The sequence below is a fragment of the Mus caroli genome, unplaced genomic scaffold, assembly GCF_978045245.1.
Source record: "Mus caroli unplaced genomic scaffold, Mus_caroli_1 scaffold_8, whole genome shotgun sequence".
Classification (NCBI taxonomy): Eukaryota; Metazoa; Chordata; class Mammalia; order Rodentia; family Muridae; genus Mus; species Mus caroli.
The window spans coordinates 128,962,622-129,106,800 of record NW_028227263.1 but is presented as its reverse complement, the minus strand read 5'-3'; the positions used below and the strand labels follow the sequence as shown (position 1 = coordinate 129,106,800).

Sequence of the window (144,179 nt, the reverse complement as noted above, 5' to 3'; positions counted from 1 at the left end):
AGAACCTGGATGAAATGGAGAAGTTCCTAGTCAGATACCAGGTACCAAAGTTGAACCAAGATCAGGTTAATGATCTAAACAGCCCTATATCCCCCAAAGAAATAGAAGCAGTCATTAATAGTCTCCCAACCAAAAAAAGCCCAGGAACAGATGGGTTTAGTGCAGAGTTCTATCAGACCTTCAAAGAAGATCTAATCCCAGTTCTTCACAAACTATTCCACAAAATAGAAACAGAAGGTACTCTACCGAACTCATTCTATGAAGCCACAATTACTCTGATACCTAAACCACAAAAAGACCCAACAAAGATAGAAAACTTCAGACCAATATCCCTTATGAATATTGATGCAAAAATCCTCAATAAAGTTCTTGCTAACCGAATCCAAGAACACATCAAAACAATCATCCATCCTGACCAAGTAGGTTTCATCCCAGGGATGCAGGGATGGTTCAATATACGGAAATCCATCAACGTAATCCAGTATATAAACAAACTCAAAGACAAAAACCACATGGTCATCTCGTTAGATGCAGAAAAAGCATTTGACAAGATCCAACACCCATTCATGATAAAAGTCTTGGAAAGATCAGGAATTCAAGGCCCATACCTAAACATGATAAAAGCAATATACAGCAAACCAGTAGCCAACATCAAAGTAAATGGTGAGAAGCTTGAAGCAATCCCTCTAAAATCAGGGACTAGACAAGGCTGTCCACTTTCTCCATACCTATTCAACATAGTACTTGAAGTCCTAGCCAGAGCAATTCGACAACCAAAGGAGATCAAAGGGATACAAATTGGAAAAGATGAAGTCAAAATATCACTTTTTGCAGATGATATGATAGTATATATAAGTGACCCTAAAAATTCCACCAGAGAACTCCTAAGCCTGATAAACAGCTTCGGTGAAGTTGCTGGATATAAAATTAACTCAAACAAATCAATGGCCTTTCTCTACACAAAGAATAAACAGGCTGAGAAGGAAATTAGGGAAACAACACCCTTCTCAATAGTCACAAATAATATAAAATATCTTGGCGTGACTCTAACTAAGGAAGTGAAAGATCTGTATAATAAGAACTTCAAGTCTCTGAAGAAAGAAATTCTAGAAGATCTCAGAAGATGGAAAGATCTCCCATGCTCATGAATTGGCAGGATCAACAGTGTAAAAATGGCTATCTTGCCAAAAGCAATCTACAGATTCAATGCAATCCCCATCAAAATTCCAAATCAATTCTTCAACGAATTAGAAAGTGCAATCTGCAAATTCATCTGGAATAACAAAAAACCTAGGATAGCAAAAACTCTTCTCAAGGATAAAAGAACCTCTGGTGGAATCACCATGCCAGACCTAAAGCTTTACTACAGAGCAATTGTGATAAAAACTGCGTGGTACTGGTATAGTGACAGACAAATAGACCAATGGAATAGAATTGAAGACCCAGAAATGAACCCACACACCTACGGTCACTTGATCTTCGACAAGGGAGCTAAAAACATCCAGTGGAAGAAAGACAGCATTTTCAACAAATGGTGCTGGCACAACTGGTTGTTATCATGTAGAAGAATGCGAATCGATCCATTCCTATCTCCTTGTACTAAGGTCAAGTCTAAGTGGATCAAGGAACTTCACATAAAACCAGAGACACTGAAACTTATAGAGGAGAAAGTGGGGAAAAGCCTTGAAGATATGGGCACAGGGGAAAAATTCTTGAATAGAACAGCAATGGCTTGTGCTGTAAGATCGAGAATTGACAAGTGGGACCTCATGAAACTGCAAAGCTTCTGCAAGGCAAAAGACACCATCAATAAGACAAAAAAACCACCAACAGATTGGGAAAGGATCTTTACCTATCCTAAATCAGATAAGGGTCTAATATCCAATATATATAAGGAACTCAAGAAGGTGGACTCCAGAAAGTCAAATAACCCCATTAAAAAATGGGGCTCAAAATTGAACAAAGAATTCTCACCTGAAGAATACCAAATGGCAGAGAAGCACCTGAAAAAGTGTTCAACATCCTTAATCATCAGGGAAATGCAAATCAAAACAACCCTGAGATTCTACCTCACACCAGTCAGAATGGCTAAGGTCAAAAATTCAGGTGACAGCAGATGCTGGCCAGGATGTGGAGAAAGAGGAACACTCCTCCATTGTTGGTGGGATTGCAAGCTTGTACAACCACTCTGGAAATCAGTCTGGCGGTTCCTCAGAAAATTGGACATAGTACTACCTGAGGATCCAGCAATACCTCTTCTGGGCATATATCCAGAAGATGTCCCAACCGGTAAGAAGGACACATGCTCCACTATGTTCATAGCAGCCCTATTTATAATAGCCAGAAGCTGGAAAGAACCCAGATGTCCCTCAACAGAGGAATGGATACAGAAATTATGGTACATTTACACAATGGAGTACTACTCAGCTTTTAAAAAGAATGAAATTATGAAATTCCTAGCCAAATGGATGGACCTGGAGGTCATCATCTTGAGTGAGGTAACACAATCACAAAGGAACTCACACAATATATATTCACTGATAAGTGGATATTAGCTCAAAACTTAGGATACCCAAGATATAAGATACAATTTGCTAAACGCATGAAACTCAAGAAGAATGAAGACCAAAATGTGAACACTGTGCCCCTTCTTAGAATTGGGAACAAAACACCCAGGGAAGGAGTTACAGAGACAAAGTTCGGAGCTGTGATGAAAGGATGGACCATCTAGAGACTGCCGTATCCAGGGATCCATCCCATAATCAGCCTCTAAATGCTGACACCATTGCATACACTAGCAAGATTTTGCTGAAAGGACCCAAAGATAGCTGTCTCTTGTGAGACTATGCAGGGGCCTAGCAAACACAGGAGTGGATGCTCACAGTCAGCTATTGGATGTAGCACAGGGCTCCCAATGGAGAAGCTAGAGAAAGTACCCAAGGAGCTAAAGGGATCTGCAACCCTATAGTTGGAACAACATGATGAACTAACCAGTACCCCGGAGCTTTTGTCTCTAGCTGCATATGTATCGAAAGATGGCCTAGTCGGCCATCACTGGAAAGAGAGGCCCATTGGACTTGCAAACAATATATGCCCCAATATAGGGGAATGCCAGGGCCAAAAGAATGGGAATGGGAGGGTAGGGAAGTGGGGGGCGGTATGGGGGACTTTTGGGATAGCATTGGAAATGTAATTGAGGAAAATATGTAATAAAAAAAAAGGAAAAAAAAAGTTGTACAAATAACATTCTGCAGAATTTGTGAGACCAAGTTCATGACCCCGAATCAGAGACTCAGGAAGACGGAATAGGACATAGAAATGCAAGTTAATTTAAAATGTCTAGTAATATAATCTAGCTTTCAGAATGATTTTGAATGTGCAGAAAAATTACAGATATCATACAGAACCTTTGCATGGAATTTCTTTCTTTCTTGCTTGCTTGCTTGCTTGCTTGCTTGCTTGCTTGCTTGTTTCTTGCTTTCTTCTTGCTTCTTTCTTGCTTTCTTGCTTTCTTTTTCTTTTTTTTTTAATAGTGGTTGCTTTTGAGAAACTCATAGTACATTAAGTTCCCTTTTTCTTCCCCTCAAAGCCTTCCCTCCTTTTCCCATATTTTTGATCTCTTCTTTAATATCTGTTGCTATTTATATATGCACACATGTATATAGTCAAGCTACTGAGTGCATGCACTTGAGGTTGTACACGATGTATCCTGAGGTGTTCAGTTGAGATTAGAAAAATCAATGTGAGATTTCATCTTCAGACACAGCCTATTCTCCATATTTTAGCAACAATTGATATGAAGTATTTCTTCTTTTTTATATTATTTTTTTAATTTTTAATATTTTTTATTACATATTTCCTCAATTACATTTCCAGTGCTATCCCAAAAGTCCCCCATAGCGCCCCCCACTTTCCTACCCACCCATTCCCATTCTTTTGGCCCTGGCATTCCCCTATATTGGGGCATATAAAGTTTGCAAGTCCAATGGGCCTCTCTTTCCAGTGATGGCCGACTAGGCCATCTTTCGATACATATGCAGCTAGAGACAAGAGCTCCGGGGTACTGGTTAGTTCATCATGTTGTTCCAACTATAGGGTTGCAGATCCCTTTAGCTCCTTGGGTACTTTCTCTAGCTTCTCCATTGGGAGCCCTGTGATACATCCAATAGCTAACTGTGAGCATCCACTCCTGTGTTTGCTAGGCCCCTGCATAGTCTCACAAGAGACAGATATCTTTGGGTCCTTTCAGCAAAATCTTGCTAGTGTATGCAATGGTGTCCCCGTTTAGAAGCTGATTATGGGATGGATCCTTGGATACGGCAGTCTCTAGATGGTCCATCCTTTCATCACAGCTCCGAACTTTGTCTCTGTAACTCCTTCCATGGGTGTTTTGTTCCCAATTCTAAGAAGGGGCACAGTGTCCGCATTTTGGTCTTTATTCTTCTTGAGTTTCATGCGTTTAACAAATTGTATCTTATATCTTGGGTATCCTAAGTTTTGAGCTAATATCCACTTATCAGTGAATACATATTGTGTGAGTTCCTTTGTGATTGTGTTACCTCACTCAAGATGATGACCTCCAGGTCCATCCATTTGGCTAGGAATTTCATAATTTCATTCTTTTTAAAAGCTGAGTAGTACTCCATTGTGTAAATATACCATAATTTCTGTATCCATTCCTCTGTTGAGGGACATCTGGGTTCTTTCCAGCTTCTGGCTATTATAAATAGGGCTGCTATGAACATAGTGGAGCATGTGTCCTTCTTACCGGTTGGGACATCTTCTGGATATATGCCCAGGAGAGGTATTGCTGGATCCTCAGGTAGTACTATGTCCAATTTTCTGAGGAACCGCCAGACTGATTTCCAGAGTGGTTGTACAAGCTTGCAATCCCACCAACAATGGAGGAGTGTTCCTCTTTCTCCACATCCTCGCCAGCATCTGCTGTCACCTGAATTTTTGATCTTAGCCATTCTGACTGGTGTGAGGTGGAATCTCAGGTTTGTTTTCATTTGCATTTCCCTGATGATTAAGGATGTTGAACATTTTTTCAGGTGCTTCTCTGCCATTTGGTATTCTTCAGGTGAGAACTCTTTGTTCAGTTCTGAGCCCCATTTTTTAATGGGGTTATTTGATTTTCTCGAGTCCACCTTCTTGAGTTCCTTATATATATTGGATATTAGACCCTTATCTGATTTAGGATAGGTAAAGATCCTTTCCCAATCTGTTGGTGGTTTTTTTGTCTTATTGATGGTGTCTTTTGCCTTGAAGAAGCTTTGCAGTTTCATGAGGTCCCACTTGTCAATTTTCGATCTTACGGCGCAAGCCATTGCTGTTCTATTCAAGAATTTTTCCCCTGTGCCCATATCTTCAAGGCTTTTCCCCACTTTCTCCTCTATAAGTTTCAGTGTCTCTGGTTTTATGTGAAGTTCCTTGATCCATTTAGATTTGACCTTAGTACAAGGAGATAGGAATGGATCGATTTGCATTCTTCTACATGATAACAACCAGTTGTGCCAGCACCATTTGTTGAAAATGCTGTCTTTCTTCCACTGGATGTTTTTAGCTCCCTTGTCGAAGATCAAGTGACCTTAGGTGTGTGGGTTCATTTCTGGGTCTTCAATTCTATTCCATTGGTCTATTTGTCTGTCACTATACCAGTACCACGCAGTTTTTATCACAATTGCTCTGTAGTAAAGCTTTAGGTCTGGCATGGTGATTCCACCAGAGGTTCTTTTATCCTTGAGAAGAGTTTTTGCTATCCTAGGTTTTTTGTTATTCCAGATGAATTTGCAGATTGCACTTTCTAATTCGTTGAAGAATTGAGTTGGAATTTTGATGGGGACTGCATTGAATCTGTAGATTGCTTTTGGCAAGATAGCCATTTTTACAATGTTGATCCTGCCAATCCATGAGCATGGGAGATCTTTCCATCTTCTGAGATCTTCTAGAATTTCTTTCTTCAGAGATTTGAAGTTTTTATTATACAGATCTTTCACTTCCTTAGTTAGAGTCACGCCAAGATATATTATATTATTTGTGACTATTGAGAAGGGTGTTGTTTCCCTAATTTCTTTCTCAGCCTGTTTATTCTTTATGTAGAGAAAGGCCATTGATTTGTTTGAGTTAATTTTATATCCAGCTACTTCACCGAAGCTGTTTACTAGGTTTAGGTGTTCTCTGGTGGAATTTTTAGGGTCACTTATATATACTATCATATCATCTGCAAAAAGTGATATTTTGACTTCATCTTTTCCAATTTGTATCCCTTTGATCTCCTTTTGTTTTCGAATTGCTCTGGCTAGGACTTCAAGTTCTATGTTGAATAGGTATGGAGAAAGTGGACAGCCTTCTCTAGTCCCTGATATTAGAGGGATTGCTTCAAGATTCTCACCATTTACTTTGATGTTGGCTACTGGTTTGCTGTAGATTGCTTTTATCATGTTTAGGTATGGGCCTTGAATTCCTGATCTTTCCAAGTCTTTTATCATGAATGGGTGTTGGATCTTGTCAAATGCTTTTTCCGCATCTAACGAGATGACCATGTGGTTTTTGTCTTTGAGTTTGTTTATATACTGGATTACGTTGATGGATTTCCATATATTGAACCATCATTGCATCCCTGAGATGAAACCTATTTGGTCAGGATGGATGATTGTTTTGATGTGTTCTTGGATTCGGTTAGCAAGAACTTTATTGAGTATTTTTGCATCAATATTCATAAGGGATATTGGTCTGAAATTTTCTATCTTTGTTCGGTCTTTTTGTGGTTTAGGTATCAGAGTAATTGTGGCTTCATAGAATGAGTTGGGTAGAGTACCTTCTGTTTCTATTTTGTGGAATAGTTTGTGAAGAACTGGGATTAGATCTTCTTTGAAGGTCTGATAGAATTCTGCACTAAACCCATCTGGTCCTGGGCTTTTTTTTGGTTGGGAGACTATTAATGACTGCTTCTATTTCTTTGGGGGATATAGGGCTATTTAGATCTTTAACCTGATCTTGGTTCAACTTTGGTACCTGGTATCTGTCTAGGAACCATCCAGGTTCTCCAGTTTTGTTGAGTATAGCCTTTGGTAGAAGGATCTGATGGTGTTTTGAATGTCTTCAGGATCTGTTTTTATGTCTCCTTTTTCATTTCTGATTTTGTTAATTAGAATGCTTTCCCTGTGCCCTCTAGTGAGTCTGGCTAAGGGTTTATCTATCTTGTTGATTTTCTCAAAGAACCAGCTCCTTGATTGGTTGATTCTTTGAATAGTTCTTCTTGTTTCCACTTGATTGATTTCGCCTCTGAGTTTGATTATCTCCTGCCGTCTACTCCTCTTGGGTGAATTTGCTTCTTTTTGTTCTAGTGCTTTTAGGTGTGTTGTCAAGCTGCTAATCTGTGCTCTTTCTAGTTTCTTTTTGGAGGCACTCAGAGCTATGAGTTTTCCTCTTAGAAATGCTTTCATTGCGTCCCATAAGTTTGGGTATGTTGTGGCTTCATTTTCATTGAACTCTAAAAAGTCCTTGATTTCTTTCTTTATTCCTTCCTTGACCAAGGTATCATTGAGAAGAGTGTTGTTCAGTTTCCACGTGAATGTTGGCTTTCTATTATTTATTTTGTTATTGAAGATCAGCCTTAGTCCATGGTGATCTGATAGGATGCATGGGACAAGTTCAATATTTTTGTATCTGTTGAGGCCTGTTTTGTGACCAATTATGTGGTCAGTTTTGGAGAAGGTACCATGAGGTGCTGAGAAGAAGATATATCCTTTTGTTTTAGGGTAAAATGTTCTGTAGATATCTGCCAGATCCATTTGATCCATAACTTCTGTTAGTTTCACTGTGTCCCTGTTTAGTTTCTGTTTCCATGATCTGTCCATTGGTGAAAGTGGTGTGTTGAAGTCTCCCACTATTATTGTATGAGGTGCAATGTGTGCTTTGAGATTTACTAAAGTTTCTTTAATGAATGAGGCTGCCTTTGTATTTGGAGCATAGATATTCAGAATTGATAGTTCCTCTTGGAGGATTTTACCTTTGATGAGTATGAAGTGTCCCTCCCTGTCTTTTTTGATGACTTTGGGTTGGAAGTCGATCTTATCAGATATTAGAATGGCTACTCCAGCTTGTTTCTTCATACCCTTTGCTTGGAAAATTGTTTTCCAGCCTTTCATTCTGAGGTAGTGTCTATCTTTTTCTCTGAGATGAGTTTCCTGTAAACAGAAAAATGTTGGATCTTTTTTGTGTAGCCAGTTTGTTAGTCTATGTCTTTATATCGGGGAGTTGAGTCCATTGATATTAAGAGATATTAAGGAAAAGTAATTGTTGTTTCCTGTTATTTTTGTTGTTAAAGTTGGCATTCTGTTCTTGTGGCTGTCTTCTTTTAGGTTTGTTGAGTGATTACCTTCTTGTTGTTTCTAGGGCGTGGTTCCCGTCCTTGTATTGGTTTTTTTCTGTTATTATCCTTTGAAGGGCTGGATTCGTGGAGAGATAATGTGTGAATTTGGTTTTGTCGTGGAATTCTTTGGTTTCTCCATCTATGTAAATTGAGAGTTTGGCTGGGTATATTAGCCTGGGCTGGAATTTGTGTTCTTTTAGTGTCTGTATAACATCTGTCCAGGATCTTCTGGCTTTCATAGTCTCTGGTGAAAAATCTGGTGTAATTCTGATAGGCTTGCCTTTATATGTTACTTGACCTTTTTCTCTTACTGCTTTTAGTATTCTATCTTTATTTAGTGCATTTGTTGTTCTGATTATTATGTGTCGAGAGGTGTTTCTTTTCTGGTCCAGCATATTTGGAGTTCTGTAGGCTTCTTGTATGTTCATGGGCATCTCTTTCTTTAGATTTGGGAAGTTTTCTTCTATAATTTTGTTGAAGATATTTGCTGGTCCTTTGAGTTGAAAATCTTCATTCTCATCCACTCCTATTATCAGTAGGTTTGGTCTTCTCATTGTGTCCTGTATTTCCTGGATGTTTTGAGTTAGGATCTTTTTGCATTTTCCATTTTCCTTGATTGTTGTGCCGATGTTCTCTATGGAATCTTCTGCACCTGAGATTCTCTCTTCCATCTCTTGTATTCTGTTGCTGATGCTCGCATCTATGGTTCCAGATTTCTTTCCTAGGGTTTCTATCTCCAGTGTTGCCTCATTTTGGGTTTTTTTTATTGTGTCTACTTCCCTTTTTAAGTCTAGTATGGTTTTGTTCATTTCCATCATCTGATTTACTGTTTTCCTGTTTCTCTTTAAGGACTTCTACCAGTTTGGTTGTGTTTTCCTGTTTTTCTTTAAGGACTTGTAACTCTTTAGCCATGTTCTCCTGTTGTCAGAGACCATCCCGTGAAAAAGTGATCCCTTCACAAATCTCTTTAACAAATCAAATGGCCTTGTGCTAAGAGCTGGTTGCCACCCCCTTCCTCCTTAGTCCCTTCCTAACACCTAAGGCTGTAAAGTCGAATAATCGTCCCCTCTTCCTTATCTCTTCCTGAGTTCCCATGACATCCAAGGACATGAGCTATGCCTGAGCCCAGCCTGACACCCAAGGCTGTCAAGGAGGATCTATGTTCCAGAGATAAGATGCAGAGTGCCCGCAAGTTTGGCGCCTGACCTCAGCCCCCATGTCAGCAGATGCCCACTTCTTTGTTCTTTGTATAATTCTCCCTCGACCCCTCCCATATTCTCTGCGATGTATGCTTTAAAAAGAAGGCACCTCAGCTTAATAAACGAGACCTTGATAGGTACAATTCTACTTGGTCTCCACCTCTCTTTCTTTTCCTCCCATTTCCTTCCAGGTTCGCGGTCCCCCTCGCACCCACGAATAACTGAATCCCGCAGGACGGGATAAGTGGCGCCCTACGTGAGGGCGAGGTCCGGATCGTAATTCCTAATCGGTGGAGGTTCCAGAGAAGTTCGTCGCGACCCCAACAATTCAGAAGCAGTGAAGGACCCTTTCCGCTGCTCACGGAAGAGCGAGAAGTCCTTGGTGAGTGAGTCATCTCCACTTCAGGTAATGGGAAACAAGCTATCTAAAGAGGCAGCCTTCATCAAAGGCTTAAAGGTAGCTCTCAGAGAAAGAGGAGTACGAGTAAAAAAGAAAAATTAGATTAGACTTTTTATTTTCATAGACCAGGTATGTCCATGGTTTATTATAGATGAAGCAGAGATACATTGTAAAAAATGGTGAAAGGTAGGTAGAGACTTAAATGATAAACTAGCTAATGAGGGTCCCGATGCGGTCCCTACAACTGTCTTTTCTTATTGAAGAGTAACTATCAAAGCAACTACTGTGCCTCCTCTCCCTTCTCTGGATGTATTCCCAGAAGAAGGAGATAAGGAAGTAGACTCTAAACATGAGAGAGAGAAAATAAGTTTTAGAAAAGCAGTTATCCCCTGTTTGAGACCTTTTAGCAAAAAAGAGAAAAAAATGAAAATAAGCTATTTCAGAGCTCTCCTGGAAATAGAGGGAAAACGGGAGACGTCCTGCTTCCTTTCTATCTCCTATGGAGATATTCTTAGCTCTGGTTAAGATATCTGTGTCCCTTTGAGACACCAAGTTCTATTCCCTGTCTGTCTATTGTCTGTTTTTGGTGCACCAAATTGTCCATATATTTGTCAATTCATGTTTGTTTTTGTTTTGTTGTTTAAATGATTGTTGTTCTGTGTTTCATGTTAAAAAATATAAATGGTTAAAACTTTATCTGCTGGCTGTACATCCTTTAATTTAGTTTAACTTGTTTAAAAAGCAGTCTCAATTTGCATAGCACAAACTGATAAGTTAGCTGCACTGTGGCTAAGAGCCAAGTACAGCTAAAAAAGCCCTGCTAAGGGCCAATTACAAGCTCTTAAAGGGGCAGGCAGCCTTTTGCTTGTAACAGAAAGTTAGCTTAAAATTGAGAACTCAGGGTTGGAGTCATTCTAAACAGTACTAACCCCGAAAAACAGGTCTTTAAAGATACTTCAAAATAGGGATAATCTTTGGGCCAAGACTCCGACAGAGTATTCAGATTGAGAAAATGTTTTCGTTTAGGTTGATGAGCTCAAAGGAGAGCAGCCTCAGCGCGGCTTGTGTGGCACTTCTTAGAGCCCTGTTACAGACCTAGCCAGATGTTGTTCTAAATAAAGTTTAAATTCAACGTTTATAAAAGGTCAATCAAGCTGTGGAATTTATCAAGACATTATGATTTGACTTGCCTACTTTATATAAAGTTATAGTGTACAGAGTTTGCTTATATATATAAGTGTCTTTTCCTTGTCCCAAACAGCCATTAATTTAGTTATTGCAGATTATTGATGTTTGATCTATTACATAACATCATATTAAGTAAAATTGATAGTCATTATCTTAAAATAAGTTAAACAATGTTTTTATGCATGCTCCTATATCTTCTATAAATTCATGCATGCATGCATCCCATTTACTGTGTTTAAAAAATAGCCTTTATATGAGAGAAAAGTATATGTGAATTAAATCACATGCTTATCCTATTTCAGCACAGATAATTAAATTGTGTGCTAAAGATGGTGTTTAAAAATGTTGAACAATCAAACTTTAAGTTGTATATTAATAGTCAATATTATATCTCAGAGCTTGCATTTGCTTATGCGACTTATAAGAAAAAATACTGTTCCTTTAAGAAGACTGTTTTTAGACAGTTAAGAAATTGTCTTGGGTTGCCTAGAAAAGCCCCCCAAGATTTGCTTTTATGTTGTAGAGGTTTACATAAAGCTTTAACTGTTAAAGATTACAGATAGCTCCTAAAAACAATACAAACTCAAGATCCTTATAATTATTTGGGTTTTAGACTTACTGATCAAGTTGCTTTTCTCTAGAAGATAGTTATTCTCAAAGCAAACTTAAAGACTTTCTCTTATTTCTGATTATTAAATAAATAAATTATACACATGTGACTATAATAACTTTTCAAGAATTCTAGTTACAATCTCTCTTCAAGAGAAACAATTAAAAGTTTAATTAGTCACTGTCCATGTTATATTAAAACCAAATATTCCACAAACTGTTACCTTAGGTCCACCTGGGACTTCTATATTCCAGCCCACTTTACCTGCTGGATCTCCCTCCTCCGCAGAATTAATTTTATCCTTAGTTAATGCATCGATTACTACTATACATGCAGCCAATGCTACTCAATATGAAGAATGTTGGGTGTGCTTTTCTCCTCAACCTCCCTTTTACGAAGGGGTGACAACATTCAGATCAGTTGTTACAATTAATGATTCCAGCAAACTTGGATGGCACCCCAAGAGCCATGATGGACTCACTTTAAGTCAGGGGTCTGGCATAGGCTTATGCCTTTTAGGGCCTTCCATGCTTCCTCCTCAGGCCTTATTAGAGGTTTGCAATCAGACTATTATAGTAGAGGCCACCTCTAGATATCTAGGAGCACCTAATGGTACTTATTTAGCATGTTCTACTGGACTTACTACCTATATAGTCACTCAGACATTTTTAGAAGACAGAGATTATTGTGTTGTAGTTCAGCTTCTCCCGAAGCTGACAGTACACCATGCAGAAGACCTCCTCCAGCTCTGGAAGAGTGACACAGATCTATCCTGTGATAAGAGAGAGCCTATTTCTGCAGTAACCTTAGCAGTAATCCTAGGCTTAGGAGCTGCAGGCACAGGAACAGGTATTGCATCTTTGGTCACTTCCCAACAACAATATACTCAGCTCCACCTTGCTGTGGACAGAGATATTCAAGAGTTACAGAGAGGCTTAAAAAATCTAAAAGACTCCTTGGTCTCTCTGTCTGAAGTAGTATTACAAAACAGGCGAGGTCTTGATCTAGTGTTCCTTAAAGAAGGAGGGTTATGTGCAGCCCTCAAAGAAGAGTGTTGTTTTTACTCTAACAAGACCGGCTTAGTTCAAGATAGTATAGATAAAGTTAGAGCTAGTTTAAAAGAGAGAAAACGCAGCAGAGAGAAACAAGAATATTGGTATAAAAATTGGTTTTCTACTTCTCCTTGGGTCACTACCTTGCTTCCCACACTTTTGAGACCTTTCTTGGGTATTCTGCTGCTTTTGTCTTTTGGCCCCTGGCCCTTCAGAAAATTAACCAGTTTTGTTAAGTCACAGATAGAAGCTGCTCTAAGTAAGCCAGTTGCAGTCCACTACCATCAGCTGGATATCCAGGACTCAGACTAAGAAGATCCTCCTCCCACCGAGACAGAAACAGCGACTCGTCTCCAATTTTCCACCCTTGCTGCTAATGCAGAGTCCCCTTGGTTCCTTAGGCTTTGGAGACAATAGGGACGAAGAAGGGTGACCTCCAGCTCCTATTATAGCTTAAGAGCCACAAATTGTGGCGTTACAATTGACATAATTCTTGTAGAGGCCTTACTGAGTCTGAGGTTGATAATTCTCCTATGAGAACTGCACAAAATTCAGAATTGTGCATGCTGGTTTGTTAAAAATGCGAATCTGGTATGGGCCCAGCATGGGTGCAAACTAAGTATTGCAGGGGAAGGTCCATATAGACCATTTCTGAGTTCCCTGAGAGACAAACCCGGTTTGAAAAGAGGTTGGTATCTAATTTCAGTTACAATTAATAATTTTTCTAAGGCTCTGCCTCGCCTCCCCAAAAGATACCAAGAGCCACAAGTGTGGGTTTGTGACAGCACCCACGGGAGGAATCGGGTCAATGTCTCCCCAGCCATGGTAATGCCCGCTCATCTAAAGATGAAAAGATTATTTGATCACCTCAGTTAAGTGTGGCCTTATTAAATTTAATTCAGAAGGGGGAGATGTCAGAGACCATCCCGTGAAAAAGTGATCCCTTCACAAATCTCTTTAACAAATCAAATGGCCTTGTGCTAAGAGCTGGTTGCCACCCCCTTCCTCCTTAGTCCCTTCCTAACACCTAAGGCTGTAAAGTCAAATAATCGTCCCCTCTTCCTTATCTCTTCCTGAGTTCCCATGACATCCAAGGACATGAGCTATGCCTGAGCCCAGCCTGACACCCAAGGCTGTCAAGGAGGATCTATGTTCCAGAGATAAGATGCAGAGTGCCCGCAAGTTTGGCGCCTGACCTCAGCCCCCATGTCAGCAGATGCCCACTTCTTTGTTCTTTGTATAATTCTCCCTCGACCCCTCCCATATTCTCTGCGATGTATGCTTTAAAAAGAAGGCACCTCAGCTTAATAAACGAGACCTTGATAGGTACAATTCTACTTGGTCTCCACCTCTCTTTCTTTTCCTCCCATTTCCTTCCAGGTTCGCGGTCCCCCTCGCACCCACGAATAACTGAATCCCGCAGGACGGGATATCCTGTAGTTCTTTAAAGTCCTTCTTGATGTCCTCTACCATCATCATGAGATATGCTTTTAAATCCAGGTCTAGCTTTTCAGGTGTGTTGTGGTGCCCTGGACTGGGCGAAGTGGGAGTGCTGGGTCCTGATGATGGTGAGTGGTCTTGGTTTCTTTTAGTAAGATTCTTACGTTTACCTCACGCCATCTGGTAATCTTTGGAGTTGTTATAGTTGTCTCTGTTCAGAGGTTGTTCTTCTGGTGATTCTGAGTATCATATGTCAGCAGACCTGGGAGGCAGGCTCTCTCCTCTGAGTTTCAGTGGTTAGAGCACTCCCTGCTGACAAGCTTTCCTCTTAAAGGGAAGGTGTACAGATATCTGGCGTTTGGACCTCCTCCTGGCCGAAGAAGAAGGCGGAAAACAGGACCTTTCCCAGATGCTGTGTTGCTTTGGCAGGTCACAGAAGATGTAGGCTTCTGTGGTGCACACTCTCAGCTGTGCAGACTAATTTCCTAAGTTCGGTGGAGTCCTGGATCCAAGATGTGCTCCCTGATCCTGAGGCAGAGGGCTCCTGTGCAGGGCAGACCACTGTCTTCCAGCTGGGAGGGTGCCGGATGTCTGCGGCCCCAAAAGGGTGCTGCCTCAGCAGCTCTGTGGCTCCCACCTGTCCCAGAAGCTGTCTGCCTCTGTGGTCCTCACTCTCACCTGTGCAGACTAAGTTTGGTGGATTCCCGAGCCAAGATGGCGCTCCCTGTGGGGCGGACCTCTGTTCTCAGGCTGGGAGGGTGCCGGATGTCTGTGGCCCCAAAAGGGTGCTTCCTCAGAGGCCCTGTGGCTCCCGCCTGTGTCAGAAGCTGTCTGCCTCTGTGGTCCTCACTCTCACCTGTGCAGACTAAGTTCGGTGGAGTCCTGGACCCAAGATGGCGCTCCCTGCAGGGCGGACCTCTGTCCTCTGGCTGGGAGGGTGCTGTATGACTGCGGCCCCAAAAGGGTGCTTCCTCAGTGGCTCTGTGGCTCCCGCCTGTCCCAGAAGCTGTCTGCCTCTGTGGTCCTCACTCTCACCTGTGCAGACCCGAAGTATTTCTTCTTATAGGGTAAAAATATATAGAATTTCCCCTGGCCTCTTTAGTATACCTACTAGTACCATTATGCTGGTTTGTTTGGGTAACTATACTGTTAAAAGTTCATGTGTCTATTTTCCTGTTGTGTCTAAGATAGACATATTGTATCAACAGGAACCTTGACATTTGGGGCAACTCTGTACCCTCTTCTGTGATCTTTTCTGTGAGCCTCTCAGGTTGTAGGGATTTATTTCAGATATATCAGTTTGGGTTGTGTACCTTTCTGTTATTATCTAAATTTTGGTCCATTGTGGATCCTTTCCAGAGTCACCACATGTTGCAAAAAGAAAGTTCTTTTTTGGGCTGGTGAGATGGCTCAGTGGGTAAGAGCACCCAACTGCTCTTCCGAAGGTCAGGAGTTCAAATCCCAGCAACCACATGGTGGCTCACAACCATCCATAACAAGATCTGACTCCCTCTTCTGGAGTTTCTGATGACAGCTACAGTGTACTTACATATAATAAATAAATAAATCTTAAAAAAAAAAAAGAAAGTTCTTTTTCAATGGGTTAACTGCATTAACCTGTGGGTATAAGGTCAAGTACTTAGAAAACAGCTGGAAATTACACTGGTTTAGGGAACTGTTGGTAATGAGACTCATAGGGTTTTGCTTTTTCCATTTCCATCTGGATTTATGTCTATAATACCAGACATGGCTCTCATATATTTGAGTAGGCTTAAGGTCTAATTGTATAGCCTTTGATGACCCTAAGATAAAAGTGCCACCATTTTTGCTCTTTGGATGTCTTGCAGTCAAGTCATTCTTCTGGCTCACAGGCTTCATACCTGCATAGATTGAGTGATTGTTCCTCTCCCTGGCATAGTGAGCAAGTTCTTACTTTATAAAAACCACTACATTGGCAAGAGATTTCCAGGCTATTTTAGATCAGTTCCTCCAAACTGTGTGTCTGAATTGCATCTTCAAGTTCTGGGAGGCAACCAAGGGCATCAAGAGCTGATTTTTTGGGGGGAATTCTCAGATTCTACAAACTACTTTAGAGAATATTTCTCATGTATGATATTGGGCTTTTAATATATAGTCCATAGTTATTGTGGAGAACATTATCATTCCAAATGGCAAAATATCTTTAAAATACATATTAATATTTCAAACATATATGCATATTAATGTGATTTTAGATAAATAGTGGATAATATGATTTTCTACATTTTAAAATATTTATTACATCTTTTCCTCAATTACATTTCCAATGCTATCTCAAAAGTCTCCCATACCCCCCCCCCACTGCCCTACCCACCCATTCCCATTTTTTTAGCCCTGTCATTCCCCTGTACTGTGGCATATAAAATTTGCATGTCCAATGGGCCTCTCTTTCCAGTGATGGCCAACTAGGTGAAAAGTCTGGTGTAATTCTGATAGGCCTGCCTTTATATGTTACTTGACCTTTCTCCCTTACTGCTTTTAATATTCTATCTTTATTTAGTGCATTTGCTGTTTTGATTATTATGTGTCGGGAGGAATTTCTTTTCTGGTCCAGTCTATTTGGAATTCTGTAGGCTTTTTGTATGATCTTGGGCATCTCTTTCTTTAGGATTGGGAAGTTTTCTTCTATAATTTTGTTGAAGATATTTGCTGGCCCTTTAAGTTGAAAATCTTCATTCTCATCCACTCCTATTATCCATAGGTTTGGTCTTCTCATTGTGTCCTGTATTTCCTGGATGTTTTGAGTTAGGATCCTTTTACATTTTGTATTTTCTTTGATTGTTGTGCTGATGTTCTCTATGCAATCTTCTGCACCTGAGATTCTCTCTTGCATCTCTTGTATTCTGTTGCTGATTCTCGCATATATGATTCCAGATTTCTTTCCTAGGGTTTGTATCTCCAGCGTTGCCTCACTTTGGGTTTTCTTTATTGTGTCTACTTCCCTTTTTAGGTCTAGTATGGTTTTGTTCATTTCCATCACCTGTTTTGTTGTGTTTTCCTGTTTTTCTTTAAGGACTTCTACCTGTTTGGTTGTGTTTTCCTCTTTTTCTTTAAGGACCTGTAAATCTTTAGCAGTGTTCTCCTCCATTTTTTTAAGTGAGTTATGAAAGTCCTTCTTGATGTCCTCTACCGTCATCATGAGATATGCTTTTAAATCTGGGTCTAGCTTTTCGGTTGTCTTGGGGTGCCCAGGACTAGGTGGGCTGGGAGTGCTGCATTCTGATGATGGTGTGTGGTCTTGATTTCTGTTAGTAGGATTCTTAAGTATACCCTTCGCCGTCTGGTAATCTCTGAAGCTAGCTGTTATTGTTGTCTCTGGTTAGAGCTTGTTCCTCAGGTGACTCTGTTAGCCTCTATCAGCAGACCTGGGAGGCTGGCTCTCTCCTTAGTTTCAGTGGTCAGAGTATTCTCTGTAGGCAAGCTCTATTCTTGCAGGGAAGGTGCCCAGATATCTGGTGTTCGAACCTGTCTCCTGGCAGAAGTTGGGTTCCACTCACCAGAAGTCTTAGGATCCCATGGGGAATTCCTGTGTGGGTCCTTGCGGGTTTCAGAGACTCCACTGGCAAGGCACCCTGGTGCTCGAGTGGACCGGAAGGGACTTGTGCCCCACCTCAGGCTGGGTTGCCTGCTTCCATAGTTAATGCAGTCACAGGTCTCGCACAATTGGATTGGAGCAGACTCTGTGTTCCACTCACCAGAGGTCTTAGGATCCTGTGGGGAATCCTGTGTGGGTCCTTGTGGGTGTCCCGAGACTCCACTGGCAAGGCACCCCGGTGCTTGAGTGGACCGGAAGTGGATTTTCTACATTTTTAAAACATCCTTGGTATTATTTATCCTTTTGTCTTTTCTATTACTGTGTAATAGACCTGTGTATTTTTTCCAAAATACACTCCATACTATTTCCCCCATTTCTCCCTTTGTAACACCTGTGTGCTAATCCAGTGTCTAGAATTTCTCTCCCAAACGATTCCTATTAATTTTCCTGGTTACTGTGGTTACTCCAAGTTATATGCACACAGTTACATATTCAAAGCCAGAATGCACAAATCATTTCTAGATCCACCTTTTTCTCTAAGAGTTTCATGATTTCATTTATTTTCACAGCTAAGTAGATTTTCGTTGTACATATGAACCACAGTTTCATTAGTCATTTATTAGTTGAAGGACATTTAAGTTGTTTTTGTTTTCAAGTTATTATGATTAGAACAGTAATAAACATGGCTGAGAACCTATTTGTGGAGTAATATATGAAGTCCTTTCACAATTTTCAAGGAATATTTTATCCGTTCCTTATGATATATTTTTCACACTGATTTTCAGGGAGACTTCATCAGATTGAAATGCATTTAAGTTCATGAGGGTCGCCATTTCCCAAATTATTACAATCATTTATCTCACCTGCATTCGTTGTAAGTTTTTGGTTTGGTCATATTATTTCTGACTAGAGTAGATTAAATCTCAAACTAGTTTAATTTTTATTTCCTTAATTGCTAAAGATTTTGACCAATTAAGAAGGTATATCTTAGTTTTTATTTTTATTTTTAATTCTTCTCTTGTTAAGAAATAAATCTGGTCAGAGGTAAAGGCCAGTATTTTTCATAAGATATTTTCTCCATTTACATTTGAAATGCTATCCCAAAAGTCCCCTATACCCTCTCCTCATCCTGCTCCCCTACCCATCCACTCCCAATTCTTGGCCCTTGTATCCCCCTCTACTAGGGCATATAAAGTTTGGCAGACCAAGGGGTATCTCTTCCCAATGATGCCCGACTAAGCCATCTTCTGCTACATATTGAGCTAGAGACATGAGCTCTGGGGGTACTGGTTAGTTCATATTGTTGTTCCAACTATAGTTTTGCGGACCCCTTCAGCTCCTTGGGTACTTTCTCTAGCTCCTCCATTGGAGGCCCTGTGTTCCATCCAATAAATGACTGTGAGGATCCATTTCTGTATGTGCCAGTAATTGGCTGAGCCTCACAAGAGACACCTATATCAGGGCTTTTTCAGCAAAATCTTGCTGGCATATGCAATAGTGTGTGTGTTTGGTGGCTGATTATGGGATGGATCCCTGGTTGGGGAAGTCTCTAGATGGTTATTCCTTTGGTCTCAGTCTGAAACTTTGTCTCTGTAACTCCTTCCATAGGTATTTTGTTCCCTAAGGAGGAATGATGTATCCACACGTTGGTCTTCCTTTTTGTACTCGCTGGTTCTGAGTGTCTACTTGACACAGGCTGGAGTTATCACAGAGAAAGGAGCTTCAGTTGCAGAGATGCCTGCAGGAGATCGAGCTGTAAGGCATTTTTTTAAGTAGTGATCAAGAGGAAAAGGCTCCTTGTGGGTGAAACCATCTCTTGACTGGTCATCTTGGGTTCTATAAGACAGCAGGCTGAGCAAGCCAGGAGAAGCAAGCAAGTAAAGAACATTCCTCCATGGCTTCTGCATCAACTCCTGCTTTCTGACCTGCTTGAGTTCCAGTCCTGGCTTTCTTTGGTGATGAACAGCAGTATGGAAGTGTAAGCTGAATAAACCCTTTCCTCTCCAACTTGCTTCTTGGTCATGATGTTTGTGCAGGAATAGAAACGCTGACTAAGACAAATTGGTACCAGTAGAGTGGGGTATTCCTGTGACAACCTGGCCTGGGGAGAACTGTGGAAGGACTTTGGAACTTTGGGTTAGAAGATTTGGTGTTAAGAGCACTGTCAGATGTTGTCTAGAAGCTTGGAAGATAATTTTGAAAACAGTGCAGAAGATGGAGGCCTGGCTTGTGAAATTTAAGAGGGAAAATTAAAGACTATGTGCAGGGCCATTACTATTTTGGATTGTGAAGTTTCAGTGGTTCTGGTTAATTGGGCCTGAAGGATCAGCTGTGATTAACAAGATACCAGAACTATTAAAGCAAAACCTTGGCATTACTGGGACTATTGATGCTGGTTAGCTGGTGATTAAGAAGAGACCAGCATCATTGAGGTGACATCTTCTGAGAAATGTTTTCTGAAAGCACAGAGACTGTGTTTCAGAGATAGCCAAAGTTGTACCTTGTGATGTGGCTGGACTTGGTAATGTGTAAGAGTCACCCAGGTGGTACTGGTTTTGAAGGCATGAAGGGATCACACAGAGCAGCTGAGTCTCAGCACTGTGAGAGGCATGGAAGGCCATTGGTGAAGGTGTAGCCTCAGTTGCAATTGATGGCTCAGGACTGAACGGACCATGCAGTGTTTTGGAGATGCCAGTACCATGAGATGACCACCAAGAGCAGCAGCAGTGGAGTACAGGCATCTGTTGCCTAGAGGACAACACGTGTGCTACAAAGGGCATGGCTGGAGAAGTGACCCAAGCCCTTAGAGGAGTCCAGAAGATCGTTAGTTGGATCCCAGATATTAGATGGTTGGAGATTGTTGTTTTTGATTGTGACTGTGCCCTGATATTTTTCCATCTTGAAGGAAGATTTTTAGTGAAGCCCAAAGTTAGGAGACTTTGAATTTTAAAAGATACTGGATATTTTAAAGAGATTGAACCTTTAATATGTAAATATTCTGGGATCTTAAAGTTATTATGATCTTGGGGATGAATAATAACTAAGGTTTGAGGCTTACTAGTGATGTGTTTGTATGTCAAGTTGACAAGGGGTCAATTGTACTGGCTGGATCTGGGTGTCAACTTGACACAGGCTGTAATTATCACAGAGAAAGGAACTTCAGTTGGGGAGATGCCTCCAGGAGATCCAGCTGTAAGGCATTTTCTCAATTAGCGATCAAGGGGCAAAGGCTCCTTGTGGGTGAAACCATCTCTGGCTGGTCATCTTGGGTTCTATAAAAGAGCAGGCTGAGCAAGCCAGGAGAAGCAAGCCAGTAAAGAACATCCCTCCATGGCTTCTGCATCAGCTCCTGCTTTCTGACCTGCTTGAGTTCCAGTCCTGGCTTCCTTTGGTGATGAACAGCAGTATGGAAGTGTAAGCTGAATAAAACCTTTCCTCTCCAACTTGCTTCTTGGTCATGATGTTTGTGCAGGAATAGAAAACCTGACTAAGACACTTCTTTATTTTCTTGTTTTGCAAAATGTATCTTGGGTATTGTATGGTATTGCAAGCTGGTAAAACCACTCTGGAAATCAGTCTGGCGGTTCTTCAGAAATTTAACCTAGTACAAGCAGAAAAATCCATCAATACTTCTTCTGGGCATATACCCAGAAGATGTTCCAACTTGTAATGAGGAAACATGTTCCACTATGTTCATAGCAGCCTTATTTATAATAGCCAGATGCTGGAAAGAACCCAGATGTCCCTAAACAGGTGAATAGATACAAAAATATGGTACATTTACACATTGGAGTACTACTCAGCTATTGAGAACAATGAATTTATGAAATTCTTAGGCAAATGGACATGTCTGGAGAGTATCATCTTGAGTGAAGTAACCCAGTCACAAAAGAACACACATAATATGCTTTCACTGATAAGTGGATATTAGCCCAGAAACTTAGAATAGCCAAGATATAATTCACAAAACAGATGAAACTCTAGAAGATGGAAGACCGGATTGTGGATACTTCCTTCCTTCTTGTATTGGGCAACAAATTATTCATGGAAGGAGTTACACAAGTAAGGACCATCCAGAGACTGTCTCACAAAGGGATTTAATCCAATAAGCCACCACCAAACCCAGACAGTATTGGATAGGTCAGAAAGATTTTGCTGACAGGACCCTGATATAGGTGTCTCTTGTGAGGCTATGCCAATGCCTGGCAAATACAGAAGTGGATGCTCACCTTCATCTATTGGATGGAACACAGGGCCCCTAATGAAGGAGCTAGAGAAAGTAGCCAAGGAGCTAAAGGGGTATGCTACCCTATAGGAGGAATAACAATGTGAACTAACCAGTACCCCCTAGAGCAGTGTCTCTATTTCCACATATAGGAGAGGATGACCTAATCAGTGGGAGGAGAAGCCCTTGGTCTTGTGAAGATCATATGTCCAGGTACATGGGAATGCCAGGGCCAGGAAGTTGGATTGGGTTGCTTGAGAATCACATCAGGGGGACTGTATAGTGGACTTTCAAGATACCAATTGAAATGTAAAAGAAGAAAATTTCTATTTAAAAAAAAAGATTTATTTATTTATTATATGTAAGTACACTGTAGCTGTCTTCAGATACACCAGAAGAGGGCATCAGATCTCATTACGGATGGTTGTGAGCCACCATGTGGTTGCTGGGATTTGAATTCTGGACCTTCGGAAGAGCAGTCGGGTGCTCTTACCCACTGAGCCATCTCACCAGCCTCAGAAAATTTCTAATTAACAAAATTTCTAATTAAGAAACCTCCAAGAAGTTTTTTTTTTATTTCTTCCTTGACCAAGTTATCCTTGAGTAGAGCATTGTTCTGCTTCTATGTGAATATTGGCTTGAATTGAATGTTATTAGTGAAGGTCATCCTTAGTCTGTAGTGGTTTGATAGGATGCATGGGATAATTTCAATATTTTTGTATCTTTTGAGGCCTGTTTTGTGACCAATTAAATCGTCAATTTTGGAGAAGGTACCATGAGCTGCTGAGAAGGAGTTATATTCTTTGCTTTACGATCAAATCTTCTTTAGATACCTGTTAAATCCATTTGTTTCATAACTTCTGTTAGTTTCCATGTGTTTCTGTTTAGATTCTCTTTCCATGATCTGTTGGGTCCTGAAGTCTCCCACTATTATTGTGTGAGTTGCAATATGTGCTTTGCTCTTTATTATAGCTTCCTTAATGAATGTGGCTGTCCTTGCATTTGCAGCATAGATATTCAGAAGTGAGAGTTCATCTTGGAAGATTTTACCTTTGATGAGTATGAAGTGCCCTCCTTGTCTTTTATGATAACTTTGGGTTGGAAGTCAATTTTATTCAATATTATAATGGCTACTCCAGCTTGTTTCTTCGGACCATTTGCTTGGAAATTGTATTCTAGCCTTTTACTCTGAGGCAGTGTCTGCCTTTATGCCTGAGTTGGGTCTCTGTGTGTAGCAAAAGGTTGGGTCTTGTTTACATGGCAAGTCTTTTAGTCTATGTCTTTTTATTGGGGAATTGAGTCCATTGATTTTAAGAGATATTAAGGAAAAGTCTTTATTGCTTCCTGTTATGTTTGTTGTTAATTTGGAATTCTGTTCTTGCAGCTATCATCTTTTAGGTTTGTTGAAGAATTACTTTCTTGCTTTTTCTAGGGCTTAATATCCCTCCTATACTGGCACGTTTTTCCTTTGTTATCCTTTGAAGGGCCTGATTCTTGGAAAGATATTGTGTGAATTTGTTTTTTTTCATGGAATACTTTGGTATCTCCTTCCATGGTAACTGAGAATTTTTCTGGGTATAGTAGCCTGGGCTGGAATTTGTGTTCTCTTAGGGTCTGTATAACATCTGTCCAGGATCTTCTGGCTTTCATAGTTTCTGGTTAGAAGTCTGGTGTAATTATAATAGGTCTGCCTTTATAAGTTACTTGACCTTTTTCCCTTACTGCTTTTAATATTCGATCTTTGTTTAGTGCATTTGATGTTCTGATTATTATGTGTTGGAAGGAATCTCTTTTTTTTTCTTTTTTTTTTCTTTTGATATAAACACAAGAGGTAGTTTAATGATAGAGTTCCAGGCTGACATGTGTCTCATGCAAGAGACAGAGGAATTGACCCTGAGGCTCAAAAGTTAGGGGTTTATATAGAAAAAAAAGTCAGGGGATAGGAGAAATTGGCGCAGTTACACACAATTGAACAGTTTAAACATCAGCAAGCAGTATGTGCGGGTCGGGACAACAACAACTCTAAAGGGAGGGTGGTTGGGGTCGTGATCTGTGTCACTGTCCACTTCCTAGCTTCTGTGAGCCATTGTTGCCCATTCTTCAGGGCATACCCCAGGTAGGTCACCTCAGTCCAGCATAACTGTGCCTTCTTAACCAAAGCCCGGTACCCCAACTCACCTAACTTGGCCAGGATTTTCTGAGGCCCCAGTTCACACTCTTTATGTGTGTCTGCGGCCACCAAAAGGTCATCTACATATTGTAAGAGAGTCACCTGGGGATTGTTGGCCCAAAAGGAGGCAAGATCTCGATGTAGAGCTTCATCAAACAAGGTGGGTTAATTCTTAATTCCCTGAGGCAGTCTCATCCATTTGAGCTGTCCAGTTCTTCTGTTCTCTGCGTCTCGCCATTCAAAGGCAAACAAGAGCTTGCTGTTAGGGTGTAGTCTCAGGCAAAAGAAAGTGTCTTTAAGATCTAAGATCATATACCAGGTTCGTTCAGGTGGCAGCATGCTGAGTAGGTTGTAAGGATTGGGCACTGTGGGGTGGATATCTTGAACTTTTTTATTGACCTCTCTAAGGTCCTGTACAGGGTGATAGTCATTCTTCCCCAGTTTCTTTACCGGGAGTAGGGGGCTATTCCAAGGAGACTTACATGGGACTAGGATCCCCTGTTGGAGCAGTCTGGTGATATGGGGGCGTATGCCCTCCTGCACTTCTCTGCCCATGGGGTACTGTCAGATCCCAATGAGAGTGGTCCCAGACTGAAGTTCAGTCACTACTGGAAGAATTAGTCTGGCCATTCCCATTCCCTCTGTTTCGGCCCATGTCTGAGGATATCGAGTAAGCCAGTCAGTCCTGTAGTCCCTCAGGGGGTTTCATTTCATTTTGATAAATTTGATACTCTTCTCCTAATTGTAAAGACAACACTAAGGTCTGAGGTGTCTCAATCCCCCAGGACAATTCTGGTTCAGAGGGGGCAAATGTTATTTGTGCCTTTAATTTGATCAATAAGTCTCTTCCCAGTAAGGGCATAGGGCACTCCGGAATGACCAAAAATGAGTGAATTACTTATATCTTTCCTAGGTCTACCATCCGGGAAGTGGTCCATGGGTATGGTTTCTGCCCTGTGGCCCCAATCACTAGCGTCTTTTTGTTTTTTGTTTAATTAACCAAAGGTGTTTTGAGCACTGAATATTCTGCACCAGTATCAACCAAGAAACTTATAGGGGTCCCCTCCACTTTTAATGTTACCCTAGGCTCAGGGAGGGGGGCCGATCCCCATCTCCTCTAGTCTTCATCATCTTCAAGGGACAGTACTTTTGCTCCCTGTGTCTTCTTAGAGCACTCACGAGCCCAGTGACCTTTGTCTTTGCAGTGTGCACATTGATCTTTTTCCAGGGGCAGTCTATCTCTTCTGGGTCTCTTTGGACCCTGCCATTTCTCGTCTCCCAGATTCCCTGACTGCCAAGTCCTGTCTCTTTTATCTGTATCTACTACTGCGGCCAGTAATTTGAGTCAGAGTCTTTTCCTGTTTCCTGTCTCTCCTGTCTTCATCTCTCCTCTCTCTCTTTTCTCTTTCTTGTTTCTCATCCTCCGTCTCTCTCTTATGATACACTTTCTCAGCCACTTTAACCACATCCCTTACAGTATAATCTTGTAATCTCAATCCTTTGCAATTTCCTTATGAAGTCGGGGGCTGACTGTCTGATAAAAGCCATAATCACAGAGGCTTGCTGCCCTTCAGACATAGGGTCAAACGGGGTGTACCTTCTGTAAGCCTCCATGAGTCACTCCAGAAAAATTGAGGGGGGCTCAGTCATCCTCTGAATAACCACCTTATCTTAGCCAAATTTGTGGGACTTTGTATGGCACCTCTGAGACCCGCCTTTAGAGCCCGCTGGTAATTATACAGCTGTTCCCTACCTTGTGCCATGTTATAATCCCATTGAAGGCGGGTCAAGGGGAATCCTTCATCTATCTGGGCCAGGGTCTGGACAGGGTGTCCGGCATCATTCCGGACATTCTTCTGAGCATCGAGGAGAATTCTCTCTCTCTCCTCAGTGATGAACAAGGTCTGTAAAAGCTGTTGACAGTCATCCCAAGTAGGCTGATGGGAGAACATCAAGGACTCTATCAAGCCTGTAAGCCCTGCAGGGTTTTCTGAAAAGGGAGTGTGATTAATCTTCCAGTTATAAAGATCAGAGGAAGAAAAGGGCCAATACTGTAAAAGTTGTAAGTCATTCTGATCGCCTGGGGGTGGCCTAACAGCCCTAAGGGGAAGCGCTACAGTGGAGTCAGCCAGTCCTTCAGGGACCAGTCAGCTCCTCATCCCTGTTGAGGGACCTTTTCTTCCTCTGGTCCCAGGGACCAGGACCAGAAGAGGGGCAGGAGAAGCAGAGGGTTGGGGTACAGGTTGGGGAGCTCGAGGATAAGGTGGGGGCAGGGGAAAAGACCACTCAGGGGGTTCTTCTATTTCAGGGTAGATCTTAGACGTGGGTGCTGGTGGAGTACTGTGCTCGCCATCTTCTTTAGGCTGCAGCTTCGGATTCTTGTTTGCAGCACTTTCTTGGACAGCCAGGATCCTGGAGCCGGGCCTAAGGGGTGGGAGGAATGGTCGGACCCACTGGGGTGGGGATCATGTCAAATCCATTCACACTGTGATGTAAGGCTGTTGGTCTGGGTGTGATCCCGGCCCTTCCTCATCCAGCACCAATGAGGCACCTTCCTTTGCGCTGCTACCCGGGTTGCACGCTCCTTCATGTTTACATTCTGTCATCGCTCCAAGTTGTGCTCAGAAGGAATTTGTTTTATGGTCTAGTCTATTTGGAGTTCTGTAGACTTCTTTTATGTTTATGGGCATCTCTTTCTTTAGGTTACGTAAATTTTGTTCTATAATTTTCTTAAAGATAACTACCAGCCCTGTACATTGAAAACCTTTATTCTCAACTATTCCTATTATCCGTAGGTTTGGTCTTCTCATTGTGTCCTGGATTTCCTGGATGTTTTGAGTTAAGATCTTTTTGCATTTTGCATTTTCTTTGGTTGTTGTGTCTATATTTTCTGTGGAATCTTCTGCACCTGACATTCTCTCTTCGATCTCATTCTGTTGCAGATGCTTCCTTCTATGGTTCCTGATTTCTTTCCCAGGATTTCTATTACAGAGTTGTCTCCCTTTGGGTTTTCTTTATTGTATATAGTTCCACTTTTAGATCATGGATGGTTTTGTTCAATTACATCACCTGTTTGGTTGTGTTTTCCTTTAATTCTTTAGGGGATCTTTGTGCTTCCTCTTTAAGGACTTCTACCTGTATAGCAATGTTTTTTTCTGTAATTCTTTAAGGGATTTTTGTGCTTCCTCTTTGAGGACTTCCACCTGTTTAGCAGTATTCTTCTGTATTTCTTTAAGTGAGTTATTAATGCCTTTCTTAAAATCTTCTACCAGCATTATGAGATAAATTTTTAAAACTGAATCTTGCTTTTTGGATGTGTTGGTGTATCCAGGACTGGCAGTGTTGGGACTACTGGGTTCTGATGATGGTGAGTGGTCTTGTTTTCTGTTAGTAAGATTCTTACCTTTGCTTTTCTCCATCTGGTAGTCTCTGTTGTTAGATGTTCTAGCTGTCTCTGGTTGGAGCTTATTCCTCCTGTAGTTCTGTTAGCCTCTGTCAGCATTCCTGGGAGTCCAACTCTCTCCCAAATCCCAGTGGTCAGAGCACTCTCTTCAGACAAGCTGTCCTCTTGCAGGGAATGCACACAGAGGTCTGGAGCTCAGCTATACTTCCTGGATGAAGATGAAGGCCCAAAGGGACCCCGTTGCTTCTGTGGCCTACAGGCTCTCCTGCAGGTGCTGATCTGTGAAAGACCTGGGATAAAAGATGTCGCTCTCACTTGTGTCCCTGGGTCAGAGCTCTCCCTGGAGGCTGACTCTCATCTGGCAGGGAAGATGCACCACACTTCTGCCTTTTAAAATTCTTTCTATATCCTTCATAGATGCTTGAACTTCAGGATAGGTTTGATGGAGATATCCTCTTTAGGACTTGGATGCTTCAATTTTTAAGTGTATGGGTATTTCCAGTTGTGAATCTGTGTTTTAATTACCATCTACTAAAAAAAAATAAAAACCTATGTGATGAGGTTTTAGCAATGCACTGATCTATGGGTTTAGAGATATCTCATTAGGAGTCATTTTATTGCTATGTTGATTTAGTGGAATCTATTTAGGATAAGGGTCTTGGCTTCATTACCAGTGTCAGGTGTGGGTTCCATCTCATGACATTGGATTTAAATTCAATCAAACAGTTGTTGGTCATTCCCATAACAGTTATGGTTAATGCAGCAATATTTCTTGAAGATAAGTCACTGATGCAGGTCACAGGGTTCATTGTTATGTGAGATTCTCCTATAGTGTGTACAGTACCTTCTAGAACTATTAATGACAAGCAGTATAGATGAAGCATCTGGGCATTCTCTTTTGCCCTTGTCCAGAATGATGATCTGACTTGACCAGCACCCACCTCACTATGCCTGCCATTTTCAATTTTCAGAGTCTATTGACTGTAATTTTGATGCTTATATGTATGTGTGCTTATATCTGATCTCTGGCACACAGAATCCTGGACAGAAATAAAACTGGACTATTGGTAATACTTTGGAAGTGTGCCTGAATTGGAAAATGCAAGAGTCCTTATGTGGCCATATGGTTCATAGTGATGGCCTTCAGCATCCTCTTCATCCAGTATCTTTGGAAACTATTACAGTGTGAATGCCATCAGATTGTAAACAAGGACTTGCCTCCCGAAAATAATGGCAAAAAATGGTTAAGCCTTAGAACTGTACTGGGAATGAGATAAATTTTGAGATGCTGTTCTCTATTTTTTTTTTTTTTTACTATTGGACCAATGAGGTGTATGAATAATTATAATGTAACCGTTTAATACACAGGAATGTGATTGTAGCCATCAACCTCAGGTCTCTTACTCCAATATTCCACTCTGCAAATGTCATTCTGTTGTGTCAGGTTCTCCAGGCATGAAGTAGAAAACCAGTGGCAAATTCCACAGGCACCTGTGCCTAGGCCTTCAAAATAGTATCTTCACATAATGACACCTTGTAGCAATTGGTCTATTTTTCTTGAAAAAAAATTGTTTTATTTTTGTTGTTATTGCTCTTAAGGATTCCGTTCATATTAAAATCCTTTTGATTGCTATCCAGAGTACCTGTATTCTAGGCAAATTATGTAGTTTAATGCAGGTATTTAAAGCATTTTAAACAAAACTCTGATTTTCTTTAATTAGCACAAGATTTGGGCTTCTATTCACAAAGGTACAACTGACACTCTATGATGAAGAATACTTTATAATGAAAACCAGCAAGTAGAGCGGTGAGTGAACAAGCATTGTGCATTGTTTGTTCTCTGTAGTGCTGTCTTCCAAATAGAACAGTCATTGTAGGTACCCAAGTGTGGTATTTGTGTTGATTTTAATGCAGCATTTTAAATCTAGTTTATATTCTGCCCAAAAAAGCTGAAGCATCTGGTTGAACACCAGCTCAATTTCTCCATGTTCAATGAGAGAAATTATGTCATGTCATCAGAAATAGGACCTTACCATCATGTTATTGATGTAAACAAAAAATATCATTGACAATAGCCTGTAATGTTTAAGGGGTCACATTAGACCTATTTATCCAACAACTCACAAGATGTTATCAATTCTTGGTAATGGAGATTTTACTTGGTAGTGTATGATTTCTAGTTGGGGCCTTGTGTGCCCCATATATTATAACAGCTTTTAAGTAATTTTTATTCATTTTTAGGAAGCTTCCAATGTATAAAATTTCCATCTACCTTTTCAAAATGTCTTCAGTACTAATATTAGGAAACAACAGTCCTCAATATGTAATTGCTTTTTTTATGGATAAATACTAGTCCAGACCCATTATTTTGATATTCCACCAGATATCATTTTGGAGAATGGACATTAACACTACAGAATAAATTAGATGAAAATAGAGCATTATTTTGAGTTCCTTTCTAACAAATTGGTCTCCTTTGAAGTACCAGGTCTGATTATGATAGGAGAAAAAACCAAGAGATTAGACCATTGGAAATCTGTATTTCATAGAATTCAAGGCATAAGCATATCTTGTTGGACAAGATTTTTCATTTTACAAACAGACCCTGAAATAAGGGAGGCACGATATGGCTCAGTGGTTCAAAGCAATTGTTCTTCTAGAGGATCCAGGTTCCATTCTATTCTCCCATATGTCACTTACAACAATCTGTAACTATAGTTCCATGGAATTCTATGATCTATTCTGGCTTCTATAGGCACCAAGTATGTATGAGGTACACAATCATTTATGCAAACAATCACACACATGAAAGTAAAGTAAATTTAAAGTGCATTATTTCTTTTAAGGAATGCAATTTAAAAATTGCATCTGTAGATTTCCTTTGCTAATTTACTCATTTTCATAATATTGACTCAGCCAATCTGTGAGTGGTATGTGCATGTGCCTTCCCATTTTTAATTGTTTTTTTATATATTTTCTTTTTTTTTTTTCATTACAAGTGTTTTCCCTTTCCAGATTTCCCCTTTGGAACCCCCTATCCAATTTCTCCTCCGCTTGCCTCCTTGAGGGTGTTCCCTCACCCACATACTCACGACTTCCATCCCTGGCATTCACCTACACTGGGGCATCAAACAGCCTCAGGTCCAAGGGCATTTCCTCCCACTGATGACAACAAGACCTTCATTTATCACATATGTGGGAAGAGCCATGCATGTGTACACTTTGGTTTGTAGTCCACTCACTGGGAGCGCCAGGGTCTGGCCAGTTGCAGTTCTCTCTATGAGTCTGCAAACCCAATCAGATCCTTCAGTCCCTTCTCCAGCTCCACCATTGTGGACCCAATGCTCAGTCCAGTGGTTGGCTGCAAGCATTTGCCTCTGTATTTACCAGTCTCTGGCAGAACCTCTCAGGAGACAACCTTATCAAGCTTCTGTCAGTAAGCACTTCACAGCATTCCCAGTATTGTAGTGTATGGTGAATGTATATGGGATTGTTAATATCCACTTATCAGTAAGTATATATGGTGTGTGTTTTTTGAGACTCAGTTACCTCACTCAGGATGGTATTTTCAAGTTCCATCTATTTGCCTGTGAATTTCATGAAGTCACTGTTTTTAATGGCTGGTTAGGATTCCATTATGTAAATGTTCCCCATTTTCTGTATCCATTCTTCTGTTGAGAGACATCTGGTTGTTTCCAGGTTCTGACTATTATATATATGGCTGCTATGAACATAGTGGAGCATGTGTCCTTATTACATGTTGGAGCATCTTCTGGGCATACATTCAGGAGTGGTATAGTTGGGTTCTCAAGGAATAGTATGCCTAATTTTCTGAGTAAAACCACCAGACTGATTTCCAGAGTGGTTTTACCTGCTGGCAATTCCTCTAGCAATGGAGGAATGTTCCACTTTCTCCACATCCTAGCCAACATCTGCTACCTCCAGAGTTTTTGACCATAGGCATTTTGATGTGTGGTAGAATCTCAGGGTTGTTTTGAATTGCATTTCCCTGATGACTATGGATTTTGAACATTTCTTTAGGAGCTTCTCAGCCATTTCTGTTTCCTCAGGGGAGAATTCTCTTTAGCTCAGTTCCCCCTTTTAAAATAGGGTTATTTGGTTCACTGGAGTCTAACTTTTTGAGTTCTTTTTATATATATATTAGTCCTCTATTGGATGTAGGGTTGGTAAAGATCTTTCAACAATCTGTTGGTTGGGGTTTTGTCCTATGGACAGAGGCCTTTACTTACTGAATCTTTGCAATTTTATGATGTCCCCTTTGACTATTATTGATCTTAGAGCACTAGGCATTGGCGTCATGCTCAGGAAATTTTCTCCTGTACCCAGATATTTGATATTTTCACCCAGTTTCTTTTTTATCCGATTCAGTGTATCTGGTTTTATATGGAGGTCCTTGATCCACTTGGAATTGAGCTTTGTACATGGAGATAAAAATGAATAAATTTTCATTCTTCTACTTGTTGATTGCTAGTTGAACTAGCAGCATTTGTTGAAAAAGCTTTTTCCCACCACTAGTATGTTTTAGTTTCTTTGTCAAAGATCAAGTGACCACAAGTGAGTGGGTTCATTTCTGGGTCTTCTATTCTAGTCCATTGATCTAAGTGCCTGTCAGCAATGGTGCCAAAACCATTCAGTTTTTTATCACTATTGCTTTGCAGTACAGCTTAAGGTCAGGGATGGTGATTCCCCAGAAGTCCTTTTATTGTTGAGAATAGTTTTAAGTATTCTGCATTTTTGTTATTCCAAATCATTTTGAGAATTGGTCTTTCTAACTCTGTGAAGAATTGAGTTGGAATTTTGATGTGGATTGCATTGATTGTGCATATTGCTTTCAGAAAGATGGCCATTTTTCTATATTAATACTGACAATACACTAGCATGGGAGATCCTTCAATTTTCTGAGGTCTTCTTCAGTTTTTTTCTTCAGAGACTTGAAATACTTGTCCTACAGATCTTTCACTTGTTTGGTTAGACTCATACTAAGATATTTTATATTGTTTCTAAAGAGAGTAATTTCCTTAATTTCTTTCTCAGCCCTTATCCTTTGAGTATCGGAAGGCTACTAATTTGCTTGAGTTAAATTTATATATGGCCACTTTGCTGAAGTTGTTTATAAGCTGTAGTATTTCTCTGGTCGAATTTTTGTGGTCACTTAAATATATTATCATCTGCAAATAGTGACTTCTTCCTTTCCAATTTCATATCCTATTGACCCCCATTTGTTATCTAATACTCTTGATAGAAGTTCAAATACTATATTTAATAGATATTGAGACTGTGGACAGCCTTGACTAATCCCTCAGTTTAGTTGGATTGCTTCCAGTTGCTCTCCATATAGTTTGGTGTTCGCTACTGGTTTACAGTATATTCCCTTTATTACATTTAGATATGGGCCTTGAACTCCTCATTTTTCCAAGTTTTTAACATGTTAGGATGCTGAATATTTTCAAATGTCTTACAGTACCTAACGAAATTATCATGTGGATTTTTCCTTCAGTTTGTTTATGTAGTGTTTTATATTGGTCGATTTCTGTATGATGAATCATCCCTCAATTCTTGAGATGAAGCCTACTTGATCATGGTGAATTATCATGATCATTTTGATGTATTCTTGGATTCAGTTTTCGACAAATTTGTTGAGTATTTTTGCATCGATATTCATAAAAGAAATTGGTATAAAGTTCTCTTTCTTTGTTGGTGTTTGTGTGATTTTGGTATCAGTGTAACTCTGCTTTCAAAGAGCAAATTGGGTAGTTTTCCTTCTTTTTCTATTTTGTGGAATAGTTTGAAGAGTAATGGTATTAGCTCTTCTTTGAAGGCGTGATTAATTTTTGCATTATTCCCAACTGCTCCTGGGCTTTCTTTGGTTGGAGACTTTTAATGACAGCTTCTTTTACTTTAGGGGTTATGGAACTGTTTAGATGGTTTATCTGATCCTGATTTAACTTTGGCATTTGGTATCTATCAGAAACTTGTCCTTTTCATCCAGATTTTCCAGTTATTTGGAATATAGGCCTTTGTAGTAGAATCTGATAATTTTTTGAAATTCCTCAGTTTCTGTTTGTACTGGCTAGTTTTGTGTCAACTTGACAGAGCTGGATTTATCACAGAGAAAGGAGCTTCAGTTGAGGACATGCCTCCATGAGATCCAACTGTAAGGCATTTTCTTAATTAGTGATCAAGGGGGAAAGGCCCTTTGTGTGTGGTGCCATCTCTGGGCTGATAGTCTTGGGTTCTATAAGAGAGCAGGCTGAGCAAGCCAGAGGAGGCAAGCCAGTAAAGAATATCCCTCCGTGGCTTCTGCATCAGCTCCTGCTTTCTGACCTGTTTGAGTTCCAGTCCTGACTTCCTTTGGTGATGAACAGCAGCATGGAAGTGTAAGCCGAGTAAACCCTTTGCTCCCCAACTTGCTTCTTGGTCATGATGTTTGTGCAGGAATAGAAACCCTGACTAAGACACTGTTGTCCTACCTCCTTTTTCATTTCTGATTTTGTTCATTTGGATTGTATTTCTGTGTTTTCTGGTGAGTCTGGCCAATGGATTATCTATCTTACTGACATTCTCAAAAAAACAGATCTTGGTGTTGTTGATTCTTCATATTTTCTTTTGTTTCTATTTCGTTGATTTCAACCCTGAGGATAATTATTTCCTGTTATCTACTCCTCTTGGGTGTATTTGTTTCTTTTTGTTCTAGAGGTTTCAGGTATGCTGTTAGGCTCCTAGGATAATCTCTCTAAAGTGACATTTGGAGTCACTCAGAGTTATGTGTTTTCCTCTTAGCACTGTTTTCATTTTTTCCCAAAAGTTTGGGTAAGTTTTTTCTATATTTTCATAAAATTTTAAAAAATATTTAATTTCTTTCTTTATTTTTCCTTGTCCAATTATCGATGAGCAGGGTATTGTTCAGCTTCCATGTGTAGGTGGGCTTTCTGTTGTCTTTGCTTGTATTGAAGACCAGCCTTAGTCCATGGTGATTTATTAGGGTACATAGGATTGTTTTAATCTTCTTGTATCTGATGAGGCTTGTTTTGTGACCAATTCTATGGCTAATTTTGTAGAAGTTACTATAGGGTGCCGAGAAGAAGGTACATCAATTTGTTTTAGAATGAAATATTCTATAGATTTGGAAATGTCAAATACATTTTGTCCATTACTTTTGTTAGTTTCAATGTGTCTCTGTTTAGTATCCATTTCCATGGTCTGTCAATTGATGATGGTTCGGGATTGAAGTCTCTGACTATTGTTTTGTGATGTGCAATATGTGCTTTGAGCTTTAATATATTTTTAAAAATTAATGTGGATACCCTTGTTTTTGGAGCATAGATTTTCAGAATTGAGAGTTCATCTTGGTAGATTTTTCCCTTAACCAGTATGAAGTGTCCTTTCTTATCGTTTTTGGTAACTTTTGGTTGAAATTAGATTTTCTTCAATATTAGAATAGAATAGAATATTAGAGTGGCTGCTTCAATTTGTTTCTTTGGACAATTTGCTTCGAAATTGATTTTCCAGCCTTTTCTCTGAGGTAGTGTCTGTCTTTGATACTAAGGTACATTTCTTGTATGCAGTAAAGTGCTGGGTTTTATCTTTTGTAGGCCTGTTTTGTGGAAAGATATTGTGTAAATTTGGATTCATCATGGGATATCTTAGTTTCTCCATTTATTGTAATTGGGAATTTTACTGGGCATAGAAGCTGTGCTGGCATTTGTGTCCTCTTAGGGTCACTATGACATGTGCCCTGGATATTCTAGCTTTTATAGTCTCTGTTGAGATGTCTGTTTCAATTCTGATAGGTCTGCCTTTATATGTTACTTTACCTTTTCCTCTTATGACATTTAATATTGTTTGTTTGCTTTCTGCATTTGTTGTTTTGACTGTCATATGTCAGGAGAAATTTATTTTCTGGTCCAATCTCTTTGGGGTTTTGTAGGTCTCCTGTATGTTCTTGGGCATCTATTTCTTTAGGTTAGGGAAGTTTTCTTCTATAATCTTGTTGAAGATTTTTACTGGCCCTTTAATTTGGGAATCGTTGCTCACTTCTATACCTATTACCCTTAGGTTTGTTCTTTTCAATGTGTTCTGGATTTCCTGAATGTTTGGGTTTAGAAGCTTTTTGCATTCTGTATTTTCATTGACTGTTGAGTCAATGTTTTCTATGACATTTTCTGCCCTTGGGATTCTCTCTTTTATCTATATTCTATTGGTGATGCTTGTAGCTATCACTCCTGATCTCTTGCCAAGTTTTTCTTTCCCCAGAGATGTCTCCCTTTGTGATTTCTGTATTGTTTCTCTTTCCTTTTTTAGATAATGGATGGTTTTTGCAAGTTACTTCACCTGTTTGATTGTGTTTTCCTATGATTCTTTAAGGAGTTTTTGTGTTTCTTATTTAAGTGCTTCTACCTATTTACCTGTGCCCTCCTATATTTCTTTAGGGGAGTTATTTATGTCCTTCTTAAAGTCCTCTATCATCATCATGAGATGTGATTTTTCAATCAGGGTCTTGCATTTCCAGTAGGTTGGGATACCCAGGCTTGCCGTGGTGGGAGTACTGGGTTCTGATGATGCCAAATAGACTTGTTTTCTGTTGCTTATGTTCTTTCTTTTGCTCTCACTATCTGGTTATCTCTGTTGCAGGCTGGTATTACTGTCTCTGACTGTGGCTTTTCCCTTCTGCATGCCTGTGTGTAAGTATTCCTGGAAGACCAGTTTTCTCTGGGAAGAATTTGTTTTTGGAGTATTGTGGTACAGGGTGAGCTCTGGGTGCAGACAGAACCTGGATGGATACTGTACCTGGCTGTTACTTGCTTTCTGTGACCTGATGACTTTGGGTGGGTCCCTCTTGGGCCAGGAGTTTGAGCAGAAATGGTGATCTTACGAATGTTCACAGGTATTTTGGCATTCCTGGGCATTCAGCTCTCTCCCAGACATATTTGGGTATTGAGTGATGTTGCATAGGATCAACTTCATGGGCTGTGACACAGGAGGAGTTTTTGGTACAGATGGAATCCAGAAGGAATCAGTCCATGTTTTCCCATTTTGTATTGTCTTTTAGGTTTTTTTTTTTTTTAAATTGTGTCTTCTAAAGTAGAGAAACAAGGAGGAAGGCCATGTGAGGATATTTGAATCTCACTTAGATGGGGGAACAAAATATTCATGGAGGCAGATGGAGTGAAGGAACTTTGTAACTTTGTAGAGAGTGGACTGGGGGGAGGTGTGGGTTTTAGGATCAGGTAAGAGAATGGACATGAGAGATGTCAAGCTACATGCAGGATAGGGTGTAGTCTCCAGAATAGCTCAGACGCCTCTCAGGAGGTAGCAGTGTCTTCAAGAAGAACAGCAGCAGTGGATGTACAATAGCGTGATATAGGGAGGAAGGCTGCACCCTAGGTAATCTCCTTAGTGGCAGCAAGGTCAGGGTCTGGATCAGCCTGCTTCAGGCTGGGTGGGGGGTTACAATTTGCCACCTGTTATTAATATTTAAAAAAAGCTGGACTGAGGCATAAAATTTATTTCTGCTCTATAATCCTGCCTGGGAGTTATGGTGGCTGTCTGGTCCGCCTGTCTTAGGAAATCTTTGATCTTCCCGAACCATCCAAATGTCATCTTGGAGGCTAAGTGTAGTGTGCTTGTGTTTATTTCACACAAAACATGGCTAGCATGTGTAACTGTTGTTTCGGTGCCCAATACGATCCTTTTTCTTTTTCTTCCCATGGAGCTCCATACCAAGCGGTGTTCCTCCAGCGTTTTTCTGTCATTCCTCAGGTCTCTATTCGGACATCAGACTGTTGGAAGTTGACCCGCTGCTCACATGGACCTGGTTTCACCTGGTTGGCAAGCCAGGGGTGATAAGAGAGGGAAACTAGGAGGTCAAGAGAAAAATGTAGCTAAGTCAAGGTTCCTAATCAAAGCTCAAATGTTTAATAGCAAATGTTCCTATAAACGGGGGCGGGGGTGTGAGGTGGGTGGGTGGGGGACGCCCATTCCGCCAATCCATTCTTCCAGCCTGGAACCAGCTTCAGGTGAAGATGTGAAGGATAGGGTGTAGTCTCTGGAATAGCTCAGCAGCCTCTCAGCAGGTAGTAGTGTCTTGATGGAGAACAGAGTCAGTGGCTGAACAATAGAGTGATCTAGGGAAGAAGACTCCACCCTAGGTAATCTCCTTAGTGGCAGCAAGATCAAGTTCTGGTTCGGCCTGCTTCAGGCTTGGAGGGCAGGGGGGGGGGCTACACAATAATATTGGGAGATTGTGCCACCTCACTCTCACTAATGTATAGGTCATTGAAACAGAAACTAAATAGAGACACAGTGAAACTAAGAGAGGTTATGAAACAAATGGATTGAATAGATATATTCAGATTATTTCACCCTAAATCAAAAGAATATACCTTCTTCTCAGGACCTCATTGTGCCTTCTCTAAAATGACCATATAATCTGTAACAGAACAAAGCTCAAACAATACAAGATTGAAATAATGCCATGTATTTTATCAGATCAGCTTGGACTAAGGCTAGTCTTCCATAACAACCAGAAAACAGAAAACTTATATGCCCATGGAAACTTAACAACACTCTACCTAGTGAGAAATTGGTTATGGAAGAAATAAAGAAAGTAATTAGGTGCCTAGTCCTTTCTGCTGGGGCAGATTCTTGGCTGGTCTACTCCAGTGAAGACACCATTTTCTGATCCATCCTAGACAACCTGATATACACAGAGCAGTTGAGGATCTACTGCACTCAGAGTAGTTGAGGATTGGCTAAACTCAGAGAAGTTGTACATCATCTTGAACGCTCCATTGAAGACCCAACAGTCCTAAGGCCTCCCAGGAGTTCTACTGAATCCAGTGCAACAGATCAGCATCTTCTCTACCCCTGTGAAGAGCTCCCAAGTTGCAGGCCAACACAAGGTGGTCTGCTATAGCCAAGAGTGCAGGAGACCTGAAGTATCCCAGGGACAAAAGAGGCAAACTCCAGACAGTCACCAGACCAACAAACATCAGGGATATCCAGATGGCAAAAGGCAAATGCAAGACAATCAACAACAGAAGCCAGTATACGTGTGCATCATCAGAACACAGTTCCCTCACAACAGCAAGCCCTGAATACAACAGACCTGAATAATCAGAAAGGTGACACAAAATCATGTCTCATGAAAATAATAGATTCCCTGCTTATTGGACCTGAAAACGTTTTCAACAAAATCATAGAAGAAAACTTCCCAAACCTAAAGAAAGAGTTGGCCATAAAGGTACAAGAACCCTATAGTACACCAAATAATGGGATCTGAAAAGAAAATCCCCCTTTAACATAATAATCACAACACAAAAAGCACAGAAAAAAAAACAATATTAAAAGATTAAAGGGAAAAGGGCCAAGGAACATTCAAAGGTAGACCTATCAGAATTGCACAAGACTTTTCAGTACAGACTATGAAAGCCAGAGGAGCCTGGTCAGAGGTCATGCAGAATCTAAGAGAACACAAATAACAGGTCAGTCTACTAGAGGCGAAAAAACACTCAATCAAGATATATGAAGAAATCAAAATATTCTAGGACAAAATCATACTATATACCAGCCCAGCCCCACAGAGGATCCTAGAAGGAAAACATCAACACAAGGAAGGCACCTGCACCAAAGAAAGGAGAAGATATTAAGCATCTGACAACCACACCAAAAGGAGAGAACCACAAGCACAGAAAGCCATCCATAAAAACAAACATATCAGGAACCAACACTCATCTCTCTTTAATATCTCTGAATATTAATGGACTCAACTAACCTATAAAGAAACATAAGCTAACAGATTGGATATGCAAACAAGAGCCAGTATTTTGTTGCATAGAAGAAACACATCTCAATAACAAAGACAGGCACTATCTCAGAGTAAAAGGATGAAAAAAGCTTTCCCAAGAAATGGTCTCAGGAAAGAAGCAGGAGTTGCCATCCTATCATCCAATAAAATAGAATTTCAACCAAAATATATCAAGTGTGACGATGGATACATCAAGTGGAAAATCCACTAAGAAAAATTGTCAATTCTGAACATGTTTGCTCCAAATGCAAGAGTACCAATATTCATAAAAGAAACTTCACTAAAGCTCAAAACCTGCATTGAACACCACAGAATAATAGTGGGAGACTTCAATACACCACTCTTGACAATCAACAGGTCATTGAAACAGAAACTAAAGAGAGACATTGTGAAACAAAGAGAGGTTATGAACCAAATGAATTGAACAGGTAGCTACAGAACATTTTACCCTAAAACAAAAGAATCAATCCATCAATCCAGACAACATACACTAACTTGCATGTGACACCAACACACACACACACACACAGACACACACACAGACACACATAGACACACACACACACACACACACACACACACACACACACACACACATATATACAACAAAGGACTACCTGGTCTGGCTTCATTGAGAGAAGATAAATGTAACTCTCGAGAAACTTGAGGCACCAGGGATTAGGGATATCAGAGGGCTCCTGCAGTTGGAGGTTGGAAGTTGGTGGATTTGAAGAATGGAGGAAGAATGGTATGAGGAATTGTGGGAGGGAGGACTGGGAGGAGGGTAAGGACTGGATTGTTAAAAAAGTGAAGTTAATAATTAAAAATAAAAAAGTAAAAATTTTAAAATAAAATAAAATGCCCTGCAGCCAGATCTTATGGAGGCATTTTCTGAATTGAAGTTCCCTCCTTTAAGAAAAGTTGTGTCAAGTTGATATAAAACTATTATGTTATATAATATTATATAATACAATTAAATTATGGGTATGGGTCATCACTTGTGTATGGAGGACAAAAAGAACTCTGTGGGGAGTTATTACTCCTTTCTGCTTTATGGATGATATGCAAAGAACTCATTACCTCCCACTTGCAAAGCAGGTGCCTGTATTTGCTGTGCCAGCTATTGATTTTAACATTTTTTCCAACTTGAAGAAGGGCACTTTCAAAGTCATGTTAGGAGGCTACTCTGGTGGTCTCTACACTGTACTGGCTAGCCAATGGTAATAAGAAATGACCCTCTGCTGTTACACAATTGTAGCTGAGGAGAAATAAAATTATTTTTCTCAGTGTGAGGGTTTGGGCAATGTATTTATGTGTGATTGCCAGGGAAGAACACACAGACAATAAAAGGATAGCAAATCTTATTCTTCCCTGGCATAATTAATAAGTTTAGCCTAGGGTAGGATTATCAATAAGAGGGCTGATTCCATCCACACTCAGAGAGGGTGTCAGAGGTTTTGAGTTTTCTAAATTCCACTGGTTTATGGTCTGAATTCCTTCATTGGATTAATGTGAGAAGAGGAATACACCATCAGAGATGCTATTGGCACCTGCAGAAAGTTTCATTTCTTTCCCTCACAATTTATTTTTTTATTCATATTACATCCCAATTGCAGCCCCTCCCTTCTCTCCTCCTATCCTAGTCTTCCCTGAAAATGTGGACCTTACAGCTACTATTCATTTGTTGTGGATTGCCCTGTTGCTGTTTTTATTTTGATGCTAATTCTGCTTACCCAATAGGAGGCTGCCTGTAACAAGGAGTGAAATACTCAGGTGAGTTCAGGTGAAACTTCCTCTAATGAACAAAGATTTCAAGGAATCAATCACTGGGTGAATAGGCAGAACTTCCTGGTTGGAGAAAGGAAGAGGAGAAGCAGGAGAGAGGTCTTTTGAATGGGAGAGTGAATGGAGGACATATGTAGGTACCATATGTTCCATATGTTCTTCTTCCACGAGAAGTATCAGAGGATCTTATCCAGCACAGTGAGCAACAGGTATTTATGTTAACACTGGCTTCAAACTTCATTTTTTAAAGGTGTTGCTGGAGGTGCAATAGGATACAGGTTAACTGCTGCTGGGTCCACTGAGGTTTGACAGCGAAATATGTGGGGGACTAGAAACTTTGAATAAGGCAGTTGTCCACAGTTTTCAAAAGCTCCTTCAGGCAAGAGGGATAGGGTTTAAAATAATAGAACAGAAGGCTGTACACAGTCGAGTACTGCATCAGGCTAGAGGAATAGGGTTTAAAATAATAAAATAAAAATAAAAATAAAAATAAAAATAAAAATAAAAATAAAAATAAAAATAAAATAAAATAAAATAAAATAAAAAAAATAAAAAAAAATAAAGGAAAATGGATTTTGAAACTCTCCCAGAGACAGAGAGAAAATCGGGGGATGCCCTGCTCTATACTATCTGGCCCCTACAGGAGACACACTTAGATTTGGTTACATCAAGTTCTCTACATTCTCTGTGTTGTTTGTGTTTGGTGCACCAATATTTGTTCATGTGTCAATTCATGTCTCTCTTTGTTTCGTTGTATGGATGACTGTTTTTTGTGTTATCTGTTGGAAAATAAAAATGGCTAAGACTTTATCTGCTGGTTCAGCAGAGCCTGAGACTGGATCACACTTTAGCCAAGAATCAAACACAGCAGGGGAGCCACTGCTGAAAAAAAATGCTTTTAAAGAAATGGAGTCTGTAGCTTCTTAGTGTTAAGGCAAAAAAGCTGATAGTTGTTTTTTTCCTAGAAAAATCTCTGGAATCATGTTTATTTTGTTTAGCAAAAGACAAAGTGCTTTTTTGTCTTATAATTATAGCTTTAAAAACTAAAATTCTTTGAGTGGTCTAAATTTATAAGACCCTTGTGGCCTCTGCATTTGGTTTTTTACTGGTCTTTAATGTGTAACATTAGTAACAAGACAGCTTTAATTGGTAACTCAAGTTTGGAGTCTTTCAAACAGGTTGCATAAAGTAGGCAAAAATGTAGGTCTCTAAGGATACTTCTAGTTGAGATAATATTTAATGTGATTCTTACCATAAAAGGTAGACTTAAAGATAAGATTTAAAACAATGACTCTTTAATGAAGCATTAAAATTTGCACTGTCATGCATTCACAGATATAAAATGGCAGCCAAAATTTCATAACATGATAGTAATGCTTCTAATATTGATTTTAAAGATGATAAATTGTTTTAAAATTGGGTTTTGCTTTCCCAAGGTTGGAGATAATATCCTAATGTTGCAAAAGAAACTTAAAATTATGGTTAAAACTGCCAGTGTTCCATTGAATGCCGCTTGCAGTTTGATCGCAAATTTAAGATTTTCTACTCACCCATATATTGTTAATTAAGATTATTACAAGAGTAATAATCTTATGAGAGCACTAATTCAGCTCTCTGTGGCCATAAAGCCATACAAAGCTCAGAGAAGGCTCAGAGAGGCTTATTGTGACTTTCTTTTGTTTTGCAAATGGTATGCCTAAGGAAGTTCTTGAAACTTGCCTCTCCCTGCCTCCAGGGGAATTTCTCTTTAGCTAAAAGAACACTGTTGCAGATCTATCCAGATGTTGTTCTAATGAAGTTCCAATTCAATGTTTATAAAAGGTCAACCAGACAGTAGGACTTATAAAGGCAATACAATCTGGCTTGCCTACTTCATGTAAAGTTATTATAGGTTTAAAGGTTTGCTTTTTCCTTTGCATCTTGATAATTGTAAAGGGTTTGCTTCTAGTGAACTGGTAATCACTGGAAAATTTTGCCTCTAGGTATGGTTAATAGAGCTTTATATTATGTAAGAAAAATTTTCATTGTCTCTGCTTTAATACAAGAAGCTAGGAGTTTGAATCTTTCACTGTATATTGTTTCCTAAGTGGAAAGCTTTTCATTAGCTAATGCCTCTCAGGGGAAGTTTACTTCAAATATTTGCTCTCACACAATGAGCTTTACAGTTCTGGGGAGTAGCTGTTGCTCCAGAAATGATTCAGAGGCAATATCTTTTTAATATTTAGTGTTTTAGTTATACTATAAAATTGTGGTACAGAAAATCTAGAACAAAAATTTGATTTGCTTCAAAATTTTATTTTCAAAAGCTTCCAGAAGATGGTAATTGGCTAAGGCCTCACCTTAAGTTCTTAAAGTGCCTTAAACTTTTGTCGGATGTTATCTTGAGAGACACAAATTAACTGGTAAAGAACAAAAGGCTTTGCAGAAGATAAATGAAGCTTTTATAATTATCAATTATAGTCAATGGTAATTAAATATTAGCTGCTTATTTCAGTTATGGTTATTAAATGTGCCCACAGCAATTCTTTAGCAAGAGAATACATTAATGTAAAATCATCTTTCTTTGCCTCAAAGTAAAGTTTTAACATCAGATTAAGGCTGCTGGGGTGCTAATAAAGAATTGTAAGATAAATTCATATATTTAAAAAACCTAAAACAAAAAAATTGTGTTCTAAAAAAGTGACAAAGTATCTGTTCCTTGTTCCAAACAGCAATGAATTTGGTTATTGCAGAATATTGATATTTGGCCTATTACATACCATCATTTTAAATAAAATTGATAATCATCATCCTAATGATAAGTTAAAGATTGTTTTTATGCATGCTTTTTTACCGTCTATAAATTTATGCATGCATCCTAATTACTGTTTTTAAAAACAGCCCTTCTATGGGAGAAAAGTATATGTGAATTGGATCACATGCTTATTCTTTTGAGTTTCCTCCTGCTTCAGCACAGATAATTAAATGTGTGCTGTAGATGGTGTTTTAAAATGTTGAATAACCAAGCTTTAATTTGTATATTAATAGTCAACATTATATTTCAGAGCTACAATTGCTTAAAATTGTTCATCCCTCAGATATTATAAATTCTCAAATTTGCAATGGTTTGTGCATATATACCTCATAAGAAAAAAATGCAGCTCTTTTTTAAGAATACTTTTTTTGGACATTTAAGAATTTGTCCTGGATTGCCTGGACATGAACCCTTAAGTCAGTGCCATGCTGGATTTATATCTCAGGCAGATTACAGGCCTTACATAAGAATAATCGTGTTCTTTACATAATCAAAACAGTATTGGCTGAAGATAATATTTATGTAGCTTTAGGGAATGTGCATATCAAATTGTAAAGAAAAGAATTTGTTCTTGATGTCCTCAGATTCTACCTGTTTCCACATAATGGTATTAATTCTCGAGGACTTATACTTAATCAATTGCTGCAAATGAATGTTCTTATTTCTAATTAATAAAAACTAAATTATGCACATGTGACTATTAATAACTTTTCATGCTTTTTAGTTACAACTGCTCTTCAAGGGAAACAACTGAAAGTGTCGTCACTGCCCATGTTATATTAAAACTACCTATAACAGTCAAGTATTTGAGATGTTTCTTCAACAATTTAATAATTCTCAAAGACAAGGTATTAAACTATAGCTTCTTAAAAAACAAAGAAGGGGAGGAATTATATCCCTTTGCACATTATTTAAATGATATTTTCATTTAAGAATTTTGAAATTTGGATGTCAAAGAACTTAATAAATGCCTTACAGTATCTTAAAACTAGACATAATCATGTCTAGGTGAGATGAAAATGATCTACTTATTGGCATATAGATTGATCATTAACAGCTACCCTACTGAGGAAAGGGGAAAACTTAGATTCTCTCCACAGAATGCTGAAGAAGCATGACAACTGTCAGAATATTTTGTGTGACAAAGTGACCTGTAAGTTTGCTTAGTGCCATGACTGTGGTGACAAGGAAGCTGAATTGGGTATATGTTTTTGACCCACCTTTGCTTGCTGTTGTCCCAAATTGGACAGGCTAAGATGCCTTGCTTCAAGCTTTTTAACCTTATGGAACATAGAACGTTAGAGACCATGGAATCTGACTTAGAAAGATTAGTCATAAGAAAGAGTTATAATGATTCTTCTCTTTCCTTCAATGTGACAGGTTATTGTAACTCAATCTTAGACTGGTCTAGTAATATTTCCAATATAACAGATTCCTATTGAAGACAGCTAAAAATCTTAAATAACTAGCAAAGTTAATTTGGAGCATAGCCTCCACTTTCAGAGAATCTCCAGCATTTCTGCTACTTCTTAAAGCCAGCTCCCCCACACCAGGAGGTCAGAGTCTGAGCTTGATCATTGCTAATTTGCAACTGAATAAAGTACCTAGGCTTCCACAAAGAAACTTTTTTCCTGTTGCTTTCCAACTATCTAAACTTTGTTTTTCAAGCAAGTCTGTCTCTCCTTATAGCCTGATTTCAGCAAGTGTGCAGCCTCACCTCCAGCAAGCACAGGTGGCAGAAAATAATCAATATTAAGAAGCATATTCAGTATATATTTGTGGCGTTCGTCTGATTTGAGAATAAGGTGTGCTATGAGGCCTGGACAATCAATGACAGGCAACCAGATTTCAATGCCAGATCAATCTAAGACAGAGGTATATGGTGAGAGGCTGTGGTTTGTTAATAATATACCACAGAGCCATGTTTGTGTAAAATAAACAAAAAAGCTGCATATATTCTCCTTGATGGATAAGAATGGCTTTGAAAATCTTAGATCCTAAAACAGATGCGACCACCAGCCACCAAAACTCCCAGGCAGGACTAGGGAGCATAAATAAATCTTATGTCTCAGTCCAGCTATTTTTATTATACATTTAGGGAGGAATTGTAGCCTCCCCCAGCATGAACTGGGCTGGCACAAACCTTGTCGCAACTGAGGTGGTGCCACCTGTGGTACAGCTTTCCGACTTGGCTGGCTCCTTTTTGAAGTGACAACTGCCCTGAGATTCTGCTACCTGCCGAGAGGCTGAACCTGTCTTCCTGAGACATTCATGAGTAAGCAACCAGCCTGGTGACCAAGTGCTGACAAAATGACTCCAGGTACCAAGAGTGGAATGGGGGAAAAATATGCCTCCCCCCTTATAAGAACGGTCTCTTAGTACATTTGCAGGCCTTGAATAGACACGTGTCATGGTCTCCATTAATTTCTCTCTCAGTCTAAGTCTCTTTCAGCTCCAGCCTTACTCCCAGGTATAAGTAGTTCATGTAGGCCGTGGGCTGCCATACAAAACAAAGTGATAAAATTCAGAAATGACTGTTGGGTCCAACTCGACCAGCAAGGAAAATGCAACCACAGGTTCTTCTCAAAGCAGTTTACTCAGGCAGCTTCTCTCTTCAAATCCCCCGTGCTTCGGGGTACAAGCGTTTTTATCCACTCAAGCCACAACCATGCCTCAAACAATCACCACAGGTCACATCACTTCACCAGGCAGGCTTGCTCAGCCAATCAGGGATTAAGGGTGAGCCATCCACTTACTGCCTGGCATAGATTTCTGTCTGGCTGGCCAGGGAGTCCAGAATGGCTTCCCACAGATGAAAAAGGAAGAACCCCTAAAGATCTTGGCTATAGACAAGAAGAAAGAGACAAAATAGGATGAAAAGATAGGTGATCTATATATCTGTGTACACGAAGACAGCTCTAGAAAAAGCTGACATTTAAATGTCTATATGTAGCCAATAACAACTATTGGGTATAAAATTCTCATGACTTGTTGTTACCTACAATCCTTTAAGATGTCATGAATAGAAATTTATATTTTTTTTTGGTTATATGATCACAGTAACCACTAAGGAAAAACAATTGTCTTTCTTTATTGATATTCATTAATTAATTTTTGCACCTTACACCTTTCATATGAAGTTCTTTACAGAGCTATGTGTAGGTTGTAAGGTTGAAACATTGCAGAATGAAAGAGGAGGAAGACAGGCCTGACAATATTATGGGACCTTCCATTACATCTCCTTGATTGATTTTATCTCAACTACATTGAAGCTGTTTCCTCTAAAGACTTGCTTCCAGGACATTTGCAGAACACCTAGCTTCTCCATCTAGCCATTCAGAATGTTATAATCAGGATGTCAGCTAAGCTATGAATTTTCTCAACACATAGAGTCTGGAACGCAAATGATGCCAATTAGCCCTCCATTGACAAAACTAATTTTCCTATTTCCTTTTTGACCTACATAAGGGAATTCTTTTCCCTAATTCAGCTAAAAGCTAGCAAAAGAATTTTGTTGTTCCAGGCACTTAATTTGGGATAGATGGTTCTTACTATTTTATAAAATATAGATATATTTCCATTTTAAGGGAAAATTCACAAACGTGGCTTGGGACTGAGAGGAAATTGAGGAGCATAGAATAACGGATTTTTACCTTTCCTTTCTTCTTCTCTATCCTTCCTTTTTAGGTAAAGGAAGGGGAAATGGGAGTGGAAAAGAAGAGATATAGTAATATATGAATTAGAGGAATAGAAAAATAGGTATAGGTTATCAATTTTAATCTTAAACAAAACATTGTATAGCCATATCTTACCCTGCAGAAATCTTTATGATTAGTCCAAATTATTTATAACTCTACATTGGTACAGAATTTAAAGATTATTTAGACCTGTGCCGCATTTTTTAAATGGGGTTATTTGATTTTCTGAAGTCCAGTTTCTTGGGTTCTTTGCATATATTGGATATTAGTCCCCTATCACATTTAGGATTCGTAAAAATCCTTTCCAAACCTGATAGTGGCCTTTTTGTCTTATTGTGTCTTTTATCTTTGCAATTTTATTAAGTCAGATTTGTTGATTCTTGATCTTACAGGACAAGCCATTGGTGTTCTGGTTAGGAATTTTTCCCCTGTGCCCATATCTTTGAGGCTTTCTATCACTTTCTCCTCTATAAGATTTAGTGCCTGTTGTTTTATGTGTAGTTTCTGTAAGCATGTAAAACCAGTCTGACAGTTCCTCAGAAAAGTGAACATAGTACCACTGGAAGATCCATCAATACCTCTCCTGGCATATATCCAGAAGATGTTCCAACTGGTAAAAATAACACAAGCTCTACTATGTTCACAGTAGCCTTATTTACGATAGCAAGAAGCTGGAAAGATCCCAGCTATCCCTCAACAGAGGAATGGATTCAGAAAGTGTGGTACATTTACACAATGGAGTACTACTCAGCAATTAAAAATATTCATGAAATTCTTAGGCAAATGGATTGATCTGGAAGATATCATCCTGAGTTAGGTAATTCAGTCACAAAAGAACTTACATGGTATGCACTCACTGATAAGTGGATATTAGCCCAGAAACTTAGAATACCCAAGATACAACGTGAAAAACACATGAAAATTAAGAAGATGGAAGACCAAAGTGTGGATAATTGTCTCTCCTTACAACGGGGAAAAATACGCATGGAAGGAGTTACAGAGACAAAATTTGGAGCTGAGATGGAAGGAAGGACTGTGCAGAGACTGTCCCATCCAGGAATCCATCCCTTAACTAACCACCAAACGAAGACACGATTACAGATGCCAGCAAGATTTTGCTGATGTGACTCTGATATAGCTGTCATTTTTTAGGCTATACCAGTGCATGGCAAATACAGAAGTGGATGCTCAGAGACATCTATTGAATGGAACACAAGGTCCTTAATGGGGGAGCTAGAGAAAATACCCAAGGAGCTGAAGGGGTCTATAATCCTATAGGAGAAATAGCAATATGAACTAACCATTACCCCTGAGCTCGTGTCTCTAGGTGCATATGTAGAACATGATGGCCTAATTGGACATCATTAGGAGGAGAGGCCTTTGGCCTTGCATAGGTTATATGCACCAATACAGGGGAATTCCAAGGCCAGGAAGTGGGAGTGGGTGGGTTGGGGAGCAGGGCACAGGGGTAGGGGATATAAGGGACTTTCAGGATTGCATTTGAATTGTAAAGAAAGAAAATATCTAATAAAACTATTGTTTGAATGAATAAAAAAGAATGTCAAGATTGATATATATTTAAGGATTTCATTGTTGTGAATTTCTTATATTGATACAAAATTTGAAATTAATATTGTTACCCTTTGATAGGCAATGAGCCTATGCAACTTATCTGAGAACACAAGGCTTAGACCAAGTTCTTCTAATAACCTCCATTACAAACTTTTTAGCATAATTAAGTAGCACAAGTTAAAGACCAGATAGTAAACTCACGACTACATTATATTCTGATTTAATTATTATAAAGAGTTTTCAATTTACTCAAATAGACATGACTAGGAATAGTTAGGTTTCACAGTTCAGATATATTTTACATAATCTTCAAAAGTGTCAGAAACACACAGAATATGACATTTAATGCCATTTCCTTATTAAAGATCATTTGACTAGTGCCATCTGTGCTCCTGGCAACTCCCCCTTTTTGGTTCAAAGAAAAAACTGAGCAACAAAGGAGTTTCTTCAGTTGTGGCAAGATACCTACTGGGCAAGAATTGCCCTAATTCATCTATTGACAAAAATACTGTGTTGGAAAGTGACACACTATGTGAAACAATCAACTGATAGCTCTTACAAGAGAGGGAAACAAGTCCTTCATAATTCTGCTTTACATAGGTCTGTCAGATGATCCTGGGTCAGCACACCAAAGACTGATATTCCAACATTTTGAGGAATGAAGGTAGTCAACTGTCTCTACACATTAGTAATTGCAGGTAATGTTTAAGTTGTTCTCATATTCTGACAAGGTTGTAGACTAGTTCTAGTACCATACTCAACTCAAGTTGTTTAACATCGAGAGAGATGATATAGATTTGAGGGGATAGTTTTCACATAGTAATCCAAGCTAAAACCACAACATAATTCAGGTATAATATTGTAAGTACTTTAAGTTTACATAGATGGTAGAGTGCTTCATCTAAATTCACAAATATGATCGCCTGAGTGTATCTCATACTTTATAATTCACATAATTGTAATGGTTGTGGTCAATTTATATCTTAGAGGAAAGAGGCTATTTTTGGACAAAATCGGGAAAATGTTGTGGATGGCTGTCGGGCTGTGGGTGTGTTCGAGAGAGTAGTAGGAGAGTTCCAGAGTCCCACCAGAGATCAGGTGGTCTGGGTGTGTGGACACTAGAGGACTGCCAGATGCTTTTCACGGGGACCTGGATGGGTATCTGGCTGTGTTAAGTCACTGACCCCACATTGTGGATGGTGGACAAGAGGCAGCCTCAGATACCAGGTTCTCAGCCTCCAGCATTGCATGTGGACATGGCAGAGGAACTGAGAACAGAATAGGGGCCCTGGGGTGGCACTTGGCCCCAGAAATAAGGGAAGAGGGGAGAGGGAGAGGCAGGTGCCACACAGGCGAGAGTCCTTAGTCCGGTCCTTGGCTGCTCCATAGGAAGGTCTTCTGTCAGGAGTTTAGACATGGCTTGTTAGGAGAAAGCCTATCCCATTGTTCAAGCATGCTGGGCCTTGATAGTCAGAGACAGTCTATGATTTTAGAGCTTTATTGGAGAAATGCAGGGGGAAAGAGAAAAGGTAGAAAGAGAGAGAGACTGGTCATTGCTATAGGCAAGAAGGGGTCAAGCAGCCCGTCTTATAATAGGCTAGCTATCTTGCTGTTGCTAGATTAGTTTGAGGAGGAGTCTAGCCAACATGCCAAAAGCTTGGGACATTGTCTACCTGACTGCTAGCCACACGCTTGTGAAGGCTGTGGGTTTTGAAACTTTGTCAGGAGCCAGGGCTCCAGGAGACATGATCGAACTCCTTCTGACCCATGTAGGTGGAAATTACTACCCTTCGGGTCACCCTGGGGTTCAAGCCCTCAGCTTGACTGGAGATCAGGCTGTCTGTGCATAGCTCATTGCCTTACAGGTGGCCCTGGTGCTGTTTGTAGTCTGATGTTAATTCTGCATCCCCAAGAGGGGCTACCTCAATTATTATTAGATCACATGTGAACCTTCTCCCCATACTAACTGGTCAAATAAATGGTGGAGCCTGTGATTGGCAGTAGAAGGGATAGTTGGGGATGGAAGGTTTAGAGAGTGGAAGGAGTTTAGGGCATGATAGAGAAGAAGGACAGAGAAAGAAAAGGTAGAAGGAACATGGAACAGAACCACATGGCTTGGAGAAGCTGAAAGTAGCAAGGGATCTATCTCATACCTAGGGAATAGATTGGTATAGTGGTAGATCTCCCCAATCTAAGCACACGGAATATAAACATAACAACTGAGTTGTGTGTTATCTACATGGGCTTATTGGGGTTGAAAATTTACTGCAATATGAATTGACAGTCATTGGTAATTAATATCTCTCAATATCAATGTACTCAACTCCCCAATACAAAGTCACAGGCTAACAGAATGTGTGTGAATATAGGATCCATCTTTCTGCTACACAGAAGAAATACACTTCAGCAACAAAGATAGACATTACCTCAGAGTAAATGGCTAGGACAAGAGTTTTCAAGTGAATGTACCCAAGAACCAAGCTGGAGCAGCCATTCTAATATCTAAAAAAACAGACTTCCAACAAAAATGAATCCAGAGATTGGAAACGACTTTTCATACTCATCCAAGAATAAAAAACTTCGAGATGATATCTCAATACTGAAATCCATTCCCTAAATGCAAGCGCCCCACATTTATAAAAGAATTATTACTAGCATTTAAATCACACATCAAACTCCACATATTAATAGTGCAATACTATCACCTCACTCCTACTACTGGGTATGCTATCTAGACAGAAACTCAACAGAGAAATAATGAAACAAACAGATGTTAGAATGACCTGTCCAGCAGGTCCAGTTATTCGAGGGTCTCAAGGAGACCTTCTCCTAAGAACCAAATGGGGGGAGAGAGAGACAAGAACCTTGTGCAATGAACGACACACAAAAGCAGTCTGAGTAGCATCATGGTCTCACTGTATTTAGCAAGGCTCAAGGCTTAAATGCACAAGCAAAAGGGGAAGTACTTCTCAGCAGGAGGGATGGGGTAGTGGAAATTTTTCTTTTGGCAACTACATGGGGAAGCAGGAACTTAGTGGTATCAGGGTACATCTTGTGGTCAGGACATCCAGCGCTGACTTAGGGCTGGAAAAATCTGTGGCTGTTCTCAGAGCAGTCCGTCGGTGGCCCTCTTTTGACCCCCTTTTCTTGTTGGGGGGAGAGGCCCAATTCAGAGATCAGGACAATAGTGTTGTCTTAATAGCTCCCAACATTAGAACTCAAAAGAGAGAAAAGCACCTGGGTAGCTAGGGCGCAGGGTCGGCTGACACTCGCTAGCTACCCACAACACCCGCCACAGGATCTTAAGACTTCTGGTGAGTGGAACACAGCTTCTGCTCCAATCCAATTGCACGCGGGACCTGAGACTGCATTAGTTAGGGAAGTAGAAACCGGCCTGAGTAGGGCCACAGGCCTCATCCGGCCGGATCAGCACCAGGGGAGCTAGAGCGCAGGGTCGGCTGACACCAGCCAGCTACCCACGACCCCCACCACAGGATTTTGAGACTGCTGGTGAGTGGAACACAGCTTCTGCTCCAGTCCAATCACGCGGGACCTGAGACTGCTCTGGTTGGGGAGAGAGAAATCCGGCCTACATAGGGCCACAAGCCTCTTTCGGTCAGAAAAGCACCTAGGTAGCTAGGGCGCAGGGTCGGCTGACACTCGCCAGCTACCCACAACACCCGCCACAGGATCTTAAGACTTCTGGTGAGTGGAACACAGCTTCTGCTCCAATCCAATTGAGCGCGGGACCTGAGACTGCATTAGTTAGGGAAGCAGAAAACCGGCCTGAGTAGGACCACAGGCCTCTTCCGGCTGGACCAGCACCGGGGTACCGCCAGCTACCCAGGACCCCCGCCACAGGATTTTGAGACTGCTGGTGAGTGGAACACAGCTTCTGCTCCAATCTTTAAACAGTGACAACGACAACAACTAACCCCAGAGATTACCAGATGGTGAAAGGTAAACGTAAGAATCTTACTAACAGAAACCAAGACCACTCACCATCATCAGAACCCAGCACTCCCACTTCGCCCAGTCCAGGGCACCCCAACACACCGGAAAAGCTAGACACGGATCTAAAAGCATATCTCCTGATGATGGTAGAGGACTTCAAGAAGGACTTTAATAACACACTTAAAGAAATACAAAGGAACACTGGTAAACAGGTAGAAGACAGTAAAGAGGAAGCACAAAAATCCCTTAAAGAATTGCAGGAGAACACTGCTAAAGAGTTACAAATCCAGCCGGGCGTGGTGGCGCACGCCTTTAATCCCAGCATTCGGGAGGCAGAGGCAGGCGGATTTCTGAGTTCGAGGCCAGCCTGGTCTACAGAGTGAGTTCCAGGACAGCCAGGGCTATATAGAGAAACCCTGCCTCGAAAAACCAAAAAAAAAAAAAAAAAAAAAGAGTTACAAATCCTTAACGAAAAACAGGATAACCTAATCAAACAGGTAGAAGTCCTTAATGAAAAACAGGAAAACACATCCAAACAGATGATGGAAATGACAAAACCATACTAGACCTAAAAAGGGAAGTAGACACAATAAAGAAAACCCAAAATGAGGCAACACTGGAGATAGAAACCCTAGGAAAGAAATCTGGATCCATAGATACGAGCATCAGCAACAGAATACAAGAGATGGAAGAGAGAATCTCGGGTGCAGAAGATTCCATAGAGAACATCGGCACAACAATCAAGGAAAATGGAAAATGCAAAAAGATCCTAACTCAAAACATCCAAGAAATACAGGACACAATGAGAAGACCAAACCTATGGATAATAGGAGTGGATGAGAATGAAGATTTTCAACTCAAAGGACCAGCAAACATCTTCAACAAAATTATAGAAGAAAACTTCCCAAATCTAAAGAAAGAGATGCCCATGAACATACAAGAAGCCTACAGAACTCCAAATAGACTGGACCAGAAAAGAAATACCTCCCGACACATAATAATCAGAACAACAAATGCTCTAAATAAAGATAGAATACTAAAAGCAGTAAGAGAAAAAGGACAAGTAACATATAAAGGCAAGCCTATCAGAATTACACCAGATTTTTCACCAGAGACTATGAGAGCCAGAAGATCCTGGACGGATGTTATACAGACACTAAAAGAAAACAAATTCCAGCCCAGGCTACTATACCCAGCCAAACTCTCAATTAACATAGATGGAGAAACCAAAGTATTCCACGACAAAACCAAATTCACACATTATCTCTCCAGGAATCCAGCCCTTCAAAGGATAATAACAGAAAAAAACCAATACAAGGACAGGAACCACGCCCTAGAAACAACAAGAAGGTAATCCCTCAACAAACCTAAAAGAAGACAGCCACAAGAACAGAATGCCAACTTTAACAACAAAAATAACAGGAAACAACAATTACTTTTCCTTAATATCTCTTAATATCAATGGACTCAACTCCCCGATAAAAAGACATAGATTAACAAACTGGCTACACAAACAAGACCCAACATTTTGCTGCTTACAGGAAACTCCTCTCAGAGAAAAAGATAGACACTACCTAAGAATGAAAGGCTGGAAAACAATTTTCCAAGCAAATGGTTTGAAGAAACAAGCTGGAGTAGCCATTCTAATATCTGATAAGATTGACTTCCAACCCAAAGTCATTAAAAAAGACAGGGAGGGACACTTCATACTTATCAAAGGTAAAATCCTCCAAGAGGAACTATCAATCCTGAATATCTATGCTCCAAATACAAAGGCAGCCACATTCATTAAAGAAACTTTAGTAAATCTCAAAGCACACATTGCACCTCATACAATAATAGTGGGAGACTTCAACACACCACTTTCACCAATGGACAGATCATGGAAACAGAAACTAAACAGGGACACAGAGAAACTAAGAGAAATTATGAATCAAATTGATCTGGCAGATATCTACAGAACATTCTATCCTAAAACAAAAGGATATACCTTCTTCTCAGCACCTCATGGTACCTTCTCCAAAATTGACCACATAATTGGTCACAAAACAGGCCTCAACAGATACAAAAATGTTGAAATTGTCCCATGCATCCTATCAGATCACCATGGACTAAGGCTGATCTTCAATAACAAAATAAATAATAGAAAGCCAACCTTCACGTGGAAACTGAACAACACTCTTCTCAATGATACCCTGGTCAAGGAAGGAATAAAGAAAGAAATTAAGGACTTTTTAGAGTTCAATGAAAATGAAGCCACAACATACCCAAACTTATGGGACACAATGAAAGCATTTCTAAGAGGAAAACTCATAGCACTGAGTGCCTCCAAAAGGAAACTAGAGAGAGCACACATTAGCAGCTTGACAATATACCTAAAAGCACTAGAACAAAAGGAAGCAAATTCACCCAAGAGGAGTAGACGGCAGGAAATAATCAAACTCAGGGGCTAAATCAACCAAGTGGAAACAAGAAAAACTATTCAAAGAATCAACCAATCAAGGAGCTGGTTCTTTGAGAAAATCAACAAGATAGATAAACCTTAGCCAGACTCACTAGAGGGCACAGGGAAAGCATCCTAATTAACAAAATCAGAAATGAAAAAGGAGACATAACAACAGATCCTGAAGACATCCAAAACACCATCAGATCCTTCTACCAAAGGCTATACTCAACAAAACTGGAGAACCTGGATGAAATGGAGAAGTTCCTAGACAGATACCAGGTACCAAAGTTGAATCAAGATCAGGTTAATGATCTAAACAGCCCTATATCCCCCAAAGAAATAGAAGCAGTCATTAATAGTCTCCCAACTAAAAAAAGCCCAGGACCAGATGGGTTTAGTGCAGAGTTCTATCAGACCTTCAAAGAAGATCTAATCCCAGTTCTTCACAAACTATTCCACAAAATAGAAACAGAAGGTACTCTACCCAACTCATTCTATGAAGCCACAATTACTCTGATACATAAACCACAAAAAGACCCAACAAAGATAGAAAATTTCAGACCAATATCCCTTATGAATATTGATGCAAAAATCCTCAATAAAGTTCTTGCTAACCGAATCCAAGAACACATCAAAACAATCATCCATCCTGACCAAGTAGGTTTCATCCCAGGGATGCAAGGATGTTTCAATATACGGAAATCCATCAACGTAATCCAGTATATAAACAAACTCAAAGACAAAAACCACATGGTCATCTCGTTAGATGCGGAAAAAGCATTTGACAAGATCCAACACCCATTCATGATAAAATTCTTGGAAAGATCAGGAATTCAAGGCCCATACCTAAACATGATAAAAGCAATCCACAGCAAACCAGTAGCCAACATCAAAGTAAATGGTGAGAAGCTTGAAGCAATCCCTCTAAAATCAGGGACTAGACAAGGCTGTCCACTTTCTCCATACCTATTCAACATTGTACTTGAATTCCTAGCCAGAGCAATTCGACAACAAAAGGAGATCAAAGGGATACAAATTGGAAAAGTTGAAGTCAAAATATCACTCTTTGCAGATGATATGATAGTATATATATGTGACCCTAAAAATTTCACCAGAGAACTCCTAAGCCTGATAAACAGCTTCGGTGAAGTAGCTGGATATAAAATTGACTCAAACAAATCAATGGCCTTTCTCTACACAAAGAATAAACAGGCTGAGAAAGAAATTAGGGAAACAACACCCTTTTCAATAGTCACAAATAATATAAAATATCTTGGCGTGACTCTAACTAAGGAAGTGAAAGATCTGTATAATAAAAACTTCAAGTCTCTGAAGAAAGAAATTATAGAAGATCTCAGAAGATGGAAAGATCTCCCATGCTCATGGATTGGCAGGATCAACATTGTAAAAATGGCTATCTTGCCAAAAGCAATCTACAGACTCAATGCAATCCCCATCAAAATTCCAAATCAATTCTTCAACGAATTAGAAAGTGCAATCTGCAAATTCATCTGGAATAACAAAAAACCTAGGATAGCAAAAACTCTTCTCAAGGATAAAAGAACCTCTTGTGGAATCACCATGCCGGACCTAAAGCTCTACTACAGAGCAATTGTGATAAAAACTGCATGGTACTGGTATAGTGCCAGACAAATAGACCAATGGAATAGAATTGAAGACCCAGAAATGAAACCACACACCTACGGTCACTTGATCTTCGACAAGGGAGCTAAAAACATCCAGTGGAAGAAAGACAGCATTTTCAACAAATGGTGCTGGCACAACTGGTTGTTAACATGTAGAAGAATGCGAATTGATCCATTCCTATCTCCTTGTACTAAGGTCAAGTCTAAGTGGATCAAGGAACTTCACATAAAACCAGAGACACTGAAACTTATAGAGGAGAAAGTGGGGAAAAGCCTTGAATATATGGGCACAGGGGAAAAATTCCTGAATAGAACAGTAATGGCTTGTGCTGTAAGATCGAGAATTGACAAGTGGGACCTCATGAAACTACAAAGCTTCTGCAAGGCTAAAGACACCATCAATAAGACAAAATAACCACCAACAGATTGGGAAAGGATCTTCCCCTATCCTAAATCAGATAAGGGACTAATATCCAATATATATAAAGAACTCAAGAAGGTGGACTCCAGAAACTCAAATAACCCCATTAAAAAATGGGGCTCAGAACTGAACAAAGAATTCTCACCTGAGGAATACCGAATGGCAGAGAAGCACCTGAAAAAATGTTCAACATCCTTAATCATCAGGGAAATGCAACTCAAAACAACCCTGAGATTCAACCTCACACCAGTCAGAATGGCTAAGATCAAAAATTCAGGTGACAGCAGATGCTGGCGAGGATGTGGAGAAAGAGGAACACTCCTCCATTGTTGGTGGGATTGCAAGCTTGTACAACCACTCTGGAAATCAGTATGGCGGTTCCTCAGAAATTTGGACATAGTACTACCGGAGGATCCAGCAATACCTCTCCTGGGCATATATCCAGAAGATGTCCCATCTAGTAAGAAGGACACATGCTCCACTATGTTCAAAGCAGCCCTATTTATAATAGCCAGAAGCTGGAAAGAACCCAGATGTCCCTCAACAGAGGAATGGATACAGAAATTATGGTACATTTACACAATGGAGTACTACTCAGCTATTAAAAAGAATGAATTTATGAAATTCCTAGCCAAATGGATGGACCTGGAGGGCATCATCTTGAGTGAAGTAACACAATCACAAAAGAACTCACACAATATGTATTCACTGATAAGTGGATATTAGCCCAAAACTTAGGATACCCAAGATATAAGATACAATTTGCTAAACGCATGAAACTCAAGAAGAATGAAGACCAAAGTGTGGACACTGTGCACCTTCTTAGAATTGGGAACAAAACACCCAGGGAAGGAGTTACAGAGACAAAGTTCGTAGCTGTGATGAAAGGATGGACCATTTAGAGACTGCCGTATCCAGGGATCCATCCCATAATCAGCTTCTAAACGCTGACACCATTGCATACACTAGCAAGATTTTGCTGAAAGGACCCAAATATAGCTGTCTCTTGTGAGACTATGCCGGGGCCTAGCAAACACAGGAGTGGGTGTTCACAGTCAGCTATTGGATGTAGCACAGGGCTCCCAATGGAGAAGCTAGAGAAAGTACCCAAGGAGCTAAAGGGATCTGCAACCCTACTGTTGGAACAACATGATGTACTAACCAGAACCCTGGAGCTCTTGTCTCTAGCTGCATATGTAACGAAAGATGGCCTAGTCGGCCATCAATGGAAAGAGAGGCCCATTGGACTTGCAAACTTTATATGCTCTAATATAGGGGAATGCCAGGCCCAAAAGAATGGGAATGTGTGGGTAGGGAAGTGGGGGGCGCTATGGGGGACTTTTGGGATAGCATTGGAAATGTAATTGAGGAAAATATGTAATAAAAATATTAAAAACTAAAAAAAAAATAAAAGAACTCAAAAGAACCTAACAGATACGTACAGAATATTTTACACAAACATGAAAGAATATATTGTCTTCTCATCTTATAACAGAACTTTCTGTTTTTTTAAATTTATTTTTTATTAGGTATTTTCAAAGAAAGAAAGAAAGAAAAATTAGGAAACAAACCCTTCAGAATAGCAACATATAATATAAAATACATTGGTGTGACTCTAAACAAGCAAGTGAAAGATTTGTATAACAAGAATTTCAAGTGTCTGAAAAGAAATTGAAGAAGAAATCAGAAGATGACATCATCTTCCATGCTCCTATACAAGTAGGATTAACATAGATAAAATGGCCATTTTACCAAAAGCAATCTATAGATTCAGTGAGACTTCTATAAAAATTCCTACAGAATTTTTTACCCACCTTGGAAGAATAACTCTTCATTTTATGTGGTTAAAAACAATACAAAACAAAACAAAACAAAACAAAACAAAACAAAACAAGAAACCTAAAAACTCCTGTACAAGAACTTCTGGAGTTCCAGGACAGCCAGAGCTATACAGAGAAACCCTGTCTCGAAAAATCAAAAAAAATAATAATAATAATAAAATAAAATAAAATAAAATAAGAACTTCTGGGATGTATGACCATCTGTGTTCTCAACCTCTACTACAGAGCTCAGGGAGTCTTATGAAAGAATTGTGGGTAAGATTGAAGGAGCTGGAAGAGTCAAGATCATCAGAAGAAAACCTGCAGAGCCAATTAACCTGGGTCTATGGGGGCTCCCAGAGACTGAACCACCAACAAAAGAGTATGCACTGATTGGATCTAGGCTGCCTGTACATATGTAACAAGTATGCATCTTAGTCTTCATGTGTGTCTCATGAAGACTAATTGAACCAGGGGCTGTCTCTGACTATGACACTGTTTCCTCCTTTTGTATCCCTTTCCCAAGTTGGGCTACCCTTTCTGGCCTCAGTGGGAGAGGTTGTACTTAGTTCTATGCGATTTGATGCACCAGGGTGGGTTTGTCCCTGAGTGGGTGAATGCAAGGGAACCCCCTTCCTTTGAGGAGAGGGGACAGAATGAGGAAGTTGTAAGTGTGCAGCTGGGAGGAGTGTAGCGAGGTGGCTGCAAGCAGGATGTAAATAGAATAAATAAACAAATGAAAACATTAAGAATATATATATTTCCTTGCAAATAAAGAAGCTGGTATTCATGTAAAGTATGATAAATGCACAAATACTGAGTAATTCTTGTGCAATTTCCATAGTGTCACACTTAGAAAAATTTTCATGTCCAATCTCATTCAATAAAACTACAAATAAATGACCTATTTAAATGAAAATAAAATGTTTTAAAGCTGGAATTCTATAAAGTGAATTGGAATTTACTGATAATACACAAGAAGACAATAATAATAGTAACAAATATATGATGACTCAAGATTCCATGGTTCTAGGCTGAAGAGATGACTCTCAAAGATGGAGAAATATTAGTAGTACTGTATGGCTTAGGTAGAGGACCTGAGATGAGTTCCTAGGACCCAAAGAAGGAAGTTTACAGCTACATGCAACTGCAGGTCCCTCGGAACCAAGGCACTCTTCTGGCCTTTGATGGTACTACAAACAGAAAGGTATACACACCAGCACTACCACCACTACTGTTGCTACTACTAGTATTAGTAAGACAAGCTTTTAAAAAAATCTCCCTCACAATTCCACAACAGGATTTATTCTATGACCATATCCAGGTAATCAAGATATAAAATAACAGGAACATAAACATCAGTGTTCATATAATATTAAAATGTTTTGAAAACTTATTCCCATGGGAACATCCCTGGGGGGAATCCGGCCATTTTCTCCTGGAAAACTGTATCGAAGGCTTCAGCTTGGGCTACTGTGAAGTGATTCTGCCAGTCCCCAGTTGTGCCTATAAAATGTGAAGGAGACACATAGGTGGAATAATAATGGTTGTAACACTGCACTAGCTCTTCCCATCATATGCTTTTACCTTCTGTTTGATAATGATCACCCAGTTACTATGCTAAATTCACTCCAGTAGTGACTCACATTACAGGTTTAGAAATCTGTAAACAATCCTGAGGCACAGTTTCAATGAAAGAACCTCCTGGAACCTTGGCATTCCCATAACTAGAATGCCCCAGATTTGTTTCTGCAATATTGTGGAGGGTCTTGCATGTTTTCTTATGGTATTTTATTGGAAAAGATTTAGAAGTCTCAGGGCTAGCTTAGCAAAGTATACTTAGAATCTTCATAACAGCCAGGTATAGCAGGTTACACTGCATATTAGAAGCAAGGTGATGAATTCCCTACAGATACTTAAAAGAACATCCAAGTTACACTCATATGCAAGCATTTACCAAGGTCTGGGAAATAGGAGGGTTGTGATATTGCATTTTTCATGAGAAGGTCTGCTAGAGCAGAACCCCCTGGTGATAGATTTCACAAGGCTCACGGGAGTAGCACAAATTGTGACTAGGGTATGAAATCCTTACCTGTCATTAGCTGACTCTAGGCAGGGCTGTTTTATCTTTACTGTAAATATTACCTGGTTCCTGTAAGTATTTTGAAGTCATTTCTCTGTTTTGTGTCAGATACTTCAATGTACTTTGCCTGCTGTGACATCCTACTCCTTTGTTTTCTGTATTATATAAGACTGGTGTTCCATTAGTGACAATACATTCAGATTCAGCACACTCTTTTCTGTCTGTGTCTGTCTGTAAATTCTCTTAGACTCCATGCCCACCTGCTGAAACCTTCATTCCCATGGATTGAGAGATGCTGACTGAGCCTGGTCCCTGGCATTAATAAATAAAACTACCATTTTCTCTAGAAAATTTCTTCAGTCCTGAAATCATATATACAAACTTCTACCTCTGTCTAAATTATGTCCTACATTTCCTCTCCCAACCTATATCCTAGACAATCTAACAGCAGCAACACTGGCTTGATCATTTTATATATACTCAGATTATTCCTGCTTCCCATCAAACTTGTTCCTATCATGCTATCCTACTCAGAAGTGTTTATCATCTCAATGATTCAAACAGAGTTCAACCGTTCTGTCTACATCTTAGTATTTACTTATAGAAGTAAATAATTTAAAAGCAACTTTTAACCAATATCTTAAAGTAGTTTCTACTTGTGTGTGTGTGGGTTCACAAATGCTGCAGATACACACAGTTATGAGCAGCCTTTCAGCTGTCTTGATTTTCTCACCAGATACAGTAGACACAGACCCTCCCAGCTGAGGGCATTGCAGGACTTTGTTTCACTCATCCATGGTGTTTGGTGATGCATGAAGATCTGTATAATTTCAGCTCCTGCTGTGTAGCACTGTGTTTTCTCACCATATAATGTTTTTCACCACTCCATTCCAGAATGTCTTTAGTTTGAGTCTTAGAGATTAATCAACCGCTCACGCTGTGTTGTATCTTCCTTCACTCTAGAAGGCTAATATATTTCTTATATTTACATCTTGCTCTTTGTCTCCTTATTAATGACACTGTAACCTTCTCTTCCCATCTTTCCTCCATTTACAACACAGCAGGCTCCATTCTTGCTCTATTTTCTAGCTGTGACACTGTAATGTGTACTATGCATTTATGCTTTTAGTATACACACAGAACATGTATCTAATATATTTGAATAGAAAATGTTTCTGAAATTACTAAATGGTTCATTTTAAAAAGAGTGCCAGACATATTGGACATACTCAGTGTGGGATTTTTAAATAAATTCGTGAATACCTGAGAATGGTATAGGCAGTGCTCCTATTTTGCTGATGAGGAAAATTTAGTCTTTGAGATATTACCAGTATGACAGTGATAGATGTGTATTTGAATCCAAAAACAATGACAATAGAAGCCATTCTCTTCTTTATCACATTACTTTCTTTCTGTATCATCACATAAGTTAATTTTAATTCCCCAGAGAGCTATATTAAAGAAAATATAAAGAATTCATAAAAATGTAAATCCCTGATACAGCATATTAAAATAACATACTATAATTTATATGAATATAAAAGTGTCATCTAATGAGATGGGTAGCTATTAATATTCATTGTGCTCTCAGGTTCTTTCTTTTCTTTATTCGAACATGTTTTCTTATGGTTGTTGACAGCATGCCTGAATCCTGATAAGCCAAACCAGATGTTGCTAGACTACAAGCATCTCAACAAATTCAATATGGATTCCCAATGGAATAAATCAGTCCATCTGAGAAACCACATCTTTGGAGGAACACACATGGAGTTGTAAGTTCACCTGTGTGCAAATTCTTTGCACCTTATTGATGCACTTTTATTTTCATTCTTGTTTCTAAAAATCTCTCCAATCTTTTGTATGTCAGATGGCAGGATAACCCTAGCATGTGGTGTCTTAACTCTTTTTTTTTTAACTTTGGAAATTTTGTATTCATCATTTTTAATTTTATTGCTTGAAAATTCCATACACGTGTATAATTGATTTAATCAAATCCACCCCCCCCACTCTCTCCCCTCTAGTTACTTTTATTTTCCCCACATCACTTTCCCCTATTTCCTGTATTCTTTTAAAAGCCACCAAGGGTCTGCTTGACGCTGATAGTATGCACATAGTTCCGTTGCGTTCACTGGAGCATGAGCAACTTATTAGGGATCACATCCCTGAAGCAAACTGATGTCTGCCCCACTTCCAGGACATCAGTGTCCAATAGCTTTTCAGATAGGGGTGGTACTTCAGAAGGCCCATCCCTATCCGAGTTGGGTATTTAGTTGGCTTATTCATGTCTTGCATCTATAGTTCATGGCTACAGCACCCTTGTCGAGTCTGATAAACATCATTTTGCTGGAGTGCTCCCTGATTTCTATCTCTTATCTTCCCACTCTTGTGATGATTCTTGTTCCTTGAAGAGATTGAGAGTGACATGGATGAGCCCTGTAAGATAGAAAGCTCTTGGTATCTTTCAATATCGTAAAAGTGAATTTCAAATGCATTTGGCACGTTGGGAGGGAAATCAGTATAATAGACTATGTTGCTCATGTTATAGTTGTGGATTGTTTGATTTTCCTTTAAAAAATATTTTATGTAGCCCCATGGTGATGCAAAGTTTAACTTCAATTAAAGTGAACTATTTTTATTTTTTAATTTATTTTTAATTAGATATTTTCTTCATTTACAGTTCCAGTGCTATCCCAAAAGTCCCCCATACCCTCCCACGCCATTCCCCTACCCACCCAAATTCTTGGCCCTGGCATTTCCCTATACTGAGGCATATAAAGCTTGCAAGATAAATGGGCCTCTCTTTCCAATGATGGCTGACTAAACCATCTTCTGATACATACGCAGCTAGAGCCACGATCTCTGGGGGGTACTGATTAGTTCATATTGTTGTTCTGCCTATAGGGTTGCAGATCCTTTAAGCTCCTTGGGTAATTTCTCTAGCTCCTCCATTGGGGGACCTGTGATCCATCCAATAGCTAACTGTGAGTATCCACTTCTGTGTTTGCTAGGCCCCAGCATAATTTCACAAGAGACAGCTATATCAGGGTCCTTTCAGCAAAATCTTGCTAGGGTATGCAATGGTGTCAGCGTTTGGAGGCTGATTATGGGATGGATCCCTGGGTATGGCAGTCTCTAGATGGTCCATCCTTTTGCTTCAGCCCAAAACTTTGTCTCTGTAACTCCTTCAATGGGTGTTTTGTTCCCAATTGTAAGAAGGGGCACAGTGTCCACACTTTGGTCTTCGTTCTTCTTCAGTTTCATGAGGTTGGAAATTATATATTGTATCTTGGGTATTCTAAATTTCTGGGCTAATATCCACTTATCAGTGAGTATATATCATGTGAGTTCTTTTGTGATTGGGTTACCTCACTCAGGATGATGCCCTCCAGGTGAAAGAAGAAAAGCTGAACTCTCCATGAACTCTTCAGCTCAGGGTCCTCTTACCCCTCCCATCTGGAGATTGTTCCCGGAACACACCTGAACTTTTTACCCCAAGGTACCCCCTCCCAATTGGAAACTGCTCCGGGAACATTTTTTAGATAAGGGGTCTTCTGGAACAAACCTAGTCCTACCCCTCCTAACTGAGGACTGTTCCATGAACATTTTTGAGATAGGGGCCTCCTGGTACTACCCCAGAATGTTCCAATAGATCGAGTACATTGCCAAAATATAGGACACGACCCCTTGGTTATGTAAAGCCCCTTGGCAAAGCCCCTTGGTGACGTAAAACTTGTACTTTTCCCCTGGCTATTTCCTATAAAAGCCTGTGAAAATTTGGGCTAGTCGCCGAATCTCCTCTGCACCTTGCTGGCTGCATGAGTTTCGACCCCAGATATCTGGTATGTGTGCTTTTTATGTGCTTTCTTGTCGTTGCTGTATTAAATCTTACTCTCTATACATCTTAAGTTCGGTCTCAGTGTCTTCTTGGGTGCGCGGCTGCCCCGAGGCTTGAGTGAGTGTCTCCCTTTGTGAGTCTTAGAGTCTTTCACAGGTCCATCCATTTGCCTAGGAAATTCATAAATTCATTCTTTTTAATAGCTGAGGAGTACTCCATTGTGTAAATGTACCACATTTTCTGAATCCATTCCTCTGTTGAGGGGCATCTGGGTTCTTTCCAACTTCTGGCTATTATAAATAAGGCTGCTATAAACAGTGGAGCATGTGTCCTTCTTACCGGTTAGAACATCTTCTGGATATATGCCCAGGAGAGGTATTGCTGGATCCTCTGATGGTACTATGTCCAAATTTCTGAGGAACCACGAAACTGATTTGCAGAGTGGTTGTACAAGCTTGCAATCCCACCAACAATGGAGGAGTGTTCCTCTTTGTCCACATCCTAGCCAGCATCTGCTGTCACCTGAATTTTTAATCTTAGCCATTTTGACTGGTGTGAGGTGGAATCTCAGGGTTGTTTTGATTTGAATTTCCCTGATAATTAAGGATACTGAACATTTTTTCAGGTGCTTCTCAGCCATTCGGTATTCCCTAGGTGAGAATTCTTTTTTAGCACTGCACCCCATTTAATGGGGTTATTTGATTGTCTGGAGTCCACCTTCTTGAGTTCTTTATATATATATGGGATTATATATATATATATATATATATATATATATATGTAAAAATCCTTTCCCAATCTGTTGGTAACCTTTTTGTCTTATTGAGAGTGTCTTTTGCCTTTCAGAAGCCTTGCAATTTTATGAGGTCCCATTTGTCGATTCTCAATCTTAAAGCACAAGCCATTGCTATTATATTCAGGAATTTTTCCCCTACGCCCATATCTTTGAGGCTTTTCCCCACTTCCTCCTCTATAAGTTTCAGTGTCTCTGGTTTTATGTGGAGTTCCTTGATCCACTTAGATTTGACCTTAGTACAAGAAGATAGGAATGGATCAATTCATATTCTTCTACGTGATAACCACCAGTCGTACCAGCACCATTTGTTGAAAATGCTGTCTTTTTTCCACTGGATGGTTTTAGCTCCCTTGTCAACGATCAAGTGACCATAGTAGTGTGGGTTCATATCTGGGTCTTCAATTCTGTTCCATTGGTCTACTTGTCTGTCATTATACCACTACCATGCAGTTTTTATCACAATTGCTCTGTAGTACAGCTTTAGGTCAGGCATGGTAATTCCAACAGAGGTTCTTTTATCCTTGAGAAGAGCTTTTGCTATCCTAGGTTTTTTGTTTTTCCAGATGAATTTTCACTTTGCCCTTTCTAATTCGTTGAAGAATTGACTTGGAAGTTTGATGGGGATGGTATTGGATCTGTAGATTGCTTTTGGAAAGATAGCTATTTTTACTATATTGATCCTGCCAGTTCATGAGCATGGGAGATTTTTCCATCTTCTGAGATCTTCTTTAATTTCTTTCTTCAGAGACTTGAAATTCTTATCATACAGATATTTCACTTCCTTAGTTAGAGTCACGCAAGGTATTTTACAATATTTGTGACTATTGAGAATGGTGTTGTTTCCCTAATTAATTTCTCAGTCTTTTTATCCTTTGTGTAGAGAAAGACCATTGAATTGTTTGAGTCAATTTTATATCCAGCTACTTCCCAGAAGCTGTTTATCAGATTTAGTAGTTATCTGGTGGAATTTTTAGGGTCAGTTATATATACTATCATATCATCTGCAAAAAGTGATATTTTGACTTCTTCCTTTCCAATTTATATTCCCTTGATCTCCTTTTATTGTCAAATTGCTGTGGCAAGGACTTCAAGTACAATGCTTTTGTTGGTTGGGAGATTATAAATGACTGCTTCTATTTCATTAGGGGATATAGGACTGTTTTGACTGAACCTGATTTAACTTTGGTACCTGGTATCTGTCTAGAAATTTGTCCATCTCATCCAGGTTCTCAAGTTTTCTTGATTATAGCCTTTTGTAGAAGGATCTGATGATGTTCTGGATTTCTTCAGGATATGTTGTTTTGTCTCTCTTTTCATTTCTGATTTTATTAATGAGGATGCTGTCCCTGTGCCCTCTAGTGAGTCTGCCTAAGGGTTTATCTATCTTGTTGATTTTCTCAAAGAAATATCTCCTTGTTTGGTTGATTGTTTGAATAGTTCTTCTTGTTTCCACTTGGTTGATTTTCCCCCTGAGTTTGATTATTTCCTGCTGTCTATTCCTCTTGGGTGAATTTGCTTCCTTTTGTTCTAGAGATTTTAGGTGTGTTGTCAAGCTGCTACCGTGTGCTCTCTCTAGTTTCTTTTTGGAGGCACTCAGTGCTATGAATTTTCCTCTTAGAAATGCTTTCATTGTGTCCCATAAGTTTGGGTGTGTTGTGGCTTTATTTTCCTTAAACTCTAAAAAGTCTTTAATTTCTTTCTTTGTTCCTTCCTTGACCAAGGTATCATTGAGAAGGGTGTTGTTCAGTTTCCACGTGAATGTTGGCTTTCTATTATTTATATTGTTATTGAAGATCAGCCTTCGTCCATGGTGATCTGATAGGATGCATGGGACAATTTCAATATTTTTTTGATCTTTTGAGGCCTGTTTTGTGACCAATAATATGGTCAATTTTGGAGAAGGTACCATGAGGTGCTGAGAAGTTTTAGTTTTAGGATAAAATATTCTGTAGATTTCTGTTAGATCCATTAGTTTCATAACTTCTGTTACTTTCACTGTGTCCCTGTTTAGTTTCTCTTTCCATGATCTGTCCATTGTTGAAAGTGGTGTGTTGAAGTATCCCTCTATTATTGTTGAGGTGCAATGTGTGCTTTGAGTTTTATTAATGTTTCTTTAATGAATGTGGCTGCCTTTGCATTTGGAGTACAGATATTCAGAATTGAGAGATACTCTTGGAGGATTTTACCTTTGATGAGAATGAAGTGACCCTCCTTGTCTTTTTGGATAAATTTGGGTTGGAAGTTTGCGAGATAAGGAAGGAACTAAGACAAAAGTCTCCGTTCAAGGTTCAATTTTTACTATTTTGGCACTCAGTTATAAAGGAAGGGGGAGGGGCCCAATTTCCGCCAAATAATCTTGGGGTCTAGTAGCAGGGTGATCACGTGATGGCTTCTGAACGGCAAAGCAGCAGGTTCCAGCAGTGAGCATGGCAAAATGGTTGAGCAGGAAGCTCCATCCAGGTGTAAACAGTAGAACCATTAAGGCTGTGGGAGGGGAGGCTACAGAAGTTGATCTTATTCAATATTAGAATGGCTACTCCAGCTTCTTTCTTCAGACCATTTGCTTGCAAAATTGTTTTCCAGCCTTTCATTCTGAGGTAGTGTCTGTCTTTTTCCCTGAGATGGGTTTCCTGTAAGCAGCAAAATGTTGGGTCCTGTTTGTGTACCTAGTCTGTTAGTCTATGTCTTTTTATTGGGGAATTGAGTCCAATGCTATTAAGAGATATTAGGGAAAAGTAATTGTTGCTTCCTATAATTTTTGTTGTTAGAGATGGCATTCTGCTCTTGTAGCTGTCTTCTTTTAGGTTTGTTGAAGGATTACTTTCTTGCTTTTTCTAGGGCGTGGTTTCTGTCCTGGTATTTTTTTTTCTGTTATTATCCTTTGAAGAGATGGATTTGTGGAAAGATAATATGTGAATTTGGTTTTGTCGTAGAATACTTTGGTTTTTTCATCTATGGTAATTGAAAATTTGGATGGGTACAGTATCGTGGGCTGGCATTTGTGTTCTCTTAGTGTCTATATAACATCTGTCCAGGATCTTCTGGCTTTCATAGTCTCTGGTGAAAAGTCTGGTGTATTTCTGATAGGCCTGCCTTTATGTGTTACTTGACCCCTTTCCCTTAGTGCTTTTAATATTCTATATTTATTTAGTGCATTTGCTGTTCTGATTATTATGTGTCGGGAGGTATTTCTTTTCTGGTCCAGTCTATTTGGAGTTCTGTAGGCTTCTTGTATGTTCATGGGCAGGTCATTCTTTAGGTTTGGGAAGTTTTCTTCTATAATTTTGTTGAAGACATTTGCTGGCCCTTTAATTTGAAAATCTTCATTCTTATCAATTCCTATTATCTGTAGGTTTGGTCTTCTCATTTTGTCCTGGATTTCCTGGATGTTTTGAGTTAGGATCTTTTTGCATTTTGCATTTACTTTGATTGTTGTGTAGATGTTCTCTATGGATTCTTCTGCACCTGAGATTCTCTCTTCTATCTCTTCTATTCTGTTGCTGATGATTGCATCTATGGTTCCAGAGTTCTTTCCTAGGGTTTCTATCTCCAGCATTGCCTCACTTTGGGTTTTCTTTATTGTGTCTACTTCCCTTTTTAGGTCTAGTATTGTTTTGTTCATTTTCATCACCTGTTTGGATGTGTTTTCCTGTTTTACTTTAAGGACTTATAACTCTTTGTAGTATTCTCGAGCATTTCTTTAAGTGAGTTATTAAAGTCCTTCTTGATGTCCTCTACCATCATCATGAGATATGCTTTTAAATCTGGGTCTAGCTTTTCGGGTGTGTTGGGCTGCCCAGGACTGGGGGAGGAGTGAGTGCTACATTCTGATGATGGTGATTGGTCTTGGTTTCTGTTAGTAAGATTCTTACATTTGCCTTTCACCATCCGACAATCTCTGGAATTAGTTGTTATAGTTGTCTCTGGTTAGAGCTTGTTCATCCCGTGATTCTGTTAGCCTCTATCAGCAGACCTGGGAGACTAGCTCTTTCCTCTGAGTTTCAGTGGTCAGAGCACTCTCTGCATGCAAGCTCTCCTCTTACAGGGAAGGTGCACAGATACCTGGTGTTTGGGACTCCCTCCTGGCAGAAGATGAAGGCCCAAAACAGGACCTGTCCCAGAAGCTGTGTTGCTTCTGCCTGTCACAGAAGCTGTTAGCTTCTGTAGTCCACACTCACCTGCACAGACTAGTCTCAGAGGGATCCAGGAACCAAGATGGATCCCCCAGGAGCTCCAGCAAAGCCCTCCCAGGCAGAGCAGACATCTCTTCTCTGGCAGTGGAGGTTCCCAGATGTCTGGAGCCTGAAATGGGGTCTGTCTCAGAAGCTGTACTCTAGGGACCTTGGGGGTGTCCGCTGACTCTGAGCCCTGGTGACCAAGTGCTAGAGCTGACTGGAAGGGACTTGTGACCCTGGTCAGGCCAGCTTTCCTACTTCCCTAATGCTGTCTCAGGTTCTGAGCAATTGCATAGGAGTAGAAGTTGTGTTCCACTCATTGGTGGTCTTAAGATCGGGTGGAGAGTCCTGTAGGGGACCTTGGGGGTGTCCGCGGAATCCGCGCCAAAGGTGACCTGGTGCTGGCTCCTACTGGAAGGGACTTGTCCTGGCTTAACTCTTGTTGAAAAAGAACTTCCTCATAATTCTAAAGGCTGCAGATTTCACATCAGAGTATTGTATAAATCTTTGTATGATTTTCTTTTTGGCCTGAAGATGACCGGTTTCTTCCGTTGTCTTTGGGTCATTTTCCCTTTTTGACTCTGAATAATGCCTTCTGAAGGTCCATTAAACATGTACTGTGAAGTAATCAGGGCTGGGAATTTTGAGGTTTGCCAGAATATATTTCCTATACATGTCTTTATTGTGGCATTGCCTTTACAAAGTCTTGTCAACCAAACAGTGGCTGAATATCTCTCTAGTGTGCATTTCCTACAGAGTCTAAATATTGAACTACAATGACTACAAATGCACGTGGAAAATCATCACTTGGAGTTTAAAACCAGATACATCTCAATAACTTGAATGATTGAGTCTCTGGGATAAATCTTACAAAGTAGCTCTACAGAGGCAATAAAAGATAATTTCTTGTGTCTTGAGATAAGAACAATTAAAGGATATGGGAAAATACATCTAGTGAATTCCTCCTGGCTCAGGCAAGTCTAACACTTAATACAGCTTTTTAATGCTTTATGATTTAGGGAATTAGGTTATCTAATGGTAAATAATGAACTTTGTTTATCATTTTCTTTTATTTGCTCATATTTTGATGATTCAAAAATGGCACCAATCTGATAGAGGAATTTAGAAGATAAATATTATCTTTATATACATTTTCCTTTCAATGTTATTTCCAGACATATCCATTTCATCATTCTCTATAATGAATTAGTGAAGCAAGTGGGTAATGTATTTTGTGTTCCCCATCAGTGACCTGGTTTCCAGAGTTAGGTGGCTTACTGGGTATTGGTGTCACACTAGTATAAGAAAAATAATCCCCCCAAAAAAGCTGTCTTCAAATGAAAAAAAAAAACGCTACATAAAATCACTAGGATAATTAAATTTCAAAAGACTAATGAAGTCTTATCAAGTATTTTGGTAGAACTATATTATAACTAGTGTATGTATTTATATAAGTATTCCTGCTATCATCTGTGCTGCATGACAAATAGTATTTGTATTTGGAAGAGATTAAATCCAAGTGTGGTCTCATCCTAAAAGAATCTTCCTGGAAAAGCTGAAACAACAGTTGTCTTCATGGAATTTTGTCTTAAATTCTATTCCATCTGCTCTGATTTGTCTATGCTAATGATTTTGCTTGCCAGGTTCCTTATTCTTTTGCTAATAACAGAGCTAATTCATTCTTTTAGGTATGTAATAACAGACTTTTATTTTCTTACACTGTGTTAACTCTGCTAAATTCTCATTCATTATAGGAAATCTAGGAACAGACCACTTTGCTTAGGTGAGACTTTCATTTCTAGTGCAGAGAAATATGTCTCCACAGAATCTGGAGTGCACGAGTCTGAGGGCAGCTGGCAAGAACAGTTTATTCTTCTACATGCCTTGATCTTTAGTGTATAGATTTCCATTTTCTTTTAGCTAGTGTTGACATATCTTTATGTTTACATCTCAGTCACAATTTCCTATTATTTGGATAATAAGACTACTGGATTAAATACAATCTGGTAACTACTTTGATTTCCTTTTTTCTACCAAAACTTCTGATATCCTTATATTGTTAGTTTCCAAATCTCACACTCCAAATCAGTCAATTGAAGGTAAAGACTGAAACTTTTAATTATGGATAATGAAAATTAAACTCATAGCTTTTTACTTCATTAATTTATACCCATGTTTTATTCATTGCTAAATATCTGATGACTGACACCTTCTTTCTTCTACTCTTCACCTATCATTATCTAATTAGGTCTGGGTGAGCCTCAAGGTCTGATTCATTTTGGCAAAGTCACTCTAGAACTGTACACAAATGAAACCACACACACAAAATCTGCTCACAGAATAGAGAGCAGTTGGCACATAATAGCGAAGATTGAAATTCCCCTCCCAGGACAGTAAATTCCAAAGAAGAGAAGGTTCATGAACATAAAGTAATCTAAACATAGGATGGCAAATAACATCAAATTTTAACACTAGAGACTTTTTAAAATTCTATTGGAGTATAATCTTGCCTTACATTGGGCAGCAATCTTGACCTGTTCAAAATCTTTTCCAGCTGTTAATGTGATTTTTTGTGGTTCTATGGTTATCATATTAGATATATCTTGGTCTCCTGCATTACACTTTTTATATTATATTTTAGAGATGAGGAATAGGATACAGGGAACTTTACAATGCCTCATAGAACACTGACTACTTTCCCATTTTTTTTTCATTGAAGTTATTGGACATGACCATTTGCAATCTCAAGTTTATTTCCCAGAATAAATCAACTTTGCAGAATGTCTTAAACCCACATCTTCTCCATAAAAACCTTCCCTGTCATGTCTGTGCGAAGCTATCAGTGATAAGCAGTGACTTTCAGTACATTCTCAACAACTACTTAGAGCTTCATTGGCACAACAAGCCCTTCACATGTTCTGACATATTCTGAAGGTAGACAATCTCTTTACCTTTTCTCATGAGTTTCAAGCCAATAGTAACCAGATCTTCCTTAATGAGATGTAAACAAGACATCCTGTTTTCTTTCATGGCTTGGAAAGAGCTGTACTTGAGGACGAGATCCAGCTTATCTGGCCCTAATTTTTTCCCTAGGAAGTCACAGATCTTCTTTATGGTTCCCTTTGTATCCTAAAAGAGGAAGAAACTGAAATGAGGGCAATAAACAGAGAACACTGAGAGAAAGGATTCAAAAATAGGATCTATGGATGGGGATGATAAAAGCGTTGTGAAAAGGGCATCATTAAATGAGAGAGCATGAAAGGAATTAGGCAATAAAAGAAATGGAACAAAAGGAGGAAGGACTCACACTTAACATTTATATATTGAGTGAGCTTGCAATGTGGCTCATCTATGGTCTCTGAAAGACAAAGGCTGGGGATTCTTTTTAGGGAGGAGAGGTTCTCATAAAACCAAGGTTAAATTTAAACTGCTTTTTGGAACATCATGACCTTGAACTTCAGACCCTCCTGTTTCTATCTCCATAGTGCTGAGATCAAGGTATGTGCTTACACAGTCACTCAGTATATTGAGGTTTTTTTATGTTTTTTCTTAAGAAAGGGCCTCACATCTCTCAATTCTAAATATCTAGCTCCAAATTCAAGGGCAGCCATATTACTTAAAGAGACTTTAGTAAAACTCAAACCATACATTGGACCTCGCACAATAATACTGGGATACTTCAACACACGACTGTCATCAATGGACAGGTCATGGAAAGAGAAACTAAACAGGGACACAGTGAAACTAACAGAAATTATGAAACAAATGGATTTATCAGATATCTACAGAACATTTTATTCTAAAACAAAAGGATATACCTTCTTCTCAGCACCTCATGATACCTTCTCCAAAAACCATATAATTGGTAACAAAACAGGCCTCAACAGATACAAAAATATTGAAATTGTCCCATGCATCTTATCAGATCACCATTGACTAAGGATGGTCTTCAATAACAACAAAAATTTTAGAAAGGCAATATTCACGTGGAAACTTATTTACATTCTTCTCAATGATACATTGGTAAAGGAAGGAATAAAGAAAGAAATTAAAGACTTTTTAGAGTTTAATGAAAATAAACCCACAACATAACCAAACTTATGGGACACAATGAAAGCATTTCTAAGAGGAAAATTCATAGCACTGAGTGCCTCCAAAAAGAAACTAGAGAGAGCAAACACTAGCAGCTTGACAACACACCTAAAAGCTCTAGAACAAAAGGAAGCAAATTTACCCAAGAGGAGTAGACAGCAGGAAATAATCAAACTCAGGGGGGAAATCAACCAAGTGAAAACAAAACCAACTATTCAAAGAATCAACCAAACATGGAGCTGATTTTTTTGAGAAAATCAACAAGATAGATAATCCCTTAGCCACACTCACTAGAGGGCACAGGGACAGATTCCTAATTAACAAAATCAGGAATGAAAAGGGAGACAAAACAACAGATCCTGAAGAAATCCAGAACACCATCAGATCCTTCTATAAAAGGCTATAATCAACAAAACTGGAGAACCTGGATGAAATGGACAAATTTCTAGACAGATACCAGGTACCAAAGTTAAATCAGGATCAAGTTAATGATATAAACGCTCCTATATCCCCTAAAGAAATAGAAGCTGTCATTTATAATCTCCCAACCAACAAAAGCCCAGGACCAGATGGGTTTATTGCAGAGTTCTATCAGACCTTCAAAGAAGATCTAATTCCAGTTCTTCACAAAATATTCCACAAAATAGAAGCAGAAGGTACTCTACCCAATTCATTCTATGAAGCCACAATTACTATGATACCTAAACCACAGAGAGACCCAACAAAAATAGAGAAGTTCAGATCAATTTCCCTTATGAATATCGATGCCAAAATACTCAATAAAGTTCTCAATAACTGAAGCCAAGAACACATCAAAACAATCATCCATCCTGACCAAGTAGATTTCATTCCAGGGATGCAGGGATGGTTTAATATACAGAAACCCATCAATGTAATCCAGTATATAAACAAACTCAAAAGACAAAAACCACATGATCATCTCCTTAGATTCAGGTAAATCATTTGACAAAATCCAACACCCATTCATGATAAAAGTCTTGGAAAGTTCAGGAATTCAAGGCCCATACCTACACATGATAAAAGCAATCTACAGCAAACCAGTAGCCAACATCAAAGTAAATGGTGAGAAACTGGAAGCAATCCCAGGAAAATCAGGGACTAGAAAAGGATGCCCACTCTCTCCCTACCTATTCAACATAGTACTTGAAGTCCTAGCCATAGCAATTCGAGAACCAAAGGATATCAAGGGGATACAAATTGGAAAGGAAGAAGTCCAAATATCACTTTTTGCAGATGATATGATAATATATATAAGTGACCCTAAAAATTCCACCAGATAACTCCTAAACCTGATAAACAGCTTCAGTAAAGTCGTTGGATATAAAATTAACTCAAACAAGTCAATGGTCTTTCTGTACACCAAGGATAAAAAGGCTGAGAAAGAAATTAGGGAAACAACACCATTCTCAATAGTCACAAATATTATAAAATACCTTGGTGTGACTCTAACAAAGGAAGTGAAAGATCTGTATGATTAAAAACTACAAGTCTTTTTGAAAGAAATTAAAGATCTCTGAAGATGGAAAGATCTCCCATGCTCATGGATTGGCAGGATCAATATAGTAAAAATGGCTATCTTGCCAAAAGCAATCTACAGATCCAATGCCATCCCCATCAAAATTTCAACTCAGTTCTTCAACGAATTTGAAAGGGAAATGTGCAAATTCATCCGGAATAACAAAAATCCTAGGTTAGCAAAAACTCTTCTGAAGGATAAAAGAACCTCTGTTGGAATCACCATGCCTGACCTAAAGCTGTACTACAGAGCAATTGTGATAAAAACTGCATGGTACTGGTATAGCGAGAGACAAGTAGACCAATGGAATATAATTGAAGACCCAGATATGAACCCACACTCCTATGGTCACTTGAACTTTGACAAGGGAGCTAAAACCATCCAGTGGAAAAAAGACAGCATTTTCAACAAATGGTGCTAGTACTACTGGTTGTTATCATGTAGAAGAATGCGAATTGATCCATTCCTATCTTCTTGTACTAAGGTCAAATCTAAGTGGATCAAGGAACTCCACATAAAACCAGAGACAGTGAAACCTATAGAGGAGAAAGTGGGTAAAAGCCTTGAAGACATGGTCACAGGGGAAAAATTCCTGAATAGAACAGCAATGGCTTGTGCTGTAAGATGGCGTATCAACAAATGGGACCTTATAAAATTGCAAAGATTCTGTAAGGCAAAAGACACTGTCAATAAGACAAAAAGGCCACCAAGAGATTGGGAAAGGATCTTTACCTATACTAATTCAGATAGGGGACTAATATCCAACATATATAAAAAGAACTCAAAAAGGGGGACTCAAAAAAATCAAATAACCCCATTAAAAATGAGGTGCAGTGCTTAACAAAGAATTCTCACCTGAGGAATACCAAGTGGCTCAGAAGCACCTCAAAAAATATTCAGCATCGTTAATCATCAGAGAAATGCAAATCAAAACAACCCTGAGATTCCACCTCACACCAGTCAGAATGGCTAAGATTAAAAATTCAGGTGACAGCAGATGCTGGCGAGGATGTGGAGAAAGAGGAACACTCCTCCATTATTGGTGGGATTGCAAGCTTGTACACCACTCTGGAAATCAGTCTAGTGGTACCTCAGAAAATTGGACATAGTACTACTGGAGAATTCCTCAATACCACTCCTGGGCATATATCCAGAAGATGTTCCAACCAGTAATTTGGACACATGCTCCACTATGTTCATAGCAGCCTTATTTATAATGGTCAGAAGCTAGAAAGAACCCAGATGTCCCTCAACAGAGGAATGGATACAGAAAATGTGGTACATTTACACAATGGAGTACTACTCAGCGATTAAAAAGAATGAATTTATGAAATTCCTAGGCAAATGGATGGACCTGGAGGGCATCATCCTGAGTGAGGTAACCCAACCACAAAAGAAGTCAAATGATACAGTGGTCCGCCCTGCATGGAGTGCCATCTTGGCTCCGGGACTCAGCGGAACTTAGGAACTTAGTCTGCACAGGTGAGAGTGAGCATCACAGAGGCAGACAGCTTCTGGGGCAGGCAGGAGCCACAGAGCCGCTGAGGCAGCACCCTTTTGGGGCCGCAGACATCCAGCACCCTCCCAGCCAGAGGACAGTGGTCCGCCCTGCACGGGAGCGCCATCTTGGCTCCAGGACTCTGCTGAACTTAGGAACTTAGTCTGCACAGGTGAGAGTGAGCACCACAGATGCAGACATCTTCTGGGACAGGCGGGAGCCACAGAGCCGCTGAGGCAGCACCCTTTTGGGGCCGCAGACACCCGGCACCCTCCCAGCTGGAAGACAGTGGTCTGCCCTGCATGGGGAGCCCACTGCCTCAGGAGCAGGGAGCGCAATCTTGGATCTGGGACTCCGCCGAAATTAGGAACTTAGTCTGCACAGGTGAGAGTGTGCACCACAGAAGTTGACAGCTTCTGTGACATGCCAAAGCAACACAGCATCTGGGAAAGGTCCTGTTTTGGGCCTTCTTCTTCGGCCAGGAGGAGGTCCAAACGCCAGATATCTGTACACCTTCCCTTTAAGAGGAGAGGTTGTCAGCAGAGAGTGCTCTAACCACTGAAACTCAGAGGAGAGAGCCTGTCTTCCAGGTCTCCTGCTAGACGGTAATCAGAATCACCAGAAGAACAATCTCTAAACAGGGACAACTATAACAACTCCAGAGATTACCAGATGGCGAGAGGTAAACATAAGAATCTTACTAACAGAAACCAAGACCACTCACCATCATCAGAACCCAGCACTTCCACTTCGCCCAGTCCAGGGCACCCCAACACACCTGAAAAGCTAGACCTGGATTTAAAAGCATATCTCATGATGCTAGTAGAGGACATCAAGAAGGACTTTAATAACTCACTTAAAGAATTACAGGAGAACATTGCTAAAGAGTTACAAGTCCTTAAAGAAAAGCAGGATAACACAATCAAATAGGTAGAAGTCCTTAAAGAAAAACAGAAAAACACATCCAAAGAGATGATGGAAATGAACAAAACCATACTAGACCTAAAAAGGTAAATAGACACAATAAAGAAAACCCAAAATGAGGCAACACTGGAGATAGAAACCCTAGGAAAGAAATCTGGAACCATAGATGCGAGCATCAGCAACAGAATACAAGAGATGGAAGAGAGAATCTCGGGTGCAGAAGATTCCATAGAGAACATCGGCACAACAATCAAGGAAAATGGAAAATGCAAAAAGATCCTAACTCAAAACATCCAGGAAATACAGGACACAATGAAAAGACCAAACCTACGGATAATAGGAGTGGATTAGAATGAAGATTTTCAACTGAAAGGACCAGCAAATATCTTCAACAAAATTATAGAAGAAAACTTCCCAAATCTAAAGAAAGAGATGCCCATGAACATACAAGAAGCCTACAGAACTCCAAATATGCTGGACCAGAAAAGAAATACCTCTCGACACATAATAATAGGAACAACAAACGCACTAAATAAAGATAGAATACTAAAAGTAGTAAGAGAAAAAGGCCAAGTAACATATAAAGGCAAGCCTATCAGAATTACACCAGATTTTTCACCAGAGACTATGAAAGCCAGATGATCCTGGACAGATGTTATACAGACACTAAAAGAATTCAAATTCCAGCCCAGGCTACTATAACCAGCCAAACTCTCAATTAACATAGATGGAGAAACCAAAGTATTCTACGACAAAACCAAATTCACACATTATCTCTCCAGGAATCCAGACCTTCAAAGGATAATAACAGAAAAAAAACCAATACAAGGACAGGAACCACGCCCTAGAAACAACAAGAAGGTAATCCCTCAACAAACCAAAAAGAAGACAGCCACAAGAACAGAATGCCAACTTTAACAACAAAAATAACAGGAAACAACAATTACTTTTCCTTAATATCTCTTAATATCAAAGGACTCAACTCCCCGATAAAAAGACATAGACTAACAAACTGGCTACACAAACAAGACCCAACATTTTGCTGCTTACAGGAAAATCATGTCAGAGAAAAAGATAGAAACTACCTCAGAATGAAAGGCTGGAAAACAATTTTCCAAGCAAATGGTATGAAGAAGCAAGCTGGAGTTGCCATTCTAATATCTGATAAGATTGACTTCCAACCCAAAGTCATCAAAAAAGACAGGGAGGGACACTTCATACTCATCAAAGGTAAAATCCTCCAAGAGGAACTATCAATCCTGAATATCTATGCTCCAAATACAAAGGCAGCCACATTCATTAAAGAAACTTTAGTAAATCTAAAAGGACACATTGCACCTCATACAATAATAGTGGGAGACTTCAACACACCACTTTCACCAATGGACAGATCATGGAAACAGAAACTAAACAGGGACACAGTGAAACTAACAGAAGTTATGAATCAACTGGATCTGGCAGATATCTACAGAACATTCTATCCTAAAACAAAAGGATATACCTTCTTCTCAGCACCTCATGGTACCTTCTGCAAAATTGACCACATAATTGGTCACAAAACAGGCCTCAACAGATACAAAAATATTGAAATTGTCCCATGCATCCTATCCGATCACCATGGACGAAGGCTGATCTTCAATAACAAAATACATAATAGAAAGCCAACAGTCACGTGGAAACTGAACAACACTCTTCTCAATGATACCTTGGTCAAGGAAGGAATAAAGAAAGAAATTAAGGACTTTTTAGAGTTCAATGAAAATGAAGCCACAACATACCCAAACTTATGGGACACAATGAAAGCATTTCTAAGAGGAAAACTCATAGCTCTGAGTGCCACCAAAAATAAACTAGAGAGAGCACACATTAGCAGCTTGACAACACACCTAAAAGCACTAGAACAAAGGAAGCAAATTCACCCAAGAGGAGTAGACGGCAGGAAATAATCAAACTCAGGGGCGAAATCAACCAAGTGGAAACAAGAACTATCCAAAGAATCAACCAATCAAGGAGCTGGTTCTTTGAGAAAATCAACAAGATAGATAAACCCTTAGCCAGACTCACTAGAGGGCACAGTGAAAGCATTCTAATTAACAAAATCAGAAATGAAAAAGGAGACATAACAACAGATCCTGAAGACATCCAAAACACCATCAGATCCTTCTACCAAAGGCTATACTCACAAAACTGGAGAACCTGGATGAAATGGAGAAGTTCCTAGACAGATACCAGGTACCAAAGTTGAATCAAGATCAGGTTAATGATCTAAACAGCCCTATATCTCCCAAAGAAATAGAAGCAGTCATTAATAGTCTCCCAACCAAAAAAAGCCCAGGACCAGATGGGTTTAGTGCAGAGTTCTATCAGACCTTCAAAGAAGATCTAATCCCAGTTCTTCACAAACTATTCCACAAAATAGAAACAGAAGGTACTCTACCCAACTCATTCTATGAAGCCACAATTACTCTGATAACTAAACCACAAAAAGACCCAACAAAGATAGAAAACTTCAGACCAATATCCCCTATGAATATTGATGCAAAAATCCTCAATAAAGTTCTTGCTAACCGAATCCAAGAACATATCAAAACAATTGTCCATCCTGACCAAGTAGGTTTCATCCCAGGGATGCAGGGATGGTTCAATATACGGAAAACCATCAATGTATTCCAGTATATAAACAAACTCAAAGACAAAAACCACATGGTCATCTCCTTAGATGCGGAAAAAGCATTTGACAAGATCCAACACCCATTCATGATAAAAGTCTTGGAAAGATCTGGAATTCAAGGCCCATACCTAAACATGATAAAAGCAATCTACAGCAAACCAGTAGCCAACATCAAAGTAAATGGTGAGAAGCTTGAAGCAATCCCTCTAAAATCAGGGACTAGACAAGTCTGTCCACTTTCTCCATACCTATTCAACATTGTACTTGAAGTCCTAGCCAGAGCAATTCGACAACAAAAGGAGATCAAAGGGATACAAATTGGAAAAGATGAAGTCAAAATATCACTTTTTGCAGATGATATGATAGTATATATAAGTGACCCTAAAAATTCCACCAGAGAACACCTAAACCTGATAAACAGCTTCGATGAAGTAGCTGGATATAAAATTAACTCAAACAAATCAATGGCCTTTCTCTACACAAAGAATAAACAGGCTGAGAAAGAAATTAGGGAAACAACACCCTTCTCAATAGTCACAAATTATATAAAATATCTTGGCGTGACTCAAACTAAGGAAGTGAAAGATCTGTATAATAAAAACTTCAAGTCTCTGAAGAAAGAAATTATAGAAGATCTCAGAAGATGGAAAGATCTCTCATGCTCATGGATTGGCAGGATCAACATTGTAAAAATGGCTATCTTGCCAAAAGCAATCTACAGATTCAATGCAATCCCCATCAAAATTCCAAATCAATTCTTCAACGAATTAGAAAGTGCAATCTGCAAATTCATCTGGAATAATAACAAACCTAGGATAGCAAAAACTCTTCTCAAGGATAAAAGAACCTCTGGTGGAATCACCATGCCGGACCTATAGCTTTACTACAGAGCAATTGTGATAAAAACTGTGTGGTACTGGTATAGTGACAGACAAATGGACTAATGGAATAGAATTGAAGACCCAGAAATGAACCCACACACCTACGGTCATTTGATCTTTGACAAGGGAGCTAAAACCATCCAGTGGAAGAAAGACAGCATTTTCAACAAATGGTGCTGGCACACCTGGTTGTTAACAGGTAGAAGAATGCGAATCGATCCATTCCTATCTCCTTGTACTAAGGTTAAGTCTAAGTGGATCAAGGAACTTCACATAAAACCAGAGACACTGAAACTTATAGAGGAGAAAGTGGGGAAAAGCCTTGAAGATATGGGCACAGGGGAAAAATTCTTGATTAGAACAGCAATGGCTTGTGCTGTAAGATCGAGAATTGACAAGTGGGACCTCATGAAACTGCAAAGGTTCTGCAAGGTAAAAGACACCATCAATAAGACAAAAAAACCACCAACAGATTAGGAAAGGATCTTTACCTATCCTAAATCAGATAAGGGACTAATATTCAATATATATAAAGAACTCAAGATGGTGGACTCCAGAAAGGCAAATAACCCCATTAAAAAATGAGGCTCAGAACTGAACAAAGAATTCTCACCTGAGGAATACCGAATAGCAGAGAAGCACCTGAAAAAAATGTTCAACATCCTTAATCATCAGGGAAATGCAAATCAAAACAACCCTGAGATTCCACCTCACACCAGTCAGAATGGCTAAGATCAAAAATTCAGGTGACAGCAGATGCTGGCTAGGATGTGGACAAAGAGGAACACTCCTCCATTGTTGGTGGGATTGCAAGCTTGTACAACCATTCTGGAAATCAGTCTGGCGGTTCCTCAGAAAATTGGACATAGTACTACAGGAGGATCCAGCAATACCTTTCCGGGGCATATATCCAGAAGATGTCCCAACCAGTAAGAAGGACACATGCTCCACTATGTTCATAGCAGCCCTATTTATAATAGCCAGAAGCTGGAAAGAACCCAGATGCCCCTCAACATAGGAATGGATACAGAAATCATGGTACATTTACACAATGGAGTACTACTCAGCTATTAAAAAGAATGAATTTATGAAATTCCTAGCCAAATGGATGGACCTGGAGGGCATCATCTTGAGTGAGGTAACACAATCACAAAGGAACTCATACAATATGTATTCACTGATAAGTGGATATTAGCCCAAAACTTAGGATACCAAAGATATAAGATACAATTTGCTAAACGCATGAATCTCAAGAAGAATGAAGACCAAAGTGTGGACAATATGCCCCGTCTTAGAATTGGGAACAAAACACCCATGGAAGGAGTTTCAGAGACAAAGTTTCAAGCTGTGATGAAAGAATGGACCATCTAGAGACTGCCATATCCAGGGATCCATCCCACAATCAGCTTCCAAACGCTGACACCGTTTCATACACTAGCAAGATTTTGCTGAAAGGACCCAAATATAGCTGTCTCTTGTGAGACTATGCCGGGGCCTAGCAAACACAGGAGTGGATGCTCACAGTCAGCTATTGGATGTATCACAGGGCTCCCAATGGAGAAGCTAGAGAAAGTACCCAAGGAGTTAAAGGGATCTGCAACCTTATATTTGGAACACCATGATGAACTAACCAGTACCCCGGAGCTCTTGTCTCTAGCTGCATATGTATCGAAAGATGGCCTAGTCGGCCATCACTGGAAAGAGAGGCCCATTGGACTTGCAAACTTTATATGCCCCAATATAGGGGAATGCTAAAAGAATGGGAATGGGTGGGTAGGGAAGTGGGGGGCGGTATGGGGGACTTTTGGTATAGCATTGGAAATGTAATTGAGGAAAATATGTAATAAAAAATATTAAAAATTAAAAAAAAAGAAGTCGCATGATATGTAATCACTGATAAGGGGATATTAGCCCAGAAACTTAGGATACCCAAGATACAAGATATAATTTGCAAAACATATTAAACTCAAGAAGAATGAAGATGAAAGTGTAGACACTTTGCTCCTTCTTAGAATTGGGAACAAAACACCCATGAAAGGAGTTACAGAGACAAAGATTGGAGCTAAGATGAAAGGATGGACCATCTAGAGACTGCCAGACCCAGGGATCCATACTATTATCAACCCCAAACACTGACACCATTACACACACTAGCAAGATTTTGCTGAAAGGACCCTGATATAGATATCTCTTGTGAGAATATACCGTGGCCTAGCAAACACAGAAGTGGATGCTCACAGTCAGTTCTTTGATGGATCACAGGGCCCCCAGTGGAGGAGCTAGAGAAATTACCCAAGGAGCTAAAAGGATCTGCAACCCTCTATGTGGAACAACAGTATGAACTAACCATTCTGCATTCTGGAGCGTCGCCCCCAACCTCCTATTTTCAGAGGATGCCTGTTTCCATTCATTCTGCTGGGCATCAGAGTTTCAGTCCTTTTCCTTCACCCAATACTGTATCAGGTTCACCTCTCCGTCCCAGTCCCCCCATACACTTTCCCTCCCAGGTTCCTCCCTCCTGCTTCCTGAGAGATAACACTATGAGGTCAAATTTATTTTTGAATAGTTTCAACTTTCAATTTTTGTCTGGTTGCACTTTTACTTTTTTAAATATATATTTTTCTCTATCTCTTGAGGGAAGTAGGTTGGCTGACAACAGATCTTCGGCTTTCTCCCTGTTTTTCTAGATCCCATGCCCAATTTGCATCTTTTTTGTTGTTGTTGTTCATGTTTTGTTTTGTTTTTTTTTTCTCTCAAGACAGGGTTAATCTGTGTAGCCCTGGCTGCCTTTGAACTCACTCTGTAGACCAGGCTGGCCTCAAATTCAGGAATTTGCCTGCCCCTGCCTCCGAAGTGCTGACATTAAAGGTATGCTCCACCATGCCTGGCCTCCAATTCTCATCCTTAGCTATGCAGCAGAAAGTTTTTGGCATCATTTCCCTTTTCTAGTGGATCCAAAGGTCTCTCCCTTCTTAAATTGCTCCCTCAAATCATTCGGGAACTCACAAACTACTCTGGCCAGGGAAAGAGGTAGGCTTTTAGCAGATAGATTTTTAGTTTCCCCTACTTGTCTCATAGTCCAACCACCCAGACTCATACTTCTCTGCAGCAGAACACCAAACTTTGGGGGGTGAATTGCTATGCCCCAACTCCAGAGTGCACACCAAGGAAGCCACAGAACATTACGACAAAGGAAGCAATTAGGTTACACCTTCAGATCTTCATCTCTCCCTCCATTCTTCAAATTCAATCCCTAAGTCTCATCCCCTCCTGTTTACCAATCCTGTTTACCAAACTTCCTGCTGTGGTCTCTTCTCAATATATGGCTCTCTTCCCTGGAGATTGTCTAAGCAGATTTTAGTGGAACACCCTGCTTTCCTCCCTCTTTAGAAGTCCCTCTGCCATGGCCAACCCATCCCATTCCTAACTCTCAGATCTCCCAACCCATAAACTCATCTTACCTGGTAGCCCAATGTAGTTCCTGTAGGGTATGTAGGGCCACCTCAAACTCATAATAACCAAAGTTAAACAGAAGCCAGATAACAAAACTCCCATACAATAATGACAAGACCATATATCAGCCCCTAGAATTATTATCTTCCTAATCTAGTATGCCTAAATGCCAGTATAAAAATACAATCAATAACAACCAGGGCAATATATCTTCACTAGGCTCCAGCAATCATAACACAGCAGGTCCTGAATATTTTACCATAGCTGATGCACAAGAAAAAAATCCTTTAAACAACTTGTATGAATATGATAGTGGTCTTTTAAAAGGAAATGAATATATCTTTTAAAGAATTCTATGGAACCACAAAGAAATCGTGGAAAGTATTGTATTAAACTGATTTACACCAGAGTAGAAATAGAATCAATTCAAAAAATCCAAATTGAAGGAAGTCTCAAAATGAAAATTTTAGGAACTCAAACAGGTATCTTAGTGGCAATTTTCACTAACAAGTACAATATACTGAGACCTTCAGTTATTGAAGATATGATAGAAGAAATAAATATATTAAAGAACTTATTAAATATAAAATACTACTGGCACATAATATCCAGAAAATCTAGGTCACTACTATGAAAAGACCAGATCTATGAACAATAGGAATACAAGAAGAAAAGGAAACCCATGTTAAAGAAACAGAAAATATTTTTAAGAAAATCATAGAAAAAAATACTGTGAAGAAAGTAGATCATACCAGGTAAGAAAGTCTGCTGAGCACATAATAATCAAACCATTAAGTGTACAGAACAAATTATAAAAGGATGTGCAAGGGCTAGGAGGGGGATAATCAAGTAGGAAAGGGCAAAGGAAAGGGGGTTGTGGAAGGGAGTACAGGGAGAGACAGGTAAAATTAAGAGTTGTTTGAGAAAGGTATTGAAACCCAGTACAGTGGAAACTTCCTAAAATCTATGCACATGTGAAGGTAAATCAAAGGGAAATCCCCAAATAATGCCCATGTCATGTCAGGAAGGAAAAAGAATGAAAAATTCCATTACTAGAATTGGGTCACAATTAATTGAGTTGTTGGTCAAATGGACCCCATGGGACTTCCTCTCAAAAAACAAAAACAAAAACAAAAACAAAACCACCACACTTTTACTAGGAGTATAAATTGCCCTCTATAGATTGACAGCAAGCCCCATATTGCTATAGACTACACCAATACAAAATACTGAATGTGAAAATGTCAAGATTGTCCCTACAGAGAACCTTCACTCTCACATCCTAGTGTCTTAATATAGAAAGGCACTGTGCATGCTCCACAAGGAGAAATATATACACAATACTAGACACAAATGTTTCTATCTATAGTGGGTACTTACTACTTTTGAGACAAGTTAGATAACTAGTGGCTCAAAACTTATAGGAATAAGGAAAAAAGAACTGATTTGACTTAGGTCCTATTGCATGAGATGGAGCTCATATGCTAAACTGTTTGGTGACCAAGGACCTGAGACCAAATAATGTTCTTAAAATGGAAAAAGAAAAAAATACTCTCAAAATGAGTCCTAATGATATTCTGATATATGCATATAACAGTGCCTTCTTTACACATTATTAGTGAAACTTCCTCTTGTAGTAGATGGAGACAAATATAGGATCTTACAGCCATACATTATAGAGAGTGATACATCATAAATGGATATCTCCATCAAATCCCTCTTTCCAGATCTTAGAGAACCCAGAATAAGTATAAGAATGAAAGGGGAGGGGAGGGGGAGAGGGAGAGGGGGAGGAAGAAGAAGAAGAAGAAAAAGAAGAAGAAGAAGAAGAAGAAGAAGAAGAAGAAGAAGAAGAAGAAGAAGAAGAAGAAGAAGAAGAAGCAACAGTCGCAGCAGCAGAAGAAGAAGCTGTAAGACTGTAAAAGAAAGAGAAAATTGAGTGCACCAAGAGATATGAACTCTTGGAGACTGAAGCAGCATGGACAGACCTTGGATGGTTCTTTCCCACATACACCACGTCTATAACATTGCCAAAAATTAAGTGTTTTCATGAGAATCCTGAGGGAGTAAAGAAGTGTGTTTCTGATCCTCATGCTTTCAATAAGATTCTTTTACTTTTTTTGGTTTGACTTGTCTCACTTCAATGTTATAATTTACACTTTATCACACATCATTTGGCTTACACTTACACAGCATTTTTCACCATTGGAGGAATTCAGTCACTGGATGGGACAGTCACTGGATTCTGCTCCAAACTTTGTCTATGTATCACTTCCCATGAGTGTTTTGATCCCCCTTCTAGGAAGGACTGAAGCATCCATACTTTGGTCTTTCTTCTTCTTGTGCTTCATATTGTCTGTGATTTGTGTCTTGGGTATTCAGTACTTCAGGGCTAATATGCAGGTATCAGTGAGGACATGCCGTGTGTGTTCTTTTGTGAGTGGGTTACCTTACTCAGGCAACCAGTTTTCTAAAAGAACTAAAAGAGGGCAACTCTCACAAGAGGCTGGGCTCTCCATCTTCAATCAATGACTAAGAAAGTGCCTTGCAGATTTGCCTACAGCCTGATATTATGGAAGCATTTTCATAATTAAAGTTCTGTCCTCTGAATAGATGCCCATGAACATACAGGAAGCCTACAGAAATCCAAATAGACTGGACCAGAAATGAAATTTTTCCAGTCCCATAATAATCAAAACACCAAATGAACTAAACAATGAAAGAATATTAAAAGCATTAAGGAAAAAGTCAAGTAACTTATAACGGGATGCCTATCAGAATTGCACAAGATTTCTCACCAGAAAATATGAAAGCTAGAAGATCCTGCAGAGATCTCCTACAGACCCTAAGAAAACACAAATCCCAGCACTGGCTACTATACTCAGCAAAATTCTCAATTACTATATATGGATAAAACAAGATATTCTATGACAAGGCCAAATTTACACAAATCTTTCCACAAATCCAGCTATACAAGGAATCATAGATGGAAAACACACACAGAAGGAGGGAAACTTCACCCTAGAAAAAGCCAGAAAGTAATCGTTCAACACTTATCCTTAATATCTTTTAACATCAATGGACTTAATTCCCAATAAATGATATAGACTAATAGACTAAATATGCAAACAGGACCCAGCACTTTGTTGCATACAGAAAACACACCTCAGCGACACAGATAGACACTACCTCAGAATAAAATGTTGGAAACAAATTTCCAAGCAGATTATCCTAAGAAACAAGCTAGAGTAGCCATTCTAATATTGGATAAAACCAAATATCAACCAAAAGTTATCAAAAAAATAAGGAAGGAAACTTCATAATGGTCAAAGGAAAAAAGTCTATCAAGATGAACTCTCAATTCTGAACATCTATGCTCCAAATGGAAGGGCAGCCACATTCATAAAAGAAACTTTGCAAAGCCCAAAACATATATTGCATCCCACACAATGATAGCGGGAGACTTCAACACCCCACTCTCAGCAATGGACAGATCACAAAAACAGGAACTAAACAGAGACACAGTGAAACTAATAGAAGTTATGAACTAAATGGATCTAACAGGTATTTACAGAACATTTCTTCCTAAAGCAAAATAATATGCCTTCATCTCAGGATCTCATGATATCTTCTCTAAAACTGACCATATGTAATTGGTCACAAAACAGGACTCAACAGATACAAGATAGAAAAAATTCCCATGTATCCTATCAGATCACCATGGATTAAGGCTGGAATTCAATACCAAGAAAAAAAAAAAAAAAAAAAAAAAGAAAGGAAAGCACACATACACATGAAAGTTGAACAACACTCTACTCAATGATAACTTGGTCAAGGAAGAAATAAAGAAAGAAATGAAAGAAATTTTAGAATTTAATAAAAATGAAATCACATCATACCTAAATTTATAAGACTCAATGAAAGCAGTCCTAAGAGGAAAACTCCTAGCTCTGAGTGCCTCCAAAAAGAAACTGGAGAAAGTTTACTCTAGATGCTTGACAGCATATCTAAAATCTCTAGAACAAAAAGGAACAAATAAACACAAGAGGAGTAGACAACAGGAAATAATCAAACTCAGGGCTGAAATCAACCAAGTGGAAACAAAAAGAACTATATAAAGAATCAACAAAACCAGGAGCTGATTCTTTGAGAAAATTAACAAGATTAAGATAGGCCTCTAGCCAGACTAATCAGAGGGCAAAGAGACATTATCCAAATTAAGAAGATCAGAAATGAAAAGGGAGATATAACAGAAATTGAGGAAATTTAAAAAAACAAAAAACATCAGATCTTACTAAAAAAAGCTTATATGCAACAAAACTGGAAAATCTAGATGAAATGGACAATTTTCTAGACAGATACCAGATCCCAAAGTTATAACAGGATCAGTTAAACCATGTAAACAGTCCCATAACCCGTAAAGAATTAGAAGCAGTCAATAAAATTCTGCCAGCCAAAAAAAGCCCAGGACCAGAAGGGTTTAGTGGAGAATTCTATCAGACTTTCAAGGAAGACCTAATGCAAGTACTCTTCAAATTATTCCACAACATAGAAAGAGAAGGAACACTAATTCATTCTATGAAGCCACAGGTACACTGTGTATTTTCTCTTGGCGATGGATCTGTTTCTGTCTAATCAGGAACTTGTCACAATTTCCTTTCATAGAGGATTTCATTACAGATTTTTTTCTACTTCTATCATGTTTAAAGTTCCAAATATATTTCAATAAGTGACTGAGTGTATATTACTCTTAACTTCCAAAGATATCATACAAATTCAAGAGGCATTTAACTACAATAAATTACTGTAAATTTTTTGATTCGTTCAAAAATGTTAATGTTCACTAATAAGTGGATGATAACCAAAAAAATAAAAAATAAATAAACCATACAGGTACCAAAGATACAGTTCACAGAACTCAAAGAGGCCAACAAATTGAAGTGCCCAAGTGAGGATGCCTCAGTCCCACTTGGGAGGGGGAAGAAAGCATTCACAACTGGGAAGGGAGGAGAAATCTCAGAGGGAAATGGAATGGGGGAGTGAGGTGGAACAGGGTTTCTGATCTGGTATTGGGTAAAGAGAAAGGACTGAAACTCTGATGGCCAGCAGAAAGAATGGAAACAGGCATCCGCTGAAACTAGGAGATTGGGGGGACCCTGCAGAATACACTGGAGACTTGGGAGTTGAGAGCCTCTTAGGACTCAAAGGGAAGGAACTTAGATGATAATGCCAGTCATTAGTGAGAGGGAACTCATAGAGCCTACCTCCATCAGTAAGACAGAGCATCAAATGAGGGAGAGTGGGCCCATCCCACAGTCATAACTATAACCCATAATTGCTCCCTTATGACAGAATTACCGATGGAAATGGAGAGGAACCTGAGGAAAAGAAGGTCCAGCAACAGACCCAAAGTGGGCTCCAACTCAAGTGGAGTTCCCAAGGCCTGACACTATTATTGAGGCTATTGAGTGCTCACAAAAAGGGGCTTAGCATGACCTCACTCCAGAAGAACCAACAAGCAACTGAAAGAGTAAGATGAAGATATTTGCACCCACCAATGGACAGAAGCAGCTGTCCCCTGTTGTTGAATTAGGGACAGCTGAAAGAAGCTGAGGAGTAGGGCTACCCTTAGGAGGACCAGCAGTCTCAATTAATCTGGGCCCCTGAGATATCTCAAACACTGGACCACAAAGAAAGAAGCATAAACCAGCTGATATAAGGCCCCCAACACTCATACAGTAGAGGACTTCCAGGCTTGTGTTCATTCAGAGATGATGCACTTAACTCTCAAGAGACTGGAGGCCCTAGGGTATTTTCCGGTCAGGTTGCGTGGGCGTGGAGAAACATGCAGTGGATAGGAGGTATGGGATGTTGGAAGTGTAGGATGATGGATGGGAAGGCGGAATAAAATATGGAGTGTAAAAAATAAATTAATTATTTAATTATAAAAAATTAGGAAAATAAAGTAAAAAATGCTAATACTGAGTTGCATATTTTAAAATATATTTTTATTAGCTTAATAAAAATATACAATTCCAAAATTTCAACTGTGACATTTAAAAGAAAATAAAACAGGAGCAAAAATACATAATAAATAAATAAATAAATAAATAAATAAATAAATAAAATAAAGTTCACTTCTTTCAGGTGATAATTTTTATAAAAGTCAAAACAAACAAACCAATCACAGTTCTCAGTAATGTTCCTCAATAATAGGTTCTTGTTCGTAACTGAGTGATAACTGTAAGCTCACCTTTTTCATGTCTTCATAGTATAGTACCAAGAAGTTGTCCCATTCTCTCATGGACAGCCAGCCACAGATATGCTCAAACCATGATCCATATCTGACTGTGTGCAGGGAGAAGTAGAGTGTCAATTACAAAGCACTAACACAGGGTCTGCTTGACTGTCTTCATTTTCTGAAAGCAGCAGCAGAAAGCTTCACTAAGAAAAATCTAAGTAGTCTGTATTTATAGCATTAAACATGATGTTTGAGGTTAATACACAAATAGAGAACTGATGAAATCAAGTTCATTATCAAACTCATTACCACACAAATTTACCATTGATGCCATGAGATATTCTACTGCCAAGGTGCAAGGACAGAGGTGTGTGCTGGGGGAAATCTATCACACCAATACAGCAATCCAGAGGTGATTTCTGTAAGTACCAGCCTCCTGCTGAGGTGTATGAAGTCAACAGAAATATTTGATAACAGAGATGGGAGAACAGTATTTTATATGGTGTTGGAAAGAAAGATTTCCATCAATACAGCAACCTACTGGCAGAAATCTAATAGATGTATGAATCAAAGCTATATGACATCATTAATAATCACATCAACAAAATTAGTAAAGGGGATAAGGCACCATTGTGTGTGTGTGTGTTTTTGTTTGTGTGTGTGTGTCTCTCTCTCTGTGTGTGTGTTTGTGTGTGTGTGTTTGTAAGGGAGAGACCTTGTGTGTGTTTGTAAGGAAGTAGTAAGCACTAAAATTGGCTTCTATATTAAACCTTTTGCTCCAATGTTCAGGGATCCTTTTGGATGTGGATGTGCAATATTATAGAGGCAGAGGTGGTGGATGACTTCACTAAAACAGTGTTTTCTGAGCACTTCACTGCAGTTGGACACATGAACCCAGCAGTTGTGACAGTATGTGCAAGACCTGTGTAAGCTTAAGCCAGACAGAGTCCCTGCATGGAGCAAGAGGTTGGTCATGATGTGCCAAGTATGAGGAACTACTAGTGATTGATAACTTCCTGAAGAAAGTCAGTTTATTTATGAGTGTTTATTCAACTACAGTGAATATTCATACACCCAAAAATGTATAGGCAGAATTAATTGGAATGGATGGTTTTAAAAAGCAATAGGACTGGAGAGATGGCGCAGGATTTTGGAACACTTGCTGCTCCCACAGAAGATGTTGGTTCAGTTCCCAGTACCAACATGGTAACTCACTATCTTCTGTAACTTCAGTTCTAGAAGACAATTTATACTCCTGGCCACTATGAGAAATGCTCTCATTTTGATTTACATACACACATGCAGATAAAAGGCACCTAGACATAAAAAACCTAAATCTTAAAATGATAATATACAAAGTTGGGTGCTTATGGAATTAGAGCAGTATACAGGAGGAATCAGGAAAGGGAATGAAAGTGATAAAAACACAATGTATGGAGTTATCAAACAGTTAAAAGATATATTTAAAGACATTTTATACAATGATCACAGATAAACTGAGTTTACTCAAAGAACATTAATTTTGTAGCCTGTTGGAAGATCAATGAAAAGAATACCTCAATTTAGAACTGTATACATGGGGATTCAGAGAGAATAGTAAGCCCTAGAAAGTTGAAGTTAATGAAGTCATTAATAAAGATTTATTTTATTTTTTAGTTTTGTATATGCCTATGTGATGTTTGTGAGATTGCATGTCTGTGTGGTTATATTTGCAAAGGAGAGAGGAGGATGTCAGTTACTCTGAATCTGGAGTTATAGAAAATCATGACCTACACAGGGGTGTGAGTGTGGGGAACCAGACTCTACTCCTCTAAAAATGCAGCCAGTACTATAGGTCACTGAGCCTTCTCTCCAGCTCTTAATGGTATCACTTTTAAAAGAAAGATATGAGCAACTTTATTGAACAAGTAAAAGTAGAAATTAACACAAATTCAAAATTTTGAATGAAATGAATAGATTTACAAAGGGGAATGAAGGGATTGTTTTATAGCTCAAGGTATAAAAGTGTCTATCATATAAGCCTTATGAGGAGATCTCATTTTCTGTAACCTGAATAAATAGAAGGAAATAATTGACTTCACAAAGTTGCCCTCAAGTCATCACTGATGTTCTGTGACATGTGTGTATCCACACAGACACTATGCACACATACAACCCAGATAATAATAAAGAAAATATCATTAAAGGAAAAAAGAAATAGGAAACTGGATTCAATCTATAAATACCCCAGAAGACAGACTTAATGAGAAATAATGTAGATACCATTGGCATGTGTGTATGCATTTAAACTTTGTCCTAATTGTTAATTGATGATATAGAAGGATAATGTATATTGTGGGCAGCACCATTCCTTACTTAGTGGGTTCATGAGAAGTATAAATGGAGGAAAAATCTAAATGAAGTCCAAAAAGCCATGGCCTATACATTTACTCTCTTCTTGTTCATGACTGTGTAAACAAAGAAAGTAAATAAAAATCAGTGAGAGATCTGCTAAGCCAAATATAAAGGAAGGCATCTCAGAAAAAGAGACTCATTAACAATTCTAAAGGGAAGGAAGTCTGGAAATCAGTATTTCAAGTTCTAAAGAGTTAACCATTTACATGTCAGAGTAGTATATCTAGCATTGCTACTTATCATAACTGATGGAGAAATTAAAAAAGTATTTTTTCCAATTTCCTCCTCCTCCTATTCTGCTCATACAGATTCAGCTTGAACCCCATCTTCCTCTACTTGCTTTTCTTCCACTTGGAGAGCCCTTGCTTCTCTCCTTTTGGCCACACTTGTCTGCACTTTAGAGGCTCAGGATTGTCTTTGCTGCCTTCTTTCAAGTGTTCTGCATCATTATCTACGTCTTTTCTACAAAGCTCAGTGTTTTTGAAGAAATGATTGTCTTTTCCTTCGTCTTCCTCTGTCTGTCTTTTCTTCCCTGGCTGATGTTGGAATGCTTTCCTCAGAACTGGCTTCCTGTCCCCCTCCTCCACTGGGATCCCACAGGTAGGGTCCAGCTGCAGCATTTGTCTCTCCTCATCTGAGTTGTCAAAGGGCTCATTTAGCACTTCTGTCCTCTTGGAAATGGTCTCAGTGGTTACACTGCTGTTGATCCTCCTGCATTTATGACCTCTTTTCTTCTTTACTACAAAAGACCTCTTTCTTTTAATGGAAACTAACTATGGCTTAGTCAACCGTGCAGGAGCTGTCTGAATGCTCTCCTCCTCTTACTCATCTTCTTCCTCTTCCTTGTCATCTTCTATCTCCTCTTCCTCTTCCTCACTGCTCTCTTTGGACAGCTCTAACAACTGTCCTCTCTCCCCGGCCACTGGTCGCCTCTCTGGAGAATGCAGGTATTTACTCTTTTTATTGTACTTTTGCAGATGATTGCCTACTGGTATCTCTAGACAACAGGATCTGTTTCTCTTCTTCTCCCAGAAGCTGGCTTATCCATTAGTCGTTCAGTCTCCTCTTCCACAGAAACCACAGCATTAGAAATTAAAATTGGACTCCATCTTAGATTCTCTGGATCAAGTACATTTGGTCGGGAACAGTTCTTCAGCTTTTCCATGTGGCTCAATATCAACTTTTCCCTTCTAATGATGACAAACCTGCCATCTGTCCATCAATCATATGGAGGTGCTGCATAGTGGTGGCAATGACATGTGGGCACATACCTGTGGCTCTGCTAATGACCTTGATGCTGATGTGCGTCTCGTGGTGGTGGTAGAGGTATTCCAAGATGACACTTTTCTAGTAGGCCAGGTAGGAGAGCCAGCCCAGGTCAGAGAGTGGCTTTTCGGGAGACCCTGCTTGGCCTTCTCTTCAAGAAAGCAAATAGCTGAAATCAACGAGAAAGCGTCTAAATCCTTGCCTTTGGTGCTGGGGCATGATTATTATGCAGGCCACATTATACTTCTGTTGGCAGAGATTTTCCTTGGAGAAGTATCCAACCACATGACAGCCTTTTTCATCATTTTTTGTAAGGACATTAAAAAGGAATGGCTCAACAACATAATACAATGTGGTCCAGGAATTGCTTGGCTAACAAGCAAAGGTTTTGGCAATACATATTACTCATATTCCCATCAACCTCAAATACTGAATGGTCTTTCGTTCAGTAAATCTCATTTGCTGGAGAACAAAACCATCCACACTTCTTTGAGTGTCGTAGCAAAATATTTTCACTCTTCATATATTTAAGACAGAATTTACACAGGTAAAACTTTGGTAATCTTGCATATTCCAGTGGGTAAGGCAAGGAGTACAAGGTTTGGGTTTCATATTTTCTGAACTCTATTACTGAGGGGTAGTGACCACAGTCTTCCACTCCACTTTCACACTCTATTTTCCCCCAAGACAGTCCTGGGCCTGCTTAAAAATTTCCAGATCCTCTTCAGTCGGGATATCCTTGTTTCCCATCAGACTTACATCTGTACTTTCTTTTTTGATGCTTATTTTAATTTCAGTATCAGGTGACCCCATTCCTGTGAATGCACTCATGGATACTTCATCACTGGTTACAGACCTTTTGTCATTCTGGAAAGGGGTGGGTCACAACACTCCATATGGTATCCTCTATCACAGGAATAACAAAAAGAGCATATTATCTGCATTTGTGCCCTGGACTTGACATGTGCTGCATGTCCCGCACTCAATGCACTGCCACCTCAAGGCCTTCACATTTGTGGTTAATTCAGGACAAAACTTCAGACAGGATGGGTATCCACTGTTGCCACAATCAGCACAAGAAACAAGTTCTTCTGGTTTCTTTTCACAATTTGACTCTTTAGTCCTCAAACAGAAGCAACATATTGGAATGGGATCAGCACAGGGTTTCTTAGTTAGGATTTTACTGCTGTGAACAGAAACCATGACTAAGGCAACTCCTATAAGAAGAGCAGTTAATTGGGGCTGTATCACAGGTTCAGAGGTTCAGTCCATTATCATCAAGGCAGGAATATGGAAGTATTTATGTAAGCATGGTGCAGGAAGAAGTGAGAATTCCTCACCTTCAACTCAAAATGGACTTTCAAACTAAAGTTCTCAAAAGAGATAAGGAGGGACACTTCTTATTCATCAAACGTAAAATTTACAAGATGAACTCTAAATTATAAACATCTATGTTCCAAATGTAAGGGCATCCACATTCATTAAAGAAACTTCGCTAAAACTCAAAGCACACATTATACCTTTCACAATAATAGTGGGACACTTCAACACCCCACTCTCATCAAAGGACAGTTCCTGAAAACAGAAACTAAACATATACACAGTGAAATTAACATAAGTTATGAAACAAATGGATTTAACTGCTATCTATACACACTTCATCCAAAAATAAAAGGATATACCTTCTTTTCAACATGTCATGCTACCTTCTCCAAAATTGACCATATAATCAGTCACAAAACAGGCCTAAGCAGATACAAAAAATATAGAATGAATTCCACACACTCTATCAGATCTCCATGGACTAAGGCTGATCTTCAATATCAACATAAATAATAGAAAACTCACATACACATGGAAGCTGAAGAACACTCTATGGGATGATAACTTGGTCAAGGGAGAAATAACGGAAGAAATTAAAGACTATTTAGATTTTAATGAAAATGAAGCCACAACATACCCAAACTTATAGGACACATTGAAAGCAGTCCTACAAGGAAAAGTCATAGCTCTGAGTTTCTCCAAAAAGAAGCTGAAATGAGCATACACTAGCAGCTCAACTGCATACCTAAAAGCTATAGAAATAAAGGAAGCAAAATCACCCAAGAGGAGTGAGTGGAAGGAAATAATCAAACTTATGGCTGAAATCAACCAAGTGGAAACAAAAAGAACTATACAAAGAATTATCCAAATCAAGAGCTGGTTCTTTGAGAAAATCAACAGGATACATAAACCATTAGCTAGACTAATTAATTGGCACAGGGAAAGTATCCTAATTAACAAAATCAGAAATGAAAAGGGAGATATAACAACAGAATCTGAGGCAATCCAAAAAATCCTCAGATCCTACAACAAAAGTCTATACTCAACAAAACTGGAAAACCTGGATGAAATGGACAATTTCCTAGACAGATGCCAGGTACCAAAGTTAAATCAGGTTCAGATTAATGACCTAAACAATCCCATTTCTCCTAAAGAAGTAGAAGCAGTCATTAATAGTCTCCCAAACAAAAACAAAAGCCCAGGACCAGATGGGTTTAGTGCAGAGTTCTATCAGAACTTTAAAGAAGACCTAATTCCAACTCTCCTCAAATTATGCCACAAAATAGAAACAGAAGGTACTCTACCCAGTAAATTCTATAAAGCCAGAATTACTTTGATACCCAAACCAAATAAAGTCCCAACAAAGAAAGAGAACTTTAGACCAATTTCCCTTATGAATATCCATGCAAAATTAATAAAATTCTAGCAAACCGAATCCAAGAAAACATCATAACCATCATCCTTCATGATCAAGTAGGCTTCATCCCAGGGATGCAAGGATGGTTCAATATACAGAAATCTGTCAACATAATCCCCTATATAAAAAAATTAAAAAAAATATGATCATCTAATTGAATGCTCAGAAAACATTTGACAAAGTCTAAAACCCCTTAATGATAAGTCTTGGAAAGATCAGGAATTCAAGGCCCATACCTTAACATACTAAAAGCAATATACAGCAAACCAGTAGCCACAATCAAACTAAATGTTGAGAAACTGTAAGCAATCCCACTAAAATCAGGTATTAAGCAATGCTGCCCACTCTTTCCCTACCTGTTCAATATAGTACTTGAAGTCTATCTAGAGCAATTAGACAACAAATGGAGATCAAAGGAATATAAATGGAAAAGAAGGTGTCAAAATATCACTATTTGTAGATGATATGATAGTATATATAAATGACCCTAAAAATTCCACCAGAGAACTCTTAAACCTGATAAACAACTTCAGTGCAGTAACTGGACATGAAATTAACTCAAACAAATCAGTGGTCTCTCTCTAGACAAAGGATAAACAGGCTGAGAAAAAAATTAGGGAAATAACACCCTTCAAAATAGTCAGAAATAGTATAAAATACCTTGGTGTGATTTTATCTAAAGAAGTGAAAGATCTGTAGGATAAGAACTTCAAGTCTCTGAAGAAAGAAATCAATGAAAATCACAGAAGATGGAATCATTTCCCATGCTCATGGATTGGCACGCTTAATATAGTGAAAATGGCTATCTTGCCAAAAGCAATCTACAGGTTAAATGCAATCCCCATCAAAATTCCAACTCAATTCTTCACCCAGTTAGAAAGGGCAATTTTCAAATTCATCTGGAATAACAAAAATTCTAGGTTAGCCAATACTATTCTCAATAATAAAAAAAACCTCTTGTGGAATCACAATCCCTGACTTCATCTTTACTACAAAGCAACTGTGATTAAAAACTGCATGGTACTGGTACAGTGATAGAGAGGTAGATCAATGGAACAGAATTGAAGTCTCAGAGATGAACCCACACAACTATGGTCACTTGATCTTTGACAAGAGAGCAAAAACATCAAGTGGAAAGGAAACAGCATCTACAAAAAATGGTGTTGGCTCAACTGGTGGTTAGCATGTAGAATAATGCTAATTGACCCATTCTTGTCTCATTGTACAAAGCTTAAGTTTAAGTGGATCAATGAGCTCCACATAAAACCAGAGACACTGAAATTTATAGAGGAGAAATTGGGGATGAGCCTTCAAGATATGGGCACAGGGAAAAGATTCTTGAACAGAACACCAATGGATTGTGCTGTATTATCAAGAATTAACATATTTGGCCTCATAAAATTGCAAAGCTTCTGTAAGGCAGAGGACACTCTCAATAAAGCCAAAAGGCAACCAATAAATTGGGAAAAGATCTGCACCAATCCTAAAGTAGATAGGGGGCTAATATCCAATATATATAAGGAACTCAAGAAGTTTTACTACCTCTCTTTCTACTTTCATATTCCTTTTCTTAGTGTGTGTGTGTGTGTGTGTGTGTGTGTGTGTCTGTGTGTGTCTGTGTGTGTCTGTGTGTGCATGTGTGTGTGTGTGTTTGTTACTGGAATAAAGGAAAGGAGTCATTTTTATTAACATGGGTACCTTATCAATAGCTAATCTACTTAAAAAATAACCTCCCACCATCAGAAGCCACTAACATGATATAGAGGCTGGAAAGAGGACAATCTCATGAGCCCTGCCCCTATCTACTAATAATTGCCTATAAATCCTCAAGAAATGGGTAAGGGGTTTGTGAGCACCTCCTCTCTCCTTGATAGGATATTGAAGGGATCACCTTTTGGAAGTTTTGAGCAGTAATCACAGATAATATGAGTCCAAGAGTGCTGTGGCCAAATCATATCTACAAATCAATGTTCCACATCATTCTATCCCATCTTTAGGTTCTTATATCATACCTTCTTCCGTGATGTTTCCTAAATTTATACTATGGGCTATAGATGTCTCATTTATGGTGAGCACTAAAAGGGTACTTATTCTCAGCACTTTGGCTAGTTTTGAGTTTTGGCTAGTCTGAAATTACCATTGCCTATTACAAGAAGCATTTTTACATCAAGGTGATGGTAGAGATATGTTAGCAGAAAATCATGGTTATTTAGAAGACAAGTTGATGTTCACATCATATATATTTACCAGAATAACAATGACAGCTTCAACACTATGATCTATTCCCTCCAAAATGTGGATATTTAACCATGTTGAATAAACATGATGTGAAATCTTCTCAATGAAAATAAAAAAAAAATGACTGTTTAACCCCAGAACACAATAGCTATTATTAAGCATATGTTGTGAAGATGGTTGAAGTATAGATGACAGTGTCCACAGCTGAGTAAGTGTTAATGACAATCTCCTAATAACATCCTGACTGACACTGTGAGGGCTATTCAGCAGGAAGGCACAGTGCAGCTGACTCCCAGCATTCTTCCTTCATGTCCCATGACAAGCACATAAGGATGTCTGTAGCAATAGTGTCTTACCAACTACTTTTTGATGGGCAGCTGACAACAGTGACAATTGCTCATATTATTTGAATCCTCGGGCATTTTCCAGGCAAAAACTCCTAGGGAGGGATGTCTTCCAACACCAGCAATGGAGCTTTCATTTAACAAGCTATGACTTCTACAGGCAGTTTTTTCTACCTGTATAAGGTATCTTGACTAGTATATTAATGAGCTTCCAAACATGTGAGTTTCCATAAGGCATTTTCATATATTCTTGTTTTGATTAATTATATCCTTCATCTTACCACCCTATCTTTGCATATACCACCCCACTCTTATATTCATTCCTTCACTCTCATATTAAAGTATTTGGGAATGTCTCTTTCTTGTTCTTCTAATGTCTCCTTGCTGATTTCTGTCCTTTATATGCACTTTGATTTAAACACAATAAGAACTTATGTAGGATACTCTTATGACTAACAACAAATACTATTTGTCTATCTGTGCCTAGGTTACCTCATTAAGTATATTTTCCAATTGCATCTACTTTCCAAAGAAACTCAAATGTTATTTTTATACCTGAATGAAATTTCATTCTGTAGTGTACACACATCACAATTTCATTATCTGTTTTTCAGTTGATGGGCACATAGGCTGAACCTGGCTATTTTGGGTAGAGTTGAAATGAGCACAGATGTTCAACTACCTATTAGTAGTATATATCTACGTATGTAGGAATATATACCTAACTACACAATAGCATATACCTAAGGATGTAGTATTATATATCTAAGTATATAGTAGTGTGCACTTAGGTGTGCTTCTAAGTCTGCAGTATTATATACCTAATTGCATGGCAATATATACCTAGATATATAGTAGTATACATCTAAGTAGTATGGGTATGTACTTAATATTGGACAGATGGGTTACATGAAAATATGTTTTTAGCTTTCAGAGTGAACTCCATAGTGATTTCAATAGTGATGGTACAAGTGTGAACTACCACCAGTGTTTCTCTTTCCCCACATTTTCTATTTACTTTTAAAAATAAGTTCTTATAAAATTTTTAAGCATTTTAAGGTTATTATACAGAAACTTCAAACAGAGGAATGGGTACAGAAAATGTGGTACATTTACAGAATGGAGTACTATGCAGTATTAAAGAAATGAATTTATAAAATTCTTAGATAAATGGATGGATCCAGAGGATGTCATCCTAAGTGAGGTATCCCAATCACAAAGGAACACACATGATATGCACTCACTGATAAGTGGATATTACCCATAAGTTTAGAATCCTTCTTAGAAGGTGAACAATATACCCATGGAAGAAGTTACAGAGGCAAAGTTCAGAACAGAGCCTGAAGGAACAACAATCTAGAGACTGCCCCACTTGGGGATACATCCCATAAACAACCACCAAACCCAGACACTGTGTTAGATGCCAACAAGAGCTTGCTGTCAGAAGCATGATGTAGTTGTCTCCTGAGGGGTTTTTCCAGTTCCTGGAAAATACAGAATTGGATGCTCACAATCAGCCATTGGATGGAGCACAAGATCCCTAATGAAGGAACTAGAGAAAGTATCCAAGAATCTTAAGGGGTTTGAAGCCCCATAAGAGGAACATCAATATGAACTAACCAGTACCCCCAGAGCTCCTTGGAACTAAACCCCCAATCAAAGAAAACAAATGGTAGAACTTGTGGCTCTAGATGTTTATTTAGCAGAGGATAGCCTAGTCAATCATCAATGGGAGGAGAAGCAGGCCCATGGTCATGTGAAGGTTCTATGCCCCGGTATAGGGGAATGCCAGGAACTGGAATAGGAGTGGGTGGGTTGGGGAGTAGGGGAGGTTCAAGGGGATAGGGGAGTTTTAGAGGGGAAACTATGAAAGAGATAACATTTTGAAATGTAAATATAGATAATATCCAATAAAAAGAATTGGCATAAAAGAATATTTGAACCTTCACATTAAATATTACAATTTCAACATCACCTCAATTTACTGCCCCTACCAAAAGCAAAACTGTGTTAACAGACTTAGAACTAAAACAATAATTAGCCATGCATTCTCTTTCAACACTTTTTCAAATTACCTGCAACAAATCCTTTCTCATCCCTTTATATTTATGCTTTCTTTTATTTTCCCAAGGCTTCATAAATATTTTGTCTTTTAACAATGTCCATTCTGACTGGAGTAAAATGAGCTCACAAAGTAGATTTTATTTGCATTTCCATGATGGCTAATAATGCTGAATGGTTAAAAAATTGGAGATGAGGAATTTGTTTTTCTTGTTTTGGTAGCACTATTAGGTTCCATGATACAGGTTTTGCTCAGTTTTTTTTTCCTGGATTTTGAATTTTTAAAAATCTTTTAGACTCTAGACAACCACAGACCATGAACATGTAGATTGCACAGGTTTTCATCCATTCTGTAGCCTGCATCTTCACATGACAAATGAGTTATACTGGTTAATGGAATTCTTTTCTTTGAGTAAGGTCCTACTTGTCCATTATTTGCCCTGTTGTCTGAGTGGGATGAGTCCTATTTAGCTAGTACTTACCTGTACCTTTTCCTTTAGCAGTTTCATAGATTTGAGTCTTCTGTTGAGGTTCTTGATCCACTTGATATTGTTGTGTGTCTGTCAGGCTGTGTCTGTTGGTCTGACTATGTGTGTCACTGTTTATATGTTTGAGGGATGAGGGATTATATGCCCCAGTACAGGGGAATGCCAGGGCCAGGAAAGCAGGAGTGGGTGGGTTGGGGAGCAGGAAGGGGTAGGGTATAAGGGACTTTCAGAGAAATGTAGGAAATGGGATAGCATTTGAAATGTAAATGAAGAAAATATCTAATAAAAAATAAAATGAAAAGGAAGAAATAAACTCACTCTTCTACATAGAGCAATCCAGTTACCAAAGCACCATTTACTTGAGAACTTGTCTTTCTTAAATGTATTTTTTTTATTTTGCCATACATAAAGAGCCATCAGTTGTATTAACATATTGTCTTCTTTTTCTACTCCATTAATCTCTATGCCTGTTTTTGTAACAGTCCAATGCTGTCTTTAATTAATATCTCTGTAGTATAACTTGAAATAAGGTACTGTTTTTTCCAAAATCAGTTTGATTATGTGAGTGATTGTTTTTATTTGCTTTCATATGAATATATTACTGAATTTGTTTTTTGGAAATTTCATACATGTATAAATTACATTCTAATTATTGATAGCATTCACGCTCTCCAATCTCACTCTCTCTTTATTAACCTCCATTCCCTATAGTTCTTTTTTAAAACACTCATATCTCTTTATTCATGACCCATTAGTATGACCATGAATAGGATTTTCTGTGAAACTGTGGAGTTGAACTACCCATTGAAACCTAGTAGGAACCTCAGTTGGTATACAACTGAAGACAGTGGCTTCCTATGACCCAGAATCCCTCAGTATCTGGCACTTCAGCAGGGATTAGTGATGTTCCATGAGTCTCCTCCCCAACCTATGACTAATTATTGATGAATGCCAGTCTTGTGCAGACCCATTGCAAGCAGCTTCAGATGATATTACTTGCTGCATTTACTCTGACATGCTCACAAGCCAGCATTTTATAACACTTCTCTCTTTACCTTCAGCTCCTACATTAATTCCAACATCTCCTCTGCAATAATCTCTGAGCATGAGAGGTGGTTGTATAATGTACCATGTAGGAATGAACATCTTACCATTCTGTATGAATTCAAGTTTTTTTTTTTTTTTATTCTGTGGATAATGACATTGAAATTTTGACTGGGATTGTGTTGGATCTGTACATTGTTTTTGGAGGAATGACAATTTTTTGTAACACTAAGTCTCCTAGCCTTAGAGAAGGAGACTACTTTCCACTGCCTAGTGTCTGCCTCACCATGTTAAAACTTATGTCACCTCTTTCTTGTATTAATTTGTTTTCTACTGCTGTGACAAAACACAATGAACAGGGCAACCTATAGAAGGAATACTTGTTTGGGGCTTATGGATCTAGAGAGACAAGGGTATATCATCATTACTATGGTTAGAAGTATGACACCATCCAAGTAGACAGAGTATTGGAGCAGCAATTTACATCTCACATGTGAATCCATAAGCCGGAGGGAGAGAGATCACTCAAAACGGTGCCAGTTTTGAAACTTTAAATCTCACCTCCAGTGACATATTTCCTCAAGCAAGTTCACAGCTCATAATCCTCACAAAATATTCACCACTTTGGCATTACATATTCAAATGCCTGAAATATAGAGGGGACATCTCTTTCAAGCAAGCAAACTGTGATATATTTATTCTGGAATATTTCCTTTTGTCTTTCTTTTTATTAGATATTTTCTTTACTTACCTTTCAAAAGTCATCACCTTTCCTGGTAACCTCCCCCTCCCCGGAAATCCCCTTATACCATCCCCTCTCACACTGGTTTATAAAGTTGTTCTCCCACACACCCACCCCTACCTCCCCACAGTGCCATTGAACACTAGGGCATTGAGCCTTCACTGGACAAAGGGCCTCTCCTCCCACTAATGCCCAACAAGGGCATCCTCTGCTGCATATGTGGCTGGAGCTATGAGTCCCTCCATGTGTACACTTTGGTTGATGGTTTAGGCCCTGGGAGCTCTGGGGATCTGGTTGGTAGATATTGTTGTTCTTCCTGTGGAATATTAAACCCCTTTAGCTACTTCATTCTTTGATCTAACTACTCCATTGGGAACCCAGTGTTCCTTCCAATGGTTGGCTGCAAGCATCTGCCTCTGTATTTGTCAGGCATGGCAGAGCCTCTCAGGAGATAGATATAGCAGGCTGAAGTCTAAGTGGATCAAAGAACTCCACATAAAACCAGAGACACTGAAACTTACAGAGGAGGAAGTGGTGGAGAGCCTCGAAGATATGGGCACAGGGGAAAGATTCCTGAACAGAACACCAATCGCTTGTCAAGAATAGAGAATTGGGACCTCATAAAATGCAAAGGACACTGAAAATAAGACCAAAACAACCAAGAGAGAGGAAAAGATCTTTATCAATCCTAAAGGGGAAACGGGACTAATATCCAATAAATATAAAGAATACAAGAAGTTGGACTCCAGAAAACTATGCAACCTCATTTAAAAATGGTGTACAAAGCTAAACAAAGAATTCTCAACTGAGGAGTACTAAATGGCTGAGAAACAACTGAAAAATGTTCAATGTCTTTAATAATCAGGGAAATATATACGAGTCAAAACAACCCCATGATTCCACCTCACACCAGTCAGAATAGCTATGATCAAAAACTCAGGTGGTGGCAGATGCTGGAGATGATGTGGAGAAAGAGGAACACTCCTCCATTGCTGGTGGGATTACAAGCTGGTATAACCACTTTGGAAATCAGTTTGGCAGTTCCTCAGAAAATTGGACTTAGTACTACCCGAAGATCCTGCAATACCACTCCTGAGCATATATCCAGAAGATGCTCCAACATGTAGTAAGGACACATGCTCCACTATGTTCATAGCAGCCTTGTTTATAATAGCCAGAAGCTGAAAAGACCCTAGATGGCCTTCAACAGAGGAATGGATACAGAAAATATGGCACAGTCACAGAATGGAGTGCTATGCAGCTATTAAAAACAACGACTTCATGAAATTTCTAGACAAATGGATCGATCAGGAGGATATCATGTAACCCAATCACAAAAGAACACACATGATATGCACTCACTGGTAAGTGGATATTAGCCCAGAATCTCAGAATCCTTTTTTGAAAGTGGAACCAATTACCCATTAAAGGAGTTACAGAAACAAAGTTCATAGTATAGCCTGAAGAAATGACCATCCAGAGACTCTCCAACACGGGGATCCATCCCATAAACAACCACCAAACCCAGACATGAGGCAGATACAAACAAGAGCTGGCTGACAGGAGCCTGATATAGCTGTCTCTTGTGAGGCTCTGTTAGAGCCTGGCAAATACTGAAGTGGATGCTCATAATCATCCATTCGATGGAGCACAAAGTCCACAATACAGGAGCTAGAGAAAGTACCCAAGGAGCTGAAGGGGTGAAGCCCCATCGAAGCAACATCAATATTAACTAACCAGTACCCCCAGAGCTCCTTGGAACTAAACCCCCAATCAAAGAAAACACATTATGGAACTTGTGTCTCTAGATGTATGTGTAGCACAGGATGGCCTAGTCAGTCATCAATGGGAGGAGAGACCCTTGGTCCTGTGAAGACTCTATGCCCCAGTATAGGGGAATTTCAGCACCAGGAATGAGAGTTTGTGGGATATCTTGTAGGCAGGGTGAAGGGATAGGGGATTTTCAGAGGGGAAACTAGGAAACATTGGAAATTTAAATAAAGAACACATATCATAAAAAAATAAAAAATAACATCACTGCTAGTCTTTTTTTAAATGAACAAGATATTGTTCATACTGTGGTGCAAACCCACAATAAGAACAATTTTTGGACATTGGAGGTCTTTGTAATAAGGCTGTACTTCAATGTTCCTCACATAACAAAAGGTTATACCTCCATATTAGCTAAGCTAAGAGTTGAAAATTCAGTTGTGCTAAGGAATGAATTGTAGACATGATTTTTCGATACAGATTTCCTGCTATGGTCAAAGCTATTTGACTTGAGTGATTGTCTTCATTCTTAGCCCACAAGGAGCAGGTTACACTCATTTAAGTAATGGTGTGTGTATTAAGATGGTCTATCGATGAAGTCATTCATGAACGGTTTCAATGTAGAATGGTTCTGCTTGGAGGGTGGCACAGATATACTGTGAGGTTATGATACTGGTTCCTTTGCTGTGATGATTTTGAAAAGCATACATCTCAGAATAAGAACTTATACGACCCTTTTCTTAAAAATGGATACAATAATTATAAGTATTCAAGCAAAGCATTTCGTCTCAATCTTTGCTGTTCTCCTATAAGCCATCTTTCAAATTAGTTGTCTATTTCTTTTGGCTGCATAAATAATTTTGAAATATGTAACCTGTTCTGAAAATCATAGTGTAGTAAAAAAAAAAAAAAAAACCACAAACAACCGTGCTAATAGAGAGATTCAGATAGGAGAAGCACATGGAAAGATACAGTCATGTACAAACAAGCAGAAAGTTTATATGGATTGTATAATTTTGGACCTATTTCTCCAATTACCAAACTAGAGAGGCCACTGGATTTAAGCTTACAAATTTCTTATTTATATTTTTTAATTTCAATCAATTAGGATATGTTGGTAATATTAATTTTCAAATTAAGAGATATTAATGAAAAGTGATTGTTACTTCCTGTTATTTTTGTTGTTAGAGGTGGAATTATGTTTGTGTGTGTTTGTTGAAACATTGCTTTCTTGCTTCTTTGAGGGTGTAGTTTCACTCCTTGTATTGGTGTTTTCTGTTATCATTTGTAGGGCTTGATTTATGGAAAGATATTGTATAAATTTGATTTTGTCATGGAATATCTTGTTTTCTCTGTCTATGGCATTTGTGTTTTCTTATGGTCTGTATGACATCTGCCTAGGATTTTCTAGCTTTCATAGTCTTTGGTGAGAAGTGTGGTGTAATTCTGATAGGCCTGCTTGATATGTTTCTTGACCTTTGTTCATTAATGCTTTTAAAATTTTTTGTTTAGTGCATTTGCTGTTTTGATTATTATGTGATGGGAGGGAGATATTTCTTTTCTAGTCCAGTCTATTTTGAATTCTGTAGGTTTCTTGTATGTTCATGGGCATCTCTTACTTTAGGTTAGGGAAGTTTTCTTATATAATTTTGTTTAAGATATTAACTGGACCTTTAATTTGTGAATCTTCACTCTCTTCTATACATATATTCCTTAGGCTTGGTCTTCTCATTGTGTCCTGTATTTCCTGGATGTTTTGGATTAGGAGCTTTTTTGCATTTTGTATTTTCTTTCACTGTCATGTCAATGTTTTCTATAGTATCTGCTGCACCTGAGATTCTCTCTTCTATCTCTTGTATTCTGTTGGTGATGACTCTTGATTTTTTTCCCTAGGTTTTTGAACTTCAGGGTTGTCTCCCTTTCTGATTTCTTTATTGTTTCTTGTTCCATTTTTAGATTCTGGATGGTTTTGTTACTTTCATTTGGCTGTATCATTGTGTTTTCCTGATAATTCTTTAAGGGATTTTTGTGTTTCCTCATTAACGGCTTCAAGGTGCTTACATGTGTTCTACTGTATTTCTTGTAAGGGAGTTATTTACATCCTTTATTAAATAATCATCATGAGAAATGATTTTGGATCTGAATCTTGCCTTTCTAGTGTGTTGGGGGTATTGAGGACTTGCTATGGTGGGAGAATTGGGTTCTGATGATGCCATGTAACCTTATTTTCTGTTGATTGTGTTCTTAAGCTTGCTTCCAGTCATATGTTTATCTCTAGTGCTACCTGCTCTGAATATGCCTGACTGGATCCCATCCTTCCTGTGATCCTCGTTGTGTCAGAACTTCTCAAAGTCTAGCTGTATCAGTGACCCTGTTTTTCTGGAATCCTGTAATCCTGAGGTCCTGGGTGTATCTGAGTTTCTGAGAGTGAAGCTCCCTCTGGGAACCTGAGATACTGGTGTGACCAAGCTCCTGTGATCCTGTGATCCTGTGATCCTGTGATCCTGTGATCCTGTGATCCTGTGATCATGTGATCCTGTGATCCTGTGATCCTGTGATCCTGTGATCCTGTGATCCTGTGATCCTGTGATCCTGTGATCCTGTGATCCTGGGTGTGTTACACTGCCTGGGAGTAGAGATCCCTCTGGGTGTTGTGGGGTTGGCTGCATAGTTTATGCCCAAGATCTGTTAGGTCACTGGCCCAGACAGACTGGAAAGAGGCCAAGCCACTGATCTGGAAGACTTCCTGCCTGCCTAGTTCCTGCTGGTCCCAGATACTCCCGGTGTTGTGACATATGTTGTGTCCTTCTCACTTCTGATTCTATGATCCTGGATGTGTTAGAACATTTGGGAGCAGAGATGCCTCTGGGCATTGTGGGGCTGGCTTCAGAGTTTTCACCCAAAGTCTTCTCAGGGCACCATCCCAGAAAGTTAATGTCAATTCTTTAAACAAATGACATAGGCTATGAGATTGCTTCAAAAATTGAGAAGAATATATTTGCTGTATGTTATCATAATAGATAGATGGGAACTAATAATGAAATGATTAAACAAAGTGTTTCAGGCCAATGTAACTACTAAAAGCAAATATTGCTGATGTAATGTACAAAATCATAGTTGACTTGAATCAATTCTGGTGAGAAATGATAAACATCACTTTATATTAATTAAAGGAATAATACATGGAGAGGACAGTACAGTTGTAATTACAGGTCCAACTAGTTCCACACGGAATATACTACTAGATATACAGTAACAAACAGTAGTCTCAATCTGAATGGTTAACACATCATCTTATTAAAAAATAAACAATATTAAATGATGTCCCAGATAAAGCAGGCTTAACCAACATCTATAGAACACTAAATCAAAACAGTGCAGAATACACAATGTTCTCAGCAGCCTATGGAGCTATCACTCAAATATATATATGAAGAAATTATTATCCAATATAAATTAAAATAATTTCTTATATTCTATTTAGCAACAATAAAATGGTTACAAGTAAATGAAAAGAGAATCTCCCGAATGCAAACTAACTCATGGAGATTTAACAACTCACAAGTGAATGTTAAAGAAGTTGAGAAAAAAAGGAACCATATAATCAAATGAAGGTGAAAACATAACAGCATTTAACATGTGGAATAAAATGAAAGCAGCACTAAGAGGGATATTTAAAGTTCAAATTTCCTCCATTAACCAATCAAGATGATTTCTAATACAGTAGTTAATGTTCACCATGGGAATTTGGAAAAAGAACAAAGCAAACACCAAACTTAGTAGCTGGAAAGATATCAGGGACCTCAGTGTAGAAATTAAAGAAGGAAAGAGCAGCAACAAGGAAAACAATGTAGAGAGTTGATGAAGCAGTTTTTTCCTTCAAAATATAACGAGTATTGATCAAATCTTATCTAAGCTCACCAAAAGAAATAGCAAATGCCAAAATTAATAGAGTAAAACACAAAAGGGAAGTCATTATCACAGCACAAATGAAATTAAGAAAATTTTTAGAGTTTACCTTAAAAATCATATATTACTATAATTGAAAACATAAAAGATATGGATGAATTCATATATATATATATATGTATATATATATGAAAATGAGATAAATATTCCATTTAAAACAACTAATAAGGTACATATGGAGAGAAGGCTCAGCAGTTCAAAGCGTTCCCTGTTCTTCTATAGGACAAGTATCCCGTTTCCAGTACACCTGGAAGTTCACAATGCCCTATTAAAACATAGACACCAGTTTTCCACGTAAGACTGCTTTCATTGTGTCCCATAAGTTTGGGTATGTTGTAGCTTCCTTTTCATTAATCTCTAAAAAGCATTTAATTTCTTTCTTTGTTTCTTCCTTCATCAAGTTATCATTGAGTAGAGTGTTGTTCAGCTTCAACGTTTATGTGGGTTTTCATTTATTATTGTTGTTATTGTTATTGTTGCCTTAGTCTCTGGTGATCTGATAGGATGTATGGGATTACTTCAGTATTTTTTTATCTGCTAATCAGCCTTATTTATAATAGCCAGAAACTAGAAAGAACCCAGATATCCCTCAACAGAAGACTGGATACAGAAAATGTGGTACATTTACAGAATGGAGTACTATGCAGCTATTAAAGACAAAGAATTTGATTTTGTATCCCAGGTCCCTCAGAGACCAGTCTGTGCAGGAGATCCTGCAAACTGCAGAAGCAACATAGCTTCTGGGACAGGCCCCCTTCGGGCCTTCATCTGTAGCCAGGAAGCAGTTCTGAGCTCCAGATATCAGTGCTCCTTCCATATCAGAGGAAAGGTGCCTTGAAGAGAGTACTCTGACCACTTAGACTCAGGAAAGAGTTGGCCTTCCAGGAGTGCTAACAGAGGCAAATAGAATCACAGGAGGAACAAGCTACAGCCAGAGACAGAGATTACCTGATGGAAAAATGCAAACATAAGAATCTTACTAATAGGAACCGAGACGGCTCACCATTCTCAGAACCCAGCACACCCACCTCAGCGAGTCCTGGATACCCCCAAAACACCCAAAAAGCAAGATTCGTGTTTAGAATAGTATCTCATGATGCTGGTAGAGGATTTTAAGAAGGAAATTAATAACTCACTTAAAGAAATACAGGAGAATGTGGCTAAAGAGGTAGAAGGCCTTGAAGAGGAAACACAAAAATCCCTTAAAGAATTACAGGAAAACACTCCTAAATGAGTAGAAGTCTTTAAAGAAGAAACACAAAAATCCATTCCAGAATTACAGGAACACAACCAAAAAGGTGATGGAATTAAACAAAACCATCCAAGATCAAAAGAAGGGAAGTAGAAACAATAAAGAAAACCCAAAGGCAGACAACTCTGGAGATAGAAACCCTAGGAAATAAATCAGGAATCATAGATGATTCATCAGCAACAGAATACAAGAGATGGAAAAGAGAATCTCAGATGCAGAAGACTCCATAGAGAACATGGACAAAACAATCAAAGGAAATGGAAAATGCAGAAAGATCCTAACCCAAAACATTCAGGAAATCTAGGACACAATGAGAAGACCAAACCTATGGATAATAGAAGTAGATGAGAATGAAGATTTTCAACTTAAAGGGCCAGCAAATATCTTCAACAAAATTATAGAAGAAAACTACCTTAACCTAAAGAAAGAAATGCCCTGAACACACAAGATGCTTACAGAACACCAAATAGACTAGACAATAAAAGGAATTCTTCCCAACACATAATAATCAGAACATCAAATGCACTAAAAAATATAGAATATTAAAAGCAGTAATTGGAAAAGGTCAAGTAACATATAAAGGTAGACCTATTAGAATTTTACCAGACTTCTCATCAGAGACTAATAAAGCCAGAAGATCCTGAACAGATATTATACAGACCCTAAGAGAACACAAATACCAGCTCAGGCTACTATACCCAACAAAACTCTCAATAACATAGATGGAGAAATCAAAGTATTCCATGAGAAAAACAAATTCACGCAATATCTTTCCATGAATCCAGCCCTTCAAAGGACTGAATATTTTGCAGCTTACAGAATACCCACCTCAGGGAAAAAGGCAGATACTACATCATAGTGAAAGGCTGTAAAAAATTTTCCAAGCAAATGGCCTGAAGAAACAAGCTGGAGTAGCTATTCTAATATCGAATAAAATTTACTTCCAACCCAAAGTTATCAAAAAAGACAAGGAGGGGCACTTCATGCTCATCAAAGTTAAAATCTACCAAGATGAACTCTCACTCCTGAATATCTATGCTCCAAATGCAAGGGCAGACACATTCATTAAAGAAACTTGAGCCGGGTATGGTGGCGCACACCTTTAATACCAGCACTTGGGAGGCAGAGGCAGGTGGATTTCTGAGTTCGAGGCCAGCCTGGTCTACCAAGTGAGTTCCAGGACAGCCAGGGCTACATAGATAAACCCTGTCTCAAAAAACCCCCCCAAAAAATAAAATAAATAAATAAAAAAATAAAAAAAAATAAAAAAAATAAAAGAAACTTTAGTAAAGCTCAAAGAATACATTACACCTCACACAATAATTCTGGGAGACTGCAAGACACCACTCTCATCAATGGACAGATCCCTGGAAACAGAAACTAAATAGAGACATATGGAAACTAACAGAAGTTCTGAAAAAATGCATTTAATAGATATATACAGAACATTTTATCATAAAACAAAAAGATATACCTTCTTCTCAGTACCTCATGGTACCTCCTCCAAAATTGACCATATAATCAGGTACAAAACAGGCCTCAACAGATACAAAAATATTGAAATTATCCCATGCATCCTATCACATTAAAATGGACTAAGGCTGATCTTCAAAAACAGCATGAATAATTGAAAGCCTATATTCATGTGGAAACTGAACAACACTCTCCTCAATGATACTTTGGTTAAGGATGAAATAAAGAAAGAAATTAAAGACTTTTTAGAGTTTAATGAAATTGAAGCCACAACTTGCCCAAACTTTTGGGACACAATGAAGGCAGTTCTAAGAGGAAAACTCATAGGCCTGAGTGCCTCCATAAAGAAACTAAAGAAAGCATTCAATAGCAGCCTGACAGCACACTTAGGAGCTCTAGACCGAAAGGAAGGAAATTCACCCAAGAGGAGTAGAAGACAGGAAATAATGAAATTATGGCTGCAATCAACCTAGTGGAAACAAAAAGAACTATTCAAAGAATCAACCAAACCAGAAGCAGGTTCTTTGATAAAATCAACAAGATAGATAAACCCTTAGCCAGAATACCTTGAGGGCACAGGGACAGTATCCTAAGTAACAAAATCAGAAATAAAAAAGAAGACATAACAACAGAACCTGAGGAAATCTAAAACATTATCAGATCCCAGTACAAAAGGCTATGCTCAACAAATTTGGAAAACCTGGATGAAATGGACAATTTCCTAGACAGATACCAGGTACACCTAATTCCAACTCTCCTCCAACTATTCCATAAAATAGAAACAGAAGGTACTCTACACAATTCTAAGAATCTGCAATTACTTTGATACCTAGACCACATAAAGATCCAACAAAGAAATAGAACTTCAAAAACAAATTCCCTTATGAATATCGATGCAAAATACTCAATACTATTCTTATAAACAGAATCCAAGAACACATCAAAACGATCATCCATCATGATCACATAGGCTTCATCCCAGGGATGCAGGGATGGTTCAATATTTGGAAATCCATCAATGTAATCCTCTATATAAACAAACTCAAAGACAAAAACCACATGATAATTTTGTTTGATGCTGAGAAAGTATTTGACAAAATCCAACACCCATTCATGATAAAAGTCATGGAAAGATCAGGAATTCAAGGCCCATAAGTAAACATAATAAAAGAAATATACAGCAAACCATTAGCCAACAACAAACTAAATGGAGAGAAGCTAGAAGCAATCTCACTAAATCAGGGACTAGACAAGGCTGTGTCCGTACCAGTTCAATATAGTACTTGAAGTCCTAGCCAGAGAAATTTACAACAAAAGGAGATCAAGGGGAAACAAATTGGAAAGGAAGAAGTCAAAATATCACTATTGCAGATGATATGATAGTATATATAAGTGACCCTAAAAATTCCACCAGAGAACTCCTAAACCTGATAAACAGTTTCAGTGCAGTAGCTGGATATAAAATTAACTCAAACAAATCAGTGGCCTTTCTCTACACAAAGGATAAACAGGATGAGAAAGAAATTAGGGAAACAACACGCTTCAAAATAGTAAAAAATAATATAAAATATATTGGTGTGACCCTAACTAAGGAGGTGAAAGACCTATATGATAAGAACTTCAAGTCTCTCAAGAAAGAAATTGAAGAAGATCTCATAAGATGAAAATATCTCCCATGCTCATGGATTGGCAGGATTCATCTAGTAAAAATGGCTATCCTGCTGAAAGCAGTCTACAGATTCAATGCAATCTGCATCAAAATTCCAACTCACATCTTCACTGAGTTAGAAAGTACAATTTGCAAATTCATCTGGAATAGTAAAAAACCTAGATAGCAAAAACTATTCTCAACAATAAAAGAACCTCTGGTGGAATCAGCATGCCTGCTTTCAAGCTGTACTACAGAGCAATTGTGATGAAAAGTGCATGGTACTGGTACAACTACAGACAGGTAGATCAATGGAAAAGAATTGAAGACCCAGAAATGAACCCATACACGTATGGTCACTTGATCTCTGACAAGGGAGCTAAAACCCTCCAGTTGAAAAAAAGACAGCATTTTTAACAAATGGTGCTGGCACAACTGGCAGTTATCATGTAGAAGAATGCGAATTGATTTAAATTCTTATCTCCTTGCACAAAACTCCAGTCTAAGTGGATCAAAGAACTCCACATAAAACCAGAGACACTAAAATTTATAGAGGAGAAAATGGGAAAAGCCTTAAATATATGGGCACAGGGGAAAACTTCCTGACCAGAACAGCAATGGCTTGTGCTGTAAGTTCGAAAATTGACAAATGGGACCTCATAAAATTGCAAAGCTTCTGTAAGGCAAAAGACAGTGTCAATAAGACAAATAGACCACCAACAGATTGGGAAAGGATTTTTCCAATCCTAAATCTGATAGGGGACTAATATCCAATTTATTCAAAGAGCTCATAAAGCTGGACTCCAAAAAATCAAATAACCCCATTAAAAAATGGGATACAGAGCTTAAAAATGAAATTTTCAACTGAGTAATACCAAATAGTTGAGAAACATTTGAAAAAATGTTTAACATTCTTAATCATAAGGCAAATGCAAATTAAAACAACCCTGAGATTACACCTTGCACCAGTCAGAATGGCTAAGATCAAAAATTCATTTGACAGCAGATGATGGTGAGGAAGTGGAGATAGAGGATTACACCTCCATCACTGGTGAGATTGCAAGCTTTTACAACCACTCTGGAATTCAGTCTGTTGGTGCCTAAGAAATTTGGAAATAATACTTCCAGAAGATCCAGCAATATCTCTCCTAGGCATATACCCAGAATATATTCCAACTGATAACAAGGACACATGCTCCACCATGTTCATAGCAGTCTTACTTATATTAGCCAAGAAGCTCGAAAGAACCAATATGTTCCTCAACAGAGGAATGGATACAGAATATGTGGTACATTTACACAATGGAGTACTCTTCAGCAATTAAAAACAATGAATTTAAGAAATACTTAGGCAAATGGACGTATCTGGAGGATATCATCCTGAGTGAAGTAACCCAATCAAAAAAAAAAAAAAAAAAACCCAAACCAAACCAAACCAAAAAAACTCACTTGATTTGCACTTACTGATAAGTGGATTTTAGCTCAGAAAGGTAGAATACCCAAGATATAATTTGCAAAACACAAGAAAATCAAGAAAAAGAAGACCAAAGCATGAATACTTCATTCCTCCTTAGAATAGGGAACAAAACACCTATGGAAGGAATTAAAAGTTTGGAGCTGAGACCAAAGGATTGACCATTCAGAGACTGCCCCATGCAGGGAACCATCACATAGTCAGCCACCCAACACAGACACTTTTGCATATGTCAGTAAGATTTTGCAGAAAAGACCCTGATCTACCTTTCTCTTGTGTTGCTATGTCAGTGCCTGGCAAATACAGAAGTGGATGCTCACAGTCATTTATTGGATGGAACACAGGGCTCCCAATGGAGGAGCTAGAGAAAGTACCCATAGAGCTGAAGGGGTCTACAACCCTATAGGTGGAACAACAATATGAAGTAACCAGTACCCCCAGAGCTCATGTCTCTAGCTGCATATGTAGCAGAAGATGGCCTAGTTGGCCATCATTGGGAAGGGAGGCCCCTTCTTCGTGTAAAGTTTATATGTTCTAGTACAGGGGAACACCAGGGCCAAGAAGTGGGAGTGGGTGGGTAGGTGAGCAGGGTTGGGGGAGGGTATAGGGGAGTTTCGGGATAGCATTTGAAATAAAATTGAAGAAAATATATGATAAAAATTAAAAAATACAATGGATTTATGAAATTTCTAGACAAATGGATGGATCTGGAGGATATCATCTTAGTGAGGTAACCCAATCGCAAAAGAACACACATGATATGAATTCACTGATAAGTGGATATTAGCCCTGAGTCTCAGAATCCTTTTTAGAATGAGGAACAAAATACTCATAGAAGGAGTTAGACAAATTTCGGAGCAGAGGCTGAAGGAATGACCATCCAGAGACTGCCCCAATTGGGGATTCATTCCACAAACCATCACCAAACCCACACACTATGACAGATGCCAATAAGAGCTTTGTGAGAGGAGCCTGATATAGTTTTCTCCTGAGGGATCTTCCAGTTCTAGGCAAATACATAAGTGGATGCTCACAGTCATCCATTGGATGGAGCAAAAGGTCCACAGTGAAGGAGATAATGAAAGTACCCAGGGAGCTGAAAGGGTCTGAAGCCCCATAGGATGAACATTAATATGCACTAAACAATACCCCCAGAATTACTTGGAACTATACCACCAATCAAAGAAAACAGATAGTGGAGATTGTTACTTTAGCTGTATATGTAGCAGAGGATGGCCTAGTTGGTCATCAATGGGAGGAGAGACCCTTGGGCCTGTGAAGGCTCTATGCCCCAGTATAGAGAAATACCAGGACTTGGAATGGGATTCTGTGGGTTGGGGTACAGGGTGAGCAGGGTGGGTCTATGTGATTTTCAGAGGGGAAACTAGGAAAGGAGATGACATTTGAAATATACATAAAGAAAATATATCATAAAGGATTAAAAAAAATAAAGAGGTAGTTGGAAAAAGGAATAAAATCAGCTAGAATGGAAAAAAAGCAAGAATGGTAAGTGGGCTATTATTGAGATCAAAATCCCTGTATACATGTATGGAAATATCAATAATAAAACACTTATTATACGTGCATATGCATATATATAAGATGCATAAGAAGCAATTACAAAAAGACTAAGAAAATTGACAAATGAAAAGCATGGTAGGAAGTAAGCAACATTTGTTATTTTTCTGTTCTGTGATAAAACACCATGATCAAAGGCAACTTAAGGAAGAGAGAGCTTGTTTGTGTCAGGCAGAACGATAGGAAGGGAAACCTGGGATTTCATTTCCTCAACTACATTCAGGAGACAAATGGAGTGTACTGAAATTGGTTTGAGTGTTTGTTCTCTCAAAGCCCACCTTGAATGGAATACTTTTTCCAACCAGTCAGTGCCTCATAAACATTCTGAAAAAGTGCCACCAATTGGAAACCAAGTGTTGAAATATGGGGGCCTATGTGGGCCATTTCATACTCAAATGAGGACCGATGTCAATATCAAGATTAGGTCTGTAAAGACTAGATACTCCAAATGGTGCTTAAATATTATGACACGGGGCAGTGTGTGACTGTGTCCTGTAATGTGGTGGTGTGTGAGAACAGAAAGACTTCACAATCAGTGTTGAAATGATTATGAGTCCTGGGCCCATAGACTTGTTGAATGTAGAGAGATAAAATGGAGCCTACAGAATATTAAAAGTCTAGAGATGAAGACAAGTTAAGTATCATACATAAAATTGTGGGTTTGAGCTCCAGCATCAAATAAGTAGAGTATAGAGTAGGTGCTTTTAGACTTAGAACTTAAGAGGTATCAGAAGAAGGAACCACACTTCAAGGTCACCCCAAGCTATATAGAGAATTCAAGGCCAACCTAAGTCATCTCTCACTTTGTCTTTTTAAAAAAATTACTCTGAGACCTAGAACTGGGGAGACTCCAGAGTCTCTATGGTGGTGACTCTATCTGAAACTCTTAACAGTAAGTGACATGAAGCCTGAAATGCCACCTCCTGTAGGCAGATAGAATTCCCAGTGGAGGGATAAGAATAGCAACACATTCAGAAAACCTTTGACCCCAAATGTGTTCTAAACAGAAGATGTCCAGAAACAAAGATGGAGCAGAGATGGAAAAAATGGGCAATTATTCACTAGCCAAAATTTAGACACACACCATGGGCAAGAAACAATCCATGACACTATTACTCTGATATGCATGCCTACAAGAGCCCAGAATAAGTGAGGTTCCACCCAGCAGCTGAGTAAAAGAGATTGTATACATCCACAGCCAAACATTAGTTAGAGCTGTGGAAGTCTTTTGGAAAAGTTTGAGAAAGATTTGAGGGACCCAATGGGGTTAAGAACTCCAGATGAAGACCAGAAGAGTCAACTAACCTGAACCTTTTATCACTCTTAGAAACTGAACCACCAACCAAAAAGCTACCATGAGCTAGATCTAGGGGTCCTGCACATATGTAGCAGATGTATAGCTTGGTCTTTGAGCAGATCTCCCAAAAACTGGAGCTGGGTCTCTCCATGAACATGTTTCCTCTCTGTAGATCCTATTCCTTTATCTGGGTTGCCCTGTCTTGTCTCAGTGGGAGAAGACACACCAAGTCCTGGGGAGAATTGTTGTGTCATGGTAGGGAGGTACCCTAGGGGCAACTATCCCTTCTCAGAAGAGAAGACGATGGGGATAGGAGCTGTGAGTAGGGGTCATTAAGAGGAGATGTGTTCTGAATATTGTGATATAATATAAATAAATAAATTTATAGTATATAATATGTATTAATAAACAAATTAATTAATGAAATAAATGTCTCCTAATTTCCCCCACCTCCTATATTTCATAGATTACTCACCATTTCCTTTGAGGAACCATTCAAATAAGTTCCAAAAGACCCTGGATTCTTCACAAGGTTTGTGTTACTCCAGAAAAAGTAACCAGACACAAGAATATCTCTGGGATTTCTGATGAGATAGATCGCCTAGAATGGACAAAAATGTAAATGAATGTCAAAAGTTATTCTCACCTTTTGACTGTCATAATTTACATGCAATATTCTAATATCTAAGGGTTTCTAAAAACATTTGTTATTTTTTTGTGGGCAAAACATATACACAAGTGAAAAATCTATAATCATAATTCCCCCTTTCTAATTTTATTTGATTTGTAAAAATGGAACAACAAAATGACTAGTTCATTAGTAGTGTAAAATATCACAGACTGATTCGACAGTTCTAAAGATTCCAATAACAATTGGTTATCCAACAACAAATGCCAAGCCTGTAAAATACACATACAGGTAATACTCTAGTGACTGAGAAAGGTGTACTGAAGTAATTTGGGATATACAGATTCATTTAGGAATATATTGATTATTTATTTATTTATTTAGGAATATATACTGTATACATTAAAAACATGTAAATATATATCTATATAGGAATACATAAACATAGGAATATATTTAGGAATATATATGTATGTTCATATGTATATATATGCAACATGAATCAATGAAAAAATTAAATATGAAAGAGAGGAATTAAAATTATATCTGAAAGGTGGGATTGCAAGCTGGTACAACCACTCTGGAAATCAGTCTGGTGGTTTCTAAGGAAATTGGACATACTATTACCTGAGGACCCACTCCTGAGTTTATACTCAAAAGATGCTCCAACATATAACAAGGACACATGCTCAACTACGTTCATAGCAGCCGTATTTATAAGAGACAGAATTTAGAAATAAATCAGATGTCCTTCAGCAGAGGAAAGGATACAGAAAATGTGGTACATTTACATGATGACATACTACTCATCAATAAAAAAACAATGACTTCTTGAAATTCATAAGAAAATGAATAGAAATAGAAAATATCATCTTGAGTGAGGTAAACAAATCTCAAAAGTATTCAAACTGTATGCATTCACTGAAAAGTGGACATTATCCCAGTAGGTCAGAATAACCAAAATATAATTCACAGACCACATGAAGTTCTAGGATGACCAGTGTTGATACTTCCATCCTTCTTAGAGGGGTGGGGGACAAAAAACTCATGGGAGGAAAAATGGAGACAAACTGTGGAACAGAGACTGAAGGAAAGACAATACTGATACTGCTCCATCTGGCGATGGATCCCATATTCAGTAACCAAACCAAGACACTATTGTCGATGCCAAGAAGTACATGCTGTAAGGAGCTGTCTCTGAGATGGGGAAACATCAGCATCACCTAGTGCATGAGAACCCATCTTCACATTTCAGCAAGACCTCCAGGACTTGTCAGGTAAAATAAGTTGAAAGAGTGTTTAGTCAAAGAAAATCTCAATCACTGGACACTGACCTTGGCCTTGGAACTGAAGAAAGACTTGGCGAAGAGATGGATGGGAAGATGGAAGGATATGAGTCGTGGTCCTTCCTTATTGATTATTGTAGGATATCCTAAATCAATCTCTATCCAGGGTGAGCGTTCCCAAATGGGCACAGTTTGGATCCACTTCGGATCTCCCTTGGTCTGAATCAAGCAGACAATCTCAATCAGCCAGTTCGTTCCTGAATGAAAAGGAAAAGTGACTGTTACTCATTTCAACATTACTTGTGAAAAAGCCTCAAGTAGAATATATGCCCATACAATTTACAGTGCTGCCCAATTTCAAGCACACAGACTTGTGTACACAATGTCCATGTGACATAAGTGAAAAGTATATTCACTCATCACATTCTAGACTTCATTTTGCAAAACAGAGACCCTATACACAGTAAACAGAAACCTAGCAATGGAATTTCTCCTCCAACCCTGGGCCAACATCATTCTACATTCTGGTGGAATGAATTTGACTATCTCAGATATTTCAGAATGTTGTAATCATAGCACATGCCCTCTGAGATTACCTTCTTTAATTTAATTCATTGTCACTGAGACTCACCCATGCCCCAGTGTATGACTGAGTACTTCTACTTTTTAAGGTGAATCAATTCCCTCGTGCATATTTATCACACACAGTTGATTTGTGTTTATGTGCTCATTTGTCAGTGGATGTTTCTCTAGCTTCCTTCTCAGAGTTATTGTCTGGTCCTTTTTTCCTGTATTCCCACTGCCTATGGAATTTCTGTGTCATTTTCCTTTCAATGTCAGCAACCTAATACTTACTCAAATTTCAGTGCTTCTTCCGCACAGCAATCATCTATACCCCAAACTACCATGATGTTGCTTTTTGCTTTCTTGACTTTTCAGACTATTTCTATGTCCTGGACAAAGTCCATAGTAATTTTACCTGAATCTGTCCTCTCCTCCCCATATCCTCACTTACATGTCTTTATCTCTTAATGTTATTTCTTGTATTTATTCTCACCACTCTCACTCTTCTATCTCTTCCACAGAGAGAGGGACCAATGGCATATTCTGCTTTAGGGAACACTATCATTGTTCTGGTGCCATAGCTGATCTACTCTGCCCACATAGGTCAGTCTGAGTGGAACACACAGAAATCTCCATGCTTACAATTCATTTTACACATAAATATATAGAACACTCTACTCGTCACCCAAAATGAATTAGGATCAAAATACTAATCTCCCTTATACATTTCAGAATTAGTCTTACTGATGATCCTTACCTGACTTGGGGTAAGTCAATATCAACAAGTCTTCTTCTTTCACCACAAACTTATTACGAATATCTTCCAAAATACTTTTTGATATGTATTGGCAGGAAGAGGTATCACTTTAAACCAATTATAGTCTGACATCATGAATAGCTCCTTCTAGGTGATGTTAGGATTCCAGCCCAGGACACCTATTCAACTTATAACAAATTCTGAGAGGTAAGATTTATAGTGCAAGTAAAAAATCATTAACATTCTTTTATGTGTTTTGAAATATTTACTGATGGGGAGAAATAAAAATTGTCACCTACAGCCAAAGGTTACTATATTGAGCAATTTTAAAGTTGTATAAATAACATTCTGCAGAATTTGTGAGACCAATTTCATGACCCCAAATCAGTGACTCATGAAGACATAATAGGACATAGAAATGCAAGTTAATTTAAAATGTCTAGTAATATAATTTAGCTTTCAGAATGATTTTGAATATGCAGAAAAATTACAGAGATCATACAGAACCTTTCCATGGAATTTCTTTTTTTTTTTTTAATAGTGGTTGCTTTTGAGAAACTCATAGTTCATTAACTGCCCATCTTCTTCCCCTCAAAGCCTTCCCTCCTTTTCCCATATTTTTGATCTCTTTAATATTTGTTGCTATTTATATATGCACACATATATAGTCAACCTACTGAGTTCATGCACTTAAGGTTTACACGATGTATCCTGAGGTGTGCAGTTGAGATTAGAAAAATCAATGGGAGATTTCATCTTCAGACACAGCCTATTCTCCATATTTTAGCAAAAATTGATATGAAGTATTTCTTCTTATAAGGTAAAAATATATAGAATTTCTCCTGGCCTCTTTAGTATACCTACTAGTACCATTATGCTGGTTTGTTTGGGTAACTACACTGTTAAAATTTCATGTGTCTATTTTCCTGTTGTGTCATGGAGAGACATATTGTATCAACAGGAACCTTGGTATTTGGGGGAACTCTGTACCCTCTTCTGTGACATTTTCTGTGAGCCTCTTAGGTTGTAGGGATTTATTTCAGATATATCAGTTGGGGTTGTGTACCTTTCTGTTATTATCTACATTTTTGTCCATTGTGGATCCTTGCCAGAGAGACTACATGAGTGAAGTAACCCAATCACAAAAGAACACACATAATATGCATTCACTGATAAGTGGATATTAGCCCAGAAACTTAGAATAGCCAAGATATAATTCACAAAACAGATGAAACTCTAGAAGAAGAAGACCGAAGTGTGTATGCTTCCTTCCTTCTTAGGTTGGCCAACAAAATATTCATGTAAGGAGTTACTCAAACAAAGTTCAGAGCTGAGACAGAAGTAAGGACCATCCAGAGACTGTCTCACAAGGGGATTCAATCCAATAAACAACCACCAAACCCAGACACTATTGGATAGGTCAGAAAGATTTTGCTGACTGGACCCTGATATAGGTGTCTCTTGTGAGGCTATGCCAATGCCTGGCAAATACAGAAGTGGATGCTCACCTTCATCTATTGGATGGAACACAGGGCCCCTAATGAAGGAGCTAGAGAAAGTAGCCAAGGAGCTAAAGGGGTATGCTACCCTATAGGAGGAACAACAATGTGAACTAACCAGTACCTCCTAGAGCTGTGTCTCTAGTTGCACATATAGTAGAGGATGGCCTAATCTGCCATTAGTGGTAGGAGAAGCCCTTGGTCTTGCGAAGATCATATGTCCAGGTACATGGGAATGCCAGGGCAAGGAATTTGGATTAGGTGTATTGAGGATCACATCAGGGGGACTGTATAGTTGACTTTCATGATACTAATTGAAATGTAAATGAAGAAAATATCTAAGAAACCTCCAAGAAGTCTTTTATTTCTTTCTCTATTTCTTCCTTGACCAAGTTATCCTTGAGTAGTGTTGTTCTGCTTCTATGTGAATATTGGCTTGAATTGAATGTTGTTATTGAAGGTCATCCTTAGTCTGTAGTGGTTTGATAGGATGCAAGGGATAATTTCAATATTTTTGACCAGCTATATGGTCAGTTTTGGAGAATTTACCATGAGATGCTGTAAAGGAGGTATATTCTTTTGTTTTATGATCAAATTTTCTGTAGATATCTGTTAAACCCATTTGTTTCATAACTTCTCTTAGTTTCCATGTGTTTCTGTTTAGTTTCTCTTTCCATGATCTCTTGGGTGTTGAACTCTCCCACTATTATTGTGTGTGTTGCAATATGTGCTTTGATCTTTATTATAGTTTCCTTAATGATTGTGGCTGCCCTTGCATTTGGAGCATAGATATTCAGAAGTGAGAGTTCATCTTGGAAGATTTTACCTTTGATGAGTATGAAGTGCCCTCCTTGTCGTTTATGATAACTTTGGGTTGGAAGTCAATTTTATTCGATATTATAATGGCTACTCCAGCTTGTTTCTTCGGACCATTTGCTTGGAAATTGTATTCTAGCCTTTTACTCTGAGGCAGTGTCTGCCTTTATGCCTGAGTTGGGTCTCCTTTATGTAGCAAAAAGTTGGGTCTTGTTTACATGGCAAGTCTTTTAGTCTATGTCTTTTTATTGGGGAATTGAGTCCATTGATATTAAGAGATATTAAGGAAAAGTCTTTATTGCTTCCTGTTATGTTTGTTGTTAATTTGGAATTCTGTTCTTGCAGCTATCATATTTTAGGTTTGTTGAAGAATTACTTTTTTGCTTTTTCTAGGGCTTAATATCCCTCCTATATTGGCGTGTTTTTTCTTTGTTATCCTTTTAAGGGCCGGATTCATGAAAAGATATTGTGTGAATTTGTTTTGGTTTTTTTTTTCATGGAATACTTTGGTATCTCCTTCCATGGTAACTGAGAGTTTTTCTGGGTATAGTAGCCTGGGCTGGAATTTGTGTTCTCTTAGGGTCTGTATAACATCTGTCCAGGATCTTCTGGCTTTCATTGTTTCTGGTTAGAAGTCTGGTGTAATTCTAATAGGTCTGCCTTTATAAGTCACTTGACCTTTTTCCCTTACTGCTTTTAATATTCGATCTTTGTTTAGTGCATTTGATGTTCTGATTATTATGTGTTGGAAGGAATTTCTTTTTTTTTCTTTTTTTTTTCTTTTGATATAAACACAAGAGGTAGTTTAATGATGGAGCTCCAGGCTGACATGTGTCTCACGCAAGAGACAGAGGAATCGACCCTGAGGCTCAAAAGTTAGGGGTTTATATAGAAAAAAAGTCAGGGGATAGGAGAAATTGGTGCGGTTACACACAATTGAACAGTTTAAGCATCAGCAAGCAGTACGTGCGGGTCGGGACAACAGCAACTCTAAAGGGAGGGTGCTTATCATTATGGGCAGAGCATCTGGTTAAATTTCAAACCATATCAGGAGACCAGGCTAGGTGGCCCATTACTCAACTGTGCTTGTCCAGAGATGGTCCTTGCATGCCTCTCTTATCTTTATAGCCAGTCAGTTCCTGGAATGACTTAACAGCCTTTGTGCCAGCCTGTCTGGTCATGACTGGGCCTGTTCTGCTATGCTCTCTGCCTTAGGTCTGTAAACCTTCTGACTAGTCATCATGAAACGTATGAATCATGGGCCGTGAATTTAATTTTCTTTCTTTCATTCCCTTCTTCTTTTACTAAATAATTCTAATCTTAGAATTTTAAAGGTCTGTATCCTCATGTGGGAGGTAAAATCATATTCTTCTACTATCTCTACTATATGTTGGTATTGGTGTTGGAGCACAATAAGCTGCACTGCATTCACTCTACTCTTAACAAAAGCAATTCCCTTATTTATTAAGCAGGGGCCAAAGATCAAAACCAAACATATAGTAAGAATTGGTCTAGATAAAGCGGAAAGTAAAGTGGTCATCTGTGGAGATTTAAGAGTACCACAACTTGAACCATCTCTGTTGAGCTTCTTGACCTTGCTTTCTCCTTTCTAGTCTTTCCCTCAGTTTCTACATAGAATATCTGACTATTCCCATGTTGTCTGCATAGAAGCAGCATTCTTCTTTTAAGGCTGCACATAGTCCACCTTCTTTTAAAAACAATAAATCTAAACCTCTTCTGTTTTGTAATACTACTTCCGACAGGGAGGTCAAGGATTTTTCTAATGCGTCAATAGATTTTTCTAGCATGCTTAAATCTTCATTTATAGCTTCTCTTAAGGATTGGATTACTTGCCTACCCTCAATCAAGGCTGTTACGCCCATTCCTACTCCTACCATAAGACCCACCCCCATCAACATAGCTAGGGTAAGGGAGACTGGTTCTCTTTTCAATCTCTTAGTGGTATACTCATCTTCTAGGTGGGAAGCAGGATAATAATACACGCGAGGTAGGAGTTGAACCATAACACAGAAATCACGAGAGGGGTCAAAAACACTAGTTGATACACATGGGGTGAGCCCTGTGTTACAGGACCACCAACTGACTGGATATGGCACAAGGTCATAGTTGGTATTTGCCTTGGACACAGGATGAGTCTGGCCACATAAAGTGTTGGTGGGAAGGGGGAGGTATCCCTATGCAGAGACCAGGGCTCCTTCCTGACACTTCAGTCAGGGTTAATTTCTTTCCTGTTCCCTATGAGCAGGAGGCATGACTACTGGTTTTTATTAAAATCTCCATTAAAGGCAATCCCTTCATAGTAGGAAGGGCCTGAGGATAGGCATAGCCAGCAGTCAGTAGTACCATCCAGATCCGAGTGTTAAGGGCATAAAAGGCTCCGCTAATCAGATTGAACAGTCTCTGTCCAATCCAGAGATCTGAGGGGATTGTGGACAGGGGATCTTAGGGGGTGACGACCTTGAGGGGTTTCTCAAATATCAGAGCTGGGGGTTTGGGTTTGGCAGGGAGGCCCTGTTCCGGAAGGACCTTGTTAGGTCATATGGGCACTGGGGATGGACACTCCACAGTTAATTTGATTTTGAAAACTAATCCAGAGTCTTTCCCTACTGCGTCCAATCGCAAACCCCAATTATTTCCCTCAAGCCAGCTCTGTCGTTCTCATTTCCCCTGGTCAGTAAACTTTATATATATGGGGTTGCAATAGTTATCTTTACAAGGTCCATTAGGGCTGTTGAACCAGGCACACCCACTCTCAAGGTATTTAGAATTATCTCTCTCACCTTGGTTTGGCCGGTCATAGCTACTGCCCCTTTTTACTTTGATCAGGTCCCAGGTAGAGGTAGGATTCCAATATGCTTCACCTGTGGTCTCAGGACCCCATGCAGCACAGTAAAAGTCCAGTGCCCCTCTACACTGAGGCCGAAGCTTTCGTGGTTGGCCTTGACCAGGGCAAATATAAAATTCTGCAGACCAAAGATTGGCTCCGTAGAACTGTCCTGAGCATCCAAACATGCTCCCTATCCTGCTCGGGAAACACTGTTTATCAGGTGGTGGTTTATGAAGGTTGGTATGGTCAGGGAGGTCCCAGGTAAGTGACCCTGATACTAACTTACAGATATCAGGTGTGAGGTCAGGCCACCAGGTCCATGGGGGTTGTACAGAGGTGGTCGACCATAAAATGTCCACCTCCTCATTAAGCACTTCCCAAGTTTGTTGAATTGGAGTATGAGGGTTGAAGTCTCGGTTCCAAGTCTCTCTTGCTACACAAGTGCAACTTAAGAGGATTTATAGTCTTTTTCAGAGTCCAGTCAGTCATCACGATTAGCCTCAGGGGGAGCCCTCTTGACTTGTGAGGCATGAAACCAAGATGAGACTCCTACTTTAAGTGCAGTGGTGTAGTCAATAGTACCAGGTTGGGTCCTTTCCACTGAGGTTCGAGGTTCCCCACTCAGTGCCTCCTCACCAGGATTGAGTCTCCCACTTCAAACTGATGTGGAACCTGTAAGTCAATGGCATAGGTTTCTATCAACTGCTCCCAGATTTCTTTCCTCACGATTTCAAGAAACTTCAGCCGGGCCTCTACCACGAAAGAAACTGCTTCCATTGGTGAACCAGGCTACTGTTCCAGGCCAAGGTCGATTGGCTAGGTTTGGCTGAGTCCCAGTTTTCTCTGTCAGTATCTCCTCACACTAATGTACGGGGGTCTCGTCAGCTTCAGGCAGTAGGGTGGCAGGATTAAGAGTGGCAGGAGGAGCGAAAGTCACTCGATGGTCAGTCAATAACAAGCTCTGGTAGTGGGTCATCTCAACATTAGTCATTCATTGGTCTGGTGGCTGCCGAATCATGCTCTCAAGGGAGTGCTGGGACACCACAGTCACATTCTGGCCCATAGTTAGTTTATCAGCATCTTTCACCAGTACAGCCATAGTTGCTATTGCCCAGAGGCAGGAGGGCCATCCGCTGGCCACAGGGTCCAGCTTCTTTGACAGATAGGCTACTGGGTGCTTCCAGGGTCCTAGGGTTTGAGTGAGGACCTCTCTGGCTATTCCATTTCTATCATCGATGTATAGGTTGAAAGGCTTGTTTAAATCAGGCAGTGCTAGGGCAGAGGCCTGTAGCAGTGCCTTTTTGTGAGTTTCAAAAGCCAATTGATGTTCCTTAGCCCAAATGAACTTTCCTTTTTCTTTTGTTAAGGGGTATAATGGGGCTGCTAAAGTAGCGAACCCTGGGATCTAGAGTCTACAGAATCCCGCAGTTCCCAGGAATTCTCTTACCTGGCAAGGGGTGGTTGGGGTCGGGATCTGTGTCACTGTCTACTTCCTAGCTTCTGTGAGCCATCGTTGCCCATTCTTCAGGGCATACCCCAGGTAGGTCACCTCAGTCCAGCATAACTGTGCCTTCTTAGCCAAAGCCCGGTACCCCAACTCACCTAACTTGGCCAAGATTTTCTGAGGCCCATATTCACACTCCTCATGTGTTTCTGTGGCCACCAAAAGGTCATCTACATATTGTAAGAGAGTGACCTGGGGATTGTTGGCCCGAAAGGAGGCAAGATCTTGATGTAGAGCTTCATCAAACAAGGTGGGTGAATTGTTAAATCACTGAGGTAGTCTCATCCATTTGAGCTGGGTAGATCTTAGAGGTGGGTACTGGTGGAGTGCTGTGCTCACCATCTTCTATATGCTGCAGCTTCGGATGCTTCTTTGCAGCACTCTCTTGGACAGCCAGGATACGGGAGCTGGGCCTAATGGGTGGGAGGAATGGTCGGACCCACTGGGGTGGGGATCATGTCAAATCTTTTCACACTGTGATGTAAGGCTGTTGGTCTGGGTGTGATCCCGGCCCTTCCTCATCCAGCCCCGCTGAGGCACCTTCCTGTGCGCTGGTACCTGGGTGACATGCTCCTGCATGTTTACATTCTGTGGTTGTTCCACGTTGTGCTCAGAAGGAATTTGTTTTATGGTCTAGTCTATTTGGAGTTCTGTAGACATCTTTTATGTTCATGGGCATCTCCTTCTTTAGGTTAAGTAAATTTTCTTCTATAATTTTGTTGAAGATAACTACCAGCCCTGTACATTGAAAACCTTTATTCTCATCTATACCTATTACCCATAGCTTTGGTCTTCTCATTGTGTCCTGGATTTCCTGGATGTTTTGAGTTAAGATCTTTTTGCATTTTGCATTTTCTTTGGTTGTTGTGTCTATATTTTCTGTGGAATCTTCTGCACCTGACATTCTCTCTTTGTTCTCATTCTGTTGCAGATGCTTCTTTCCATTGTTTCTGATTTCTTTCCCAGGATTTCTATTACAGAGTTGTCTCCCTTTGGGTTTTCTTTATTGTATATACTTCCATTTTAGATCATGGATGGTTTTGTTCAATTACATCACCTGTTTGGTTGTGTTTTCCTTTAATTCTTTAAGGGATCTTTGTGCTTTCTCTTTAAGGACTTCTACTGGTATAGCAATGTTTTTTTCTGTAATTCTTTAAGGGATTTTTGTGCTTCCTCTTTGAGGACTTCCACCTGTTTAGCAGTATTCTCCTGTATTTCTTTAAGTGAGTTATTAATGCCTGTTTTAAAATCTTCTACCAGCATCATGAGATAAATTTTTAAAACTGAATCTTGCTTTTTGGATGTGTTGGTGTATCCAGGACTCACAGTGTTGGGACTACTGGGTTCTGATGATGGTGAGTGGTCTTGTTTTCTGTTAGTAAGATTCTTACCTTTGCTTTTCTCCATCTGGTAGTCTCTGTTGTTAGATGTTCTAGCTGTCTCTGGTTGGAGCTTATTCCTCCTGTGGTTCTGTTAGCCTCTGTCAGCATTCCTGGGAGTCCAACTCTCTCCCAAATCCCAGTGGTCAGAGCACTCTCTTCAGACAAGCTGTCCTCTTGCAGGGAATGCACACAGAGGTCTGGAGCTCAGCTACACTTCCTGGATGAAGATGAAGGCCAAAAGGGACCCCATTGCTTCTGTGGACTGCAGGCTCTCCTGCAGGTGCTGATCTGTGAGAGACCTGTGATACAAGATGTCGCTCTCAATTGTGTCCCTAGGTCAGAGCTCTCCCTGGAGGCTGACTCTCATCTGGCGGGGAAGATGCACCACACTTCTGCCTTTTAAAATTCTTTCTATATCCTTCATAGATGCTTGAACCTCAGGATAGGTTTGATGGAGATATCCTCTTTAGGACTTGGATGCTTCAATTTTTCACTGTATGGGTATTTTCAGTTGTGAATCTGTGTTTTAGTTACCATCTACTAAAAAAAATAAAAGCCTGTGTGATTAGGTTTTAGCAATGCACTGATCTATGGGTTTAGAGATATCTCATTAGGAGTCATTTTATTGCTATGTTGATTTAGTGGAAACTATTTAGGATAAGGGTCTTGGCTTCATTACCAGTGTCAGGTGTGGGTTCCATCTCATGACATTGGATTTAAATTCAATCAAACAGTTGTTGGTCATTCCCATAACACTTATGGTTAATGCAGCAATATTTCTTGAAGATAAGTCACTGTTGCAGGTCACAGGGTTCATTGTTATGTGAGATTCTCCTATAGTGTGTACAGTACCTTCTAGAACTATTAATGACAAGCAGTATAGATGAAGCATCTGGGCATTCTCTTTTGCCCTGGTCCAGAACGATGATCTGACTTGACCAGCACCCACCTCACAATGCCTGCCATTTTCAATTTTCAGAGTCTATTGACTGTAATTTTGATGCTTATATGTATGTGTGCTTATATCTGATCTCTGGCACACAGAATCCTGGACAGAAATAAAACTGGACTATTGGTAATACTTTGGAAGTGTGCCTGAATTGGAAAATGCAAGAGTCCTTATGTGGCCATATGGTTCATAGTGATGGCCTTCAGCATCCTCTTCATACAGTATCTTTGGAAACTATTACACTGTGAATGCCATCAGATTGTAAACAAGGACTTGCCTCCCGAAAATAATGGCAAAAAAAATGGTTAAGCCTTGGAATTGAACTGGGAATGAGATAAATTTTGAGATGCTGTTCTCTGTTTTTTTTTTTTTTTTTTTTTACTATTGGACCAAGGAGGTGTATGAATAATTATAATGTAACCGTTTAATACACAGGAAAGTGATTGAAGCCATCAAACTCAGGTCTCTTACTCCAATATTCCACACTGCAAATGTCATTCTGTTGTGTCAGGTTCTCCAGGCATGAAGTAGAATCCCAGTGGCAAATTCCACAGGCACCTGTGACTAGGCCTTCAAAAAAGTATCTTCACATAATGACACCTTGTAGCAATTGGTAAATTGGTCTATTTTTCTTGAAAAAAAATTGTTCTATTTTTGTTGTTATTGCTCTTAAGGTTTCCGTTCATACTTAAATCCTTTTGATTGCTATCCAGAGTACCTCTATTCTAGGCAAATTATGTAGTTTAATGCAGGTATTTACATATTTTAAACAAAACTCTGATTTTCTTTAATTAGCACAAGATTTGGGCTTCTATTCACAAGGATAAAACTAATACTCTATGATGAAGAATACTTTATAATGAATACCAGCAAGTAGAGCGGTGAGTGAGCAAGCATTGTGCATTCTTTTTGCTCTATATTGTTGTCTTCCAAATAGAACATTCATTGCAGGTATCCAAGTGTGGTATTTGTGTTGTTTTTAATGCAGCATTTTAAATCTAGTTTATATTCTGCCCAAAAAAGCTGAAGCATCTGGTTGAACACCAGCTCAATTTCTCCATGTTTAATGAGAGAAATTACCTCATGTCATCAGAAATAGGACCTTACCATCATGTTATTGATGTAAACAATAAATAGCATTGACAATAGCCTGTAATGTTTAAGGGGTCATATTAGACCTATTTATCCAACAACTCACAAGATGTTATCAGTTCTTGGTAATGGAGATTTTTCTTGGTAGTGTATGATTTCTAGTTGGGGCATTGTGTGCCCCATATATCATAACAGAATTTAAGTAATTTTTATTTATTTTTAGGAAGCTTCTAATGTATAAAATTTCCATCTACCTTTTCAAAATGTCTTCAGTACTAATTTTAGGAAACAACAGTCCTCAATACCTAAGTGCTTTTTTTATGGATAAATATTAGACCAGACCCATTATTTTGATATTCCACCAGATATCATTTTGGAGAAAATTATGGACATTAACACTACAGAATAAATTAGATGAAAATAGAGCATTATTTTGAGTTTCTTTCTAACAAATTGGTCTCCTTTGAAGTACCAGGTCTGATTATGATAGGAGAAAAAATCAAGAGATTAGACCATTGGGAATCTGTATTTCATAGAATTCAAGGCATAAGCATATCTTGTTGGACAAGATTTTTCATTTTACAAAGAGACCCTGAAATAAGGGAGGCACAATATGGCTCAGTGGTTAAAAGCAATTGTTCTTCTAGAGGATCCAGGTACCATTCTTTTCTCCCATGTGTCACTTACAGCAATCTGTAACTATAGTTCCATGGAATTCTATGATCTATTCTGGCTTCTATAGGCACCAAGTATGTATGAGGTACACAATCATTTATGCCAACACTCACACACATAAAGTAAAGTAAATTTAAAGTGCATTATTTCTTTTAAGGAATGAAATTTAAAAATTGCATCTGTAGATTTCCTTTGATAATTTACTCATTTTCATAATATTGACTCAGCCAATCTGTGAGTGGTATGTGCATGTGCCTTCCCATCTTTAATTTTTTATTAAATATTTTCTTTTTTTTCATTACAAGTGTTTTTCCTTCCAGATTTCCCCTTTGGAACCCCCTATCCAATTCCTCCTCCCCTTGCGTCCTTGAGGGTGTTCCCTCACCCACATACTCACGACTTCCAGCCCTGGCATTCACCTACACTGGGGCACCAAACAGCCTCAGGTCCAAGGGCATTTCCTCCCACTGATGACAACAAGATCTTCATTTATCACATATGTGGGAAGAGCCATTCATGTGTACACTTTGGTTTGTAGTCCAGTTACTGGGAGCGCCAGGGTCTGGCCAGTTGCAGTTCTCTCTATGAGTCTGCAAACCCAATCAGATACTTCAGTCCTTTCTCTAGCTCCACCATTGCGGACCCAATGCTCAGTCCAGTGGTTGGCTGCAAGAATTTGCCTCTGTATTTACCAGTCTCTGGCAGAACCTCTCAGGAGACAACCATATCAAGCTTCTGTCAGCAAACACTTCACAGCATTCACAATTGTGTAGTGTATGGTGAATGTATATGGGATGTTTAATATCCACTAACCAGTAAGTATATATGGTGTGTGTTCTTTTGAGACTCAGTTACCTCATTCAGGATGGTATTTTCATGTTCCATCTATTTTACTGTGAATTTCATGAAGTCACTGTTGTTAATGGCTGGTTAGTATTCCATTATGTAAATGTTCCCCATTTTCTTTATCTATTCCTCTGTTGAGGGACATCTGGTTGTTTCCAGGTTCTGACTATTATATATACATACATATATATATATATATATATATATATATATATATATATATATATATATATATACATATGGCTGCTATGAACATAGTGAAGCATGTGTCCTTATTACATGTTGGAGCATCTTCTGGGCATACATGCAGGAGTGGTATAGTTGGGTTTTCAAGGAGTAGTATGCCTAATTTTCTGAGTAAAACCACCAGACTGATTTCCAGAGTGGTTGTACCAGCTGGCAATTCCTCTAGCAATGGAGGAATGTTCCACTTTCTCCACATCCTAGCCAGCATCTGCTACCTCCAGAGTTTTTGATCTTAGGCATTTTGATGTGCGGTAGAATCTCAGGGTTGTTTTGAATTGCATTTCCCTGATGACTATGGATGTTGAACATTTCTTTAGGAGCTTCTCAGCCATTTGTGTTTCCACAGGGGAGAATTCTCTGTTTAGCTCAGTTCCCCCTTTTAAAATAGGGTTATTTGGTTCACTGGAGTCTAACTTTTTGAGTTCTTTATATATATATATTAGTCCTCTATTGGATGTAGGGTTGGTAAAGATCTTTCAACAATCTGTTGGTTGGGGTTTTGTCCTATTGACAGTGTCCTTTACTTACTGAATCTTTGCAATTGTATGAGGTCCCCTTTGTCTATTATTGATCTTAGAGCACTAGGCATTTGCGTCATGCTCAGGAAATTTTCTCCTGTACCCAGATATTTGATATTTTCACTCAGTTTCTTTTTTATCCGATTCAGTGTCTCTGGTTTTATATGGAGGTCCTTGATCCACTTGGAATTGAGCTTTATACATGGGGATAAAAATGAATAAATTTTCATTCTTCTACTTGTTGATTGCTAGTTGAACTAGCATCATTCGTTGAAAAAGCTTTTTACCCCCACTAGTATGTTTTAGTTCCTTTGTCAAAGATCAAGTGTCCACAAGTGAGTGGGTTCATTTCTGGGTCTTCTATTCTAGTCCATTGATCTAAGTGCCTGTCAGCAATGGTGCAAAAACCATTCAGTTTTTTTTTATCACTATTGCTTTGTAGTACAGCTTAAGGTCAGGGATGGTGATTCCCCAGAAGTCCTTTTATTGTTGAGAATAGTTTTAAGTATTCTGCATTTTTGTTATTCCAAATCAATTTGAGAATTGGTCTTTCTAACTCTGTGAAGAATTGAGTTGGAATTTTGATGTGGATTCCTTGATTGTGCATATTGCTTTTAAGAAAGATGGCCATTTTTCTATATTAATACTGACAATACACTATCATGGGAGATCCTTCAATTTTCTGAGGTCTTCTTCAGTTTCTTTCTTCAGAGACTTGAAATACTTGTCCTATAGATCTTTCACTTGTTTGGTTAGACTCATACTAAGATATTTTATATTGTTTCTAAAGAGAGTAATTTTCTTAATTTCTTTCTCAGCCCTTTATCCTTTGAGTATCAGAAGGCTACTAATTTGCTTGAGTTAAATTTATATATGGCCACTTTGCGGAAGATGTTTATAAGCTAAAGGATTTCTCTGGTCGAATTTTTGTGGTCACTTAAATATATTATCATCTGCAAATAGTGACTTCTTCATTTCCAATTTCATATCCCATTGAATCCCATTTGTTATCTAATACTCTTGATAGAAGTTCAAATACTATATTTAATAGATATTGAGAGTGTGGACAGCCTTGACTAATCCCTCATTTTAGTTGGACAGCTTCCAGTTGCTCTCCATATAGTTTGGTGTTTGCTACTGGTTTACAGTATATTCCCTTTATTACATTTAGATATGGGCCTTGAACTCCTCATTTTTCCAAGTCTTTTAACATGTTGGGGTGCTGAATATTTTCAAATGTCTTACAGTACCTAACGAAATTATCATGTGGATTTTTCCTTCAGTTTGTTTATGTCGTGTTTTATATTGGTGGATTTCTGTATGATGAACCATCCCTCAATTCTTGAGATGAAGCCTACTTGATCATGGTGAATTATCATGATCGTTTTGATGTGTTCTTGGATTCAGTGTTCGACAAATTTGTTGAGTATTTTTGCATCGATATTCATAAGGGAAATTGGTATAAAGTTCTCTTTCTTTGTTGGTGTTTGTGTTATTTTTGTATCAGTGTAACTCTGCCTTCAAAGAGCAAATTGGGTAGTTTTCCTTCTTTTTCTATTTTGTGGAATAGTTTGAAGAGTAATGGTATTAGGTCTTCTTTGAAGGCATCATTGATTTTTGCATTATTCCCATCTGTTCCTGGGCTTTCTTTGGTTGGGAGACTTTTAATGACAGCTTCATTTACTTTGGGGGTTATGGGACTGTTTAGATGGCTTATCTGATCCTGATTTAACTTTGGCATTTGGTATCTATCAGAAACTTGTCCTTTTCATCCAGATTTTCCAGTTATTTGGAATATAGGCCTTTGTAGTAGAATCTGATAATTTTTTGAATTTCCTCAGTTTCTGTTTGTACTGGCTAGATTTGTGTCAACTTGACACAGCTGGAGTTATCACAGCTTGCTTCTTGGTCATGAGGTTTTTGCAGGAATAGAAACCCTGACTAAGACAAATTGGTACCAGCAGAGTGGGGTATTCCTGTGACAATCTGACCATGTTTTGGGGAGGACTGTGGAACGACTTTGGAACTTTGGACTTGAAGATCCATTCGTTGTTAAGAGCTCTGTCAGATGTTGTGTAGGAGCTTGGAAGTTAATGTTGAGAACAGTGCAGAAGATGGAGGTCTGTTTTGTGAAATTTCAGAGGGAAAATTAAAGACTCTTTTCAGGGCCATTGCTGTTTTGATTGTGAAGATTTTGTAGTTCTGGTTAGCTGGGGCTGAAGAATCAGCTGTGATTAACAAGATACTAGAACTACTAAAGCAAAAACTTTGCATTACTGGGACTATTGATGCTGGTTAGCTGGAGCTAAGAAATTAGTGGTGATTAAGAAGAGACCAGCATCATTGAGGTGACATCATCTGGAAAGCGTTTTCTGAAAGCACAAAGAGGCTGTGTTCCAGAGATAGCCAAGGTTGTACTCCTGCTGCAGCAGGACTTGATAATATGTAAGGGTCACCCAGGTGGTACTGGATTTGAAGGCATGAAGTGGTCACACAGAGCAGCTGAGGTTCAGCACTGGGAGAGGCCATGGAAGGCCATTGGTGAAGGTGCAGCCTCAGTTGCAATTGAAGGCCCAGGACTGAAGGGGTCATGCAGTGTTTTGGAGATGTAAGTACCATGAGATGACCACCAAGAGCAGCAGCAGCAGTGGAGTACAGGCATCTGGAGCCCAGAGGACAATGCATGTGCTACAAAGGGCATGGCTGGAGAAGTGACCCAAGCCCTTGGAGGAGCCCAGAAGATCGTGAGTTGGGTCCCAGACATTGGACGGTTGGAGATTGATTTTTGCTTTGACTGTGACTGTGCCCTGATATTTTCCCTATTGAAGGAAGAAACTGTTTTAGTGGAGCCCACAGTTAAGAGACTTTTAATTGTGAAACGACTTTGGATTTTAAAAGAGATGGATATTTTAAAGAGTTTGAAATTTTAGGAATATGTAAAGACTGTGGGACTTTTAAAGTTATATAGATCTTGGGATGAATAAGAATGTAAGGGTTGAGGCTTACTAGTGATGTGTTTGTGTGTCAAGTTGACAAGGGGTCAATTGTACTGGCTAGTTTTGTGTCAGCTTGACACAGCTAGAGTTATCACAGAGAAAGGAGCTTCAGTTGAGGAAATGCCTCCATGAGATCCAACTGTAAGGCATTTTCTGAATTAGTGATCAAGGGGGAAATGTCCCTTGTGGGTGGTGCCATCTCTGGGCTGATAGTCTTGGGTTCTATAAGAGAGCAGGCTGAGCAAGCCAGAGGAGGCAAGCCAGTAAAGAATATCCCTCCATGGCTTCTGCATCAGCTCCTGCTTTCTGACCTGTTTGAGTTCCAGTCCTGACTTCCTTTGGTGATGAACAGCAACATGGAAGTGTAAGCCAAATAAACCCTTTCCTCCCCAACTTGCTTCTTGGTCATGATGTTTTTGCAGGAATAGAAACCCTGACTAAGACACTGTTGTCATATCTCCTTTTTCATTTCTGATTTTGTTCATTTGGATTGTATTTCTGTGTTCTCTGGTGAGTCTGGCCAATGGATTATCTATCTTGCTGACATCCTCAAAAAACCAGATCTTGGTGTTGTTGATTCTTCATATTTTCTTTTGTTTCTATTTCGTTGATTTCAACCCTGAGGATAATTATTTCCTGTTTTCTACTCCTCTTGGGTGTATTTGTTTCTTTTTGTTCTAGAGGTTTCAGGTGTGCTGTTAAGCTCCTAGTATAATCTCTCTGAAGTGACATTTGGAGTCACTCAGAGTTATGTCTTTTCCTCTTAGCACTGTTTTCTTTTTTTCCAAAAGTTTGGGTATGCTGTGTCTTTATTTTCATAAAATTCTAAAAAATATTTAATTTCGTTCTTTATTTTTCCTTGTCCAATTATCGATGAGCAGGGTATTGTTCAGCGTCCATGTGTATGTGGGCTTTCTGTTGTCTTTGTTTGTATTGAAGACCAGCCTTAGTTCATGGTGATTTATTAGGGTACATAGGATTGTTTTATTCTTCTTATATCTTATGAGGCCTGTTTTGTACTAGTTCTATGGTTAATTTTGTAGAAGGTACCATAGGGTGCCAAGAAGAAGGTACATCAATTTGTTTTAGAATGAAATGTTCTATAGATTTGGATATGTCAAATCCATTTTGTCCATTACTTCTGTTAGTTTCAATGTGTCTCTGTTTAGTATCCATTTCCATGATCTGTCCATTGATGATGGTTCGGGATTGAAGTCTCTGACTATTGTTTTGTGATGTGCAATATGTGCTTTGAGCTTTAATATATTTTTAAAAATTAATGTGGATACCCTAGTATTTGGAGCATAGATTTTCAGAATTGAGAGTTCATCTTGGTAGATTTTTCCTTTAACCATTATGAAGTGTCCTTTCTTACCGTTTTTGGTAACTTTTGGTTGAAATTTGATTTTCTTCAATATTAGAATAGAATAGAATATTAGAGTGGCTGCTTCAATGTGTTCCTTTGGACAATTTGCTTCGAAATTGATTTTCCAGCCTTTTCTCTGAGGTAGTGTCTGTCTTTGATACTAAGGTACATTTCTTGTATGCAGTAAAGTGCTGGGTCTTATCTTTTGTAGGCCTGTTTTGTGGAAAGATATTGTGTAAATTTGGATTCATCATGGGATATCTTAGTTTCTCCATTTATTGTAATTGGGAATTTTACTGGGTATAGTAGCTGTGCTGTCATTTGTGTTCTCTTAGGGTCACTATAACATGTGCCCTGGATATTCTAGCTTTTATAGTCTCTGTTGAGATGTCTGTTTCAATTCTGATAGGTCTGCCTTTATATGTTACTTTACCTTTTCCTCATATGACATTTAATATTGTTTGTTTGCTTTCTGCATTTGGTGTTTTGACTGTCATATGTCAGGAGAAATTTATTTTCTGGTCTAATCTCTTTGGGGTTTTGTAGGTCTCCTATATGTTCTTGGGCATCTATTTCTTTAGGTTAGGGAAGTTTTCTTCTATAATCTTGTTGAAGATATTTACTGGCCCTTTAAGTTGGGAATCATTGCTCACTTCTATACCTATTACCCTTAGGTTTGTTCTTTCAATGTGTTCTGGATTTCCTGAATGTTTGGGTTTAGGAGGTTTTTTGCATTCTGTATTTTCTTTGACTGTTGAGTCAATGTTTTCTATCACATTTTCTGCACTTGGGATTCTCTCTTTTATCTATATTCTATTGGTGATGCTTGCATCTTTCACTCCTGATCTCTTGCCAAGTTTTTCTTTCTCCAGAGATGTCTCCCTTTATGATTTCTGTATTGTTTCTCTTTCCTATTTTTAGATAATGGATGGTTTTTGCAAGTTACTTCACCTGTTTGATTGTTTTTTCCTATGATTCTTTAAGGAGTTTTTGTGTTTCCTATTTAAGTGCTTCTACCTATTTACCTGTACCCTCCTGTATTTCTTTAGTGGAGTTATTTATGTCCTTCTTAAAGTCCTCTATCATCATCATGAGATGTGATTTTTCAATCAGGGTCTTGCTTTTCCAGTATGTTGGAATACCTTGGGCTTGCTGTGGTGGGAGTACTGGGTTCTGATGATGCCAAATAGCCTTATTTTCTGTTGCATATGTTCTTTCTTTTGCTCTCACTATATGGTTATCTCTGTTGCCAGCTGGTATTACTGTCTCTGACTGTGGCTTTTCCCTTCTGCATGCCTGTGTGTCAGTATTCCTGGAAGACCAGTTTTCTCTGGGAAGAATTTGTTTTTGAAGTGCTGTGGTACAGGGTCAGCTCTGGGTGCAGACAGAACCTGGATGGATACTGTACCTGGCTGTTACTTGGTTTCTGTGACCTGATGATTCTGGGTGGGTCCCTCTTGGGCCAGGAATTTAAGCAGAATTGGGTGATCTTATGAATGTTCACAGGTATTTTGGCACTCCTGGGCATTCAGCCCTCTCCCAGACATATTTGGGTATGGAGTGATGTTGCATAGGATCAACTTCATGGGCTGTGACACAGGAGGCGTTTTTGGCACGGATGGAATCCAGAAGGAATCAGTCCATGTATTCCCATTTTGTATTTTCTTCTAGGTTATTTTTTTTTTAATTGTGTCTTCTAAAGTAGAAAAACAAGAAGGAAGGCCACGTGAGGATATTTGAATCTCACTTAGATGGGGGAACAAAATATTCATGGAGGCAGATGGAGTGAAGGAACTTTGTAACTTTGTATAGAGTGGATTGGGGGGGGGGGTTTCAGGATCAGGTGTGAGAAGGGACATGAGAGATCCAGCTACATGCTTGATAGGGTGTAGTCTCCAGAATAGCTCAGAGGCCTCTCAGGAGGTAGCAGTGTCTTGAAGAACAGCAGCAGTGGTTGAACAATAGCGTGATGTAGGGAGGAAGGCTGCACCCTAGGTAATCTCCTTAGTGGCAGCAAGGTCAAGGTCTGGATCAGCCTGCTTCAGGCTGGGGTAGGGGTTTACAATTTGCCACCTGTTATTAATATTAAAAAAAAAGCTTGATTGAGGCATAAAATTTATTTATGCTCTATAGTCCTGCCTGGGAGTTATGGTGGCTGTCCAGCGCTCCTGTGTTAGGAATTCTTTAATCTTCCCGAACCATCCAAATTTCGTCTTGGAGGCTAAGTGCAGTGTGCTTGTGTTTATTTCACACAAAACATGGCTAGCATGTGTACCTGTTGTTTCGGTGCCCAATACGATCCTTTTCTTTTTCTTCCCGTGGAGCTCCATACCAAGCAGCGTTCCTCCAGTGTTTTTCTGTCATTCCTCAGGTCCCTGTTCGGACATCAGACTGTTGGAAGTTGACCCGCCGCTCACATGGACCTGGTTTCACCTGGTTGGCAAGCCAGGGCTGAAAAGAGAGGGGAACTAGGAGGTCAAGAAAAAAAGGTAGCTAAGTCAAGGTTACTAATCAAAGCTCAAATGTTTAATAGCAAATGTGCCTATAAACAGGGGCAGGGCGGGGTGAGGTGGGTGGGTGGGTGATGCCCATTTTGCCAATCCATTCTTCCAGCCTGGAACCAGCTTCAGGTGAAATGTGGAGGACAGGGTGTAGTCTCTGGAATAGCTCAGCAGCCTCTCACCAGGTAGTAGTGTCTTGATGGAGAACAGAGGCAGTGGCTGAACAATAGAGTGATCTAGGGAAGAAGGCTCCACCCTAGGTAATCTCCTTAGGTGCAGTAAGATTAAGGTCTGGTTCGGCATGCTTCAGGCTTGGAGGGCAGAGGGGGAGGGCTACACAATAATATTGGTAGATTGTGCCATCCCACTCTAACTAATGTATAGGTCATTGAAACAGAAACTAAATAGAGACACAGTGAAACTAAGAGAGGTTATGAAACAAATGGATTGAATAGATATATTCAGATTATTTCTCAGGACCTCATTGTGCCTTCTCCAAAATGACCATATAATCTGTAACAGAACAAACCTCAAACAATACAAGATTGAAAGAATCCCATATATTTTATCAGATCACCTTGGACTGAGGCTAGACTTCCATAACAACCAAGAAACAGAAAACTTATATGCCCATGGAAACTTAACAACTCTCTACCTAGTGAGAAATTGGTCATAGAAGAAATAAAGAAATTAATTAGGTGCCTAGTCCTTTTTGCTGGGGCAGATTCTTGGCTGGTCTACTCCAGTGAAGACACCATTTTCTGATCCATCCTAGACAACCTGATGCACACAGACCAGTTGAGGATCTACTGCACTCAGAGTAGTTGAGGATTGGCTACACTCAGAGAAGTTGTACAACATCTTGAATGCTCCATTGAAGACCCAATAGTCTTAAGGCCTCCCAGGAGTTCTACTGAATCCAGTGCAAGAGATCAGCAGCTTCTCTACCCCTGTGAAGAGCTCCCAAGTTGGAGGCCAACACAAGGTGGTCTGCTATAGCCAAGAGTGCAGGAGACCTGAAGTATCCCAGGGACAAAAGAGGCACACTCCAGACAGTCACCAGACCAACAAACACCAGGGATATCCAGATGGCAAAAGGCAAATGCAAGACAATCACCAACAGAAGCCAGTATACGTGGGCATCATCAGAACACAGTTCCCTCACAACAGCAAGCCCTGAACACAACAGACCTGAAAAATCAGAAAGGTGACACAAAATCATGTCTCGTGAAAATAATAGAGTCTTTAAGAAGGATACAATAACTCACTGAAAGAAACGTACACACAGAAAAACTCACAGATAAACAGGAGTAGGAATTGAATAAAGTCATCCAGGACCTAAAAGTGGAATTAGAAATAATAAAGAAAACACAAATGGAGGCAAACCTTGTAATGGAAAACCTAAGAAAGAGTTCAGGAGTTACAGATGTAAGTATCATCAAAAAGGATACAAGAGATAGATGAGAGAATCTCTAGCTGACAGGACCCTAATATAGCTATCTCTTAAGAGGCTATGCCAGTGCCTGGCAAATACAGAAATGGATGCTCACATTCATCTATTGTATGGACTCAGGGCCCCCAAGAAGGAGCTAGAGAAAGTAACCAAGTAACTAAAGGGTTCTGAAACCATATAGGAGGATCAACAATTTAAACTAACCAATGCCCCTCAGAACTGTGTTTCTAGTTGCATAAGTATCAGAGGAAGGCCTAGTCAGCCATCAATAGGAGGAGAGGCACTTGGTCTTATGAAGATCATATACCCCAGTACAGGGGAATGACAGGGCCAGGAAGCAGTAGTGTGTGTGTTGGGGAACAGGATGGGGGGAGGTTGAAGGGGACTTTTGTGATAGCATTTGAAATGTAAATGAAGAAAATATCTAATAAAAATGAATTAAAAAATAAAAAAGAAGAAGAGAGAATCTCAGGTGTAGAAGATACCATAGAAGAGATTGACAGCACAGTCAAAGAAAATTCAAAACATAAAAAACTCCTAACCCAAAGCATCCAAGAAATTCAGGACACAATGAAAAACAAACAAACAAACGGAGGAATAATCAGAATAGAAGAGAATCAAAGATTCCCAGCTTATTGGACCTGAAAAAGTTTTCAACAAAATCATAGAAGAAAACTTCCCAAACCTA

The 144,179-nt window shown here is 39.1% G+C and overlaps 4 pseudogenes; 2 read left to right on the top strand and 2 right to left on the bottom strand.

The window, feature by feature from the left end:
• The first annotated feature begins 28,585 nt into the window (after positions 1-28,585).
• LOC147003499 (protein kish-A pseudogene) lies at positions 28,586-28,915 on the top strand (annotated as a pseudogene).
• A 32,079-nt stretch (positions 28,916-60,994) lies between these two features.
• On the bottom strand, positions 60,995-122,935 carry LOC147003497 (sulfotransferase 2A1-like; annotated as a pseudogene).
• On the bottom strand, positions 94,514-104,464 carry LOC147003498 (histone acetyltransferase KAT6B-like; annotated as a pseudogene).
• Positions 122,936-131,804: 8,869 nt separating the features above from the next.
• On the top strand, positions 131,805-132,107 carry LOC147003496 (protein kish-A pseudogene; annotated as a pseudogene).
• Positions 132,108-144,179: the final 12,072 nt, after the last annotated feature.